Source organism: Aulonocara sp. 'chitande type north' Nkhata Bay, linkage group LG20 (assembly GCF_057382095.1).
Source record: "Aulonocara sp. 'chitande type north' Nkhata Bay isolate Kocher_YH1m ecotype deep benthic linkage group LG20, A_spYH_male_GT1.1, whole genome shotgun sequence".
In the NCBI taxonomy this organism is placed as follows: Eukaryota; Metazoa; Chordata; class Actinopteri; order Cichliformes; family Cichlidae; genus Aulonocara; species Aulonocara sp. 'chitande type north' Nkhata Bay.
Genome location: NC_141363.1, coordinates 30,102,810 through 30,246,988, shown reverse-complemented (window position 1 = coordinate 30,246,988; position 144,179 = coordinate 30,102,810). Strand labels below are relative to the sequence as shown.

General features: G+C 40.3%; 3 protein-coding genes and 1 pseudogene across 4 annotated transcripts; 2 read left to right on the top strand and 2 right to left on the bottom strand.

Moving 5' to 3' along the window:
- Window positions 1-30,702: 30,702 nt before the first annotated feature.
- emilin3b (elastin microfibril interfacer 3b) lies at window positions 30,703-49,246 on the top strand. The gene is made up of 6 exons (XM_086278334.1): window positions 30,703-31,366; window positions 41,699-41,821; window positions 44,786-45,066; window positions 45,258-45,604; window positions 45,745-46,095; window positions 46,765-49,246. The coding sequence occupies exons 1-6, from the start codon at window positions 31,182-31,184 to the stop codon at window positions 47,908-47,910; spliced, it is 2,433 nt and encodes an 810-aa protein (XP_086134460.1). The 5' UTR covers window positions 30,703-31,181; the 3' UTR covers window positions 47,911-49,246.
- A 7,616-nt stretch (window positions 49,247-56,862) lies between these two features.
- On the bottom strand, window positions 56,863-58,419 carry LOC147305905 (uncharacterized; annotated as a pseudogene).
- A 4,206-nt stretch (window positions 58,420-62,625) lies between these two features.
- Window positions 62,626-99,671, bottom strand: b4galt5 (UDP-Gal:betaGlcNAc beta 1,4- galactosyltransferase, polypeptide 5). Its single transcript, XM_086279021.1, has 9 exons — window positions 98,841-99,671; window positions 74,839-74,958; window positions 74,163-74,276; window positions 73,594-73,721; window positions 69,483-69,599; window positions 69,131-69,318; window positions 68,917-69,039; window positions 68,363-68,464; window positions 62,626-67,114 (listed from the first exon to the last, which is right to left on the bottom strand). The coding sequence occupies exons 1-9, from the start codon at window positions 98,944-98,946 to the stop codon at window positions 66,967-66,969; spliced, it is 1,146 nt and encodes a 381-aa protein (XP_086135147.1). The 5' UTR covers window positions 98,947-99,671; the 3' UTR covers window positions 62,626-66,966.
- Window positions 99,024-119,747, top strand: slc9a8 (solute carrier family 9 member 8). 2 transcript variants are annotated; one of them, XM_086279019.1, is made up of 16 exons: window positions 99,024-99,134; window positions 100,893-101,077; window positions 102,222-102,302; window positions 105,187-105,245; window positions 109,750-109,833; window positions 110,294-110,395; window positions 110,686-110,720; window positions 111,678-111,821; window positions 114,846-114,987; window positions 115,090-115,195; window positions 115,295-115,411; window positions 115,498-115,580; window positions 115,665-115,776; window positions 116,971-117,191; window positions 117,917-118,066; window positions 118,633-119,747. In XM_086279019.1, the coding sequence occupies exons 2-16, from the start codon at window positions 101,047-101,049 to the stop codon at window positions 118,744-118,746; spliced, it is 1,581 nt and encodes a 526-aa protein (XP_086135145.1). In that variant the 5' UTR covers window positions 99,024-99,134; window positions 100,893-101,046; the 3' UTR covers window positions 118,747-119,747. The 2 variants fall into 2 exon arrangements, with proteins under 2 accessions (XP_086135145.1, XP_086135144.1); XM_086279018.1 differs by lacking the exon at window positions 99,024-99,134 and adding an exon at window positions 99,935-100,516.
- The last annotated feature ends 24,432 nt before the right edge of the window (window positions 119,748-144,179 follow it).

Here is a 144,179-nt window from a genome sequence, read left to right as displayed (position 1 = left end):
CTTCTAAAGTAAGATTTCACCATCTCATTTACATAGGGCATTTTGTAGAGGGTATAGCATATAGCAGCCCCAAATCAGTTTTTACTCACTAATGAAACATGCAGTGCAAATTCAAGGAGGGAGCTAATTATCAGCTATTATATTTTGACAGATGATTATAATATATTTTAACATCCTTATCTGTTTTGCAGCTTTAACAATCAGATATCCCAGTGTCACCCGTAACAAGGTCCGGATCATTTGAAACCCTAAAACATGCTCTAACTGAAAAATTCCACATGTTAAAGTGAATAATATAATTTTTAGACTTATTTTATTTTGTGTGCATACAAATTATAGAGTTATGAGTTCATTTTTTCTTTTCCTTGTTTCTTAGATGTTGCCTAAAAAGTAGGCTTTCTATTATGTGATAGCATCCAGCTCAGACCTTTTGTGTTCCTTTCATATATGTTGTTCCTGCTAAATGCCTCTAATCAGCCTGTTTTTATAACACATAACCATCTCCTGTGCTATCCAAACACATGCAGCACTTTGTCACAGCAGCGATACCTCTGCACAGTCAGTGCCACTTCTGGAAAGGTCAGAGTTATTATTTTCCAGAGTGGCTGTGGGTGCAATAATGGGAGTCTGGCAAGTGCAGATGCAGGAGATTTTTCATGTTTAACTTCAGACTATGAGTAAAAAGTCATAGAAAAAGAAAAACTAATATCCAAAAGATGAGACGGAGCATTATAAAAAAAAATAAACATGCAAATCTTCTGTAAGAACTTCAAAGTGAGCCATCTGCAAATGAATACAAAGCACCTTTTGAGAATGTTTCATCAGTTATCTTTTCACGAATAACAAGTCAAAATCTTCAGGTGCTCAAAATAATAATACAGCACCACACACTGAGCCTGATGCTTTATTGTTCACATAAATTTAGTTTTCCAGTTTTCCCTGATTGGTACTCACCATCGCATGTGTGAAGAGTGCTCAAATAAAGAGACTTGTTTGGCCTGGTTGTGGCCTCCTTGTACAGAAGACTCTTGCCTTTGCTGTGCGTTGCCCCATGAGAAAGCCTAACAGCCAGACTCTGAATGTCGACCCTTCATGCTAGTAGTAAAAAAGAGCCAAATGCCTAAGAAACTAAAGTAAAAGAAGCAAAGACCTTCCGTGTCATCTCTGTCTTTCCTCTTTCATGCCATCTGTCATTCTCCTTCAATCTTGCCTCATGTCTCCCGGAAAGTCCTGGTGGTTGGAGTGCTAATTTAACATCGGAACATGAAGTGAGAGGCCAGCAGCAGCAGCTCAGAGTTCACTCAGATGTCTGATGGAAACTCAGCGCAGCTTTGTTTACACATTCATTCAGGATCATTTGGCTCCAAACTGTTTGATTTTTTGTTGACGCTGGATTCCGTTTACCCTTTCCCCTCCATTTGTTGTATTTATTGTAAGCTTTCGGAGTCATATGGATTTGAAACGATTTGTGCGCATTTTGCCCGATTACGCCCTCCCTGGACCCCCATGCATGCACTTACACTCAAATGTACAAGAGCATAATATAACTCAGTCAAAGAGTGATGAATGTGTGGTTTCACAAGCGCCAGCACAGCTGCTACGGTGGTTAATAGCCCATGCCTTTGACTTGCATCCTTGCTCCTTCTTTCACTCTCACTCTTACACACAATTAATCCAGTGCCAGTGTAACTAAGCCACATTCTGGTTGTGAGGTAGTCTGTGGCAGAACGCCATTAGTTTTGGCCCAAACGGGACGACTTTGTTCCAGCCTTTACCAGCAGCGCCGGTTCACAAACCTCTTGATCTGTCAGCAGACTAATGCCTTGTGGATTTGTACTGATTGACTAGAATAACCACACTCTCTACGCATTCCAGAGTTCGTCTGTAACCAAGACTAATCCTATAAGCCCTAATAGACATTATCACTTTACTCTGAAAACCACACACGATTTACTTCATCCCTTTTCCTCTGATCCTGCAGCCAAGTAGCGATGTATTTAAAAGCAGCGATGGGAAAGCACGAATATGCAGGTGTTAAATAAGCAATACTTCATTATTAATGATAGCTGAAAATGAATAAATAAACATGATGTGTTGTTCTGTTCCTCTCAGGTTCTCAGCTCCTCTGCCTGTTGTCTACCAGTCCATTCAGAACTTTTTACTGCCGCTCGTCTCTCTTCCTCCCAGTGTTTGACTTCGGATGACTATGCCTGCTGTTTTTGAGTTCTGCTTTTCATTTGCTTTATGAGACCAACTGTAAATTCCTGAGTGAGTTGTGTCTCACAGTGGACTGCATCCAGTTTTTCTCTTACTCCACCAAATTCTGCCTCCTCCAGCTTTACAGACTGGCAAGCGCTTCCCCTGGCACACCTTATGCTCTTTCTGTTTAGCCTGGGAAAAATTGGACCACCAATTACGAGGTGATAATTATATTCAGCACAGCTGATGAAGGGCCGACTGCGGGTAATGATGCAGGGTTCCCTTGCTGTTCTTTTCCCTTTGGAGGTGTGCAGCTTAATGAGCTTGGAAAAGCTTGGTGTGTTCAACAAACACATTGATGTAAAAGTACTAAATAAGATACTTTTTTCTTTTCTTCTTCTGAATGTTCCAGATCTGCCACAATCAAGTGATTGCTGCAGAAAAAGACAGAATACATGAGAAAGATTGAATGTTTTTCTTGAAGTTTGAATGAGCGAGTTAGCAAGTTTTTCTTCAACTTTATGTTTTTCTCCCAGTGTGTCTGCATGTGTTTGCGGTCTGAGTGTTTTTAAGCATGTGAGCAGGGGAAGATGGAGAGAAGTGGAGCCAGACATGGTAACTGAGAAAATGGAATAATATAGTGAGGTAGAGCGTGTGTTTGCGATAGGCTGGCCAAAGGAGGTTCTTTAGACATCTGTTAATGATTTTGCAGATGTGTGTTGGGGACATAGAGGGGCGAGTTTCACTGTAACAACAGAAGCTGCATTGTGCTTTGTCTAATTTGGGTGCATTACATTCTTTTTTTGTGATGCAGGAGTTCCAAGAGTTGGCTCCAAGTGTTTAGTGAATGGCTTTTATCACTTAGAGTGAAGTGTCAGAGCATTAAATGTCAGTGCAAGAATGCACAGTTGCACAGGCGCATGCATATATATATACACACACAAGAAATTTTAATTCTTCATAAACCAGTAAATGCACATAGGCATATTGAAAATGCGCAGCTCATGCGAGACACGTTTGATGTGCAAATAAAAAAAGGCTTTACCTTTGCTAAAGGACCGTGTTAAAACTGCACATCGCAGGATTGAGTTTTACTGTGAAAAAGAAATGTTATGACAAAAATGCTTTAAATGGGGTTTCAGTGTCAGTGAACTTAAAAGAGTCCCTCTTTTTTCCTATGACATCCAGAGAGGAGAGAGGGAAAGTGGCAATAAAAGATGTATAGAAATAGAAAGAGTGGGGTGGAAGGTGAAAGAATGCCACAGACAGCAGTGGTGGTGGGAGGGGAAGTGAGGCTTTGGATAGAAGCGGGATTGAGTAGTTGACGGCTTGAAGGGTTTACGTCTGACAGCTCAGTGTGCATCACTGATCCCACTCTGCTCTCAGCCCATACACACCCGTCCCCCTATTATAGCTCCTGCATTCAAAAGCCCTTTCCCACTGGGAAGGTCAAAGCCCCATTAAGAGAGCATTTTGTTGCTATTTTGTGTTTGCTGTTGAGAAAGTGAGTGGAAAGGGCAGCCTGGTAATAAAAAGAATTTGCTTCTGCTGCCCATCTCTTTCCCATTTCAGACGTCAGTAAATCTCAAATGGGACGTCCCTTCGCCCACACACTCAGGCACTAAGACGTGTCTAGACAGAGACATTTTGTGCGTCCATATGAAACAAATCAATTAACCAAGATCTGCTATGTCACAGATGTTTGGGTAATAATCAAGAAGAAGGAAGACTTTTGAACTTTTTTGTTTTTATCTGTGTGTGACCCTGTGTGCACATATGTTTGCATGTGCATACATATGTGCTGATTTTTATGCTTTTATGTTTATTGGCACAGGTGCAGTGCTTCAGCACAGTCCTTGACTTTGAACATGCCAGATCAGGAAGTCAGCAGAAACAGAAGGGGTTCTGATGAAAGAGAAGCTGAATACCAGTGAAGGTGGAGGTGAATGTTTTTTCTTACACTAGATGGGATCTGGAAGTGGCTTTAGTGTCCATGTGACTGAGCTTTAAGTCAGTAATTCTGAAGTACAAATGTAAACATTAGATCACGACAAGAGGCATTTAACTTATGGAGAATTCCCTGCAGGTTTGACTTGTCCTGTTCTGTCTATAATCATTAATGTGCCTAATCCTCTTTATGTAATTATTGTTGGTCGGCTGTTTAACCCCTTCACCGTGAAGCCCCTTATTTGCGGTTAATATGCGAAAGGTAGGGCAGCACGGTGGCACGGTGGTTAGCACTGTTGCCGCACAGCAAGAAGGTCCTGAGTTCAATTCCACCATCAGGCCGGGGTCTTTCTGTGTGGAGTTTGCATGTTCTCCCCGTGTTTGCGTGGGTTCTCTCCGGGTACTCCGGCTTCCTCCCACTGTCCAAAGACATGCAGCTTGTGGGGATAGGTTAATTGGATAATCCAAATTGCCACTAGGTGTGAATGTGCGAGTGAATGAGAGTGCGAATGGTTGTCTGTCCCTATGTGTTAGCCCTGCGACAGACTGGCGACCTGTCCAGGGTGTACCCTGCCTTTCGCCCCATGACAGCTGGGATAGGCTCCAGCACCCCCCGCGACCCTGAAAAGGATAAGCGGAAGCGAATGGATGGATATGAAAGGTATAGCAGCGGCTAGTTTCTGATTTTGCATTGGCTGCAAAAGGATGGGGAGCTTTTTGGTCCACTCCTTGTAAAAACCACACAAAATGTGTAGCAAGCATGTAATCAAAGTCACATAAAGTCTTGTGGACACAGTTTTCCCTACAATATGTCAGTATTTATAGTACAAGTTTGTGTTCTTTATACAGTAAATGTAAAAATGGATTTTGAAACTTCTTGGCTGGGTTGTCTGAAGTAGACAACCCAACAGGGGTGATCAGAGCAGAGTGATCGGCTCCAGGAAGTGACTGGGCGTGACACAGGAAGCAACTACTTTAGCGTTTGGTTTGCACTGAATGTTGCTTGCTGTTTGGATAAGAGGACAGAAATACATCAGTCTAAAAAGAACAGGCTCGGGAAATGCTGCACAGTGACACCATAAACTGGCCATCTTTTATGGAATAGTGTCTAATACTGAATTGCAGTAATAGACTATTGCTCTGTTTGTTTGAGGGTGCAGACTTGCATGAATTTGACTGGAGTCTATGCACAGCCTTAAATGTTTGGTAGCCTGTGGTAGACACAGTGCTGTAACTTCAGCCACATCATTCACTGAAAAAACAATGATGTCATTTCCGAAAGCCCGTACTTGGGTTTCTTAGTCTTTTGCTTTTGCTTTCCCCCCCTGTTTTTTTTTTTTTTTATCTTTTTTTGCTTTCCCTCGAACCCCACTGGAGTCTCTGGATTGAGGGCTCTTTGTGGTGAAGTTTAACATAGCACTGGCTGCTGGCACCAGCCAGTGTGGCCTCTGCTGGGTTTCCTGGTTTGCTTTTAAACCTCATTGCTCACCACATATGTGACAAATGACGCCAGATGCAAGAATGGGGAGAAATCCAGCTCCCTCAGATTTATGAGCTCCAGAGAAACAGTTGGCCTTATTTATAGAAGCCTTTTTACTGGACCTGGCCCCAGGGAGTGGAGAGTGACTTGACCAAGTGCCAATGTGCACCGTGGCACGTGTGATCCATTAGGTATACTGGAATAATTCACTCAGGTATGTGGAGCAGCAAGTTGTCCGGGGTGCGTGTGTATGTGTACGTGGAAATGTGTTAATAGTGCAAGAAGAGGTGGAAAAAATTTCAATATCAGAACAAAGCAGAGTAAAACAAATTTCCTGTCACGTGTTTTTAGTGGATAAGCTTGTATGTTACATTCATTGGAAAATTAAAAACCTGTGCTGACTACATTAAAATTGAAAATGCAGAAAGAACTAATTATTATTGAACTAATAACCGTTATTGCTTAGTTACATTTCAAGTGGACTAATATTACAGCCTTATCGAAAGAGAAAAGCCAAAGCAATTTAGATGGTCTTTCACCTGCATCCTTCTCATTGATGTTGTATACTGTCGTCACTCTTAAGTTGGCGATTTCTAGTAATAAAAGAAAAGGGAGGAGAAACTGGAAAAACCAAGCAATATGGTGCAATTCAGTGTAATGCAATGCCTTCATACATGCTCAATCATCCAGAAAGTTGATTCTGTTCCATCTGTACATTGTGTTTTCAGTGGGAGAAATGTTTTATCAGTTGACTTCTTCACTTTGAGCTGACTGCAGGTCTCCCTCCACACATGTATCTTCCATTTTGGCTTCTCTTCAGTGGCTCCCTGTTAAATCCAAAATCAAATTTAAAACCTTTCCTCACATGTGGGTCTTGGATAATCAGGTCCCATCTTACCTTAAAGACCTCGTAGTACCATTTCACCTTAATAGAGCCCTTCACTCTCAGACTGCTGGCTTACTTGTGGTTTCTAAGATGTTTAAAAGTAGAATGGGAGGCCTCCAGCTTTCAGCTCCTCTTCTGTCGAACCAGGTTCTACTTTGCATTTGGACCATGGAAACCCTTCCAAGTTTTAAGCTATGGCTTTAAAGGTTCCTTTCTCTAATAGTTAGGGCTTCACTCACGTTTTTCATTCGCTATGTATTTATACACCACTCTGCCTTTAATCATTAGTTATTATTAACCCCCAGCTGGTAATGGCAGATGGTCATCCCTCCGATTGAATTGAAATTAGCCTAATGACCAAAGCTAGCATCATTGACTAACAATAGACCAGGAGTTCAGTTTCATGATCATTAAAAAGCTAATTGCCATGACCACTGGTCAACAAATTCATGGCCAAAGCCTGGTCAGTGTGCTGCTTACAGCTTATTTATCCAGTCCAAAATACACAGCAATGACGGTACAATGGCGTTTATGTGCACTGCCTCCATCGTGGATTGTAAAGTCAGGATTGGTGGGGCTGCTCCAACTTTCCAAGCTGGAAATTAGACTTTAAGGGGTATTCCAGTTGAAGATTCTTACTGGGAACTTAGAAATTCCAACTTCTGACTTCAAATGGTACGCACCATTTGCTGCCAAACCCTTGAAGTAGAGCTCTTTACAGCTGGCTGATACTTATCACCCAAGTACAGTTGGCTTTTCCACTTTGACGCTATTGCTTGGTGCAACAAAAGAAAATCAAACATATAACACAATCCGCACCACAGTACCATTATTATACTGTTGTATAGCATTATTGATGCCATTATTAGATCCATGGCTCTGTACATGTGTATTTTATAACCACCATACACACACAGCTGCAGACCATCAAAAAAGTGTTATGTTCCTGAATTATCACTCTGAAATGGTTATAGTGCTTCTGCTTTATAGTGTCCTTCAGTTGCTCCTAGTTATTACTATTTTTTAGTTTACTAGTATGGATAAAGCCTTTTGTGACCCACACAAGGAAAAGTGCAATCAATGTTTGCACAGAAAAAAAAATGATTCTAGTTCAAAGACTGGTGAGAGACCCTTAACCTGGAGCAGCATTTAGACTGATTGGCGGCATGTTTGATGCTGCTTCTTTGACTCCTCTGTCCTGTCTCAGCTCCCTCAGGTATGCAGGGCAGGGGTTCTTGGCATCTGCAGCTTTAGACTGCAGCCCATATGAGCCCTCATTTACTACATGTCTGCTTTGCTGAGCTCACAGGAAATTAGGGAAGAAAAAAAGAAAAAGCAAAGCTTAAACTCACAGACAAAATTTGACCATTTTTGTGTTGCTGTGAAAACTTGGTTCTGCGATATTTAAATTGAATGAAAAACAGGCGCGAAAGTGTTATTGCACTGATTTTCCACCTATTTGCTGAGTGGTGTGCTGAAGTGATGACTTATAACAGTAAATAAACACTCTCAGCCCTCTTTTGAATGCTAAGAAACTCAGTACAAAACTTGTAAACATCACTGATGGCAGCCTGATGTATTTACTGCGGAACAATACTAACAAGTGTTGTGGGAGTGCAGTGGTGGGTGGTGAAGTTAAAAAAGGAGAAAGATTAGAAGCTGCACTAGTTTGGGTGATAAAAGCTTTCCTCATGGTCCTAGATCACAGCATAGTAAATGGCCCCTCTTTTTCTGCAGCTCATGCCAAGTGCTTTTCTTCTTTCTTTCTTTTTCTTTGTCAGTGCTGTTTATAAATTATAAACTCAACACACAGGCAGACCACAGAGCTCTAACAACAGGTATTCATTTTGCTCCCTGGGCAAATTCTCTATCCAGAAAGGAACACAGCAACTTAAATGGAAGCGTGATGTGTCTTTACTTTGTTCTCCAACAATCTGTTTTAATTATATACTGACACTATTGTGCATGCTTTTTTAACACCTTTATGTGATATTTTTGTTTTTCTGGTTATCTATTCTATTCTAATCTATTGTAAGCCTTTGTAATAGTAAGTTTGTTTGTTTTTTCTTTTAATTATAAAAATATATTTGGTGTTGTTGACTTGGACACCCAAGTTTGTGAGTCCAATACCTGAAGAACGATGCAATTAGGACTTTGTCATTGATACCACAAGTGCATTTGCTAGAAAATCTCAGACAAGTTCAAATCCTGGTGACCTTGAACTCAAGGTCAAGGGTGGAGGTCAGGTTTTCTGAAAACTTGGCCTAGGATTTTCTAATTGATACCACAGGTGCATCTGCCAAACAGTCTCGGACGAGGTGACCTTGACCCCTGATCCCCAACTCCCATTGAATTTTTGTGTCAAATTTGATGAGAAAAAACTTTTGAAAAAATGTTCTGATATGAAATAAAACTGTAGCTTTATCCAATCTGAAACCTTTATTGTCTGGTTAAAACATGGGACAGACTGGAAATGCTTCCGTGTCCCCTCAGAAGAGCTAGAGGTCCTGGCATCTCTGCATACTCTAATGAGTAGTGTAGCCTGGATGGGTAGATTTTACAGTAAATAATATGGTACATATGCCAAAGTCAACAGAATGGAATTCTTACTGTCGCTTTTTTATATTTTTTAACTAAAACTAATGACATAAGTAAAAGACAAAGTGGAATTAGAATGAAGTGATTAATACAAAGTGTTACTTGGTTACTTGATTACTTAAATACTCTATAGTTGAATGTGTGTGGAAAATTTCTCACAGGGAAAAATCCAACAAGTCATAAAGTCAAAAAACACTAATGTAGCTCAAGCTAAAAAAAATAACAGGGGGAACACCCAGTGGACGGTTGTCATGCAATCGTTTTGAACATATCTGCAATTAATGCACTGCACTTTTTTCTGTGTGTGTTTTGATGGCCGTGCTTTCCTTTGCAGCTCCGATTCAACTTTACTAACTTCCTTTTTCTCCCTCCACTGAGTGACTGATTACATTTACATGAATTTTGAGATTTAAAATAAGTGGCTTGGCGCTTAGGGTTTTGTTGCTCTTGAGTGACACTCCACTGGGCTTTTTCACTTAATCCCTTTTTATATGGACAAGCCAGGAGAAACCAGCTGGCACCAGTCAGTGACACTGTGGAAAAGTGAATGCTTTTGTAACTCCTGATGCATGCTCTCATTGTACAGGGAGGTTTTGGACCACATCCGAGAAGGTGGTGATACGGGCCCTGATCACAGTTAATGCACTGCATGATAAGCTTAGAAAGCACGCCAAACTGTGGCTGGAGAACTGCGGAGGTCAGTCTCAAGAATCAAATTCCTCCATTATGATGGAGTGATGAAAGAGTAGTGTTGGGGAGCAAGGAGGCATCTGAAGGAAGGAGTGGAGAGAAAGATTGGAGACGGGCGTAAACTGCATACTGTCAGGACAGGAGAACAGGTGAGAAATGAAGAATGAGGCCGATAAGATTTTACAGACAGATCAGTGATATTTAATGATATGGGAAAGGAAAGTCAATCATTTAAGCTTTAGTATTATATGTTTATGACCCTTTTAAGTGTTAGCCTCATGTGAGTCATGTGTCTGTGGGAACAACCCACTCAGAGGCTTAAAAAATGAGGGAGCATGCAAACACATACTGTATATCTTTACACATAAAACACAACTTTGTAAGAGTGATTGGATCATTTCTGGTGTTTTTACCACAAGCCACGGGAAAGTGAACAAATACAAGACCACAAAGCAGCTATTGTGAGATTCAACCTCTACATCAGACAAGGAGAGCATCACAGAGGGAGCTATCAGTAGAAAACAACTACAGCCTGTGGACCGAACTGATTTATTAGATTTTTAATGTGATAGTGCAACCCCAGGTGATAGTAAAGTTCACAGCTGGTATTTCTCATAAAAAAAAACATAGACAAGGCTACTTCCACCTTTTCGCCCCCTTAAGCCACTGCAAAAATCCCTAATCAGCTGACCCCAAGTGGCCCAGTCCTGTAGAAGCCTGTTTGAAGTCCATCTAATCCTTCTTTATGATGTGTGTCTTTTTTGCTTCTGGAGAGATTTCAGAGGGAGTGAGAAACGGTAAAGCCTACTGCTTAGTTATGTTATGCAAGTTATGTCCTTTCACATACCCTGCAGTGCTATCATAAGACACATCAGCACAGAGCGGGGCTCTCTCTGTGAAAACACACAACCTGTATGGTACCGGTGTGAGCTGTGGAGACTGGTCCGACTGAGGTCCAATAATATTAAACCACATCGTATACTCACGCTCAGTGATTTGCTTGTGTTGTAACGGTGAGAACTATTTAAATTTTTATTGACTAAGGCGAGTGAATAACAATGATCACTTGTGGCTGATTAATGGATATTTTACTGAAATGTAATCCAAATAAAACAAAAGTGCTGGGTATAGGAAATTAAGGTATGAGAAAGAAAGCAAAAGAACTTGCATATTTACATAACCTTTGTAGATTTGATAAAGCAATTAGGTATCACTCGATTAGAATCTGTGATGCATTTCTAGGTTTAAAGCCTAAAGAAAGGAGTTGAAATAACTGAATATAAACTTCTCCACCCTTACATTTAGTGCATATATATATATATATATATATATATATATATATATATATTAGGGGTGCAACGATACACAAAATTCACGGTTCGGTTCGGTTCGATACTTTGGTGTCACGGTTCGATATTTTTTCGATACAAAAAAAATGTTCATGCCTTTTTAATTTGTCATTTATTAAAATTATAAATATATATTTTAACTCAAAAGTACAGTTTTTAAATTTAACCCTAACCCTTGTGCGTGTTTTTTATTTTGACAGCGAATGCGCACCTGCGGAACACTTATGTGCAGCCCTGGTTATTTAGCTCGTCATATTGCAGCCACAGAAATTCTTTTGTCCATGAAACCATAAAGCTGCACTTTCTTTTTGCCTTATAGTCTGATTTGTCATAACTTCTCCGTTTTGTGGTAAGCTTTTCTTTGGCTGTCACTTCTTCACCCTGACCTGTCTTATTTGGCTCAGCAGAACTAAAATATATATCTGTCTGTGAAGGTTCTCAGTCATCCAGGTCATCGTAGTCAAATATATATCCTGCTGCTTTTACACACGCACTCACATAAGCTCAGCGATTCTCTGCGCGATCAACCTCTCACATGTTTAAACTGCGGGAGATTTCACTTGTCATGTTTGCGTAGTAAGCTAACGATTGATAAGACGATGTCAGAGGAATTGGTGCACAAATTATCATCACTCACAGATCAGTGCTGTCGCTCTCTATACACAGTTCACGCGATTGCAAAGTGAAAGCAAAAAAACAAGCGCAAATTCAAACGCGATTGCAATATGTCACATATTGACAGTGGCTCACCGATGCCAATGACATAATTACCCAGCTACATTTCTGAAAGAATGCAAAAGCATTGACATATATTTTTCCTTCCTACAATAGCCCGACGGGCAGGGCAGAGATAGATTTTGGTAGCCCGACTGAAAAAAATCGCTAGCCCCAGGACGTCGGGCTAGCGATATTGCGAGCCCTGTATCTTATTGAGGAATCACTCATCTTTGGAAAAGAGAGTTTATTACAGAGAAATGTCTCTTTCCAAAATAAAAGCTATACTATCCGCTTCTTCTGGGCTATATTCTCAGCAGCATATTAAACACATAAGGAGAATCATGTGCTAACAGCTGTCTAAATGACTCGGCTAAAGTTAGTAGCATGCTTGTTGTTTTTGTCTTTGCACTAGGATGATGTCGGCGTAAATGTGCAGTCATATTCGTTGTGTTCCCACTAGTGCTTTCAGGTTAACCTCGTTGAAATGACCTTAACGCCACAACACGGCAAATCTCCGTTAATGAGCTACCGCCGATCGCCCCGTGCATGGGGCTAGACGGCCAACACGTTAACGAGCTAACTGCGCTAACACACCAGTTCCCACCCATGTAATTGAGGATTGCATGGCACATCCAACATACTGTTTTACTTTAGTCCATGACTCGCTTACCTTCAGGGTCATACGTCACATGAAAACCAAAATAATTCCAAACGCCAGATCTGAATGAGGGTGGGGGAGGGCGGGGGAGGTGCCCTGCGCTCTTCCTTCTGACGATGCTGTCTGTGTTGAGCGCTCAGTGGATCTGCGCTCGACAGTGCAGCCTAGGCGGAGTAGTCGAACGCAGATTCACTGAGCGCTCAACACAGACAGCATCGTCAGAAGGAAAGTTGATAAAATAAATTACAAATGTTGTATTGTTCGATACATATGCGTACCGAACCGAAAGCACTGTATCGAACGGTTCAATATCGATACGAATATCGTTGCACCCCTAATATATATATATATATATATATATATATATATATATATATATATATATATATATATATATATATATATATATAAGGAAGGGGGCCGGGGACTGGTGAGTGTCAGCACCACAGTCCAGGATGAGACAACGAACATCCAAGAATACATTGGGAAAATGGCCCCAACTGACCGAGTGCTCAGTGAATACCTCAGGCAGCAGAAACCCAAGAAAGAGGAGGGAGACGAGGAACCATCATGGAAGGACAGGCCCCTGCACGGTATGTACCACCGGCAGATAGAGGAGGTGGCTGATATCCAGAAATCCTACCAGTGGCTGGACAAAGCTGGACTGAAAGACAGCACAGAGGCACTAATCATGGCAGCACAAGAACAAGCTCTGAGTACAAGATCCATAGAGGCTGGGGTCTATCACACCAGGCAAGACCCCAGGTGCAGGCTGTGTAAAGATGCCCCAGAGACAATCCAGCACATAACAGCAGGGTGCAAGATGCTAGCAGGCAAGGCATACATGGAACGCCATAACCAAGTGGCCGGCATAGTGTACAGGAACATCTGTGCCGAGTATAACCTGGAAGTCCCGAGGTCAAAATGGGAGATGCCCCCAAGGGTGGTGGAGAATGACCGAGCTAAGATCCTGTGGGACTTCCAGATACAGACGGACAAAATGGTGGTGGCTAACCAACCGGACATAGTGGTGGTAGACAAACAGAAGAAGACGGCCGTAGTGATCGATGTAGCGGTTCCGAATGACAGCAATATCAGGAAGAAGGAACACGAGAAGCTGGAGAAATACCAAGGGCTCAGAGAAGAGCTCGAGAGGATGTGGAGGGTGAAGGTAATGGTGGTCCCCGTGGTAATCGGAGCACTAGGTGCGGTGACTCCCAAGCTAGGCGAGTGGCTCCAGCAGATCCCGGGAATAACATCGGAGATCTCTGTCCAGAAGAGCGCAGTCCTGGGAACAGCTAAGATACTGCGCAGGACCCTCAAGCTCCCAGGCCTCTGGTAGAGGACCCGAGCTTGAAGGATAAACCGCCCGCAGGGGCGTGCTGGGTGTTTTTATATATTTATATATATATATATATATATATATATATATATATATACACTCAACAAAAATATAAACGCAACACCTTTGTTACTGCTCCCATTCCCCATGGGATGGACGTAGAGACCTAAAATTCATTCCAGATACACAATATAACCATCCCTCCCAAACAGTGGTCACAAATCAGTCCAAATGTGTGGTAGTGGGCACATCTGCTATATTGAGATAATCCATCCCACCTCACAGGTGTGCCACATCAGGATGCTGATCTGACATCATGAGTAGTGCACAGGTGTACCTCAGACTGCCCACAACAAAAAGGCCACCCTGGAATGTGCAGTTTTTTGCGCTATTGGGGGTCTGGGGACCCAGAACCGGTCAGTATCTGGTGTGACCACCATTTGCCTCATGCAGTGCAACACATCGTCGCATGGAGTCTATCAGATTGTCAATTGTGGCCTGTGGAATGTTGGTCCACTCCACTTCAATGGCTGTGCGAGGTTGTTGGATATTCGTGGGAACTGGTACACGCTGTCGTATACGCCGGTCAAGCACATCCCGAACATGCTCAATGGGTGACATGTCCGGTGAGTATGCTGGCCATGCAAGAACTGGGACATTCTCAGCTGCCATCTGCCCTGAACAATGTGAACCATGATTCATCCGTGAAGCGCACACCTCTCCAACGTGCCAGACGCCATCGAATGTGAGCATTTGCCCACACAAGTCTGTTACGGCGACGAGCTGGAGTCAGGTCAAGACTCCGATGAGGACGACGGGCATGCAGTTGAGCGTCCCTGAGATGGTTTCTGACAGTTTGTGCAGAAATTGTTTGGTTGTGCAAACCAATTGTTCCAGCAGCTGTCTGGGTGGCTGGTCTCAGACGATCTTGGAGGTGAACCTGCTGGATGTGGAGGTCCTGGGCTGGTGTGGTTACACGAGGTCTGCGGTTGTGAGGCCGGTTGGATGTGCTGCCATATTCTCTGAAATGCCTGTGGAGACGGCTTATGGTTGAGAAATGAACATTCAATGCACGGGCGACAGATCTGGTTGACATTCCTGCTGTCAGCATGCCAATTGCACGCTCCCTCATTGCTTGTGGCATCTGTGGCATTTTGCTGTGAGACAAAACTGCACATTCCAGGGTGGCCTTTTGTTGTGGGCAGTCTGAGGTACACCTGTGCACTACTCATGATGTCAGATCAGCATCCTGATGTGGCACACCTGTGAGGTGGGATGGATTATCTCAATATAGCAGATGTGCCCACTACCACACATTTGGACTGATTTGTGACCACTGTTTGTGAGGGATGGTTATATTGTGTATCTGGAATGAATTTTAGGTCTCTACGTCCATCCCATGGGGAATGGGAGCAGTAACAAAGGTGTTGCGTTTATATTTTTGTTGAGTGTATATATATATCCTATTCATGTAGCCCCTTCCGCCGGGGTTACTTGCGTAGTAGCATTCCAACAACGCCCTGTTTTCGTCTCTTGCCCACCGATGCCTTCTTGTTCCAGTAGCCCACTTTTCGTCAGGGTGCCCTGGTTCCTCAACACCTGACGCGGACCTTGTTGATCCGGGCGACGTCCGAGCCGGCATGCCTTCATATTTATCTGTCTCGCGAGTGGCTCCAGCAGATCCCGGGAACAACATCGGAGATCTCTGTCCAGAAGAGCGCAGTCCTGGAATCAGCTAAGATACTGCGTAGGACCCTCAAGCTCCCAGGCCTCTGGTAGAGGACCCGAGCTTGAAGGATAAACCGCCCACAGGGGCGTGATGGGTGTTTTTTTTATTTTATATCATATATATATATATATATATATATATATATATATATATATATATATATATATATCATATATATATATCATATATATATATCATATATATGTCATATATACAAGAGACAAAAACAGGGCGTTGTTGGAATGCTACTACGCAAGTAACCCCAAGCTTGAAACCTGGATCCCCCGTAGCCGGTTACCAAGATTACGTGAAGTACCCTCAGAAGGTCTGCTAGATGATGTTAATGCAGCACTACGGACAATACCTACAACCACGATTACCGACACTAATAAGCTGATCTACAATACGGCAGCAGTGATCAGTGAGATGCTTGGCTACAAGTTGAACAGCCACAAGGGGCAGTACCCTCCATGGAGAAGGAGGTTAGAGGGCAAGATCAAAGTAGCACGGAGGGAGGTTAGCCAACTAACGGAGTTGCAGAAAGGTGCGACAAAGAAGGTGCATAAGAAATACAGCAAGCTGTCCACACCTGAGGCCTTGGAAACTGCCAAGCAAAGACTCACAGCCTTGGCCAGCCGCTTGAGGAGGTACACCAGAGAGATAGAAGGCAGGAGAATAAACCAAATGTTCTCCACGGAACCAGCCAAGGTGTACTCTCAGTGGCAAGGGAACAATAATAATAATAAGAGAACAGCACCACCAAGGCTGGAGACGGAGCAATACTGGAAGAGCATATGGGAGAAGGACGCAACCCATAACGGCAATGCTCAGTGGCTAGTGGATCTGAGGGCAGACCACAGCGACCTCCCTGAACAGGGTCCAGTAACCATCACAGTGGCAGATATCCAAGAAAGGGTCTCCAGTATGAAGAGTTGGACAGCACCAGGGCCCGACATGGTTCACGCCTACTGGCTAAAGAAGCTGACTGCACTCTACGAGCGTCTGGCAGCACAAATGAACCAGCTGCTAGTTAACGAGAGACACCCGGAATGGCTAACCGAAGGTCGGACGGTCCTGATCCCCAAGGACCCCAAGAAGGGACCGGTCCCCTCCAACTACCGACCAATAACCTGCCTCAGTACTACATGGAAGCTCCTGTCAGGCATCATATCGGCTAAGATGAACAGGCACATGGGTCAATACATGAGCGGGACACAGAAAGGAATTGGCAAGAATACCAGAGGCGCAAAACACCAGCTACTGGTAGACAGAACAGTCAGCCGAGACTGCAAGACCAGACTGACCAACCTGTGCACTGCCTGGATTGATTACAAGAAGGCCTATGACTCAATGCCCCACAGCTGGATACTGGAATGCCTTGAATTGTACAAGATCAATGGGACCCTAAGAGCCTTCATCAGGAACTCAATGGGGATGTGGCGCACAACACTAGAGGCCAACTCCAAACCCATAGCACAAGTCACCATCAAGTGCGGGATCTACCAAGGAGATGCTCTGTCCCCACTGCTGTTCTGCATAGGCCTGAACCCCCTCAGTGAGATCATTAACAAGACTGGCTACGGATACCGACTACGGAACGGAGCCGTTGTCAGCCACCTCCTGTACATGGATGACATCAAGCTGTATGCCAAGAGTGAACGAGACATCGATTCACTGATCCACACTACCAGGCTATACAGCAATGACATTGGAATGTTGTTCGGACTGGAGAAGTGTAGTCGGATGGTAACAAAGAGAGGGAAGGTAGTCAGAACTGAGTGGATTGAACTACCAGAAGGAAACATTGCAGACATAGTGGACAGTTACAAGTACCTGGGGATCCCGCAGGCGAATGGGAACCATGAAGAGGCCGCTAGAAAAGCTGCAACCACCAAGTACCTGCAGAGGGTCAGGCAAGTCCTGAGGAGTCAGCTGAACGGTAAGAACAAGATCCAGGCCATCAACACCTACGCCCTGCCCGTGATCAGGTACCCTGCTGGGGTAATAGGCTGGCCAAAGGAGGAGATAGAAGCCACTGACATAAAGACAAGAAAGCTCCTTACCATGCATGGAGGGTTTCACCCCAAGTCCAGCACCCTGAGGCTGTACGCTAAGCGGAAGGAAGGGGGCCGGGGACTGGTGAGTGTCAGCACCACAGTCCAGGATGAGACAACGAACATCCAAGAATACATTGGGAAGATGGCCCCAACTGACCGAGTGCTAGATTAGATTAGATTAGATTAGATTAGATAGAACTTTATTAATCCCTCGGGTGGGTTCCTCTGGGAAATTCGATTTCCAAAAAAGCACAGCACCGACAGAAGTTACAGAGTTACAGAATATTATATATATATATATATATATATATATATATATATATATATATATATATACACACACACATATATATAAATACAGAGACAATATAAATAAAATATACGAAGGGGATAAATAGAATAAATAGGAATAAAAATAAAAATACAAGTGAATTGCACATTTCAAGTATTGAGTCTATTGCACCGTTGACTATTTACAAAAGTATTGCACAAAAGGTATTGCACAGTGAGGTGAAGAGGCACTACAGCTTAGTTGTTCCCCCCTCCTTTGTCCTCCTGTTTCCCCTCCCTCTCCCCTCCAGAGAGGAGTTAAACAGTCTGATGGCGTGTGGGACAAAGGAGTTTTTAAGTCTGTTAGTTCTTGTCTTTGGGAGAAGCAACCTGTCACTGAACAGACTCTTCTGGTTGTTAATGGCCGTGTGCAGAGGATGCCCAGCATTGTTCATAATGTCCAGCAGTTTCTTTAATGTCCTTTTCTCTGCCACTGTCACCAGAGTGTCCAGCTTCATGCCGACCACAGAGCTAGCCCTCCTGATCAGTTTCTCCAGCCTGGATGAGTCCTTCTTTGCTGTGCTGCTCCCCCAGCACACCACAGCATAGAAAAGTACTCCAGCAACCACCGACTGGTAAAACATCCTCAGGAGCTTCCTGCAGATGTTAAAAGACCTCAGCCTCCTGAGGAAGTACAGTCGGCTTTGGGCTTTTTTATACAGGTGCTCTGTGTTGCATGACCAGTCCAGTTTATTGTCCACCCACAGCCCGAGGTACTTGTACTTGTTGACCACCTCCACCTCCTCCCCCTCTATCTGAACCGGTAGTGGACCTTCTCTGGACCTCCCGAAGTCCACAACCAGTTCCTTAGTCTTTGAGGTGTTGAGTTGCAGGTGGTTTGTGTGACTCCATGCGACAAAGTTCTAGGTGAATACCTCAGGCAGCAGAAACCCAAGAAAGAGGAGGGAGACGAGGAACCATCATGGAAGGACAGGCCCCTGCACGGTATGTACCACCGGCAGATAGAGGAGGTGGCTGATATCCAGAAATCCTACCAGTGGCTGGACAAAGCTGGACTGAAAGACAGCACAGAGGCACTAATCATGGCAGCACAAGAACAAGCTCTGAGTACAAGATCCATAGAGGCTGGGGTCTATCACACCAGGCAAGACCCCAGGTGCAGGCTGTGTAAAGATGCCCCAGAGACAATCCAGCACATAACAGCAGGGTGCAAGATGCTAGCAGGCAAGGCATACATGGAACGCCATAACCAAGTGGCCGGCATAGTGTACAGGAACATCTGTGCCGAGTATAACCTGGAAGTCCCGAGGTCAAAATGGGAGATGCCCCCAAGGGTGGTGGAGAATGACCGAGCTAAGATCCTGTGGGACTTCCAGATACAGACGGACAAAATGGTGGTGGCTAACCAACCGGACATAGTGGTGGTAGACAAACAGAAGAAGACGGCCGTAGTGATCGATGTAGCGGTTCCGAATGACAGCAATATCAGGAAGAAGGAACACGAGAAGCTGGAGAAATACCAAGGGCTCAGAGAAGAGCTCGAGAGGATGTGGAGGGTGAAGGTAACGGTGGTCCCCGTGGTAATCGGAGCACTAGGTGCGGTGACTCCCAAGCTAGGCGAGTGGCTCCAGCAGATCCCGGGAATAACATCGGAGATCTCTGTCCAGAAGAGCGCAGTCCTGGGAACAGCTAAGATACTGCGCAGGACCCTCAAGCTCCCAGGCCTCTGGTAGAGGACCCGAGCTTGAAGGATAAACCGCCTGCAGAGGCATGCTGGGTGGTTTGCTTATATATATATATATATATATTAGGGGTGCAACGATATTCGTATCGATATTGAACCGTTCGATACAGTGCTTTCGGTTCGGTACGCATATGTATCGAACAATACAACATTTGTAATTTATTTGATCAACTTTCCTTCTGACGATGCTGTCTGTGTGGAGCGCTAAGTGAATCTGCGTTCGACTACTCCGCCTGGGCTGCACTGTCGAGAGCAGATCCACTGAGCGCTCCACACAGACAGCATCGTCAGAAGGAAGAGCGCAGGGCAAGCTAACGAGACAGAAGTTAAGCTCTCCTTACATGGCAAATTGAACCTCTCCCACCCTCATTCAGATCTGGCGTTTGGAATTATTTTGGTTTTCATGTGACGTATGACCCTGAAGGTAAACGCGTCATGGACTAAAGTAAAACAGTATGTTGGATGTGCCACGCAATGCTCAATTACATGGGTGGGAGCTAGTGTGTTAGCGCAGTTAGCTCGTTAACTTATTGGCCGTCTAGCCCCGTGCACGGGGCTATCAGGGGTAGCTCGTTAACGGAGATTTGCAGTGTTGTGGCGTTAAGGTCATTTTAACGAGGTTAACCGGAAAGCACTAGTGGGAACACAACGAATATGACTGCACATTGACGCCGACATCATCCTAGTGCAAAGACAAAAACAACAAGCATGCATGCTACAAACTTTACCCGAGTCATTTAGACAGCCGTTAGCACATGATTCTCCTTATGGGGACCTGATATGTTTAATATGCTGCTGAGAATATAGCCCAGAAGAAGCGGATAGTATAGCTTTTATTTTGGAAAGAGACATTTCTCTGTAATAAACTCTCTTTTCCAAAGATGAGTGATTCCTCAATCAGATACAGGGCTCGCAAAATCGCTAGCCCGACGTCCTGGGGCTAGCGATTTTTCCAGTCGGGCTACCAAAATCTATCTCTGCCCTGCCCGTCCGGCTATTGTAGGAAGGAAAAATATATGTCAATGCTTTTGCATTCTTTCGGAAATGTAGCTGGGTAATTATGTCATTGGCATTGGTGAGCCACTGTCAATATGTGACATATTGAAATCGCGTTTGAATTTGCGCTTGTTTTTTTGCTTTCACTTTGCAATCACGTGAACTGTGTATAGAGAGCGACAGCACTGATCTGTGAGTGATGATAATTTGTGCACCAATTCCTCTGACATTGTCTTATTAATCGTTAGCTTACAACGCAAACATGACAAGTGAAATCTCCCGCAGCAAGCTTAAACATGTGAGAGGTTGATCGCGCAGAGAATCGCTGAGCTTATGTGAGTGCGTGTGTATAAGCAGCAGGATATATATTTTAGTTCTGCTGAGCCAAATAAGACAGGTCAGGGTGAAGAAGTGACAGCCAAAGAAAAGCTTACCGCAAAACGGAAAAGTTATGACAAATCAGACTATAAGGCAAAAAGAAAGTGCAGCTTTATGGTTTCATGGACAAAAGAATTTCTGTGGCTGCGATATGATGAGCTAAATAACCAGGGCTGCACATAAGTGGTCCGCAGGTGCGCATTCGCTGTCAAAATAAAAAACACGCACAAGGGTTAGGGTTAAATTTAAAAACTGTACTTTTGAGTTAAAATATATATTTATAATTTTAATAAATGACAAATTAAAAAGGCATGAACATTTTACTTTGTATCGAAAAAATATCGAACCGTGACACCAAAGTATCAAACCGAACCGTGAATTTTGTGTATCGTTGCACCCCTAATTAATATATATATATATATATATATATATATATATATATATATATATATATATATATATATATCTTTGCCATTAATGTGAAAGTTTCTGTGACTCATTGAGATTTATCATCATTGTAAGGTTGGTAAAATAAGAGCCTCATACAGGGCATGCCTTGTGCTGAAGTAAAGTGGAGTGTTTTACTTCTGCCAGCTTTGGCTGAGCTTAAATGACATCTGTGTGTGTAGGTGTATATGCATGCTCGCAGGCATGCACAAGTCCATGTTTGTCCGTGTGTGTCTCCCCCTGTATGCACATACACGTGTCTGGTTTTTTGTGCTTGCTGCTGCGTGTGCATGCCCATCACTCAGCCTTCAGCTGGGCAAACCTGGAGGATTGCGTCACATGCAGAGAAAAGCAAGGTCCTCGCCAGTAAACTAGTCTTTAATTGCATTGCAACTGAGAACAGATTGCTGAGGAAACAAGGGGCTCTTTGTGAGTGCCTGTTCATCTCAACGCACCTCATATTTTGTGCAGACCACCGACCCCCACCAGCATTTACTATAAAAAACAAAGCCAGCAATTAAAAGACTAAGTGTTTGCAAACATGCTCACATGCAGACACCCTGTGTGTGTGGGTGTGTGGGTGAGTGGGTGTGTGGGCAAGCGTGTATGTGTGTGCCAGCAGTTGCAGTTCATAAATGATGGCCTTAACGACAAGAGATAATGGCACAGTTTACATAGTACTGTGGGCAGTAGTATAATATCATCTGTCCCCAATAACTTCACACAATGAGAAGCCAACGATTTTTTTTCTTTTTTGTTTTTTATTATTAATGTTACGTAGCAACAATAACCCCGAGATGAGTGTGAGAAAGAAAGATTTGACCAGTGATTTTTGTAAACGAAATTTCAAACAATGAGCACAAAAAGTTGAAGTAATTGCAGGTGATTGTAGGATTCTGAGTAGCAAGACTTGGTAAATTGTAATAAAGCTTCTTTAGATATCCTATAAAGAAAAGTTTTAAAATGTTACTTTTATGGAGAAAATAATTATGAAGAGTCAGCAGTCTATAAATAAGTAATAAATAGGTTTTTAACCAAAGTGTAATCAAATGAAACACTGAATGTTAGGTTTATATTGTTGGATTGTCATTTATGCTTAGAAATATATATATTTATATATGCTTAGAAGTATATAATCTAAGTGCATACATTCATCTGAGTATGACTATCTGAGTGTGTGTGTGTTCCTGTCTAGCTATCCTTGTGAGGACCGAAATCCGCATTCTACTATACTTGAGAACCAACAGTCACTTGTGAGGACACACAAACCGGTCCTCACAAATCTGAAGGCATTTTTGAGACTCAAAATGTGGTTTTAGTGTCAGGGTTACAATTAGGTTATGGTTAGGTTTTCGGTTAGGCATTCGTTTTTAATGGTTAGGGTTAGGGTAAGCGGCTAGGGAAAGCATTATGTCAATGAAGGTCCTCACTAAGATAGCTGAACGGGCTTGTGTGTGTGTGTGTGAGAGAGAGAGAGAGAGAGAGAGAGAGAGCGAGAGGGGGACTGATGATAGATCTAGGCTGGGTGGTGGTGGTGGTCTGGCTATGATGTAAACCAGATGTGGAGTGGATGCAAACTTTTGTACCCAGTGGGGAGAATGAACCCAGTGTATATGTGTGTGTGTGTGTGTGTTTGTGCATGGAGCGCACCCTCACTGATTACTAATCCAATGTAATTTTGCTTTGCACCAACCACATTTGGCAGTGCGGGGATGCTGTGCTTGCTGGAATGAGCTCATGCTTCATATAACTGATCCATAAATTCCATAGGCTTCATACAGTATAGCCACTGCTGGTCTAGATCTCAGGAGTTTGAGTAGTTTTATTTATATTTTTCTAGTGACTTAAAATGTCAATACGTGGCAGTTATAGGTCAGCGTGTTTAAGCTGATATAGAGATTCATGTGGAGGACTGATCATTAGCTTTATTTGGAAGTCAGTTTTCCCAGAAAGACTACCTGAGAAACAAGTCACGCATTACTAATATGGCGATTTCAAAGCAAGAACAGCTACTCAGAATGAACCAAATCCCTTTTTAACAAATTAGCCAAATCTAATCAACCTATTTGCAAGAGTGTGATGCTTTCATTTGTTGAACCATTTTCATAGCACAGGCAGCATAGTGTATTTGCAGCAATCTATTAGATCATCTTACCAAATCGGTGCGCCCTCTCTTATTTGTACTTTCTTAAAATGTTATTAGGCAAGAATGAACAGACTCACTGAAGTGGTCAGGTGTTTTCAATGGATGCCAAGAGGGCAAGGATTACATGAATAAACTGGTGTATAGAAAGGAGTAGAATTCACTGAGGCAATTCACGTGGAGCAGATTTATTTAATTGCCCTTATCTTAGTATCATGAATGCAGAGTCTGTTTTAGGATAACCAGCTTATATTTTGAGTCTCCACCCTGATGTTACGCTTTCTGTTACTATTTCTACAGGAGTCTAATCTATAGAGCCTGAATGTTTTTTAAGATAAGGCTGTTACTGTCATGGTCCTGGGTCATTTTGACCCAGTGTTCTTAGTTTTCCTGTGGTTTTGTATTTCGTTCCTTATGTTCATTGGATTGTTTGGTTTGGTATTTGGACCCCCCCCCCCTTTATCCATGCTGTTATTGTGGTGTTTGTTCTGGTACCGTGTTCCCGTCCTTTGTGTTCTGTGTTCTCCTCATCCCCTCGTGTATTCATCCTTGTTCTCTGCCTCTCTCTCTGTGCTCTTCTCTGTGTACTGTGTTGTATTTAAGGTCCACATCTTGGTGTCAGTATTTTCAGTTTCGTGTCCTCCCTGCCCGGTCATGAGTAATTGTCTTCAGCTGTGTTCCCCGTGTGTTCCCACTTCCCTCATTACCTTCTGTGTATTTATGTCAGAGTGTCCCTTTGTTCTGTGTTGCGTCGTCCCTCTAGGTTGTGTGCATTTACCGTGTCTTCCCAGCGCCTCAGCTTTAGTTGCTCCCAGTATAGTTTTTGTATGACTTCTTATGTTCCTGTTAATAAATACCTGCCTTTGAGTTCATCCCCGTGTGTCTAGAGCCGTGCATTTGGGTCCTCTTTCGCCTTCACACAGCCGCCGCATGACAGTTACATGAACACAATGTGTTTAAGCTTCTCTAATGTTTGGCTGCTGCATGTGGAGTGTGTAGACAAAAAAAGAAAGAAATCTATATGTATATTTGTGGTAAATGTTTCTTAAAATGATTACAGGAAATGTATGTGTATGACTGCACTGTGAATAACTGAAATTACAGTTTCTCACATACATCATTAGCTTCTTCTGGAGTGAAAAGCTGCAGGGAGCCAAATACAACCCCCCCAAGCATCATTTTCTGTACACTTACCCACAATAAATTTAGTCTGTAAGCACAAATATTAGCATTCATGTGTCAGAACTTCAGAAATAAGCAGCAGTGTTACAATGGCTCACAAGGCATCTGTCAAACAACATCTGAAAGAAAAATGACCTCAGCTACTACCAGTGGCAGTCCGGGCATGAAAAACGGTCCGGTATGCGGGCACCGAGCAGCACCTCGATCAGCTTTTTTTTTTTTGACTTCTTGAATTTTCCAGTATTCCAAATAACTACTAATCTAAATATCAGTGAAAATGCAGATTAAAAATTACATTTAGCTGTTTGCACGCAACTCTGCTGAAACATAATTAAAATGTCTGAAAAAGACTTATCTACAAAGTCCCAGAAAAAAAGAATTGGTGAGTATGTGAGTGTGACATGCAAGAAGCCCAGCCATAGAAAATTAAACTGGGGATCCACTGCTGATGGCACTTGCTGTGGGGATGTCCTCCATTTTTACCAACTTGGTGAAAATGATGCATATGGGGAATGTGCAAAAGATCTGAACTGTTAATAAGGTTTCTGTGATATTCTCTGGGCAGATAATCGGGACTGCTGTGGAGATGGCACTAAATAAGTAGCAGCGGTGTTTACAAGCTAAGAGAAGCATTTGGAAACAAACCGTGGTTGAAGCACTGATAGCAAAACTGGCTTTACATCACAATGGCTTCTATAATTACACTTTTCAAGATTTTCATTTATGCTATCTTGTCTTGTCTTATCTTGTAAAGAACTGTGTGATTTTTATGCCATTGCAAATCTTAAATGTAACACAGACAATAAAATCAGCGTGGCTGCTGGCCTGGTAGTGTCTATAGTACGAACAGTGTTTATAAGAGATACTGGAATTATTATTCTGTTTTTCTACAATTAAAGTTGACCTTTATATTACTAAAGCATTTTCCCTAAGTGGAAGTATTTGTGGATTTCTTTTTATGTGGTTAGTGTAAAAAGTTATGCAAGACCTGGAAATTAACAGTCTCTATTTGTAGTGTATTAAAAAAATATTCCTCCTTCAGTGTTACAAACTGAAACCAAGCCTTTGATAAAAAAGCCTACAGATATTAACAGACAGTAATGGACTTTCCCCATCTCCTGATAAAAGCCTGGGACGTTTCTCAGTCATTTGGTCTTACTGGAACTGCTGTCCCTACAGCATAAGTTGTAACATCATGAAGCAAAGATGCTTCCTCTGCCAAAAGGTCCCACTCTGTTGCAAACTCCCAAGGGGTCTCTGTGTGCCCCAACTCACCGCCTTTCTGTCTTGTCTGGAAAACTGGAATGAAAGTAAACTCTGGTGCATAGCTCACATGGAATGACAACAGCATAAAGAACTGTTCTGGTACTTTGCAGATGAGAGGAAGAGGAAAAAATGACCTGTGGTCATCTATGTATACTTTCTGGAATGCCTTTTCTTTCCCATACAAACATCTTTAGGAGTTTCTCCTGGTTCTGTTATGGGAAAAGGGCCTTTTTCCATCACAGAAAGGCACGTTCACTCCCGTGAAAACACTGCTTTTATTTGAGGGATCAATAGAAAATAGATTTTGTGCGTAAATATTCTCATCAGTGGTCAATAGAACTTGGACTACAAGCAGAATCCAGAAAGCTTCCAGTACCAAAGTCTTTGTTCCTTGCATGAATATCTATTTAGATTACATTTTGCTAAATTAAGACTGGTACAATCTTTGTGGCATCACTTTGTTCTTGCGGAGCCTTCTTCAAACCCATGAGAAGAGCATGAACAAAGGTTATTTCTGTGTTAGCAAAATACTCTCACCAAAAGAGTCCTTCACAATATGTCCAATCACCCTGATAATAAGAGGCTTATTAGCAAAATGGAAAATGTACTTTAAGGCCCTTTTTGTGGTAGTGAAATCAGATCATTTTATGTACGCACCATCTTACCATACCATAGACAACACAGAATACTTCCTTTTTCTTTAGCTAGAAAGCACCAGTAGAGTGTCTGTAGAGTGTTTACAGCAGGTCATTTATCACCATCCATCATGAACTCTTGTAGATGGAGGCCTGATTTTATTGCCGGTGTCACATGTTAAAAAGCACGTTTTACATTGCAAGCAATGGAGAGTCATATCACCACAGGGAATCAACACACCAAGTGTCCAAACAATGAATACATTTCATGAGGAAGAAGTTTTGGGTAACTTTACACAAAATACACTTAGAGACCTTACTGCTGAATTTGCTGGCATTTGTTGGACACTTGGGTGCGGTTTTGAGTATACATGTGCAGTCTTGCAACTCTCAAAGCTCGGGACATAATATAGGGACATAAATAACAGCTATTTTCCTGATTCCTCTGGTTACTTTTTGAAGACTGGGTTGCATCCCAGGTCACTACTGTAAGAAGCGATCGAGTGTCCTCATTGCTAAGTAGCTGATGTCACTGACCTGGAATCCATCCCATTTCTGTACTTATATCTAATATATGTATATCTAATAAAAGTGTCTGTAAAAACCCTAGAGAAGACTGATAGCAAATGATGGGGTTGGTTCACGGAGGGGTTAGGGAAATCAAACTAACGGAGTGGTGTCCTGTTTCACTGCAGTGGATTCATTTTGTATCTCACCTCTGCAGGAGGGTGCACAGAGACACTACAAACTGAAGGCTCCTTTCACAGCTTGTTCCCTAAGGGAAAAAACTGAAAACGGGCTGTATGTATGGAAAAAGATCCAGAGTTGAAACCAAATAAAAATGAGGAAACTGCCCCTACAGTATAGCGCAGTGTAAATGTCACTGACTTATATTGCATTAGCCAAATGCTCAGGAGGCCGTGGACTTTTGAAAAGCTGTATGAACTTCCTCTCAGATTTCCACTCAGGGTATGGAGTCAGTCATTCAGCGCAAGATAAGAATACTTATCTAAAACCACTCACAGATGCAACACAGAAATACTGTATCTGCTATTAGCTAGAAAAAAATGCGTAAAAAAATTAATAAATTGAAGGAAACAAATTGAGTAAATCCTGACTCATAAGACTTACAGTGAACAGAAACTGTTTTGGCTGAGTAATGCATCATTCAAGCATAGAATTTTATGTTTGGCTCTTACACAGTACACTGCAATTATGTCATTATTAGTACTCTTTATTTTTTCTTTGGCTTTTTTTCTTTGGCATCTATTGCCCGAGTGTTTGTTCACCACAGTAAGAATTATTATTTTTTGTTCTAAATGATCATAAACTATCAAACTAGCATAAGTCAGTATCCCAGATATTTCTCATTTTACCCTGACATCTGGACAGTATGCTGGGACACATCTGTTTAAAATTGTGCCAGTCATTTCAGTGAAAAATGGTATTTCACTGCCAGAATGGACAAAGATTTAAAATAGTTTCCTTCTCACTGTCTCCCTGCCAGTGTGAGGTGACCGTTTCTGGAGCAATGGGGTTCATCTTCAGCAGGAAGCAAAATGCTTCATCTTCACAAACTATAGACATGTGAGTCTGTGCAGCATAGGCCAAAAAAAGTGCAACAGGATAAGCTAAATGTAGGGCAAATTATGGAATAAGATCAAAAGCCATAAAGAACCATAACTCCAAAATGCATTTCAAAGGTTTTGTTTACCCACTTGGATCTGTTTAGCCTACATTGCTCAATAGATCCACCACCTGCTTGAGTGTTTGAGGGGCTGTCCCTCTTGTCAATATTTCTATACATATCACCAAGCTGTGTGTTTTTCTTTCTTATTGACTTGTAAATGAAGACTAAATACAGTAGCCTAAGTGGTGCAAAGTCCACACACAGGTGAGAAGGGCACTGCAAACCAACCATCCAAACAAAGAGGTCAATTCAAACAGCAGCTTCTTCCTCCAAGTCTGTCTTCTAAACTTTAAAAATGAGCCGCACATGCATATAAGTTGGCTGCCAATCCCTTCGTCATCCTCTTATAAATAACATGACAATTAAGAAAACCTGAAAACTGGGATGGAGCCAAGATATACTGGCAGCATATCCATGCCAGAGTTTATACCCCCGCCAAAAATAGCTGTGACCAATAAAGCAAGGTATGAAAGTCACCAAGTCCCTCTACCAGCTACTGAGAATGCTCTGTGCATCTCTCTAGTGTATTTTGCTAATCCTCTGTGACCCTTCTGGAACATAAAGACACCGTTATATTCCAGGATTACTGCCTATTTCTGGCAAACTTCTCCTTAAGTTAGATCCATCTTGGATTCCGTCACTGTAACAGCTGAGTGCTGTGTAATGTTTGGTCCTTCAGGATTTATATAAACTGGATACTAACTCTAAAAATGACAACATTCTGGTTTTAGTGTCTTCTTACAATGTGTCTGAGACTACTCGGTAGTTCTGAAAAACTTGGGATGCTGTGTAAAATGGAAATAAAAACAGAATGTAATGATTTGCAAATTTCATAAATCCATATTTTATCCACAACGGAACATAGCGAATGTGTCAAACGTTTAAACTGAGCAACTGTACCATTTTGGAAAAAATACTGGCACTTTTTCAATTTGATGGCAGCAACACATCTCAAAGAAGTTGGAACAGACCATGTTTGCTACTATATAGTATCATTATGTTCTTTAAGAGTCTGTAAAAGTCTGGGAATTGAGGAGGCCAGTTGTTTGACTTTTCGGAATATTGTCCCATTCTTGTCGGATCCAGGATTCTAGCTGCTCAACAGTGCTGGATCTTCCTTCTCATATTTTAATTTGATGATGTAGCAAATGTTTTCAATTGGTGAAAGATCTGGACAGCAGGAAGATCATTCAACGCCCGGACTCTGCTTCTAGGAAGCCATGCTGTAGTAATAGATGCAGTATGTGATTTTGCATTGTTTTGTGCCTCTTTCAAGCATTCCATGAAAAAGATGTCTGCATGGGAGCATGTGTTGGTCCTGAACCTTTCAGCATTGATGGTGCCTGTCAATATGTGTAAGCCGCCAATTCTATAGGGAGCCATGTTGCTTACCTGCTTTTAGTTTACCTAAATAGTTGTAAAAATGTTGCAAAATGTTTTTTTCTTTTTAGTACCAATTTTCGAGCTTTGTTTCTACATTCTGCTGCCATCAAAAAGCTCAAAAGTGCTTATTTTTTATTGAATTAAGTTTAGCACAAGTTAGTCTCCTGTTACTAAAGGTTTATGTAATGTAAATCTTTACAACTCACGAAAAAATTATAGAGGACAATCACTCTCACTTATCATAGAAACTGAACTGATTCGATTAAATCCCAGGAAATACTCTTTAGAGACGCAGGCATTTATGCATGAATTCAAGAACCACATGGATGTGCAGTAAGACATAAGTGGGGGGCTGGGACGTGACTCTCAACTGAAGCTGTGGCTGGGATATTTAATGACTGACCGCAGTGAAGCAAGGAGGAGGTCCATTGTGTCCAGATCTACAGCGTCTTAGCTGGCTGCAGCCATAGCCACGCACATGGCACTGCATACTGGGGCTATGCTTTGATGTACAGCCGCTCCCAGAGCAGATGGAGAAAGAAAAGAACTGGGTAAAGAAATAAAATCAGGGGACTGAATACACAACAACTAAAAATGCTTGATGGGGGGTGGGTGAAAAAATTTCAAACAGAATAGGACAGCGGCTTTTTTTTGTTGCTTATTGGAGTCTGCTTTGAAGTGAAGTATCTCCATGTACAACTTTGTATTTTTGTGATGCTGCAATAGAGAGAGAAAGAAGAGCAGGACATCAATTGATATCAGTCAGTCCCCCTCTTTGTGCGAGCCACCGGGCTGGAGTTGGGGTGGGATATGCAAATACAGGCTGTCTGCCTGCCCCTTCAGAGGCAGCAAGAGCAGCACATTGCTGCTTGCACACACACCCTCACTCGTGCAGAGAGCAGATTACTTAGAGGGTCGAGCCTCGGCAGCAGGTTTCCTACACAGTATTTGTGTATATGGAGCTGAAACTTTCCAACAGACAGACTGACACTATCTTCCCTCTTTTCTTTGCTCTCTCTTGCGCTCATCTTTCTTCTTTCGCCTCCTCCAGCACACCTTTGTGTTGTTTTCCTTCCCCTCTCCCTTCCCCCTCCCTCTTCAGTATCATCAGTTTTCCCCCTGCTCCGTCTTGCGTGCTCAGAATTTTGTTAGTGAGCAACCTGAAGATGTACAGGACAAGATGCTGCTGATGCTAGAGCTGTTTGGACTGCACGCCTCCTCCAGGGCCCACTGAAGAAAACAAGACTTTCCATGTGCCAAGGAGCAACACAACACCCAGAGGAGCTAGAGACTACCACTTCTGAACCCCTCTCCTCTTGACAGTTGAATTTTTGAGACTCTGGATTAGCCTTGGAAAAGACTTAGAAAAACAAAATGCGGACCAAGTTGTGCCAGCTAATAGCACAGGTCTTTCTCCTGGGAGTGTTCCTCTCTGTTGTTCACAGTAAAGGGACTTTCTATGGAGGCCATGTCAACCCTTTCTATGGAAACAGATACAACCTCTACAAGGCTGGACTCAACCCTCACCACTCACCAAACAAGCCCATGACCCGTCACAAGTAAGTTCTCCACCTTGGACACATAACAGGAACAGATGCATGTTTTATTTGTGTTTCCAAGGTGCAGGGTATTGAATTCTAAAATCATTCCAAGTAGCTGGAGTTCAAGCAGGACCCACCTAATACTGTATTTCCCTCGAGAAACCCATGTCACCAGTGAGTTGCAGAAATATGTTTTTAGTTATGGAATCAGCTTGGTAACAGATCCCTGAATTGACGCTCTGTTTCTGTCTTACTCAAAATCAGCCTCTTTTCTGTGGTTCACACCTAAAACCATCTGTGGCTGGGGATAAACACTATAGTGCAACAACGAAGCAACAGTGAAAACAAAGCCATCATGACGGTCATTATGGTGCAGCGAGGGGGTGCAGAGTTGATGACAAGGGTATTGATTCCTCACAGTCACTGTATGTGTGTGTGGTAAAGGGGTGGGGGGGCAAGGGGGCTCAATTAGGGGCAAGATTTATGGTACAGCTGGCAGGAGGGAGTGGCACAACTGGCTTCCAGTCGCAGACACTGATTTCAAATGAACTTACCCTGAGTTAAGTAGAAAATTATTTAACTTTTCCAGATTTAACACAAAGGTGAGGGGTGTTCATCTGCTTTTAATTACTGCATGACAGATACATATTGTAAAGATGATACACACATACACACACACAGAAGAGTAACAGTAAGTTATGAACGCTATTGAATGAAGTTCTGAGATGAAACAGACTTGTGGATATATTTTGCCTGATGCCTGATGTTTGGCCCGCAGGGCTCTTTTGGTTTTTCCTCCCTCTTCCTCCCCCCCTTCTCTTTTGCTTGGCTTCCCACAAGAGCATTTATGCTTTTGGACAGCTCCCCAGCTACCTGCTGCTTCACTCAAACTGCCACAGAAGACTGCTGATTGCCCAGCCCCACTTAGTCTGCCATGTATGCTCACCTCCACCCAACATACTGTTCAGCATCCCTCAACCTGAATGCAGTGTCTATATTGAGTCTACACCTTTAACTTTCTCACTTAACTCTAAAACTGAATATATTACTTTCATCCCCTTACATTTTGCTCACTATTCGGTTAATCTGAATATTGGATTTTCCCCAGCTATTATTAGATTGCCACTTTTTAAAAAAAAAAAACTGACCTAATTGACTAACTAAAATAACTTCTTACTTAACACAACTCTTGCAGAAATACATTTATACAATCAGACTCTTGCCCCCCATATATTTTGTACAATTTTATATGGTAAGAACTGGACTTTATCTGTATAAATTGTTTCTAATGGACATTCATCTTGTGTTTCCGGAGGTATTTATTCACCAACATTCATATGCCCTAAAATTCTGAACATAAGTATGCGATTTCAGAGAATTGGCAACACAAATCTATAAATATGACCATTTTGGAGTCACAGGGAGCTGAAGCTTAAATTGCCAAACTCGAATTGGCTCACTAAACAGTAAGCCAATGCAGTTTTTATAATGATTTAAGTGTTCTTATGTACAGCATGGTAGCTATATACCTGTATACCTTCCTTTACTTTTTGACAGCATTGCCAAAGAGGTTTATTTCTTTTTATACAGGCCGTCGTGCCAGATTTCCATCTTACACAACAAGATTAGTTGATTAGCCAGATGTAATAGACTTTCCAGTCAAAACAAATTGATCAATAATGAAATACAGTCAGGAACTGCTTGTCGCTGATAACTGGTAGTATTGCTCCATTTGTTTCTGAGAGTCCAACTATAGTTTTATATAGGAGCTGCAGGCACATCTTAGACACAGTAGCCTCTGGGGACGTGTTGCTGTCAGACCACCACTACAGACATATGAGCTCAGTTGTTGTCAGCCTGACTGGTCAATGGAAATAGACACTTTAAAATAACACGTTATGATGTGTGTGTGTGTGTGTGTGTGCGCGCGAGTGAGTGTGTTTATGAATGCCTATTTAAGTGTAACTAAAGGACTTCACCGGAGCGCATTTACAGCATGTAAATGGCCTGTATTTATATAGCGCTTTACTAGTCCCTAAGGACCCCAAAGCGCTTTACATATCCAGTCATCCACCCATTCACACACTGGTGATGGCAAGCTACATTGTAGCCACAGCCACCCTGGGGCGCACTGACAGAGGCGAGGCTGCCGGACACTGGCGCCACCAGTAGGCAACGGGTGAAGTGTCTTGCCCAAGGACACAACGACCGAGACTGTCCAAGCCGGGGCTCGAACCGGCAACTTTCCGATTACAAGGCGACCTCCCAACTCTTGAGCCATGATCGCCCGTAAAGTCTAACTCCTCTTTCTAACTTGACTACACTCACACATTGGCAAAACCTCACTGGATTTTTAGTACGAGACTTAAAAAATTCTCAGCTGTTGGAACACCCCAGACTTTTTGTCTTCATGTTGAATTATTGTCTGTATTTTGGCAGCAAAGCGAGTGATTTGATTTCACAGTCATTCCTTCATTCAGTGCAACCACTTGCTTCTGTAAGAAAAATATATGGCCCTCCAGTGGGTGACTGTGACATCTTAGACAGTTACAGTACTGTACCTGTCACAGCTCTATTGCAAAGAAGCTAATTTTCTTCCAAAGGTTAAACTGTGGCTCAGGAAGGTCAGATTTTGTGATTTATGTTTTTAACAAAAGGTCTGGGAAAGAGGAAAAAATGAGTGAAAGAAATCGCTTTTTGAGTATTTTGGAAGTTCTTTTAGGATTAGCAAAACAATGACTATTTTTCACACATCACCACTGAACAGGTGCCAAGAGTCATACATAGTCATCACTGGGAAATGGGTATTGGATAAATCAAACAGCATCCTGGGAGATGCCACATGTCTTTACCAATCAGATTACAGACATATCTGAGGGCTTTTTCTTTGATGTATGGGACAGAGATCAAGGGGGAAAGGTCAGTAGGTTAGCAGAGGTTAAAGGTTAGAGGTTGCTGTTGTACGTTTATCTTGAATGTCCAGTGGAGAGCAAGAATGGAGCCGGTCTCCTGCTAAGGGTCAAAAAGACCATGCAGCAAACTCCCAAGCTACCTGACACTTTTCTTTTAAAATCCATCTGCCAAAGTACTCAGGTTTATGTAAGAACAGTGAAAAAGATTAGTTGCTTTTTATAAAATATTGAAGGTATTTAATGAGGTTGGATTATGATTCAGTTTGTAGTTAATTGGATAGGGTGTTGATTCTGGTGCGAATTTCCAAATAATTATCCCAAGCAAAGTGTAACTGACAACTTACATCATTAAAGTAAAGCATCTACATTTCAGTGCTTTGTTATTTTTATGCAAAAGTCTTCCAATGAGCCACAGCTGGCATGTACAGGTGTGCTTTAACTTTTTAAGACTAAAAGACATTTACAACAAAAAGTAAAGTTATTGTTCACTTTTGTTTTTAGTCAGCAGATTTAGGCATAAAAACGTCCTGGTTTATAAAAAGATTAGCATTTTGGTAAGAATGCAGTCTGGGTTTTTCTGTTTTTTTTTTGCATTTTATAATTTACAGAAATTTGCAGGGAAAAAAGGGCAGAAGGGGAATCAATAAATGGATAGAGTTATACTTGCCGTGTCTCTTGTTTTCAGTCTTTATGCTAAGTCTGGCTGATAGCCTGTGACTCTTACCTTCATACTTGGCTAATACACAGATCAAAAGATCTTCTCATAAAAGCCTCTGAATAAAAAGAGAATAGTTCTATTTTTATTTGCCTGTGAAGAGATTTGTGTTGCAGGTTACATATGAGTGATATTCTGGTCTCTTCAGTGTATCAGGCCTATGTGTAGAGCTAAATAAAGTATCACAGTTACACTGTTTCACTCTTATTGCATACACAATAACCCCTTTTCTTTGTAAATCTAATAATTCTGTTTGAAACCGTTCTTTTCAGAAGCACAGAGAGCTTATTCAAAGTAGATTATGTACTTTGGAAAATGCCTGAGGATAAGTAAAGTTATTTTTTCAGTACATCTACATGTACACAAGCTTATGTTGTTGCTTTTAACAGCTTAATTTCCAAAATGTAAGCATGTGTAGTCACTTGAGTTTAAGCTATGATGACTAGAGCTGGCTTGGAGCTGACCCTGTCTCCAAATGACAAAGTGATCTCTTTGGTCTTAAAGCTGGGAGTAGCATGCCTTTACCTCTAATCATTAGGCATAAGCACAGTTTTAATAATCCCTGGACCATGGGAGTTTCAAGACCTGCCAGTTGGCTGGAAATAGGCTTCATTAAAAGCATATATCAAACGAGATGGGCCTTGGAGTTAGACCAATGGTCCTATTAAAGATCATATTTTTTTCTTTATCCATTCCACTCTTCATAAATCTGTCGGACCCAAAAGCAATGGACTCGGGTCAAGCAGTCAGGAGTTCCTACAGGTGAGAGTGTGGTTTGTAATGAGTGAGGTAAGCCCTTTAGTGCCACATGTCAAAACAACTGAGGCAGTATAGGGAAAAGTAAAGAGCCTGACATGATGAGGCAAGGCGGAGGAGCTTTGTGATATATAGAATGAGAGAGAGGGGAAACGTACAACACAGCAAGAGAAACACTGATATGACTAATTAAACATAACCTGTAGTTATAGGAAAATTTATAGGAAAGGGTGAATGAGAGGTGATTTGTTCAGGCCCATCAAACTGTGGAGGTGTAGCCACAACAATACTTTCCAAACACATTCCACATGTGAATTTGAGATGGGAATTCTGCTTTTCTCTTGGGAGGCTATGAAAGGATTTTTAAGCTGAAACGCTATACTTCAAACATTTACAGTGGGACCAGACCAGCAGTCACAAATGCCATACTCCAGTGACACAAAAACAGACAATACTCAGAGTAAGGAGGAGGGAGAGAGACCAGAGAGACAAAGGAAAGTGCAGTTTTCCTGTCGTGGTGAATGGAGATGAAGACTTTTCATACTGATTGAAAAGGAAGAGTGCAAGGTCAGATTAGGTCTGGAGACACATGACATAGTTTACACAAATTCAGTTTGTGTATTCACTGGGGATTGGGTGGTTCAGTGAATGTGTGGATCAACTGGAGACTTTCAGTTTTGGGTGTTTCCCTGCCTTCTTTTTGCTTTCTTTTGAAAAACATCAATTGTTAGTTTCATATAACACACACAAAAAAAATATTTAGCGTTAAGTAAGTGAAGTTAAATGACTATTACCAAAATAAAGAGATTATTTGGAAGATTAACATTTTCATTCATCCAAAAAGTGATTACTGTGTCATTGATATCCATTTATTGCACCTTACCAACAAAGTAAAAACATACCCTGAGAATTTTCAAAAACTGAAAGTGAAACTTAGTATATTTCCTTTGGGAGCTCTGAGCTCAGGTCTTCTTGCATAAGTCTCGACAGGCTTTGCACATCTGGAATTGGGCAGGTTCTTCCCCTTTTCCTATGAAATTGTTTCAAACACATGTAAACAAGCTAGCTACATGTTTCTCCAGGAACGTTGTTGAGGGTTTGATTTTTTTTTTTTTTGTTCTGAGGAATTTAAGGACAATCATAGACATCCATAAACCACCCTTTCATTGTCATGTTGAACGCATGTCTCAGTCTCATGTTGTGTGCACTATCTTCAAAGACATTGCCTCAACTTGAACCGGTCACCCTGTCACTGCTGCTGCGAAACACCCCCAGAGTATGATGATACCACTACCATGCTTCACTGTGGCATGCTTGATAATGGGCAGGGTCTGGAGCTCACCGGGCTCTAAGTTCTGGCTAAATATTTCAGTTTTTGTCATCTCATGTCTGGGAATCTTCCTTTTTCCAGAGTCTTTATGAGTAATTCAGTCTAAATTGATGGGAGAAGGTGCAGAATTATCACATTTACAAAATAAAATAGGAAAATGCACTAGTGTGTAGTCAGTCGTTTCTTACATACATCTTGTCTTTTCAGAGATTGTGCATTTAGAGGCATGACTTCCCTGTGCCAATGCGTCAACCTCACCAACTCATCACTGCAATAAATAGTACTGGTCAATAGGTTATTTACTAGAATACATTTATTAACCCTGTAACCTGAGTTTTTGAGACCTCTGCTTCATCTGTGTGATTTTTTTCACAACAAGTGTTTGAGCATTAAATTGCACAAAAATACTGGATGTAGCAAAATTATACAAATTAAAAACAAATTAATTATTAATGACTTTTTTCAATTTGTCATAACTTTCAATAAACTCACCAGTTTAAAAAATATATATTAACTTTCTGGCAATTATTTAATGTTTCGGGCTTTACAGTGTTGGAGCCACCGTGGTGTCTAACTGCAGCTTCACCTCTACTCTATATTATGATCAGGTGTGTTGCATGTTTGGAAGTGCTATTTGCTTTTAACTATAAGCTTTAAATAAACGCGACTTGACCTAGGTGACTTGTACTGTGTGGTACTTTATGGGCAGCCAACCCTTCTCATCTGTCCCCCACAAGCTCTAAAACAAACACGCCAGAAAGTATTTATACTTTTTAACAGTAGTGACCTTGTACCACACTGGCTGACAGATGAGGCATGGAAAAAGCTCAGAATAGGCTATCACTCCTCTCTCACCTTTTCACTGTTCTGTCTATAGCTCTCTGATCTCATATCATACACATCAGGACTTGGACATTCTTTTTCCCCAAAGTGTCCAGATTAACAGCCTTCTCACAGCTGGGCATCCTCCCACACACAAAAGCAGCCCAAACAAAGTTCTCACCTACTCTGCAGCTGCTGGAAGTGGCTATAATAATAAGAAATGCTAAAGGCAGCGCTCCTGCTCATATACGACCACTTCCACATCGAGGGTTCATATTTTTGGAATAAAGTTTGTGTAGTCTTCTTTTTGCAGAGTTGAGTGGTCTCTGTGGATGTGAGATATAAACCCAAGGTCTTTATTGCTTGATTATGTGTCTATAAAATCTGCACACGTGAGTATGTGTCATTTTCTCAACAGCTGACTGTATTATTGCTTTCAGGCTTTCAAGCTGAAACTTAACATTCGTCTTGTAAAAACAGGTTTTCACACAGCAAAGGCGACCTGCTGCTGACCTGACCGACAGCGCAGCGCAAAGGGACGGGATTTATATCAGCACTCAACTCTGAGTTTCACAAAGCCAGAAACCCCCCTTGTATGGAAGACAGTGAGGATTAAATATCACTCATAGACCCAAATGACACTGACAGAAAAATGACAAAAAAATGTGAAGCAGAAACAGAAAACTGTGGACAGGGAACCATTTCCCCCCCCTCATGTACATCTGGATTGCTGCACTTTTCGCCATGGTGTGAAGTCTGTGGGTTACATCTCACAGCTGTGAAAACGGTCACACACTTACTATTCTCTATATCAGGGGTTTTAAACAGAAGGCCTGGGGACCAAACCAGGCCCAGCGAAGAGTGAAATTCAGCCCACTGGACAGCTTGAGATAATGTGAAAGAATGCATAGATTTCAAACTTTTAACTGTATTTTCACAGGTTTTACAGTTTTTCCAACCAACCCCATTGCCATTCATTCTACTCCAAAATAACTAACAGATAAACAATTTTAATGACAGGAAAGTTCCTTTGTCCCCACTATTAGTGAGTCCACAGTAAATTAACAAAAATATATTATAATTACAGGATAGTAAAATAACCTTTTCTGCAATTTTACATATTTATCATGTAGTTTCACTGGTCGGGATGACTGAAGATCAAAATATGCTGTATGTGGCCCACAATGTAAAATGAGTTTGACATCTATCTATCAGCAACTATCAGCTATCAGCTTTTAAGAGCTACACAGAGACAAGTCTTTAAGCTCCTTGAAGATGTAAGATGAGAAAACTAAAGGCATTAAATTTGATTTATATCACATAATAATACTGAAGCCATTCACTATAGTGCTGAAATATTCAGGTTGACAGTATCTATAGCTTTTCTATACTGCAGAAATCGCTATCAAAATCTTCATGTGACTTTGACAAACACATTTGTACAAGATCTAACTGCTTACGTCTCTCTCTCTCTCTCTCTCTCTCTTTTTTTTTAAAAAGTCATTTACTTTGGTGCCAAAAACTGTGTATTGTCTGCAATAGATCTCACTGCGAACAGCAGATGACAGCACAGGGAGTGATCAGTTTTAAAGTCCCTCTGGCCTGGTAAAGAAAAGAGCCTGCAGGTGGAGAGGGAGAAGAAAAACAGCATGAAAGCAAATTATTAAGAACAACAGAAATGTTACAGGAGTCCAGCTTTTGAAAAAAAAAAAAAAAAAACTAGCCAGAAAAGATGATGCAGCATCATTTGTGTTGTCAAATTAAGCTTGCATTTCTTATTTCAATGACCTAATACATTATTCCAGCCAGTTCCCCTTTTTGCTATGCTAAGAAAATCATTTGCACCAAGTAGTAAACTGCATGCGGGAGTTAAAAGTACTTAAAGAACTCCCATCATACCACATCAGTTAAGGTCGTAACTGCCACTTCCTTAACAACCCATGACCTGGCAGCAGGTTGTCAGGCTGGTATGAAAGGAGCTCTGTCATTCTAACTTTTGCCCTCTACCTTCTACTGCTATTAACATATGTCAACACAGGGAGAGTGGTGACACACACACACACACACACACACACACACACACGCAGAAAACACTGTCAACACATTTGCAGAAGGACACAGCGGCGCAGTGGTTTCTCACACATTCTAACAGCCTCCCCTCTCTGTTAGCCCTCTGAACCTGTTAACTTGGCATGTAGACCCGCCTCGGCCCCCGTGTCCCTCCCTGCTGCTCCGAACACTTCTATTAGTCCTGAAACAGCTGTGGAGCAATGCTAAGTGCCGCATGTGTTGCTAAATGCTCCCCTCTGAATGTAAGAAATGCTTCACATGTGAGCCTAAAGAGAGCAGATCATCATTTCCTGTGTTGCACAGAGGCCAGGGGAACATTTAGCAGTTGCTATAGCTGCACTGGCTATGAAGAGTGAGAGCGAGTGAGACAGGGAAAGTTCAGTGTGATGCAACAACTGCTCAAAGTTGTTACAGTGAAGTTAGTGCACATCTGAGCACTTCCTCGTCCACTACATTCCCAAATTACATACACCACATGTATTTAAAATAGTTTTTGAATAAAGGAGCTTGTGTTGAAATGTTTGAGCACTTGCTTCCACCAGTGGGAAATTCCTGTAGTTTCAATAAGACTTCCACTTGTGTGGAAGTCCATTGGAAAGTGACTCTTCAACTTCCTTATCCACATCAGTAAATATTTTCTGGATGACTTTAAGGCCTCACTTGCTATTTTCGTCTTAATGAATATAAAAGATGCCGTTTTTGTAAACTGAAGTTCATTTAGCAATTGCACTTCACTGACTGATGAGTGTGCAGCATCCCTCAGCTTTTCAGTCAGAGCTGCTCTTCACCCTTATCATCCTGTTCCAATAAAACAACTTGGCAACAACAACAAAGCTCACTTTAAGCCTTTGCAGCGGGACTTCACTAACCAAGGGGTGTTGCCGAAGTGGCTACCTCATATATACATTTATACACAATCTATGATTCCACACACAACTGAAACACAACTCACTGCCTGGGTATTTGTAGTATACTGCATGCAGCTATACCTGAAAGTAACTGGGAATACAAGTAACTAAAAAATCCATTTAAAATGTCAAAATTAAAAATAAAAAAAATTGAAAAAGAGCAAAGGAATCCCTACTCAGTCCATCTGCAGCTGTAGCTCCTCAATGAAAAGCTCTCTTTGATCTTTTGTTAATATCTATCAGCTAGATCAAAAGCAAACTTTTCTTGTTTTTTTTATTAAAGTGCCAATAAAAAGAGAAAAACACAACAACACGGGCTTATTCATAATCCAAAAGAAGAATGAGCTGTAAAAGATTAAACACAACAAAGCAAAGATTAAAACACTGAGTCAATAGTATCTTACAGAAGGTTTTATGATGCATCTTCATCACTTTCAACACTTTTGATGGAAGAAATAGCTTTCTGTTAAATTTTGCCTGTTACACTCCAACAGTTTTAATTATACACAATAAAACAGATTCCTCTTGACCTCAATACACTGAGAGTTTGCAGTTACAGCTTTACTTTTTCTGGCATGTTTTGTATCTTAAAGTGGCTATAGTTTTAGCCGTTTAAGTCTACTGTATACTGCCCTGTTGAATTAACAGTGCTGCTGCTGAACCACATTTGTAAATTCACAGTTAGTTATAGTACTTGTCTCTGCAGTGGTTGCTGTTCTACGAAATCTAAATAGGTTTTACTTTAACACACGTCAGTGTGATGGACACAGAGCAAAACAGGGGCTGTTGGCATCTTATTGGTGCTAGCATTGTAACATCCCTCTGCTCTCCCCACAGAAACCATTGCGCCCATGTGGTTCAGAGAAACATCACATGCATCATGCAGGATGGAGTGGCAACCTACGTGAAGGCTGAGTATACCACCAAGTGTATCTGGGGTCAGAAATGTCCTGTTGTGATGTGAGTCAATCAAACGAAGTAATACAATGCTGCAGATGTTTTACAGTTCAGTCTGCGCCTTAGGAGTTTGGTAATGATGTTTAAATATGTCGTTCTTTCTTTATATTTGGCAAACTGCAGCACAATGTAGAACATACTCTACATCAATACTGCCCTCTAGTGTTATATATTACCCTTATTAATGCACATCTGCGATACTGCTGATAACTTTTTATTTATTTTGCTAAATAAAATAAAATGCAGGGACGTCTGTGTTACCAATTCTGTCTCTGTGCATGGAAATGATTAAGATCTGTTTTTTATTTATTAAGAATTCTGAAAAGCTGTTGTTCTGCGTTCTTATTATTTGTTGAAAACATGAGAAAGTAAGGCATAAGAAAAAAACATTTTAACTTGGCTTTAACTTGTTCTTAGGCAGATGTACCTTTCTGCTATCTGCTCTCAAAGTGTTGTCTAGTAAGTTTCTCTTCATACAGGGAGTGCAGAATTATTAGGCAAGTTGTATTTTTGAGGAATAATTTTATTATTGAACAACAACCATGTTTTCAATGAACCCAAAAAACTCATTAATATCAAAGCTGCATATTTTTGGAATTAGTTTTTTAGTTTATTTTTAGTTTTAGCTATTTTAGGGGGATATCTGTGTGTGCAGGTGACTATTACTTAACAAAAAACAAATATATACCCATTTCAATTATTTATTTTTACCAGTGACACCAATATAACATCTCCACATTCACAAATATACATTTCTGACATTCAAAAACAAAACAAAAACAAATCAGCGACCAATATAGCCACCTTTCTTTCCAAGGACACTCAAAAGCAAGGCAAGGCAAGGCAAGTTTATTTGTATAGCACAATTCAACAACAAGGTGATTCAAAGTGCTTTACAGAGACATTAGAAACAAAAACAAATAAAAAGCATGATTTAAAATTGATTAAAACAAGCAAACAAACAAACAAACTAATTAACAAACAAACAAACAAACAAAACAGTATATAAAATCAAAACAGATAAAATCAGTAGTTAAAATGTTAGTTTTGAAATTTAAGCTTAAAAGTGTGGAATTGGTGCTTTATTCAAATGCAGCTGAGAACAGGTGAGTCTTCAACCTGGATTTAAATAAACTGAGTGTTTCAGCTGATCTGAGGCTTTCTGGGAGTTTGTTCCAAATATAAGGAGAATAAAAGCTGAATGCAGCTTCTCCGTGTCTGGTTCTGACTCTGGGAACTGATAAAAGACCGGATCCAGATGACCTGAGGGATCTGGAAGGTTCATACTGGGTCAGGAGGTCACTGATGTATTTTGGTCCTAAACCATTCAGAGCTTTATAGACCAGCATCAGAACTTTAAAAGCCTGCCATCCATGGATTCTGTCAGTGTTTTGATCTGTTCACCATCAACATTGCGTGCAGCAGCAACCACAGCCTCCCAGACACTGTTCAGAGAGGTGTACTGTTTTCCCTCCTTGTAAATCTCACATTTGATGATGGACCACAGGTTCTCAATGGGGTTCAGATCAGGTGAACAAGGTGGCCATGTCATTAGTTTTTCTTCTTTTATACCCTTTCTTGCCAGCCACGCTGTGGAGTACTTGGACGCGTGTGATGGAGCATTGTCCTGCATGAAAATCATGTTTTTCTTGAAGGATGCAGACTTCTTCCTGTACCACTGCTTGAAGAAGGTGTCTTCCAGAAACTGGCAGTAGGACTGGGAGTTGAGCTTGACTCCATCCTCAACCCGAAAAGGCCCCACAAGCTCATCTTTGATGATACTAGCCCAAACCAGTACTCCACCTCCACCTTGCTGGCGTCTGCGTCGGACTGGAGCTCTCTGCCCTTTACCAATCCAGCCACAGGCCCATCCATCTGGCCCATCAAGACTCACTCTCATTTCATCAGTCCATAAAACCTTAGAAAAACCAGTCTTGAGATATTTCTTGGCCCAGTCTTGACGTTTCAGCTTGTGTGTCTTGTTCAGTGGTGGTCTTCTTTCAGCCTTTCTTACCTTGGCCATGTCTCTGAGTATTGCACACCTTGTGCTTTTGGGCACTCCAGTGATGTTGCAGCTCTGAAATATGGCCAAACTGGTGGCAAGTGGCATCTTGGCGGCTGCACGCTTGACTTTTCTCAGTTCATGGGCAGTTATTTTGCGCCTTGGTTTTTCCACATGTTTCTTGCGACCCTGTTGACTATTTTGAATGAAACGCTTGATTGTTCGATGATCACACTTCAGAAGCTTTGCAATTTTGAGACTGCTGCATCCCTCTGCAAGATAGCTCACTATTTTTGACTTTTCTGTGCCTGTCAAGTCCTTCTTTTGACCCATTTTGCCAAAGGAAAGGAAGTTGCCTAATAATTATGCACACCTGATATAGGGTGTTGATGTCATTAGACCACACCCCTTCTCATTACAGAGATGCACATCACCTAATATGCTTAATTGGTAGTAGGCTTTCAAGCCTATACAGCTTGGAGTAAGACAACATGCATGAAGAGGATGATGTGGACAAAATACTCATTTGCCTAATAATTCTGCACTCTCTGTATACCATTCGAAAGACACAATGGGAACAAGAGTGGATTTTCTGTGTGTGTGTGTGTGTGTGTGTGTGTGTGTGTGTGTGTGTGTGTGTAAAGAGAGACTTTGATTCACAATGGATAGAAAATTCAGCTTAAACTAAATAACAATGAAGTTGGGTGCTAACCCAGGTCCAATCCCCTGATGCCATCATTTACACCACGATTATCTTAATCTCTTAATCTTCCTCTAATCCCTGTCTAATCTCATAGTGAACAACTAAATCCTGTTATTTCTGCTCAGCGCCATCTTTCCATCCTGTATTTGTGCTCATGATTGATGAAAACAAAAGTACTTCTAACAGTAAAACCTGATATATTTCACTCATAACATTTGCTTAATCACTTATTGTAAGCACATTTATATCACATTTCCTTTAGGTATAGGACATTCTACAAGCCAAAATACAAGGTTGGTTTTAAAACAGTGACCGAGCTCGAGTGGAAATGTTGTCCCGGCTATTCTGGAGAAAACTGTTACGATGGACCCACGTCGCATCCAGATATTGCAATGCCACCTTTCAAGGGTGCAGCTCTTCCCCATCGCCCAAGTGTGAAGGGCTTCCCCCATGGCCCTAGACCTCCTATTGAGCATAAGCCTGGAGGAGGCCAGCTGGAGCCAGGAAAACCCTTCCCTGGTATACCCACAGGAAAGACAAATGGTGAGAAGAGGTTCCAATTTGTTTATTGTAAAGTCTTGGAGTATTAAATTAACGACTGTCATTAACTCTGCAATGTTTTTGAATGTTTGCGCATTATTCTGTAATTGAAACCACTTATTTCCCTCATATTTGACATATTTATGAATATCTCTAAAACGTTCCCTTTTCTGTGATTTGCCTTCAAAATACAGGCAACAAATATGGCATTTCAGGTGTAACTGGTGAGCGCTTGGACCGCATCGAAGAGGACCTGCGTCGCCTTACCCAGGGTCTAGACACTCTTAATGGGGTGGTGACTGGCCTTGAGGACCGACTACGCACATCACTCCGCGAAGACACCAATAAAATTCTGGTGTCCTTGCTACCGAACACACCTCGTGCGCCCGACTCTGCTGTGGGATTTGGGCTGATCCCAGATGGGACTCATGATGGGTTGGATGGAGCAGGAGGCTTTACTGGATTTGGGGATTTAGCAGGGAGAGTGACAGAAGTTAGGGATGAGCTGCGGGCCAAGACTCATATTCTAGAGGAGATTCAGGTACTGTGCCATAATGCCTGCTGATCGATCATTTGATACATTGTTTTTCATAGTTGAAACAAATAATGCCTCATTTCTTTTTTTTATTCCTTCAATAAATATTCAATTTTGTCTCTGATCTGACTTCTGTTCATCTTTAGGGGATGGTCTTGGGTCATGATGGCCAGCTGAAGAAACTGTTGGAAGGAGCTATAGGCAGGCCCATCCCTGGCCCTGACACCAGATCTCTTCTGGACGAACTCTTAGATATCAAGCTGGCAGATATAAGGGGTGATATCCTGGATGGCTTTGAGCGCCGTCTGACGAGCCTCGAGAAGCACTGTGATCAGAAGATCGGGGAGGTGCAGAGGGAGTGCCACAGGGAGCACATGGATGGCCAACAACAGATGCAGCAATCTCTGGATGGCAGAGAAACTGGACTCAGGGAGGAGTTGGGTTCTTTGCAAGCTCAGATTCAGGGTCTAACACTCACTGAGAGCTGCTGCGGACAGGTATGACATAAGTGGGGTTGTAATATAACAATATAACAGCAATAAACTAATCAGTAATCTGCTTATTAATTGAAATCCCGAATAATTCTGGTGCTTTATCCATACATATGAAATTGAAAAGTTTTTGTTTTCCAAATGTTTAGGCTAAGCTTTATCTCCTGACAGTTGCTGAAACCTTATTGCATTATTGCAAATTTTGACGCTCAAAGAAAAATTTCCCAAAACACCAGTCTGAGGATTAGGGCCACCGAACAAAAGTTGGGGACATCTTTTTTTCTTCTTTTCCAGAATTCTGAAATTAAAGTCAGAATTCTGACTTTAATCTCAGATTCCTGAGAAAAGATTAAAAAAAGGAGAAAAATAATAACTAATTATTAAATGCAGAGTGGTGAAAAGAGTGCTTCTCCACTCTATGTTCGAAGCCCCACCTTAGAGATGGCTCCATATGTGCTAAAAAGCCAGTGTTTCCCTCTCAGACCTTTGAAACACACTATACTGAAATGTTATTATGGAGATTTGTTGAAAGGTACTAAAAATATCTTGGCTGCTCCAAATCCAGCTCTGAAATCCAGAAAGGGTCACATCACTAAATTGTAATAATTTATGAGTGCAGTTTGTTAGGCCATGACATGGTTTACACAACAACTAATGAGTTATTGATTGTTGCAGGTGAGCAGTCTGTCTCATCGTGTGTTGCTGCTGGAGGAGTCGGTTAAAGGTTTTACGGAGTCACAAAGGCAGCTCCAGACCGCATTTAATGACCAAACCATCCACATAGACACCCTGATTGAGACTCGACTGGTGGACATAGAGGGGCGAATAAATGCCACAAGTGGTAGTTTTGACGGGGTTGAAGGGTTTCCTGGTGGTCTGGATGGTTTCAAGACTCTGTTTGAGGACAAGCTGAAGACCCTGGAGGAGAAAGTGTCTGTGGCCGTGGAGGAGCTGAGTAACGCCACAGCCCCGGCTCTTCTGGAAGGGCAGGTGGTCCCTGCACTGGAGACCGAGATTGAGTCGGTGAGGAGGAGAGTTGAAGGAGATCTGGATGGAATTCAAAAACAGTTAAAACACCTGGAGCTCCTCTGTACCACCTCTTGCCCACCCTCGACGCCACCAGCGGGAGGTGTCAGCGGCACTCAAGTAGAGGACGAGTGCAAAGAGATGGAAAAGAAGATGACAAACCGTCTGGACTCTCACTCTAACCAGCTGGATCGCTTAAACAACACCCTTCAGAACATGCTCTTCCGGATTGCCCAGGAGGAAACAGAAGGGTCTATCCAAGGAGAGATCACACTGCTAAAGGTCAACATCAACTCTGTGAACCGCACTCTGAAGGGCCTAAAGGACTCTCTTAGCTTTATTGCAAGTGAAGTGGGACATGCTAATTCCACATGGGAACAAAGAGAGCACCAACTCGTCAACCAAGTGCAAGGAATCACCAAACTCATGGGCCACCAAGCCTCCCTCCTTGGAGCTGGGGAGAGGCGACTGGTCCAGCTGAAAGGGGAGCTAATGGCATTGAAGAGACAGCTGGCCGGGGAACTACGGGGCTGCCACAGCACAGCAATAGAAGTGCAGAAAGAGGTAAAGGATGTCGATAGCAGGGTGACCCAGGTAGAGGGCCAGTGCAGCAACCTGAGCGAGCTGGCGGATCACCTGGAACGGATCCGGGCGGAGCTTGAGAGACACTCTGACTCCTACCTGTCCCAAGTAAACGGTACCTTGGCAATCCATGCAGAACAGCTAGCTGAGCTGAAAGATGACATCAAAGACTGCAAGGCCAAGGATGCTGCCAACCACAAAGGAGACCAGTAGCATTTCAGCTACAAAATCTATAAAAAAAATTAAGACTTAAGTGTGGTTTTTATTAGCCTTCATTTGCTTCTGTCTCCTGTCTTTTAAACCCACTCTGCACAGATGCAAATTAACCAAACTAGTGAAAGTCATTTCCCTGTGAGCTTCTCATCCCAGTTCCTCCAGATGTCCTGGGCGTTTAGTTGAGTCATCTGGAAAGAGAAGAGGACAACGCAGAATACAAAGACACGCCTACGGTTGTATAGCTGGGCGATATTTTCTCTCAAGGTTTTATTCTAGAGGGCATTTCTCTGATCATGATTGTTTTGTTTAGACATTTTACCTGTTTAACTTATATGAAGTGACTGGATTGTTGTGATATTAAACTGTTTGCATTAAAAAAAAATACAGCAAAACACAGTGCTGCTATGGGTTTTTGCTGAGAAGCACACTCAACAACCTCTGTGTGGACACTTGCCTTGTTTTTTCTGTTGTTGTTTAAAAAAAATACTGTATGTCAACTTGGTGCTATTTGCATTTTTGTAAACCTTTGTTTGTTTTACACGTTTAAAAATGCCTTATACAAATATATCTCTGCTTTGTCTGTTGTGTTCATTTGCTGCCACTTGGCTCAAAGTTGCAGAGAAGTTCCATAATTCACCATTAGGGGGCAGTGAGAACACACAACACGGCGTGGTCGACAGTAGAGAAAGTCTAAAACAACAAGTACAACTTTATCTGTTATAGCGTAAGGAACTGTGTACATCATCTAGTTTATCAAGTTAATTTTTCTGTTTAATTATTATAATTAGAAGTTGGGTGGTAAGTACTTCTCGTTAAACCAAATTCTCTAAGCCGTCAAATTCTCCACTTTAATTCAGCTTCAGTGAGCTACCTTGACCCCACTGAGTCACACTGTGCTGTGGTTTAGCAGAAACAACATCATCTAGGTCTCTCCCATCAATACCTTGGAAACCTTTTGGCCTTCTTGTTTTTGTTGTTTCTTAACGTGTAGCCATTCCTGTAAAAATAAAGTATGTTATGACAACTTTCACAGTAGAAAGCATTCCTAATGAATTTTTTTAATCTACACCTTCATAAAAATCTGATGTAACACTGGAATAATGATTTTTTTTTCACAGCCAGTTCTAGCCCATTACTCTGAAGAGGGCAATAAAAATGTACCTGACAAGATTTTGTCCGTTTCACCCCAATATTCTTTAAAAAGATCTGAAAAACATTGTACTCTTCTACAGTCTGTTTGTGTCCTTCATTAAAAGGGTGTGTAACCAGCAAACAAAAGCTGAAACTGCATTAAACTGTCCACTTCACAGATCAGTAAACTTCCTCCTTCTAAGAGTTTGTTTGTTTGTTTTTTTAAAATGTTACCACATAATTAAAACAGCAAAAATAATTTGAATTACAACTAAGTCAATATGCTCGCTGCACTGCAGGTTTTACAGAGTCAGCACATAGTTAAAGACAGTAACATCCCTCCGTGATTAAGTAGCTGCCAGCATGTAATGGGGACCAGAAATATATCATTATTTGCAGTGAAGCATATAGGATTGAAGAATCTGATGCTTGACTAAGCAGAGTAAGCTGTTCAACCCCGCTGACTTAACCAAGCCGATGCATGAAAGTCTGAGCTCATTTGATACGGACGTGACTGAAATAGTTTGAGAACGATGTGCTAAAGCTGCAAAACAAATCAGTTCACAAGACTGTGGTGCTGCACGGCAGTCAGATAACAAATAAAGTCACTTGGTGAAGAGTCTGGCAGACTTTAAGATCAGGTGACACTTAATCACAATGAATGAATAAAGCTGGGAAAGATCAACTGTAAAAAGGTCTGCTGACCTTGCTCCACTGAAGCGTCGTCAGCAGACCTTCTGTACGCTGTCAGCACATAGTTTTTAAAGATAACATCTTACAGTAACCAGAACAGGATGGAGCAATCACAGCATAAGAAAATCCAGAAGCTAGATTTTTTAAAAGTTTTTAAAAAATGCTTCAGGAGCAATACAGTGCAGACAGAGTGGCCGTACGTCAAAGCCAAAGCCAAATATGTACATGATGTGAGTCAGAAGCCAGACTCCCTTGAAAATATTGTAAGTGGTCTTGAGCAAGTTCTCCAGGCTTTCTGACAGTCTTTAAAAAAAAAATAAAAAATGCAATTAAAATCATTTGTTTCCTTTTCTTTAGTTGAATCTACATAAAATATCAAAGCTATCACAGCGTGAAATTGGAAAAATTCTTGTAAGGACCCCAGAGACGCATCTGTTCACTGAAGCCTTGTGAGTAATGGCCTCTGTGGAAGGTTGTTTCTGTCAGGAAGCCATTCAAAGGAAGTGAAACAGCCACATTACATAGGAACTCAACTGAAAACCAGTGACAGCAGGTCTCATGGAGAACTGAATCCAAATTCGACATTTTTGGTTCAAAACATCGCCACTATGTATGGAAGAGATCATAAAAGAGGTACAACAGTGAGTGGCTACTTAGCAGGGTCTATTAAGCTGAGAATGGATAAAAAGGCTCTCATTATCTAAAGAAGAGCCTTGAATGTGCTTCAGGAAGTCTTGAAGAATTATTCCTGAAGAAAGCTTGCCAAGGAGGGTTCAGGCTGTGTTGGAGACTGAAGGTGGTCTTACAGAATATTGACTTATTTCCATTTATGTTTTTGCACACGTTTCTGTTAAAACTGTTTCACAGTTCCCCAGGAAAATATAAAGAAATGAAGGGTGGCTCAAGACTTTTGCAAAGTACTATACAGTGGGATGCGAAAGTTTGGGCAACCTTGTTAATAGTCATTATTTTTCCTCTATAAATCCTTGGTTGTTACAATAAAAATGTCAGTTAAATATATCATATAGGAGACACACAGTGATATTTGAGAAGTGAAATGAAGTTTATTGGATTTACAGAAAGTGTGCAATAATTGTTTAAACAAAATCAGGCAGATGCATAAATTTGGGCACTGTTGTCATTTTATTGATTCCAAAACCTTTAGAACTAATTATTGGAACTCGAATTGGCTTGGTAAGCTCAGTGACCCCTGACCTACATACACAGGTGAATCCAATAATGAGAAAGAGTATTTATGTTGTAATTGTAAGCTTCCCTCCTCTTTTAATTTTCTCTGAAGAGTAGCAACATGGGGGTCTCAAAACAACTCTCAAATGACCTGAAGACAAAGATTGTTCACCATCATGGTTTAGGGGAAGGATACAGAAAGCTGCTCTGAGATTTAAGCTGTCTGTTTCCACAGTTAGGAACATATTGAGAAAATGGAAGATCACAGGCTCAGTTCAAGTTAAGGCTCAAAGTGGCAGACTAAGAAAAATCTCGGATAGACAGAAGCGACTTCAGTTCTAAGGTCAAATGGTGGGGAGTCCCAGATTTAAACCTAGTGGGAGTTTCCCCCCCAAAGAGGGACAAAAGGACCCCCTGATGATCCTCTAATCGCCTGAGCCAAGGTGTGAAACTGGGTGTGGGTCCCAATCAGCCAGGGTTTCGGATGAGCTCATTGTGAAACCTGGCCCCACCTTATCATGCGAATTCCTGAGGTCAGCTGGCCCAGGATGTGAGTGGGCGTTAAGGCGTCTGGGGAGGGATCTCAAAACTGGATTATAGATGGCAGACAGTTGGTGTCGTAAACCCCCGCCTCTGTTCAAAGATGGTCGCTCACAGTGGACATAGATGGCTTCTTTCACTCCTCTTTCAAACCATCTGTCCTCTCTGTCCAAAATGTGAACATTGGCATCCTCGAAAGAGTGTCCTTTATCCTTAAGATGCAGATGGACCGCTGAGTCTTGTCCTGTGGAGGTGGCTCTTCTGTGTTGTGCCATGCTCTTGTGAAGTGGCTGTTTGGTCTCTCCAATGTAGAGGTCTGGGCATTCCTCGCTGCACTGTACAGCATACACCACATTGTTAAGTTTGTGTTTTGGAGTTTTGTCTTTTGGGTGAACCAGTTTTTGTCTGAGCTTGTTGCTAGATCTGAAATGCACCGGGATGTTTAGACCCAGCAACACGCTGGTGGCCAACTCTCTGCCATCTATAATCCAGTTTTGAGTTCCCTCCCCAGACGCCTTAACGCCCACTCACATCCTGGGCCATCTGACCTCAGGAATTCGCATGATAAGGTGGGGCCAGGTTTCACAATGAGCTCATCTGAAACCCTGGCTGATTGGGACCCACACCCAGTTTCACACCTTGGCTCAGGTGATTAGAGGATCATTAGGGGGTCCTTTTGTCCCTCTGTGGGGAGACACTCCCACTAGGTTTAAATCTGGGACTCCCCACCATTTGACCTTAGAACTGAAGAAGCTTCTCGGATGAGAGGTGAAACATCTTCAAGCAACTTAAAGAAGTCCAGACGCTTTTCTTTGCAAGCTCCTTTGATTCAGAAGAAGCCTTTTCTCCACCCACAGAACAAACAGAGCCGCTTAAGGTATGCTAAAGCACATTTGGACAAGCTAGCTTTATTCTGGAATAAGGTGCTGTGGACTGATGAAACTAAAATTGAGTTATTTGGCCATAACAAGGGGCGTTATGCATGGAGGAAAAAGAACACAGCATTCCAAGAAAACACCTGCTACCTACAGTAAAATATGGTGGTGGTTCCATCATGCTGTGGGGCTGTGTGGCCAGTGCAGGGACTGGGAATCTTGTCCAAGTTGAGGGACACATGGATTCCACTCAGTATCAGCAGATTCTGGAGACCAATGTCCAGGAATCAGTGACAAAACTGAAGCTGCGCCGGGGCTGGATCTTTCAACAAGACAACGACCCGAAACACTGCTCAAAATCCACTAAGGCATTCATGCAGAGGAATAAGTACAACGTTCTGGAATCTCAGTCCCCAGACCTGAATATTATTGAAAATCTGTTGTGTGAGTTAAAGAGAGGTCCATGCTCGGAAGCCATCAAACCTGAATGAACCAGAGATGTTTTGTAAAGAGGAATGGTCCAAAATACCTTCAACCACATCCAGACTCTCATTGGAACCTACAGGAAGTGTTTAGAGGCTGTAATTTCTGCAAAAGGCAGATCTACCAAATATTGATTTCGTTTCTTTTTTGTGGTGCCCAAATTTATGCACCTGCCTGATTTTGTTTAAACAATTATTGCACACTTTCTGTAAATCCAATAAACTTAATTTCACTTCTCAAATATCACTGTGTGTCTCCTGTATGATATATTTAACTGACATTTTTTTATCGTAACAACCAACGATTTACAGAGGAAAATAATAACTATTAACAAGGTTGCCCAAACCTTTGCACCCCACTGTATATGTAATATGGACAGGCAGATATGAGAAATGAAAAAATCATGGAAAAAGCGGGAAATGTGAACAAAGCAGAAAAGAGTGGAGTCAAGACCACACTGGGAGGAGGTGAGGTGAGAGAAAGGGCCCGGCTCGCTGAGGTGGAATACTCACGCTGATAGACAGGGATGTGACAAGGGCAGGGCAGACAGGAGTGCAAGGGATGGACACTGAGACAGAAAGCACAACAGTGTCAAGGGGGATGAATAATGTGAGAAGTGGAAACAGATGTGTTTACAGCCATCTTGTCTCTCAGCTGCGTGTCTTGTTTCCTGACAGGAAAGACATAACAGGAGTTGCAGAGGCGACATCGTGGCTCACATGCTGCTCGCAGGCTTGAACGTGGAACAAACAGTGAGCTTGAAAAGAGCAAAAAATAAATACATAAATAATAATTTAAAAAAGTTAAAAACTGCAGCAGTGTAAATTTGAACTCTGGTGTCCAGTAGCAGCTGGATCCTCTGTCGTCCCTTGGGAAGCAGGATTACACAAAGGTTTGTCCTCTTGGTGACCCGGAGAAGAGACAGAAGAAGTGGGAGCGTGACGAGAGAAAAGCACGTCAAACAGGGCGAAGGGGAGCGGGTTCCTCATATGCCGGAGTAAGGCTCATACCTGAATCTGTAACAGACTGTTATGTAATACCAAAGAATGTTACAAATCCATGCGACAGCCACACATGGGTGCTGTTGCTTTCTCTATTCTGCTGCTTCTTGCTGTCGTGCAGGCAGCGGCTCAAACACACACACACGCACGCACAGGCTGTGCACCCTGTAAGGCACTGTTCTCCATTTTTCAAACATGTGATTTAACCAGATATGAGACGATGGGCCCCTGAATGCATGGTGTCAGCACATAGATCGCACACATAAAGCTGTGTGTGTGTTTGTGTGTGTGTATGTATAGATAGTTAGGTGAAGACACTAACAGATGAGAGCAAAACCTTTGAATGGCACAACACTCAAAAGAATCATAACGAATGCCCGTGTGTGTGAATGCCAAAACAGTTCTTGAGATCTTAAGAGCTGCCCCCTGTGCGTGGGTCTGACAGCTAAGTGACACTGGCGTTAGCATACCAAAGCCTTGTGTTTCCCAGATTCCATTAAGATGTGGCTGCTCCAGCCAGGCTCTTGTGCGTCTGCCAAATCCCCTTGTCTCGCACTTGCGCGCGCACACACACACACACACACACACACACACACACACACACACACACACACACACACACACACACACACACACATCTCTCTGTGTGTGTGTGTGTGTGTGTTTGTTTTAGAATGTTTAAGTATGTTATGAAAATAATATTATAAAATATATGTTCCTTACTTGATTGATATGTATGTTTTAGACATCAAATAAAGATTTTTTTCAGTTGTTACATGTGAATGTGTTTACTTAGATTGAAATATATGAAGGGTAATATATATATATATATATATATATATATATATCCGTAGCCAGACTGGCTACGGATACCGACTACGGAACAGATCAGTTGTCAGCCACCTCCTGTACATGGATGACATCAAGCTGTATGCCAAGAGTGAACGAGACATTGATTCACTGATCCACACTACCAGGCTATACAGCAATGACATTGTAATGTCGTTCGGACTGGAGAAGTGTAGTCGGATGGTAACAAAGAGAGGGAAGGTAGTCAGAACTGAGGGGATTGCACTACCAGAAGGCAACATTGCAGACATAGAGGACAGTTACAAGTACCTGGGGATCCTGCAGGCGAATGGGAACCATGAAGAGGCCGCTAGAAAAGCTGCAACCACCAAGTACCTGCAGAGGGTCAGGCAAGTCCTGAGGAGTCAGCTGAATGGTAAGAACAAGATCCGGGCCATCAACACGTACGCCCTGCCCGTGATCAGGTACCCTGCTGGGGTAATAGGCTGGCCAAAGGAGGAGATAGAAGCCACTGACATAAAGACAAGAAAGCTCCTTACCATGCATGGAGGGTTTCACCCCAAGTCCAGCACCCTGAGGCTGTACGCTAAGTGGAAGGAAGGGGGCCGGGGACTGGTGAGTGTCAGCACCACAGTCCAGGATGAGACAACGAACATCCAAGAATACATTGGGAGGATGGCCCCAACTGACCGAGTGCTCAGTGAATACCTCAGGCAGCAGAAACCCAAGAAAGAGGAGGGAGACGAGGAACCATCATGGAAGGACAGGCCTCTTCACGGTATGTACCACCGGCAGATAGAGGGGGTGGCTGATATCCAGAAATCCTACCAGTGGCTGGACAAAGCTGGACTGAAAGACAACACAGAGGCACTAATCATGGCAGCACAAGAACAAGCTCTGAGTACAAGATCCATAGAGGCTGGGGTCTATCACACCAGGCAAGACCCCAGGTGCAGGCTGTGTAAAGATGCCCCAGAGACAATCCAGCACATAACAGCAGGGTACAAGATGCTAGCAGGCAAGGCATACATGGAACGCCATAACCAAGTGGCCGGTATAGTGTACAGGAACATCTGTGCCGAGTATAACCTGGAAGTCCCGAGGTCAAAATGGGAGATGCCCCCAAGGGTGGTGGAGAATGACCGAGCTAAGATCCTGTGGGACTTCCAGATACAGACGGACAAATTGGTGGTGGCTAACCAACCGGACATAGTAGTGGTAGACAAACAGAAGAAGACGGCCGTAGTGATCAATGTAGCGGTTCCGAATGACAGCAATATCAGGAAGAAGGAACACGAGAAGCTGGAGAAATACCAAGGGCTCAGAGAAGAGCTCGAGAGGATGTGGAGGGTGAAGGTAACGGTGGTCCCCGTGGTAATCGGAGCACTAGGTGCGGTGACTCCCAAGCTAGGTGAGTGGCTCCAGCAGATCCCGGGAATAACATCGGAGATCTCTGTCCAGAAGAGCGCAGTCCTGGGAACAGCTAAGAAACTGCGCAGGACCCTCAAGCTCCCAGGCCTCTGGTAGAGGACCCGAGCTTGAAGGATAAACCGCCCGCAGGGGCGTGCTGGGTGTTTTTTATATATATATATATATATATATATATATATATATATATATAGTTGAATGATTTTAAATAATTTTCATTTGTATTTTGAAATACATGTCAAAATATACAAAAAATGGCCAAAAAATATATGTGCTAAAATACATTTTAGAATATATTTATAACATATTTTGAAATGTATTTTAGCACATATATGTTTTGGCCATTTTTTGTATTGAGTACAAATTAACTTTTAGTAATGACTGTCTCAGCACCAATTATTGTGAAAGCCCGACTTCTGATGCAGTCCTCCCTACCCAACCAGATTGGTGAGCCTTAGGTGCCTATATGAGCAGATTTATTTCCTTTAAATTCACTAAGAATACGGTCAATCTAGGACAGTACTGGTTGATAACATCACAACACAACAAAGAAAGACCTAATCAGGTTCTCTGAAATCTTTGATTTAAGTAGTTCAAAGTCTTTGTGAACTTTCTCTGATGAAGAAATCAAACAAACAAACCCATTTAAAGAAATAAACAGAGCAGTAAGAGATGTTTTTTGTTTGTTTTTTTTTATTTATTTTCATTAGCCGAAGGCCGTATTGTTTGTTTTCTGACCTGGGAGTTGGATAGTCCTGGATCAGGGACTTTTTACTGACGCTCTGTGTCACTACTGCTTCTTATGGCCTCTTATTGTCTTTTGGTGTGTTTGGTGTGTTTTCAGAGGTTTCACTCAAGGTCATATTGTTCATTTTCTTAACTAGGAGGCGGATAGACCTTGGCAAACAACTTTTTTGGCTGCTCTGTGTCACTGCTGCATGTACTGGCCTATTGTTGTATTTTGGAGTGTTTTCAGAACTTTTGGTATCGCTTGAGGTCGTAACGTCCATTTTCTCAACTTGGTGTTGGATAGACCTTGGCGTCCAACTTTTTTGGCTGCTCTGTGTCACTGCTGCATGTACTGGCCTCTTGTTGTATTTTGGAGTGTTTTCAGAACTTTTGGTATCGCTTGAGGTCGTAACGTCCATTTTCTCAACATGGTGTTGGATAGACCTTGGTGTCCAACTTTTTTGGCTGCTCTGTGTCACTGCTGCTTGTACTGGCCTATTGTTGTATTTTGGAGTGTTTTCAGAGCTTTTGGTATCGCTTGAGGTCGTAACGTCCATTTTCTCAACATGGTGTTGAATACACCTTGGCGTCCAACTTTTTTGGCTGTTCTATGTCACTACTGATTGTTCTGGCCTCTTGTTGTATTTGAGTGTGATTTCAGAGCTTTTGGTATCGCTCAAGGTCGTAACGTCCAGTTTCTCAACTTAGTGTTGGATAGACCTTGGCATCCAACTTTTTTGGATGCTCTCTGTCACTGCTGCTTGTTCTGGCCTTTTGTTGTATTTCAGTGTGATTTCAGAGCTTTTGGTATTGCTCAAGGTCGTAACGTCCATTTTCTCAACTTGGTGTTGGAGAGACCTTGGTGAAGAACTTTTTTGCATTCTCTGTGTCACTGCTGCTTGTACTGGCCTATTGTTGTATTTTGGAGTGTTTTCAGAGCTTTTGGCATCGCTTGAGGTCGTAACGTCCATTTTCTCAACTTGGTGTTGGATAGACCTTGGCATCCAACTTTTTTGGATGCTCTCTGTCACTGCTGCTTGTTCTGGCCTTTTGTTGTATTTGAGTGTGATTTCAGAGCTTTTGGTATCGCTCAAGGTCGTAACGTCCATTTTCTCAACTTGGTGTTGGAGAGACCTTGGCGAAGAACTTTATTGGATGCTCTGTGTCACTGCTGCTTGTTCTGGCCTCTTGTTGTCTTTTGGTATGTTTTGAGAGTTTTTGGTATCACTCAAGTTCATATCGTTCTTTTTCTGAACTTGGAGTTGGATAGTCCTTGAAGAAGAACTTTTTTGGATGCTCCGAGTCACTGCTGTTTCTTTTTTCTCAGTGTCTATTCTCATCCTCTTTCTCTCTGGAGAGTAGCTCTCAGAGTTGTTTTTGCTGCCTTTGGAAATCTGACTGTATCGTCTTTTCAACACAGTTTTTTCTTCACAGATTCGTCTTTTTTTCCTTGGTGGAGAGCAGCTGTCGGCAATTCTGCAATTCTGTGCAACATAATCCGGGCCTCGCTTCCTCTTGAGTGGAAGCTGGAAATGTGTTTCATCAGAATTTGTCTCTGGATTTTGGTGGTCCATTGTAGTAAAGCCAGCGTAAGCTTTTTGGCTTTTGCCGTGTTTACTCTGAGACATGTCAGAGTGTTGATGAAGTGACTGTCTTAAAGATTCAACTGTTTTAAAATTTTTCTCAATGCTGCAATATCGAGTGTTACAAGTAAACCGCATGAAAGCTTGGGCTTCTTACCCGGATTTAAGGATTCACAGATCAAAGCCATATGAAATGCCTTTGATCATCATGATGATGTCATAACATAACGTAACAGCAACATTCTTTTTTTAAAAAATTTGGTTCTATTGTCTATGGGGCTTTGGAGCGTGATGTCACGGCAGGGGGCGTGACCGCCGGGGCGCCATTTTAGCAGGCCAAACAAAGGGCTTTTTTTTTTTTTTTTTTTTATTGAAAGAAATTTTCATATACAAAACAAGTCAAGGAAACAGACCAGAATTGTAACAATTTACATTACAAAAGGGGTTGAAGCAAGTCATCATAACTTTACAGTGAGAAAATAAAAGTTTCTAGGGTAAAGTAATAAGGAACATAGACCTTTTGACACAGGCAGGAAAATTAGAATAGCAAGTATTTTGTGATTTTACAGTATACAGTGGGGCAAAAAAGTATTTAGTCAGCCACCGATTGTGCAAGTTCCCCCACTTAAAATGATGACAGAGGTCAGTAATTTGCACCAGAGGTACACTTCAACTGTGAGAGACAGAATGTGAAAAAAAAATCCATGAATCCACATGGTAGGATTTGTAAAGAATTTATTCGTAAATCAGGGTGGAAAATAAGTATTTGGTCAATAAGAAAAATACAAGTCAATACTTTGTAACATAACCTTTGTTGGCAATAACAGAGGTCAAACATTTACTATAGGTCTTTACCAGGTTTGCACACACAGTAGCTGGTATTTTGGCTCATTCCTCCATGCAGATCTTCTCGAGAGCAGTGATGTTTTGGGGCTGTCGCTGAGCAACACGGACTTTCAACTCTAGCCACAGATTTTCTATGGGGTTGAGGTCTGGAGACTGGCTAGGCCACTCCAGGACTTTCAAATGCTTCTTACGGAGCCACTCCTTTGTTGCCCGGGCGGTGTGTTTTGGATCATTGTCATGTTGGAAGACCCAGCCTCGTTTCATCTTCAAAGTTCTCACTGATGGAAGGAGGTTTTGGCTCAAAATCTCACGATACATGGCCCCATTCATTCTGTCCTTAACACGGATCAGTCGTCCTGTCCCCTTGGCAGAAAAACAGCCCCATAGCATGATGTTGCCACCCCCATGCTTCACAGTAGGTATGGTGTTCTTGGGATGCAACTCAGTATTCTTCTTCCTCCAAACACGACGAGTTGAGTTTATACCAAAAAGTTCTACTTTGGTTTCATCTGACCACATGACATTCTCCCAATCCTCTGCTGTATCATCCATGTGCTCTCTGGCAAACTTCAGACAGGCCTGGAGGGAGGGATGGAGGTTATCAGTGGTATGTCTTCCATTTTCTGATGATTGCTCCCACAGTTGATTTTTTTCACACCAAGCTGCTTGCCTATTGTAGATTCACTCTTCCCAGTCTGGTGCAGGTCTACAATACTTTTCCTGGTGTCCTTCGAAAGCTCTTTGGTCTTGGCCATTTTCACTTTCTGTCTCTCACAGTTGAAGTGTACCTCTGGTGCAAATTACTGACCTCTGTCATCATTTTAAGTGGGGGAACTTGCACAATCGGTGGCTGACTAAATACTTTTTTGCCCCACTGTAAAGGAGGTTCTTTTCAGGAAAAGCCTCGGAGCCCACTCAAGTTGAACCGCTCACTCCGCCATCTTCCCAGAATTCCCTGCCAAACAAAGGGCTTAAGGAGCGAAAGCATCAACAATGGTTCACCTTGCTGTTTTGGGGGTTGTAATGTTAGATGCACGATCGGGAAGGGAAAATTGGCTCACGTTTTATTCTTTCCCCACCTGGAAGCAACGTGAGGGAGCTTATGTATTGGATACTACCAAAAGAAGGCAACTAGCCTGGATAGCAGCTGTGAGACGAGCTATATCCAGTTCTCTACCATCCACAGATATCTGTTGTTGTGCTACAGACATTTTCATTCTGGTAAGTTCTAAATAAGTTCATATTAGGGCTGTTCGATATAACGATATATATATATCGGATGACAATATAAAAACGTCTATCGATTCATTTTACACTAGGTGTCGCAAAATAAACTGTTTATGGCAATATTTTTTTCATTGTTTTGATGGTCACTGTAGTGGTTATATTAATTTCTTAAAGTTCTCTCTTTCTCTTATATTTAATATAACCACACTAGGGATGGACAAGCGACTATCTTTATGCCTTGTCGTTAGCTACAACCACGGTAAAACCATCCCGTGTCCACTTGTTTATTTTCCAAATAAACCTTTCACAATAAAGCTCAAGATCCTGTTGAGACTTTTCAAAATAAACTGAATTACGTGAAAGAGTAGGCAGATTTTTGTATGGATGAGAAGCAAAAAAGAGCCGCCAGGTGCTAAAAAATAAACCTTAGATTCAAACGTTAGAACAGGTCACCAGTTTATTTACCAAAAAGTATCCATAAAAGTATCTCTCAAAAGCATATTATTGTAGTTCAAATGTGTAGATGAACAAAGATCAGATTTTTGGAAATCTAAAACTAGTCAGACACTCAAATATTCATGCTTTTTATAGGAGGACAGAGCAAAATGGACAATGGCGCAGAGCGAAGAACTGCTCTTGATAAGGAAACTATGACAGATATATTTAGTAAGTGAAGACTTTCTGTGTATCTAAAATTGTATACAGCACAAACAACTTACTTTGCAACCATTAAAAAAATTGTAGAAATAGGTGATGATGCATTGTAGTGGTTGGTCAACAGATTTATGAATGCTGGAGGGTAAGGAGATGACATAAAGGGGTGTTAGTGTTACTGTAATGTGAACTGGATAGACTTTCCATTGAGGGAAAAAAAAGAGGTAGAATTCTGTGTGAAATATATCTGTAGCTATATAAACAGAAATATCTGTTTGCTATTTTTATTTGAACTCTGATAAAAGTAATAGAACTGTGACTTTTGTTTGTTACAGTGGCGGTAAGGAAGAGGTTTCCCAATGTGTCAAGAGGGGCTTTGGGGATTGCAGTGAATTTGAAGCTGGAGGAACTGAGACTGATGGAAAAGAAAACAAATTACATTTTAAGTATGTTGATTTATGTTCATGCACGCACACACACACACACACACACACACACACACACACACACACACACACACACACGGACTGCTTTTACACAGCAGGAGAGAAGTAAGTATGTTTTTTGCATACTTCCAAGCACATCATATAATAAAGCACACCCCTCTCCTTGTGCATGTGTAGTTTATGGGATCCATTGTGAGAAGTGGTGCACAAAGTCCGTGGAATTCACTCTGAGTTCCTTCCCTGCCTTTTTGCATTTCCTTTTCTGATAAGAAAATTCAATATCAGATGTCGCTTGTGTTAACCGCTGGAGATACTCAGCTAAATGTGCTAAACGCCATAGGGCTGGAGCGGCTTTGATTAAATGAGTCTTAAATGACCTCACTGGGGTTTTACTCATTTTGTTTTTGTTTTTTCCCCCCACTGGGTGATAGGTCAGAGGGTCTGAATAAGGATCATTTTTGTCTGAGGATCCAGTCTGTACAGTATTAACTGACAGCAGAGCATTCAGAGTGACATCAGTGGGGAAAAACAGGACTGCACTTAAAGAAAAAGAGGAATCTGGCCCCAGCATACTGGAACTTTGTTGTTAACTGTGAATAACAAGATCCACAGGCCAAAAATACAGACAAAAAACCTCTGTTAAGGAAGGAGTTTTAGAAGGAACAGGATGCCGTTTATATCCCCTGCTGTCAACGTAGAGCCCTTCTGCACTTGTGCATGCATTTATGTTTTTAGTAAAATTAATTAAGGAGCCTAGCAGAGGTCATTTCAAGCTACTGCATGCAACTTCCAGCTGAGCTCCAGTATTGGCTGCTCTTGACCGACTTGGCCAGTTTGTGTTCTGCATCTTGTTCAAGTGATGAAATATAAACTGAAGGTCTCTTAAGAGCAAGCGTGTCTGCGTGTACGTGTTTACACTGTGAAGTAGTCGTCGTGTGCGAAGTGTATCCTTGTTGTGATTTATAATATTTAAGAGTCACTGACCACACTGGGAAGAGGCAGCCGTTCCAGTCAGCACACAGAATGGAGATTGATCTCAACACAGACAGAGAAACAAACACACAGGCAGGCAGAAAGCTATCTTTACAAGTTTTACTTTTATTGGTGTATTCTGACAATAACAATGATGGTATAAAAGAAAAATCTCCATCATACAAATTTCAATAATCAAAAGATAATATGCCGATACACAAACGGATCCACATAAGGCTGACATCAAGTTTTGACAAGTGGCTTCAAATGGCTTCAGTTCAAGGAGATCGTCTCTCCTTACAATCAGAGGAGATAAATTTTAAATTTAGCTGTATTGTTTCTCTTTCTTTTTTTTTTTTTTAATAGTTAGCTTTCATACAAAAAAATAATTTGTGTGGATTTTGGAGTGGATTGTGGTCGCTGGTTTGGGTGCCTGTGTTTCATTGCATTGTAAGCATAAGGTGTTGTTTTTTTTGGCTGAAACACTGCTATCCCGCAGCGCTCTCCTGTGACCTGCGCCTTATCTCAGCTGCTGTCACTATTATAAAGAAACATCACGTGCAGACACAAGGACAGTTAAATTCATCAAAGGATTTTACGTCTCCGTCTGCCACGACATGTGCCTTGCATTGCGACAGCGCGTTAAAATACAGGGAGGTCTGCGGGATGCAGAACACCTCTGAGATCGTGAGAGGAATTGAAAATTTATGAAATGAGGTTATTCTTTCCATCAGAAACAAAAAGTCTGTGCTGGGAAGCAGTGATGTAAAAACATTGATGTCACTCTGTAAGCTTTACTAGCACTTAAATGGCACCGGATAAACCCACAAACCAAACCCTCCCGAAGCCTTGTTCTTTAGCATCTGTAGTGAATTAAGACCTTATAGAATTTCTAAAACACTACACACAACAATATTTACAATGATAATTATCTTGATATGCACTTTTTTCAATTTAAATATTTTTGCTTATAAAAAAATAAAATAAAAACTTGAATGGAAAAAAAACAAAACAACAAAAACAAGAACAAACCCAAAAAACACTGCAATAAATTAAGAAGCTTTAAGGCTGCCAGTTTTGTCAGATGCCCAAAGAATGGTCCCTTCATTTAAACTGGCACAGAATGGATGAGGTGAGATAATGGAACAATGAAGACTCGTTAGTGAGCAGCAGTCTTGGTCTGGGTCTGGACTGACACCAGGTTTATTTTATTTATGTAGATAGAACTGGAACAAGACTAGCCAACATGCTCTTATCACCAAGTGAAATCAATCTACTTCCTGTTTTAGATAAAATCAGAAGTACTGACTCACTTGTCCTTGTTGCAAGGTCACAAAATAGCCAAAGCTGTGTACTAGTCTCCTCAAAGATGGTGTTGGCTTATGAAGCTGCTCATTCTTCATTGTGGAGTATAGAGCCTAATACTGACCCTAACCAGGCCTCAATCAGAGGGCCTCTTTGTATTAAGAGGGCCCGTGTGGTCCATCTCTTTACCTGAACACTCAATTTAAAACCATTTGGCTTTTGCTATAAGTCCACCTAGCTTTTAATTTAAAGCAATGAAACATAAAAAAGATATAATATACAGTGCATTATGTAGGTATCAAGACCTAGAATAATAACCTACCAGTTGTTCACAACAAGGTCACTATAAATAATTTTGTCATCAGTGCTGCAAAACCAAAAGGAAAAAACCCAAAACAAAACAGAAACTTTGAAACCTAGGAGGATAGGTAGACCTCGGAAAGGTTTAGCCATTTCACTCAAACGCACGTGGAAAAGAAAACTCAACTAAAATGCTGCTACTGTCTGTGACTTCCACTGGACACCTCCTGGGTGATAGGCTAGGAAGTAAACGTGCTTCTGCTTGCGGCAATTTGGATCAACTTTAAGGTGGAAAGGCAACAGGCTTACAAATGTATGGATGTAAACATGCTCAACATCTGCTCCTGTAATTGGAATTAAAATATAAAGTTTGAAGGATGTTTTGCCTGTCAATACCAGCCTCTGTGATGTTGGGATTGGTTCCAGTAAGCACGCAGAGAGAGTCCCTGGAAGGGACCTCTGGAAGGTCAGCACCATTGATCATCAATTAGTATAATGGAGGTGATCAGTGAAAGACAGTGACCAGTAGCATTGTCTGATTCTGTGTCTTGCTCTTCCTGTGGTTGTCACACAAAATGGCCTCCTCCAATATGTCTGCTCATGAGATTACAATTTAATACCAGGCTACAGGTCCCATTCCATTTCATTAGAAGCAGTTATCTATCTATCTATCTATGCTTTATCTTAAGAGGGAATCTGAATCTGAATGAAATGGAATATACCTCATTTACACAGACCTGAACCTCACCGTCCCGCACAATTACGCATGACTACATTTCAGTGCATCTATATCAGTTTGTGTCACCTATTAAACTGTCACATTAACTGCAAAATAAAATAAAAACTGAACAATTAAGGAAAATAATCCAAAAAAATAAATAAAATGAGGTCCAGCCTCTTTGCTCCATATTTCATTGTGGGAACAACATTAAGTCAACCACCAATATTTTCCTCAAAAAGGTACATGTTAAGTAATGCGTACAAGGCGATTTGTGTGAAATGAAGTAGCTGCATGACTAGAGGACAGACAGTGAGGACAGTAAAGTCTGTACGATATATTAAAAAGGAACTTCATTTACAGTATTGGGATTTTACTGAAATCAACACTGTCAAATACACAAATCAGAGAGGAGCATTACACTTCTATGTACTGCCAGAGTCTGTGTCTAATGCACAGTGAAAGGCTGCATGCCACTGAACATAAACCTCTGTTTAGAGCAACTCCCTCCACCAAAAGAAAAATGAATTTCACAAGAAACCTCACGAGCCAAAGCCTGGCCACAAGCTAACAAAGCTAATCAGTGGTTATAACCTGACACTTCAGATAAGGATTGAGACAAGCTGTATTTTTTTCTCCCCCAATCGAAATGTTGATAAAGAAAGAGGTGTCATTTAAAAAGTAAAGGCAGCCATCGAATGGTAGTTGTATTTTCACAGGGCCCAAAGTGAAGCAGGGCTGGCTAACAGTATTACAAAGACTACACAATCTGCAAAATAACAAAGCAAATGCTTCTGTAAACACCAGTGACAGTTACAGCAATCAAGTATTTTCTAATTCCAATTCTCTTTTGTCACAATGAAGGTGAGTAAACATTGAAGACACGAAACCTAAAAATAAAAAACGGCAAGCGTTTATCTCTCCCTGGCCCGAATTCACACCCGCATGCCAAGTGAGGTCTGCAACCTGCCAGTCAAAGCTTCAGAAGCAAAGGGACCTGGGAGGTCACCCCGATTACTTTGAACCGACAACGAGATACATACAGGCCATTTGCATAGCTCTCCCTCACTTACACACAGACACGCAAACAGGCACACACAACTTCTGAACAGGGTGGCATGTTTGCTTAGGCAAAGTTGGGTTGAGTGTGAAGTTTGCATACGCAGTCACTTCTTCTCTCTAGTCCAATGAGGGCATGCTAGCACCCGCGCTATTGCATCTGTATAGTGAGGAAGTCAGGGCTAAAGTTCTGCTGTCTGATATTACAGCTTATTGCTAACAGGATGAACATTGCACTCCAACATACAGCCACTTGCAGGCAGGCAGGACATTCCATGCAATTACGCAAACATCAGTCTTTAAATCGTGTGCTTGAAAGACAAAACACAAGAGATGGTTAAGGAAACAATATTCTCTAAACTCAGAAAGAAAAACTATTTCACATACAACATATAACCACAGCCTCTAACTCCCTATGTCGTCTTCTCTTGCTCTCTTTTCTTGTAGATTTGGCATACTGTATGCAGAACCAGCTGCAAGAGTCCACTCGCTTAAAGTTGATGTGTCGTGTTATGTGTGCATGCAAATGTTTTCACAGGCGTACTGCATTTATGAAAGAAGTGCAAGAGAAAAAGTAATTAAAAAAAAAGAAAAGTCATAGCCTTAGGACAATGTCAGCACATTTAAGCCAAACTCTGCGTGCATGTGTGGTGTGTGTGTGTTTATACGTGCGTGCACTTAAACGTATGTGTACCATAACCTATCGAAATCATCGAGCACAGAGGTGCCACGTGGAGCTAGTGATGGACAGAAGAAGAAAATGAATTGAGGAATGAATGCTGAAGGCCAAAATGGTGCAAAAGGCATGTGGAGACTGAAGTCTAGATAAGCCCAGATGAGAGAAGTGATGGACTGTGGCACAAACAAGTGCAGCATTTATCCCTATTTTCTTATATGATTTATCAAACATATGCTTTTGATTCTCCTTTTTTTTTTTTTTTTTTTGCATACAACCAAAATAAAGCAATAAATCTGTCAACTAAAAAGTCCTAAGCAGTGTTGCAACTGGTGAGATATGGCTGATGTCCCAAAGGACTTTGATTTTGCAGTCCAGCTCTGCCTACGTCAGTAGTCAGTTATTGGTGCAAGCTTTCTGCTCAAGCTGACTGTGATGTTGGTGTAGAGAGGCCTTCTGGACACTAGGGGGGAGTAGTTTAGGTTGTTAAGACCATCCACCTTCTGTCTCTCCTTTGAGTGACGGAGAAGACTATACCTGCAGGTGCAAAATGAGAGGAGAAAACAGAACACTGTAAGAAGCACTTTTCTCTCATTACATGTGAAAAGGATGGCAAAATGTAAAAAGTCCAGTGTTTGTGCCAAATGGAGTGATTCTTGTCTAAACAGCCAAAAATACCTTATTTGTGGCCCAGGATTGTAATCTACTACTTATGTACATCACTAAATGTGCGAAGCTACAAGTTTGACAAAGAATGAGCAGTTGCTTCAACAAAACTAAGCAAGAGCCCACTGCCTCTCAATCAGCCACTGATTCTAACCACAGCGGTTTTTTTAAACAACTCTAAAATATCTCAGAGTTGGCATGGGGGGAGTCTGCTTCAGGCCTAACACAGACTATATATACACCCTTGGACTCTTTTAGTCTCCTGCTATGTTGTACCATCGATTTCATACATTTTTCAACAGAAGAAAACTTTTGCATACTAGATGACTAAAAAGCTGGAAAGTGCTTTGGATCAATTCATATCAGGGTGTGATATGAATAAAAGTTACTCGACTTCATTAATGGAAACCACCGTTCACATTCAGGCGAGCTGCCAAAGTACAGCTCTGGACTGCAGAAATTCCTTAACAAACAGCTGCACTATGTGACAAATATCCTCATTCATGTAAATTAAAGGAGCATTGTGCTGTTTCAGTGACATTTTCACGCAAAATGATCACAGACAGTTCAAGTTAGAAGTGTCAGAGTAAAAGTGAAAGCTGACTAAACTGAGGCAGAGGGCTACACCCCTGCTGCCTCAGTTTAGTCAGGCAAAGTGACCACCAGGCTGGGCTTAGAAGAAAAAAGCGCTAAAAAATAATATTTCAAACAGGGGGGGATAAAATAATTTGACATAAAATGTGCAAACGTATTCTAGTAGATCCCTAAATGATATGAGTATATGAGTAGCTTAAATCTAAGGCTTATTTTAAAGTTAAATAAGTGAAAAATAAATTCCACTTAGTACTGTGGTACTATGTAAAACTATATGAAAGAAACATTTACTCTTTGGGCCATTTTTAAGTTACTCAGGAATTTTGCCCTGAAGCATAGAAGCATATCACATGCAAAGTCTTTAAAAGAGTGGAAATTCTATCAATGGTACTGCTTTGGCTTTTCATGTGACTGGCTTACATCACATGAGTCTAAGCCTCATTGCAATTATCAGCTTCCTCCTTTGGTTGGGAGTGTGTATTATGTACTGTTTGTAAGTGAGCTGTGAAAACCTAGGACACCAACCTGCCCAGGAACTGCACTTCTCCACGATGGTGATGTGGAATGGACATGTAGCGTCCCAGGTCTCCTTGTGGTCTGCTTACTGTGTAATTGGCAAACTGCACCCTACGGAAACATTTTTAAAATTTTAATCCATATTGTACACAGTTGGGAGGAAAAGGCATTGTGTTTATGATCCTGCTATAATAATTATCACAATAATGCCTCTGATAGCTGAGCTATAATATTTCAAATAGTCAATAACATGCTCCAAATACATCAGAAAGATTTCATAGTAAAGGCAAAAAGGAAGGATTTCATGGAAACAAATATACAAGAGAATCAGTATTTACAGTACACACAGATTTACTCTGTGTGTACAGCTGCCTGTGAGTTGTGTAGGTGGGGGAAACGCTCTGGGCCGAAGTGGGAAAAAACAATATAATACAAAAGCCTTCTATGTGCCAAATGGCTTACCTCATCACTTGAGGATGCCTAATGTCAACACTACTGTTAACAACATGCTGCAGCTCTATCAGAAAGGCCAGTGTGTGTTTGTCTGTACAAGTTGCCCTCACCTGTTCCACAGGTCATCGTCCTCTCCTCCCCAGCCCCAGAACGCATTGGGAAATCCATTAATCTTTTTGAACTGCTTAACCATCAGGCCACTGACACCGCCGAAGAACTCATTATACGGCAGCCTTTGAGGGACAGTTATACATATTGAGATTCATTTTTTGCGTCCGAACACATGTACTCTGTAATTCCCCAAAGACAATAATCAGGACTCACATGTAAGAATACTTGTCCAGTTTGACCGCAAAGTGTCGGGGCATGTCCGTACAGCCGTAGTAGTTTCTGTCATTCTCCATTAGATGGTCTACATCATGGAAGATCAGACAGTCCCAGTTCAGGTCCTTCATAGCCTCCTTGTAGCCCACATTGAACAACATGGCTCGGTTAAATGGCTCTGTACCCGCCTAAAGAAAAAAAGATGATACTTTGGTATAGCTGCCTTTTCATAAAAAAAGGGGGAAGATAATGGGTTATAACTTCCATAAAACAGTGGCTTGAGATGAAATTCATTTAGTTGTTTACCTCTGAATTCAATTGATTGATTGATTGTGAAAATAAGTGAACCTACTTGTTCTATTATATAAAAGGCAAAGTGGAGTCTCTGTTTCTGCAGCACTGGCACCAGGTGTCTTAGGAGAATGGGCAAGTGTTCATGTCGGTTCCTGAAGGGAACTAGGATTGCCACCTAGGTACACAAAGGAGAATAACATGGGACTTGAATAAATTGCAAAGATATAGGGATAAATTTAGAGTAGAGTTAGAGTTAGAGCAGATAGCACCTTTACATGTCCAAATCAACACTAATACTGAAACATGTTTCATTATACTACTTTCCCCAATGTCCGATGTGGACATCCTGATCAGTATCTTAGTGTGTGCTGTGTGAAACCACTAAAATATTCCAATTAGCACCTGACTCATCACAAGATTGGCGGATTTGCAGAGTGTCATTTCCACAACGAGAAGTGACATGGATCAGTCCAACCCCCCCCCCCCCCCCCAAAAAAAAAAAAACCCCACTGAGCAGCTGAATGACTGTGTAGCGTTTATTTGTAATAATGGTTGTTCTTGTTTTGCACTTTCTTTTGAAGATCAATAAAAAAGTGAAATATTCACAGAATATAACTGGCTAGGATACGCTAAGAAAAGAGACAGGTGTAAAAAAAAAAAAGAGAGAGAGAAAGAGACAGAGAGAGAGAGAGAGGGAGAGAGAGAGAGACAGAGACTGCTGGCTAATGAGATAAACAGGGGAAAAAATGCTGTCAGACCATACACGGTCCTTTGGGGCAAAGGAATGTGAGAGAGATACAGACAGATGGAAAGCAAGATCACTCTACTGGGCACAAAAAAAAGTACTGTTAGGCTAAAGATTAAAGACTGAAACAATACTGCAAAGCACAAACACGAGCTGTAATTTAGGTTACTTCCTGTACTTTGTGTTTATGTGTACTTTTTCTGGAATTTGAATGTCAAATAGAAGAGCTCCATCAATCTTATTTGCACAGGGAGCAACAGAATAAAAGAAAGGGCATAAAAGGAAAGGTACACAGAGGAGAAATTCTGATAATTCCTCTCATCATTTCCTTCCCATGGTGAGATTGAAGCCCTGTTGAGGTAGAGAATAGGGCTGAACGATATATCGCATTTGCGATAATATCGCGACATGATCAAGTGCAATTTTCTAACCGCAAAGGCTGCGATTATACTCTGGACATGTCCAAATTCATGGGCTGCATCCTCCTGAGGCCGCATTTGTAGACCGATTACGTCACAGCGACGCGCCGAAGGCTGTCCAAATTACTACCATATCCCAGAATTCATAGCGCGGCCCAGCCAAACTCCAGTTTCCAGCAATGGCGGCCGCTACTAAGTTTTAAAATTACTCATACTAATCTTTCTGGGTCACAAAATAAACTTTTAACATATTTTCAGGCGAGAAAGTAGTTGTGTAAACATCAAATATCTGCTCGGTTTATCAAGATATCCCATATTTGCAAAAGTGCTTCGACGTTTTCAGAGGCGTCTGCTACCCACCAGCTCGACAGCTAGCCGGGAGCTCGAGGGTTACTGATGCGGCCGAGAACGGCACAACTCCCGGCACATCATTTTCAGATCACCGCGGAGTTTCGCTGCTCGGGTTAAACGTAATATATAAGTCACTTAGACAACCTAAAAATGTTATTGTTGGGCTTTTTTCAGTGTTTTGTTTGTTCGTGAGTAAATCGGTTTGGCTGAGATTAAAGTTATTAGATTAGATAAAATAAAACTTTATTAATCCCCCGGGTGGGTTCCTCCTTGGTTTTCACACAGCTGACTAAACGTCAAACAGAAAACTTATTAAACAGAAGTATGAGACAGTCGAGAATTTACGCCAGTGTCTGGTTATATTTTAGATAGCAAGAAGCAGACGGCCGAGTTTATTAAACTCCACCGAGACAGCGGTGACGCTAATCAGAACTAGACCGTCCAATTTCACGCCTTTAAAATTTAAAGGCGTGTTTGTGTGTGTGTTTATACAATTGCTATTATGTTTGCACTTTATGTGTAATGTTACTGACTGCAGAGATCAGTAAGATGTGTGTATTTTTTATTTATTAGTTTTATTTATTTAATATTATTTTTTAATTGAATGACTGTCTAGTAGTTCACAGATGTCGAAAAACTGAGTGTGGTAAAGCCACTGATTTTGTTTATGTATATTTCTGCAATCTGCACATTGCACTGACTTTCATTTTAATGTTTACACCAGGGTTCCTTGCCAGCACTTTATGCTCAGATGTTTGTAAGCTAAAAATAAACTATTGTGTATGTTCAAATATACTGTTGTGATTGAAGAAGTTAAATAAAAATGTCAGTCATCAATTCATGCATCACCTCATGTCATCATAACAGAGGTCTGTCTTCCAGGAAAGAACAGTTTAAAATTTATGTAATATAGTATTGGCCATACTATATGATGTATTGCTTGTCTTTGTTTAATAATACAGAAGACAAAGACCTTAAAAAAATAATCGCATATCGCATCGCAATCGCAATATTGGGGCAAAAAATCGCAATTAGATTATTTTCCATAATCGTTCAGCCCTAGTAGAGAATATGTTATTGTGCTGTCTTTACTACTGTTACAGTGATAGTATTTATTAGGGGTGGGGGAAAAAATCGATACTGTGTAGTATCGTGATATTTTGTTTGCTAATAATGTATCGATACAGGGACAGCAGAAATCGATATTTTGTTACAAAAAAAGTTTTTGTGGACTGGAACATGCTCTGACTTCAGAGCATGTTGATCCTTTTTCTGAGCAAGAATCCTGACATTCCTTCACTGTCCAAATGTGTTTAACTTTTTTTATTGCAGCAATAAACATGACAGTTTGCTTATTTTAATTTAAGACATGTTTTATTTTAATTAAGTTTAAAACTTTTTTATTTAATGTAAAATTATATTTTGTTTTAATTTACTTTCAAATTCTTCAGTTGCTGAAGGGGCTGCATAGTTTTCACAAATTGCATAGTTCAGAATAGCTATAATTGTACCAGATGGTTGCATTCAGTTAAGTTGGACTAGACTGTAATACAAACCGTTCAGTTTGTCAACAATAAAACTGACTGAAATGAGAGAAAGACTGAGTGTGAAACTTTGATATTAGATAAAATGAATATTGATAAAGTTTACCTTTATGTACAGAATCTGAATATCGCAAAATATTTTTAAAAATTGCGATAATATCGTATCGTGCGTTAAATATTGTGATAATATCGTATCGTGGGATGTATGGTGATTCCCACCTCTAGTATTTATGGCTAAGCTTCACATGTTCTTCACAGCTTCAAATCAGACATGCCGGAATCAGTCACAGTACTTGACCGATATTATGTGTGCTAAACACACGCATAGACGTCAACAGATCAGACCATTATTAAACTGCTATTGCTTATTTATTATACATAATACTCATTTGCTGTGAGATCGATCCTGTCTCAGTGTCTGATAATTTATCATAAGTAATTTATGAAGTAACTCCTGCTATGCTATGCTCTGTGTATAAATAAACACACCTTTCTCGTGTTCTCATGGAGAGTTTCTGCTGCTGTCTAATGCCCCAGAAACGCAGAAAAACACTTTTGTGGAAACAATATTTTTGTCTTCATTGCAGTTTTAAGGTTTTGCTGTTCATTTGACATTGCTATGCAAACTCTGCACTGAAACACTGAACACTGAGAATAGAAACTCTTGCATTACTATTGCCAACATTACTTTTAGCAACGTGTTAAAAAAAACATAGCAACTAAGCATCCACATATATCGGTGTTATTGTGGGGCAAAGGCGGGTTTTAGCAGGTCCAGCGCTACAAACCTAATGCTGCTGCACTGTGTGAGAGGCATGTTTTATATACAAAATGGAAAAAGTCATGCACAACCATTCGACTATCTATAAAAAGGTGACAATTCAATAGAAACCCAAGTGTGCAGAGCACATGCATGTTATAACATGCAGGGCTTGAATGTCTCTTTGCAATGTCACAGGAGGGTTAAGCAACATTCCTCAAAAAGTTCTGTTTGATGTGCTTTTGCTGAGCCATACTTTAACAATATACAAACCACTCTATGAAGCCACTCTATTTCTTGCTTCACCGGCCACATTACGCACAAGATTGTTTTTTTCAGTGGGCACTTACCTTCCAGCGAGGTAAACAGTCTGTGGGCTTCCAGTAGCCTCCAGGGGCAATGTTGGGCTTTCCCTCCAGCAAAGATCTTTCCACTTCTTCAAGAGATATCTCACTCATATTCACTTCCAACCTGCCCTCTGTGCGTGGGGGAAAGAGAGAGTGAGAGGGAGTCAAGCAACAGTCATGAAGCAAGAAAGGTCAAGAGCGTGGGGGAGAAAATAAGAGACACGGTGTGCGAGTAAAGAAGAACAGTAGCGAGAGGAAAAAGATCATAGGAATGTGACTAAGAAAATGTCAAAGCCTGCAACATTTGAGAAATCTGGGACATAAATTGCCTGCTTGTGCTATAACACAGTACTGTATTTGATGCGTCATCAATCAAAACTAATATAAAACATATTCTTGGAACAGTTTCACAGCTCAATACTACAACAAATAAATACAGAGGCATAAGGAACATTTCCACTGAGAGCCTTTTTTTTCATTTGTTACCTACTTGTTGTTACAGAATAAGGAGTTTGGTTCTAAGGAAAGAATTCAAATTAAATTTAAAATCACAACTTTAACAGTGCACTTACTCATGGAGGGCAGCCTCTCAGGGCAAACTTGTGAGGGGAGGTAGGTGAAACCCTCGGGGAGGTATGTAGTGGGAAGAGCATCGCTTTCGCTGAAGTTGAAGTCATAAGAATAATCTGAAAGTGAAAAAAAAAACATGACCGGCTTCATGCTTTAATGTACAGCGTGTATAAAAAAAGAAAATGATTTCAGGAGGTGGACATTTTCTAAAGTAATGTACACAGAAGCTAACAGTAATTTATACAATATGAATACATGTCTTTATTATAGTCAAACTTGTCCCATACTTTGGTGAGCATGTCTGGAGTCACTAATGCCACCAAAAGGCAATCACGTGAAACTTACAATTCCCCTTTTTCCAACAGCACGTGTTTCAGTCATTACCAGCAAACAGCTGCAGAACTAAAGGACTTTGAAATTGATTGATTCTTTTTGATACACCCTGTATTTTACCGACAGCTTTTCATTGTCATTCAAAATATCTTTTCTAGTAAAGGCAAGCATGAGTCACTCACTGGAAAGCAAACAGACTTAAATGTGAAAACGCCATAGCGCTTTTTCTTTTACTTCCTTATTTAAACATTGTTTGACACTGCACTCATTCTCTTGTAAGGATATGAAAGATAGCATTTGTGCTAAACATTTCTAATAAACTAGTGTGCATGGGCATGTTTTTACCTGTGCCATTTATGCTGTAAGCCCCCCTCACTACTTGCTCCAGAACCTGAGCTCCAATGTTCTTCACGTTCTCTCTGATCTGGATCCCTCTGGCCTGGACCATAAACACATACTCATTCACTATGGAAAGAAGAAAAAACAGGCGAAAAAAAGAATTAATACACTTTATTATTAAACACAGACTCGAGGCATGTATTCGAGAAACCCAAGCACAGACATGAATCATATTATGTTAACGCAAAACGACTTTTAAAAATGTTTGAAATGTCTGAGAATGCATATATTCATTCTCAGACCCGTTATCCTTTCGCTTCTTCTTTCTGATAATTATTTCAAACAATATTCATGTTTAAGAAATGCGGTTGCACTAGGTATTTTACTAAGCTATTTCCAGTCATAAAGGTCTGGAAACCACTGTATCGTTTTGAAGCGCTCTTTTTCGTGAGAAAATGTGACGGGGACATATAGGATGTGGGTGAAACTACACAGCATAGAGTAGTCACATACAGGAAACAGGAAGTAGCAAGAGATTCTAGGTGAATGAGAATGTGCCAATCTGGGATTGTAGTGAGATTTCTATTGTACCAGCGACATCTCATCAAGCTGACACAATATTATGTAGTAGATCTGTTTGCTATAACAGTTCAGTCGATTTATTCCTAACTATAATTGGGAACTACACCAGAGAGGCTTAGTGAGAGTTCCAGTCAGCATGGAACTGACCTAAATAAACACCACAACAGTGGTTAACCTGCCAAGCAATGTAGTGGAACAAAAGGGGGTTATGTGGTCTAACTGCGAATAGCTGAATACACCTAGTGATGCATGCACTCTTTGGTGTACAGTAAAGAAGTATGACATACTATGTGCATAGTAAGAAGCTTTAAAAACATTCAAAAAACATTTAAAACACTGAATCAAGTTTCAGAAGTCAAACAAAATAGGCAAAAACACAGCTCGTAGAATAACTTCTCTGCCTTTGTAGCTCTGTGTCCAACACCGGCAATGTCAAGATGATCTGCATTATTGCGGACATTGTATCTGTGTGGATGGCATGTATACTGCTGAGCTAGAAATCCCCTGGATGTGATTTGTCATGGTAATTGCGTTACAGTTTCCATCACATTTATCTTATCTTATACAAAATGCCAGGCTTGCAGGATCAGAGACTAGTGGCTGAGCGTTAGCTGAAATCAATGTTCTCATTTTACTTCTGCAGCACTCAAATAGTACAGTGCAGCTGGAACCGCAGAAGACGACAATGGAACAGACAACAGATTCTCTTCACTTGCACTGTAGCACATGTAGAGGAAGAGCGACACGCACGGATGTTCAAATGTGCGCACAAACACGCACGCACGTGCATTAACTGATGCCCTTCTGAGGCACCATATGGATGGAAAAAGGCTAAGAGGCGTCTGGAGTGTGACCCAGTGCAAGCCACCAACATATTTTGACAAGTCTTTTTCTCACGCCTGCCAAGCATATGAATATACAGTAAAAAAACCAAAAAAGCCAAAAAATACCACAACATAATATGCAGGTGTATATCATAGCAGATTTTAAATGAGCTAAACAATGTCAAATGAGAAGACTCTCAGATTGTGGTGAAAGCACTTTGGTGCACTCTTCTTTACACCATTACTTCTGTTCACTGAGGTTTATGGACAGTCCGTTCTTGGGATCATTGTCCTGCTTTGGCCAAGCTTTAGCTATCGTACAGATGCTTCACATTTGCCTCATACTTCAATATATAAAAAAAGTTTGCGGTTGACTCAGTGATGGTAGAATTTAGGCCTGTGGCTGCAAAACAAGCCCAAACCATTACCCCTCCTCCACCATGCTTGACATTTAATATGAGGTGTTAGTGTTGACATGCTGTGTTTAGCTTTCACTAAATGTGTTGCTGTGCATTAAAGCCAAACATCCTCACTTTGGTCTCATGTGTCCAAAGGATGTTTTTCCACAAGTCATAAGACTTCTTTCTGGAAAAACGTCCTTTGTAAACCTAAGCCATACTGCCATATTATTCTTTGAACTTAGAAAGAATATCTTTCCCATGCAACCTGTCCAAGTCAGAACAAGACTAAAGAAATATCAATGTACTCTTCGTGAACTTTAACTAGCATTTACAAGCCAACTGATGCCTTTAGAATCTGAGATATTGTTCCTGGGTTTTTTTTTTTTGCATTTTCTCGGAACATTGCATGGCCAGCTCTTTGGATGAATTTCCTGGGTATCTGTTCACTCATGGGAAGACTGGCAATGGGATAGTACTTACCCTCCTAATTTCTATGGAAGCAGTAAATATGTGCCATTTAGAGACCTGTTGAGTACCAGATTATCATTATACCCTGATATTTAAGAACCTGAAAGAGGTGAATTGAAAAAGGGTGTACTTTCATTTTACCGTGAGTGTATTATATATTAACTACCCTATCATACTGTACCAAACAGCAGCATATGAAGATTAAAGCAAAGCTAAGAAGTCTTTTCTTTGGTGTAAAATATATATATACATATATGAATAAATAAAAAAGAGGGTCAGGTTGACTGAAATTACAAACTAAAACACAGCCATGTAGCATCTAACATGCACTCTAGAGGCTGGATTAATGGTTTACGGTGAGGTAAGCAAGGTTATAAACTGTGACAAATGCAATAGCCATGAGAGACCTTGGCTTTAGAGGAAACTAACATAGCAGGTTACAACACAAAGCCATTAACACTGGACATATCAGGACAGAGGAGGCATGTATCACCACAGAGCTTTGTCAGTGTGTCAGTGTCGGCATATACAACTATATAAATGAGACATGGGGACACGTAGGACCCCCTCCCCAGCCAAACCCTTCCAGCTCTTCATCCCATCAGCACCACTCACTGTAACCCATCAAGCACGACAGGCAACCTTGAATGACCTTGTCTTCTATAGCTCTCAGAGAACATCCAGCCGTCACGCCAAGCACAGCCCACCTATCCTTGTCTCTTTCTCCATATCACTCCCACTTATCTGTCATTTCCTCTATCTCCCTCTTCATCTAGTTGTGCTGCCGTCTCTGTGTAATGTGGTTTGTATCACTTTCTGTCAATTCCGTTTGTTGCTTTCATTTTAAGCAAATGAGCTGAATGATGGATTGCAGGGTTATGGGGACAATTCCAGGCACCGACCCTGCACCATATTGTAGTGCAAGAGAGGTTAATCGAAAAAGAAAATGGAAAGAACTAAAAAAAAAAGTAAACACACGCACATACCCCTTTGTTTTTTCTCTAAAAAGGCAATTAACTGCACACTGATACAGCTCAGCAGTGGGAGGTGATTTCTCCTGTTCTGCTAGCTAGGCGATAAGAGCTGAAAGGCATTTTTTTTTCTTACCTCAGACCAGAAAAGCTTTCTGCATGTATGCACCATAGTCACTTTCAAAATGTTCATTTTAATGCCGCTGTATATCACTGACACCTACAGAGCCACGCCAAGAAAACACTATGTTCACAAATTCATCATATTATTCACACATATTAATTGACTTTAAAAGTGGATTAGGAGAGCGTTTGTATTGTTAGAGTGTTTTCTACACAGTTTCATTTGAATACCTCACGGTAAGGAAAATGGGCGAATACTCTAAGCAAAAACACAAAATCCCTCACAATGAACTGGAACAACTATTGTAACTTGAGTGCATTGATCAACTGATAAAGGTTTGGGATTTGCACATGGTGATGTGTAACTTGACCTTTTTAAACACAAACTGGATATTATCTGAAGGGACACACTTGTTATCACCTTGTTGGACTGTTTGCAAATGATGGTGAGAAATACATAAACTACAGTGGATTGACACTCACCACCCACAGCCATGCCTCAGTCAGTGAACCCATGCAAATGCACGCACATGTGAAATGAACAATGCCGTGTTACCACAGAGAACATTCTACATCCTCCCCCTCCCTTTACCCATTGATAGGTGTGACCCCCCCCCCCCCCCAAAAAAAAAAACCCAAAACAAAAACCAAAACCAAAAACCATGAAACAAAAAAAACCCAAAACAGAAATTCAAACACCAAACGGTGGACATAATTGTCTCACGAAACAGACTCCTTATTAGCCCCATCTGTAATTCCAATTACAGTTTTTCAAATACGCCTGTGCGAACATCAAACATCAAGACAGGTGCTTCCTGCACACAGTATTGCTTTTATTGTTTTATCATTAATAATACAGACAAACTGACTAAAACCACATTTTGAGTCTCAAAAATGTCTTCAAACCCGTGTGGACTGGCATTTTGTCCCCATAAGTCACTGCTCGTCCCCACAACTATAGTGGCATACCAAATTTCTGTCATTACAAAGATGCCTAAACATGTACACACAAACACACACACTGAATGTGCTTTTGTAACTAATGAGTTGTTGATGGGGCATTTCAGAGTTGCACAAAGGTTGCAAAGCAACGGCAAACTTTGTTTTTTTACCAGCTGAGCCACGCCTCAGTGAAGTGCTCCAAAACATGCCTGCACAGCTCTGGTACTTATAAATGTTTGACTTACTGATTAAGTACTGTCTCTATAACAGTTGTGCTTACAATGACATTTATGTTGTTGTTATCATGGTTAACTTCAGGTTACGCAAGCAGCAGTGTGCAATTATTCTCCAAGGGTCTTTGCTGTGCTTTACTTTGGTTACTTTGGCTAAATGTTTTTATTAGTAGTAATAGAGGCAGGAAGGATATGATAGATTTTTCTGTTTGTTCAGTGTCTGTCTGTTTCTTGGGTTTGTCATATTCACAGTTAGCAAACCAGGCTCTCGCATTCACTCATTTATGACTTGTTATTGCACTCAAGAGTCTATCCGGCTGTCAGGGTCTGGACAATCTCCTTAATGCATGACACCAGGGCAGGAAAAAGGGATTAGAAGCAAGTTAGAGAGAGTAATAATGGTCAATCTTTTTCGTTTTTTATCTGACCAACTGTGCAAATGAAAATGTGATTTTGCTCAGAGAATCTGAAACATACCAGCAAGAACAAAGGGAATGCCAGCTGTGCTAGTTACGGCTACGTTACACTTCGTCATAACTAGATCAGGAAGCTTCCACTAAACTTACAGCTCCCCTGCACACACACACACGCGCATGACACACTGGTGAGCATGCGCTCGCGCACGCACACACACACACACACACACACACACACACACACACACACACACACACACACACAGTCTGTTTCACATTACATCTAGACTAACTCCAAATAGCGCTGTGTATAAAAATAAAATTACAGGAAAACCATCATGCGTGCACTGACCAGAATGCTCGTCACATGCACAGGAATGCAGACCTGCTCCCAAAAAAAGAAAAATGCCTTAAAGTCTACATTCTTAGTGCACCCCACGCCTTTTTTTTCCTTCTTTTTCACAAGATCAGTACTCTTTTACCGTAAATTAAATGACGTCAGTACTTATGTTCATGGCTGTGTGCCCACTTTCTAGGGACGTGGGAACCACCCCCTTGCCTTCTAAAAGCTTCTAACCTCCTCTTGAGACAACTGAATTCAATCAATCATTGTTATTCGCAGTATCTCTGAAATGTTGCCTCCCCATCCACAATGTCTCTGCTGGTGGTAAATGCCTGCTATGGAGGGACGTCTGGAAAAGTAAACTACTCTTTTGTTATGCCACTGTTACTGTCAGTGAAAATATCAGTTTCATACTGTGTGTGACTTGCATCAGAAGTGAAAGCAGTGCATCCTGCATCGTGACCTATGAACTGAATCGCGCGACTGAAAAAATCGCACAGTGTAAGCCCAGCATTATGAGCAGATATGAGCATACGAGAAACATAAATCCTACATTCAGTTTTTTCAGATAAAAACAAATGGGAATACCTACAGAGACTAGACGTAAGAGTGGATTTATACCCTCTAGCAAAATCTTTACCATTATATTTTGTTTTTTATTGATCTAAAATTGGAGGTGAATACTGATCAATGATTCATGTGCTCAATGACTGTGACCACAGGAAGCAGAGTAAAAATGGGGAAAACACCAGTTTTAAAAAGGAACTCGAATTTAAAGAGCTTTAAATGTGAATGTTTGATGTGAGAGGACTATTGCTTGAAACTCAAACCTTCTTACAGAAACTGCCTCATTCTTGACCGCTAGGTTCTAAGGTTGCTTTGAACTTCCCTCTTTAGTCACCAACTATATTTATACGATCACTATAATTCTGAAAATGGATATAAGGTGGGTCATGCAAACAGTGTTTTTTTTAACTTGGACATTTTGGATGTAGCATTTTTGGATTAAGACATGATATGTGAACATTACTGGGGCTTTAGAACCACTCTTTGGAAATGCCTGTTGTATCCCAAAGTTTGCAAAACATCTCATATCTGTTTAGTGTCAGCTCTGTTTGTGCTAAAGAAACTAACCAGCAATTTGCAAAGATGGAGGGGACATAAATGCCTGAAACTTTGTGGCTGGAAGAAGAAACACACTTCTTGAAAGACTGCAGGAAACAGGCATGCTATATTATATGTATGAAATGTAGAATAGAATATTTTATAGATGCAGGAATTGACTGTACATAAAGTGTAACTGTAATGGAAAAATCATGTCTATCTATTTAAAAAAAAAAAAAAAAAGCCACATAATGTAATCATGCTCAGACACAGTATACACTAACACATGCCAGCAGGGACAACATGAGGTGCAGTTTGAGTTCATTATTGGTTTTGCACTAGCCATTCTGTCCCTCCATCTGTTCTGCTCTCCCAAATGTTTGGATCAGAATCAGAATCAGAATACTTTATTGATGTGTGTGTGTGTGTGTGTGTGTGTGTGTGTGTGTGTGTGTGTGTGTGTGTGTCTGTGAACATGCTCATATCAGCCTTTTTGTCTGCATATCTGACCCCCCCCCGACTCGTTATGTCTGCTGAGCCACTACATGGCAGAGAAGCATGGGGGACCAGAAGTGGCAGTGAGAATTACATAAACGACACAGTGGTGCCAGGATCCCTTGTTTTCACCCTGCTGCTGGCAAATACTGGAAAACAGATCTAAAGGAAGGACTATGAGAGAGGAAAAGAGTGAGATGGACAGATTGTTGATATATATGGATGTTAGCTCAAGATGGAGAGAGATTCTCCCTTACTAGCGCGCTCCCGTTCTCACCCTAATGGGACATTTTTTGTAAGTGATGAGAGCAGGCAGGATGAAACGGAAGGTTGTTTCTCAGTTTGTTCACTCAATCATGACTATGGGAAATGTTTGTTTATAAATGGTCCAAGATTTTGTCCGAAAAGAGTTCAGATCAGAATGAAAGAAATGACTGGGTGTGTGATCACAGGGTGGCAACATGACATGAGGAACAATGAAAGTACTGAGAAGTGAGAAGTGAAGGAAAACCTATGGTTCCTCTTCAGATCAGTTACAAAAAGGAAATAAAGAGCTCATGTGTATTTTAACTAATGTTATACCAGAGAGTCATCTGCTGCCGTTGATGACAGTACTTAACAGCCTCCATTAAAAAACAACAAATAAACAAACCATTGCTTGTTGCACGGTTTAATAAACATACTTTTTTTAAGTATTAAAGTGTTAAGTGTACCCACATGAACTGCACTGCTTGTAGTGATAAACATCTTGAGAATAATCACCTCGAATCTGCAGCCCTCCTCTGGTTTATAAAGCTTTACAACAAATTCAGCTCCTTGTTTATCTAACAGGCGCACAACTGCAACAAAAGTGAGAAAGTCTGCCTGATGCCGGGATTCTGAAAGCTGTTTTATTATTGCTGGACAAGCTGACTGTTCGTGCAGAAAACCCTAGAGCCACCAGGAAATGTTCTGGTTCTCCTGATAGGCAGTTTTATTTTTAGCTCTAAAGTAAATTGGTGACTTCATTGCTAGCTACAGGGAAGCCTGTGCCCAACTATAGGTGGATTTCTATGACGTTTAAGAGTCACAGTTTACAGTTTTATAGTGTTTCAGAACTGCTCGATGCCTAAATAAAAAAAAAAAAAAATAAGGATGCACAACTATTAAAAGCACGACTTCATTAAAAATAACAAATATATACTGTAGGCCAGGCCAGTTTACAGAATTTCTTTATGTAATTCCCAGCATAACAAAATGGAATATTCAGCATTCAGACTGAAGTTTAAGTGCCAGGACTCAGAGCAATAAAAATCTAAGTTTTATCATTTTAGAGCATGTTTTATTTCCAGTTGCTGTTAGCCCTCTGAAGCAAGTCTGCTGCCAGTTGGAGAGCGCCCTTCTCCTCCTTTCTCCTACACTTTTTTTCTACTGTAGTATGCCAATAATATCTCAAGTGCCTGTTTTGTGAACAACAAAGCAGTTCCTGCCAAATACAACTATGCAGATCATTAAACCAGCTCAACATGACTGGGTCCTTCTCACGTAGCTTTTGGTCTTTTGCCAGATGTTTCTGTTTTTCTCTTGTATTTCACCAGCTAACCCGACCTGCAACTTCCTTTCTTGCCTCTTCATTTCACAAAATCTGAAATTGTAGAGTTTACTTATTTTGCACATCTAACCTTGGTAGAACCAACTGCCCTTCCGATCTGTATGACGAAAAAACTGCTCTTCAACTCTTGCCAAGTCACAATATGCAAGACAGTTGCAGTGTTGCTAAGACAGGGCATTGCTTCATTCCTCAAGTACACCCACAGCTTCATCTCACCCCTTTCCTCCTGCTTTTATATTTGGCAGTTGTCCAATGCATTCCTGTGTTATTGCAGTGGCTCTGAATAATGGGCAAACAAAGGACATGCACAGACAGGTACACATGGACCCCAACCCCCAAACATACACTGTACTGCACATTTCCTGCTGCTTGATATTTTCCTACCAATCTCCCCCTCCACAAAGCTGAAGTCTCTTCACAGCTGGAGGTTACTCCTGTTGACTGAGCAATGGGCCAGAGCGGCAAGCAAATGCTGCACGCTGCACAATAGTAGTAGTGACATATAGTGGAACAAGATGCAGAATAACGCAACCTTTCCTCGTGATACACATTCAACTATCTACAAGGCACGCTAGAGCTACCATTTGAAATCCTTCAAAATACATAAACTGTGCACAGCACCGAGGTTTCAATGCCCACATTTGAGACACTCTTCGATATTATGGTTAATCACATCAATGCTAAATTAAAAACTCTATTTGCTTAACTGCAACATAAACTGTGTAATGATTTTGGAAAACATATGAGATGATATTCCAAGATAATAATATGGAATAAATAATGTATGTGCTATTTTATACTGCATGCATGTGTATGTATGCATTAATTAGCTAACATTAAAAAAAACTGCTAAGGCTTTGGAGCTGCATTTGATACAATTAATATTTCATGAGAATAATAGTGCTTCTGTTTTAATGCAAATGATGCACATGGAAAAAAACAATTCTCTTTACTCAGCCATGCATTTCTACTTAACTTCATGAGAACATTTCATTGTTCAGATGGAACCCTGCAAAGATAAAAAAAAAAACTAAATTTTTTGTATTTCCCCTACTGTTCCCGTGTCTGAGCCAAATGAATGGGGAAGAAGGAAGTGGTGCTGGATAAACAGACAAACAGGTGCAGCTGTACTGACTCACTTTGCACTGACAGCAGATTAAACAGATGATTAATGCTGAGGCATTTTTTCATTTTAATAATAATACCGGTAATGATAATAATAATAATAAATATAATAATAATATTAAAAATTAAAAGAGAATTTTATCACCTTTGATAAAATGGGTTATTTAACCAAGAAATACCAATTCATTACATTTATATTTATGTATGAATTATGTTTATCTTCTAAAGATAGAAAAGCAGTGTTTAAGCTGAGCCTTGTGTTGCCTTACATGTGAAAGATGACTCCAAGATCTCACAACGAGGAAAACAGCTTAATAATTTAATACTGTTACTGGACTGTTATTTGATATAAACAGATACCCGAACAGGAAAAAGATGAAATGGTTTATCTCTAAAATCATTACAACTTTTTATTGTTAAAATGCAAATCACTCCAAAATCCAAGTAGCAAACAATATTACTGAACACTGCAGCTATAATTTTAAATCATGCTTTTTATTTGTTTTTGTTTCTAATGTCTCTGTAAAGCACTTTGAACCACCTTGTTGTTGAATTATGCTATACAAAAAAAACTTGCCTTGCCTTGCCTTGCCTTTACACCTTTGCCTACTTTTCAGTCCCTGCTTTAAGGTATTGAGTAATGGCCAGAAATGTGGTTTTGTATGACATGATGTGAAGCTGTCCTTTGACAATATACAATTTCATTATTTTATCATAAATTTTCAGATTGCGCATGAAGTGAATGAATTGGAATCTTGACGGTTAAATCCCCCTAATAAATATAGTTCTGGTTCACTTCATACTGGCAGACATTTTCATGTACACTTATATGACACAAGCATTTGTCAGTGTCATGTGTCAGTCAGGTGATTAATTTAGCAAAAGTAAGCAGATTTTTCCAATAATTACACGCAGCCACTGAATCCAGTAATCTGTTGTGGCCAAGAGCACCCACAGCATGAAGCAGAACTACTTTTTAAGGATAGAACTGGACAGCTTGCTGTGACTCTATCATTACTTTTACCTCACCTTTATTTTTGTGTCAAGGTATAGAAACTAGTCCAAATGGAATATGCTTAAAGCAAATAATGGTAGATGAGCAAAACTTTACAGTTTAATGTCTCCGTGAAACAAAACTGGAATTTCCACTATGTTTTCATGTAAAGCTTAGACAGCGAATATTTGCTTTCAGTAAATGGCTTTTGTGAGCAAAGTTTAAAACCAATGCTGTCCCTGCAATAATGATCCCCTAGAATCAGCAGTGCGTCACTCATCACCACACTGTGTGCATTTGGATTATGCCTCACCAGCATGTTTGACTGCCCTCAAACATTTGACCAAAAGTAACCACGGTAACCGTCTCAAAAACAAAGGGAGGCTCAGACCAGGTCAACAAAGACTGGGATTCTCCCCCAGATGATTAGGTTACATAAATGATTAGTGCCCCAACACAAGACCCTCAGTAAGCCTCTAAAATAACTCACTGCCCTCCAGCTAAGGCCTTAATTATACTTTCTTGTTTCTGCGAGTCCGTTAGGGTCTGAGCAACTGAAACTTCGTCATCATACACTGAGTGCGAAGGTCCGTACGGACATGCGCCTGCTAATTTTTTGAGAATGCTTGAACTCCACCCCAGGGATTTTACATTACAATACATCAACTGTGCATGTGTCCCAGATGCAGTCCCAGACGTTAAAGAAGAATATCAGGAACGACTACTTTCTGTGTCTGTCTCCAACTGTCCGCAACAGAGTATAATCAAGGTTTAAGAGGAATGACTACTCTGCTGTACTGTCTCTAGCTGTCCGTGTCCATAACAGACTATAATCAAGGTGTAAGCAGTGGTATACCAACACTGACCTCCACTAGCTATCTGTTGATCAAATATCCAGGCAGCTAAGGAGTCATTTTACAGAAAAATGATTGAGCATATGACTGTGCATGCTATGCCCTACTTGTATCTCAAAGAAGCTACAAGTAAAAAAAAAACCAAGAACAAACCAATAAAATAAAATGAGAAGGACATTTTAAATTTGAGTAAATCAGAGTTTAAGAGTTTAGATTCTTTATCATAATTTATTAAACCAACACTGCTGAGATTAAGTGAACTGTTCAGCACTTTTCACTTCAGTATTAGATTCTCTCTACTACTACCAAATAGACCCTCACCTTTATTCTTTGTGGCCTCTATCAAAATCAAAGTGCTTTTAACCATTCCTCTGAGATTCTGATCCACATTGACATGATAGCACTACACAGATGTTGCAGATCTGTGGGCAGCGCCTTCAAGTTACTAATCTTTTGTTCCCCCACATCCCAAACACGCTCTTTTGGATCGAGATCTGGTGATAAACAAATAAAATAAATGTATACTTTATTGATCCCTGTGGGAAAATTCCTCTCTGCATAAATGGGCGCCCGGGGAGCAGTGTGTAGGGACGGTACCTACCTCAAGGATACCTCAGGGTAGCCATTCAGTGGATTCGAACTCCGGACCTTCCGGTCACGGGGCCACCACTCTACCTATTGAGCTATCCCTTCCAGTTGGTTATTTGATCACAGGGAACTCATTCTCACATTTAGGCAACCTGTCTAAAATTAAATGAGTACATTACATTACATTGTACATTATTATTTATAGCGCATTTAATTACAACAGGAGCGTTGACCAAAGTGCTGTACAAGAATACAACATACCTAATAAATTAACTTAGAGTACTGATAGCAAACACCAAATATGAATTAACAAATAACTCTCATGCTGTATTAAAAGCCAGTAAATAAAAATGCGTTTTAAGCATACATAACTGTTCTCGTGCTGATAGCAGTCATTAGATGATGCTAGCTCTGTGTTCATAAAAGAGCAACAACAACAACAACAACAACAATACTCAGGTAGGTTGTGCCAGTTAATAATCATCAATTTCTACCAAACCATTACTCTACTTCACTAGTTACTCTACTTTGCCTACTCTCTGTAAGTCCTAGAGAGGTGTACATGAATATCTTAGTAGAATATCTGGTGACATATCTGGAACTGATGACTGGTATTTTCACACTACTGTCAGCAACCCGTATGTAAAAGTTGTATTTATCGATAAAGGAAATTAGAAAGATCAGGAATGACCAGTAGTAGGCTGGTTTATTATATTTTGAAAACTTCACTCAAACATGCCATGTAAAGAATATCACACAATAAACATGTATCAGGATACACTGCGCTTACAGTTTAATCAATTTAATCTTGTTTACTGCTTCCTGCAGTGGCAGAGTTTTAAGTCACATGTCCTTTATCTCTGCACATGCATTTACACATATGAAAATAAACAAAATTTATATGTGTTTATTGAAATATTGAGGCAAGCGCTCTTCTGACCCATCAGGGTTACTTTGTTTTATTTATACTAGTTCTATTGAAGTTTACTGAGAGGTCCTATCTATACAATCTCAATCCAAAAGAGATGTCTCTATCAAAAATCCCAAATTACTATAATGGCTGTATCAATGAGGATTTGTCATCATACAGACCATCATGGGAAGCAGGATGGCATGTCTCTTTGGTTCCTGTGACATTAAAAACTAGTCAGTCCTGGATGGGAACAAGTCCTGAGGGAACCATGGCAACTGCAGTGAAAATGTCAAACACCAAAGTAGAGGAATTTTAGTGTCTGGACTCTCAGGCATTCAACTTTGTGTGTGTTTAGATTTCATACAGTTTTCTACTTACTATTAAATCAGAGACATCCATTTGCAACTGTCTAAAGAGAGTCACAAAAGTTAAAGCTACATAATTAATCCCTATTCAGCACGCTTGTCTATTCACAATGAAACCCACCTGAGGCAGCTTGGCACACAGTTAATATTTCACCCTGGCTCTCTCTAGCTTCTGGAAATTAGCCTGAGGTTGCTGACTAATTCCAGCAACTTCATGTAGCAGGAGGGTGTTAGAGGGAGTAAGAATAGTACTACATTGGGCCTCTAGGACCAGGATAAATTGCTTTAAGAGTGCCAGAGAAGCACAGGCATTAACATTGAGACACCAGCATCAGCACAGAAGTAACCGACCCATCAAGCACAAATGGGCTCCAAGTATTATGACACACAACAGGCCGCATTTTCCACAGACAACTCTACTCACTTGCACTTAAATACACACGCACATACACACTCACTTAACACTGCAGTGCACAGACACTGTTATTATTACAAGTGGATCTCTACTGGAGTACAGCCAATTTTTAGTTCTGTGGTTACCATCAGCCATGCTTTTAAACTCTGAGTATAAACACCAACAATACAAGACTTAACAGAGGCAGTTTTACTACAACTAGTACTTATTTGGATTTTAATTCTTCTAGTGGTACTTAAAATGCTCATCAATTGCCTGTTTGTTCTTAGTCAAAGTACCGATTTAACAAATCCATTAAGCATAATGAACTAAAGTGTAATGCACCTTGACAAAATTAATGATTTACCCCATTCAGACTAGAGTAACAGGGCTGCATTTGAACATGTTGTTGTTGTTACAAACATGTACTATGCAGACCTAATGTGGGTTTCCCTAGAAATTCCAAACTGCAAATTTAAAAATATTATCTGTCTTATCATTATAAGAATCTTCCTCCCGTAAACCTTCCCACCTCAGAAGTAATTTTTTACTCAAATTAGGATTCAAATGATCCCGAAGTAAGGTAGAAACTTAAGTTGGAAACTTTTCCAGGCTATAAGTGGCTGCACAAACAAATAGATGCATATAAGTGAATCATACAAGTTTGCACTTGCAACACATAGTGGGCGTGGCCAGAGGAAATGGAAACTGCTCTGGGAAAACAGCTTTCTCAGAAACACACTGCAAGCAGCATGACAACATAGAACTACCCTGATGGCTCTGCCCGTAAAGTGATGAAAGGGCACAATGCCAAGCAAAAATTCAGAAGGTGGTCCTTCTGCAAGTAATTTCTTGAGACAGGGTGGGGAGAATGCCATCAGCATTTATTTATCATACTATAGTCGCCAGTGTGTGAATGTGTGTGTGAATGGGTGAATGACTGAATGTAGTGTAAAGCGCTTTGGGGTCCTTAGGGACTAGAAAAGCGCTATACAAATGCAGGCCATTTGCAGGCCATTTATAGTACTACTGCAAAGCGATCAAGGATGACATTGCGATTGAAGTTAGATTATCAACTGCAAATGCATTCTGCAAGTGGTGATCTATTGTAAGAAAATAAGCTACAAGAAATAGATTTTTTTTTATTACATTTCCACTGACATTCACTGGGAATAATTCTATAGCAATAAATATATACGTTTTTAAACACACAAAACGCCACATGTTACATAATTTAAATGTGTAGCCATAAACTACCAATATGCTGAAATTCAAATATGCTAAAATGTGTTTTGCAAATGAAAGTTATGGTTTTCATTAGCACAAGATAAGAAATTGCTTGACTGATGTCATTACATTGCAAAAGATATGATTCAAGATTCACACCTAATTCATGACTTCTTTTATGAGTTTCTACGAGTTTTTAAAAAGAAACCTTTTATGATTTGCGAAGCATGTTTCTGTGGAAGAAAAGATTAATCCTGCAGATATTGCTAAAAAACAACAAAAAACAAAAGAAAACAAAAAACCATATTTTTTATAGATTATTTTAGCAAATTCAAATTAGATTTGACAGTCTACATTTAGAAATTCTAAATACTTAGTTAGGGCAAGACAAATATTTCTTGTGCAGCCGAGAGGATGTGTGGTAACCACATAGCTTGAGTGTGTGTTTGCTTTGTAGTAGTCAATTTAAAAATTGCAGGGGCAGGAATAGCTCAGTAGGTAGAGTGGTTGTCCTATGATCGGGGGTTCAACTCCACTGAACGGCTACCCTGAGGTACCCCTGAGCAAGGTACCGTCCCTACACACTGCTCCCCGGGCGCTGTATTGGTGGCTGCCCACTGCTTCACTGGATGAATGGGTTAAATGCAGAGGAGTAATTTCCCTACGGGGATCAAAGTATACCTTATTATTACATTATAAAAAAAACATGAATGACACACACTGTCAAGGTGTGTACTATCATAAGGGCACACCTAGATTTGAATCAGGTACAAGGTAAAATGGAAATGTCATTACATAAGGAGTTTCGCCTGCACTTTTCCATATTGATGGAAGGGTAAACAGGGTCTCCAGTGTCAAAGAGAGGCACCTGGTTTCTTGTCTTCCTTGCTCTCCCTGGATATGGAGGTGTGTGTGCGCGTCGGTGTTCAAACCTATAAATAGAGGCTGTGTCTTCCCTAGCGCTCGCTCCAGTGGGATCCTCACATGTTTTAATTAAATAAACTGCTTCTATCGGGCCCAGCTGTGCCCTGCATCCCCAGTTTGCGTCAGTCAGCATCCGTGGTCAGGGACAACATAGAGGATGTGGTATCAGTGCATATGAGTACATGCAGACAGAGAAACTGAGGGAGGGAGAAAGTGCACAAAGAGAGAGAGAGTAAGCTGTGAAATTGGGGCATGGTGCACTAAAGCCACCTGAGTATCATAGGAAGCCCTGTTCAGGTGCTCTGGATGGGTTCCCCAATGTGCAAACCAGCAGAAGGAAAGGAGCTCAGTTCAGCTCTTTCATCCTCCCCTCTCCATTTCCCCTCCTAACCCTCTTGCCCTTTTTAATTGTGAAATTTCCTCTCTATACTCTGAACTATTCTGATTTACTTTTCAGTTCACATTAAAATGTGTGGCAGCCCAAAATGATGTATTTCATACATTTATCAAGGGGTGGAAAGATGGTCATACGTGTTGCTTAATGGTACAGGATTTTGTTGTTTAACTTATTAAACGCACATTGCATGCTGGGAGAAAACAACTGCAAAAGTAAAGGTACTCCTAAGTATTTTCTTGGATTATTTGATTGATTGATTGATTGATTGGTAATTTATTTCAACATGTGAACAATATACAAGTACATTTAGAAAAGAAATGAGAGAAAAAAAATATACTATACAAATTACATACAAAAAAACATTCTGATTAATTTACATGTTGAAAGGGAGTGGGAAGAAGTATACACTTATTTAATCCCACCCCTGTCCCATAAATTATCAGTGAATATTTAGTCAGCTTCCTTACTGATATAATTTGTAATAAAAATAGTGAACAGATTTCTGATATACTATATACTATAATATCACATCATGAATTTTTTGTTTGTTTGTTTTTAAATAGAGACATTCACTTAATTTAAATATTTTCCTTTTCTTTATAGATCGAGAAGATCATATTTTTATAACTCTTTTTGAACAGTTTTATGTTTGGACATTGCTTTAATTCCATATTCAGTTTGTTCCATAGTTTCACTCCTTGAACAGAAACACAAAAGCCTTTTCTTGTAGTACGTATCTTCATTGTTTTGAAGTTACAAAAACCTCTTAAATTATAACTTCCTTCTTTCAAAAAAAACATACTCTGAATATTACCTGGCAGTTCTTTATTTTTTGCTTTGAATAGAATTTGTGCTGTTTGGAATTTCACTATATCGTCAATTTTCAATATTTCAGACTGCAAAAATAGTGAGTTTGTATGTTCCCTATAACCTGCATTGTGGATGATTCGAATTGCTTTCTTTTGAAGAGTAAAAAGTGAATGTAATGTGGTTTTATAGTTATTGCCCCAGACCTCTGCACAATAGCTTAAGTATGGTGAAACCAGTGAACAGTAGAGAATATGAAGTGATGTTCTGTCGAATACCTGTTTTGCCTTGTTTAGTACTGCAATGCTTCGTGATACTTTGGAATGAATATATCTTACGTGAGCTCTCCAGTTAAGTTTTTCATCTATTATTACCCCCAGAAATTTATTTTCACTGACTCTTTCAATATCAACACCATTTATTTGAATCTTTGCATTAGTATTTAAACTACTATTTCCAAATAACATCAGTTTAGATTTATTCAAATTTAATGATAATTTGTTTTTATCAAGCCAGAACTTCACTTTACTTATTTCATTAGTCATATCCTCCAATAAATTCTGCAGATCATCACCAGAGCAAAAAATGTTTGTATCGTCAGCAAAGAGAACCACTTTTAATACTTTGGACACTTTACAGATGTCGTTAATGTACAAGTTGAAGAATTTTGGACCCAAAACTGACCCTTGGGGTACACCACAAGCAATGTCCATACATAAGGAGCAACCACCATTTATTTTCACAAACTGCTTTCTGTCACTTAAATAACTCCGGACCCAATCTAAAACTACCCCTCTGACACCATAACGTTCTAGTTTTCTTATTAATATATCATGATCTATAGTGTCAAATGCCTTTGTCAAGTCTATGAATAACCCAGCCACATATTGCTTTTTGTCTATGGAATTTGTGATGTATTCTATTGAATCTAATAGTGCCGATGATGTTGATCTGCTTGATCGGAATCCGTACTGACTCTCAGTGAGTAGTTTATGTTTATCTATAAATTTTTCCAGTCTGTTTTTAAACAGTTTTTCAAGAACTTTTGAGAATTGAGGTAGTAAAGAGACAGGCCTGTAGTTTGTGAAATGGTGTTTGTTTCCAGATTTGTATAGAGGTATAACTTTTGCTATTTTCATTCTGTCTGGAAATCGACCAGTTTGAAATGATAAATTACAGATGTATGTAAATGGTTTTATAATAGCCTCAATGACTCTTTTAACCACTATCATATCAATATCATTACAATCCAAAGATTTGTGATTTTTACATTTTTTGACAATTTCAAGAACTTCATTTTCATCAACGGCTGTGAGAAACATAGAATATGGATTTCTGTCAATCAGTGTATCGGGTTTTTCCTGTGCTTTCCCAGGATGAGTGATTGTTCTTGCTAAATTTGGTCCAGCAGTTACAAAGAATTCATTGAGACTATTTGCCACAACATCCATATTGTATTCTTCATGGTCATTACAAATGAAATACTTGGGATAGTTCTTTTGTCCAGTCCCACATTTTATAACACTGTTCAGGATTTCCCATAATCTTTTATTATTATTTCTATTTATATCTAATTGCTTCTTATAGTATTCCTTTTTACTAAATCTAAGTATATTAGTTAACCTATTTTTATATCTTTTGTATCTGATTTCAGCATCTTTAGTTCTCGTTCTTAAGAACTCTCTGTATAGAGCATTTTTCTTTATACATGCATTTTGCAGACCTTTTGTTATCCATGGACAGTCCATATATTTCTGTTTCCTACTATATTGCTTTATTGGACAGTTGGTATTGTACAGTAATGTAAATATTCTAAGGAATTTATTATAAGCACTATTAACGTCCTGTTCCTGATATACTTCACCCCAGTTTTCCTTCAATAAATCTTTTTTAAATGCATTCATTCTTTCTTCTGTTCTTACTCGTCTGTACTCTTTTTTACTGTCCATTTTATTGATCTTGTAATTCCTATCATAGATTGTAAAAATTGGAAGATGGTCACTTATGTCGTTAATCAGGAGTCCACTTACAGTCTTATTTTCAATGTCATTTGCAAAAATGTTGTCTATGAGAGTTGCACAATGTGATGTAATCCTGGTAGGTCTAGTAATTTTAGGGAATAGATTCATACAGTGCATTGTGTTTATAAATTCCTCAGTGGTTTTATGTGTATTTGGGTTTAGCAAATCAATATTGAAGTCTCCACAAATGAAAACTTTTTTGCGAGCTATTTCAATAAATGTTTCTTCTATCCAGTCTTTAAATGTCTCAATACTACTACCTGGAGCTCTGTATATACAGCTAATGATTACATTTTTACTTTTTTCTTTACAAATTTCAACTGTAATACATTCTAGTACATTATCAATCACCATCGTCATCTTTTCCACCACATTAAATTTCAAGGATTTGTCCACATACAAGGCCACTCCTCCTCCTCCTTTGTTTCGCCTAGTTATAAATGTGAATTCATAACCCTCCAGTTCAAAGTCTGTTCCTTTTTCCATATTGATCCAAGTTTCTGATAAGGCAATGACACTAAATGGGTGTGAAAACTGGTTAAGATATTCTTTGATATGACTAAAATTAGCATAGAGACTTCTACAGTTAAAGTGGATAATTGATAATTTATTCTCAGTTTTAATCCTCTGATTGTAGTCTTTATTTGTATAGTAGCAGCAATTGTTATTGTTAGATGAGAAAAAGTTGTTGTCTGGATCTATTTCATATTCCAAGTCGTGTGTATTGTGATCCATATAGTTAAATGTTTTCAGTTCCAATTGATCATATTCTGCAACTGTCTGACTGATGCAGCTGATTCTTCCAGATGTATCTGAGTTCTTCCTTCCAGTGTGTGTCATAAGTGAGTGTGTGGTTGTCTGTTACCTTGTTTGCCGTCCAGATCGTGTTGCTCACTGATATTTTTCGAGATCCGCCATATTTTTAATGGTCAGAACTTTGGCTTCCTCTGGTGATCCGTTTAGTTTAATGAATATTTTGCAGTTCGTCGTCCAAGTGCCTTGGATTTTTCCCAGCTTCTTAAGGTGTCGCGCTTTTTTGGCTATTTCAGCGTTGTGTTTGGTTAGATGTTCATTGATAAAGACATTAGATCCTTTTAATTTTCTTCCTTGTTTCAGCAGCGTAATCTTGTGCTTTCGATTTACAAACCTTAATATAATAGCCGGTATGTTGCCGTTCCTCCTGGGAAGAGGGTGGCATGCTTCGACAGAGTTACAGTCCAGGGCAATCCCTTTCCCTTGTGTAGAATGTAGCAGCCGTCTCACAGAAAAACATTCTGAGAACTGCATTTTCATTGTTCAAATCTTTAAAATGTGGTCAAAGCTAAGGGAAGTTCAGACTACAATGTGGAGAGTGTGGTCACAGTTTATCAGATCAACACTAACATTAAAATGTCAACCCGACAGTTTTTAATACTCAGAGTATACACACCAGGTAACAGCATTTTGTATGTCTGATTGCTGATTTATCATTCAAACTTGTCTGTATCATATTATTATCAACTTATTTTAGGTAGGCACGTAGGTCCAAGAGATTAAAGCCATTCAAAATGATGCATTCTGTTGGGGAAACTTCATTCGAACTGTATCATTGTGTCATTGTTTCAGATGTTCAATTTATACTTATGTGTAAGCTCACTGATGCATCACTGACCACAGAATGTGAAACTTCTGCGTATGTCTCTGAATCAATAACACTGCCAGTGAGTAAAAGGTAAAAGATCACAACATATGATTAAAAATAAAGAACAAAACCACTCCCTTTTTAAGCACTATCGACAAACCTTCAGTTAAGGTCTGCTGCCAGAGCTCACCCAGGCTCCCCAAGTGTAAAAGACTAAAGTGAGGCTTTTAGTAACAGCAGCAAAGCTGCCTTGTTTTCCTGGTTACCATCTATAATTAATAGACTGGCGCTTCTGGTTCTTGTTCTGCTTCTAAACCAAACCCCATTAATCCATGTGACCATTACAGCCACACAATAGCTGACACCTAGGAAGATGAATACAGGCATGTGCAGCTCTCTGTCAGTTACCAGACACCATCAATGCTCGAGCTGGAAAATAGTCAACTAAATGAAGGATTTTCACATTTAGAGAAATCATTGGTCTCTGTTACTCAGACCCAACACAGGCTATTCCTGTCAGCAATGTTTTCTCCATATGAGAATTGATTTGATTATTGATTAAGTTGTCCAAAGCTTGTAAAAAGCGTGAATAGATCAATATCCATTTAGATGAGGAAGAAGTAAAAGCTTTTTCTTTGATGTTTTAGAAAGGCTACAGTTGGATCACATGAATTCTATGTCATCTTTTTTTTGTGCTGGTTGTAATGTTGGCGGTAGTGTTGGTAGTGGAATTAAGATAAGATAAGATAAGATAAGATAAGATAAGATAAGATAAGATAAGATAGAACTTTATTAATCCCTCGGGTGGGTTCCTCTGGGAAATTCGATTTCCAAAAAGCACAGCACCGACAGAAGTTACAGTTACAGAATATTATATGTATATATATATATATATATATATATATATATATATATATATATATATATATATATATATATATATATATATATATATATATATATATATATATATATATATATACACATACACACACACACACACACACACACACACACACACACACACATATAAATACAGAGACAAATATAAATAAAATATACGAAGGGGATAAATAGAATAAATAGGAATAAATATAAAAATACAAGTGAATTGCACATTTCAAGTATTGAGGTCTATTGCACCATTGACTATTTACAAAAAGTATTGCACAAGGTATTGTACAGTGAGGTGAAGAGGCACTACAGCTTAGCTTGTCTTTCTATTTTAGTCAAACGAGAAGAAAAAAAAACAAATAATTCTGTATCATATGGAAATTATCTATGTATGCATAGCCATGCTGTTGCTCCTTATTTACACATTAAACATGCAAACGCCTCATGTCATCCTGTCTTGACTGTATCCATACATACGCAACAATGTGTTTTGTAATGTTGCTGCAACCCTGTGAGCAGTGACATAAATGCTTCTTATCATATCCGTCAGCGTTTTAAAATCCAGCTAAAGGAACAAATTGGAGACAAAGTCCATATTTTATTAGGCGAATATCGATGTCGTCAATTTCACTGCACCCTGTAAACAGTGACAATAAATGCTTCTTATCATATCCGTCAGCGTTTTAAAATCCAGCTAAAGGAACAATTGTTGGCAAGGTCCATATTTTATTGGGTGATATTAAGGTTTGTCAATGTTCTTAAAGCTAATTAGTGGAAACTTATAATAAGCAAAGACAAAAGTCCACTGCATTCTATGCCATCCTCTTCTTTGTGGTGGTGGTGGTGGTGGTGGGAGGGTAGAAAAACTAATTGTCTTGCGATTTTATTCAAACACGGAGAAAAGAAAGGAAAGAAGCTGTTCTTCAGACAAACAATCTCTTGGTTTATTTTGGCTCAGATTGATGATTTGTGACATCTAAGAATAGAACTAAACCAAGCAGTTACTACTTCACTATGCTTTAAGAGAGCCTGGCTTTAACTACCAGCACAGTTAGTCCAAACAGGACATCCAGTCAGTAAATAGCCAAGCATCAAAGTATTTCTAACTTTTAAGCACTTTTAACTGCAGTCTTGACTTCCTCAAAAATGTCTGTTTACTTTCCTCTTCTCCTTGTCTAAATATAGAATAATATTCAAAGCCACGATTTTGCTCCTCATTTACAAAAAAACGTTGTATTTTAGCCTGCCTTTTCTGTTTTGTTTTTTTTATCCCCTTATGCTATATGGTTTTGTGACAGGCTGAAAATGATCGTGTGTATGATTGGGCATAGCCTATGTATGGATGGATGCATGCATGTGTTTTGTAATGTCACTGTCAGAGCACCTGCAATTTCATTGCACCCTGTAAACAGTGACAATAAATGCTTCTTACCATATCTGTCAGTCCAGCTAAAGGAACAATTGTTGGCAAGGTCCATATTTTATTGGGTGATATTAAGGTTTGTCAATGTTCTTAAAGCTAATTAGTGGAAACTTACTGTAAGCGGAGGTAAAAGTCCAAATTTAATTAAGTGTACATCAAGGTAAGCGCGAAAGAATTAACTAAAATTAGGTAGCTGGTGTTAGTCCAAAATAGCATGCCTAGTTATCCAGGCTGATAGGATGAATGGGCCACGGCTGAAGCTACAAGGCCCTAAAATAAGGATGTGCCAGATGCTGAGGTGACGGGGATGTCCACACACACACTCAGTAAGGCACACAGAGAGTAAAAGAAGAAGAGAAGGGTGGAGATGATGGGAAACGTTAATGAATTAATTATAGGAGGTATTCAGGACATGTGATATTACACAATTGCATGTGACTAACAGGCGGCATATGATCTAGGAATGACTCGCTTGTAAGTGATCCCTATGCTCAGGTTGACACCGCAGATGTCATTAAGGCTCATGTATCCAAGATTCATAAAGTATATCAAAAAAAGAGAGAAAGAACTGTAAAATTAATATGACTCGGCGTTGATAAGTCTATCAGTGACATCAGGGTATCTGAGATGAGGGCCAAAATATCACATTTTTTTCTGTGGTCCCTGACGATACGATGAGCAATATAATCATAGCCGTTAGGCCTGCTAACATCGGGATGAATATAATAGACACGCTCATCAGTAATACTATTATTATAGTGTCCAGGTACATGGATATTATAGTCTGAGCTCCAGCAACCCAGATGGCCATCATCATCATCATAGATTGGAAGATGAGTACAGGCGCATGGCAACGTCTTTTCTCAGCCAAGCTGTCACACATGACCTAACAGCCCATACAAACAACCTCACTACATCTTCATCACCTACAATTTTTGGAATAAATTCATCAATTTGACTTGACTTACCGATTCCGGGGGCGGAGTAGATGAAATACAGTGCCGAGGTGGACAGCGTAAAAAGGAATAAAAGCCCAAGGAATGACCTTCTCCGGAACCGCAAATGTGTCGGCATTATACAGGCAACAGAAGCACACACAGGCACGTTCGCGTTTCTAAAACAATGGCAGATCCTTTTCGATGTATCCAGATGCCAGAGCCAGTAGTCCGGTGGCTGTGTGGGTTAAATGAGCCGAGTGGAGTGGTAGGGCTGCGGCAGCGATGAGCCAGGCGTCTAGGAAGTCCGTCTATTTCCGCGGCAGGGCGAGTATAGGACCACCAATTTTCAGGAAATGCACTTAAATTCCATTACTGTTTTTGGTTTAGGTTCGCTGCGGGTCCAATGAAGAAAGGTCTGATAACGGCAGCACGCTTTGAACTGGCCTGATACACTTAGTGTGAGACCATCATCTGGGTTTCACACTAGTCGCCGATGGTGTTGCCGCTCCTGCGTTTTGCCTTGCCTCGCCTGCCCAGCCCTATGAATGGAGCTGTCCCTCCGCAAAAAAAAAAAAAAAAAAAAAAAAAAAGCAGCAGTAGCTGAAGTGGGCGTTCACAACAGCTCAGCTCGGGCCTAGCAAACATGTACGCGTCCGACGTTTACCGACGTAACACCGGCGAGAAAAAATTCGAATAAGATGCCCGCTTCGATAGACGTTGCACCCGTTATGGCGTAATGGTTAAAGAGCTTTTCACAGCACTACTTGAGCTAGACAGTTGGCTAATTTATTAGCAATATTGGGATTTAAAAAAAAATCATAGGGGATGTAAATACTGGATGTCCACTCCCTCCTTCCATGAGTATACTGTGACCACTGTTTGGATGTAAATACAAGACTATTTTTAACCTAGAAGCCCTAAAGTCTGTCCATTTAAAGCACAGACCTCTATTACGTATTTGAGCAAACCATTTATTTTTTTTCTTTTTATAGATAGCTCAATCTTCGCAGGTATCTTATATGACTGACTACAAGGTGGAAGGTGTCTTAGTGTTATGTAATACACATCTGGTACTTCGCAAACAGCGCATGCCACAATAAAACTACAATACCCACGAAGCACCAAGAAGACGGTTGACGTTAGATTACAATGGCTCATGGGAAAGTGGAAATACAAGAATTGTAAACGCCAAGATTTCGTATGTACACATGAAAGTTGAATTATTCACGGGACCAAATATCTATAGCTATCTTTTTAAAACGAACACATCAACAACTTTTGAATGTTCCCTTAACCTTAGTTAATACCGCCTTGCCCGGTAGCTAAAAAAAACTACAACTCCCAGCAAAAGATTTAACCGGAAGTAGAGTCGAAATGTCAACAGATACATGGAGCTGTCGACATGAAACAGACGATCTTTTTTTAATTACAAAACGTAGCTTTAATGTTTAAAAAAGTCGGTTGAGGATGAGAGGCGTTATTGTTAAAGTCTTGTCCTTTTTTCTGTTGTTCGTAAGTTTTTGTGCGTCAGAGCGAGCAGAGAGGGAAAACTCACTTGCCTTGCATGAGAGAGATGACGATGGAGGAAATGTGAACCAACAGGACAATATTATAGCCGAGGAAGGGCAGTCAGTAGAAAACCATGAAACAGAACATGGTTCGAACCTCGATTCAAACGAATTACAGAAGGATGGGTCATCGGTCAGGTCAGAGACGGCAAAAACTAATTTCAGTACTCTCCCTGGATTAACTTGGCATATTGTACCTAGCTAGAAGTAGTTTCAGTAGTTTGGCTTGTACACGGTACAAGCCTAATCATTTTTTGTATGGATGCCAAATAAATATTATACTTTCTAATATTACAAGTACAAAAATACATAGACAAACATAATTTCACCAAAACAAAATCTGTATCCCATCTGTTTAAACTGGGTAAATGTTTTTATGTGCTCCATTCAGCTCTACCTAACTTAAACTTAGACTAGATCAAAATGGCAGCTGTTTAAATGCAAGACGTAACTGAGCCATATTGAGATAACTGACATAGTCACCTCTGAATCTAATCTGTCTGTCGCCTTGCAGTAAGTCCAATGACACCACCGACAACTACTACAATGACACCCTTCACTCAACAACAACTACTGTCAAGCCAACTACCCCGGCACCCCCAACAGTCAAGCCCATTCTGCCAGTGCAGACAGGGGTTAAGGCCCAAGAAGAAGAACAGTCCAGTGGGATGACCATATTCTTCAGCCTGCTTGTTATTGGTTAGTGTGTTTTCACCCATCACCGAATAAGTCTGACTCCATATTGTCTGTCAAGATCACTGTTTGTCTGAGCAAACAGGATAGACCAAAAGAAGTAAATTGTTTTACAGCAGGAAATCTGCATCTTGTGGTTAACAAAGCATGCATAATTCATCCCGTACCCATAATAATGGAGAACCAATTTAGTGTTTTATTAAATCAAGTTTGTAGATGGGGATCTAGGATGATACCAGTGCATATAGAGGATGTGGTTACACACTGAATGGACATGAAGTACCATCCAAAGTAGCCATTATGCACATTAGTCCACTATCTCGCTGTCAGATTATAAACCAAGATACTATCATGAATGACACATGTACTTACTATTTAGACTGATTTACACTGCGAAAGCATGCAGTTTTAGTTGTAAACTAAGAAAACATCTCATTGGTTTAAAGAAACATATGGAAAAAAATGTTTACTAAACTAGGAAAATGGAAAAATTATCTCAGAGAGCAGTTTAGAAGCCACATAGTTGTATATGTTGTAACGTTGCCTCTCATTACCTTGCTGCATGAATGAATTTGGCCTCGGGGTGATCGTGGCTCAAGAGTTGGCAGTTTGACTTGTAATCGGAAGATTGTCGGTTCGAGCCCCGGCTTGTACAGTCTCGGTCGTTGTGTCCTTGGGCAAGACACTTCGCCCGTTGCCTACTGGTGGTGGTCAGAGGGCCCAGTGGCGCCAGTGTCCGGCAGCCTCGCCTCTGTCAGTGCGCCCCAGGGCGACTATGGCTACAATGTAGCTTGCCGTCACCAGTGTGTGTGAATGAGTGGATGACTGAACGTGTAAAGCGCTTTGGGGTCCTTAGGGACTAAGTAGAGCGCTATACAAATACAGGCCATTTAATTCAGCATTTCCCATATGACTAATAATTCAGGTTTAATCAGTAAATCTCTCCTGGATTCAGTGTCCAAGAAATTAAATTTAATTATTAAGAAATTTAATTGGAGCTCAATGGTACTCTTCGTCTCTCATTGACATCCCTGTGCATTTGGTTACTGGAAGGAAGGCAGCTTGAGAAAAGATGACAATACTGTAATATTTGGGAGACGGTGTGATTTTATTAACATGGATGTATGTTTCTCTTAACACTCACCCCCAGGTATTTGCATCATATTGGTGCACCTGCTCATCAAGTTCAAGCTGCATTTTCTTCCAGAGAGTGTGGCTGTTGTGTCCTTAGGTAAGTACTGCTTATGTATTATATTTGTAATTGCATTTGGCATCATACTAAAATTTTAACATCATAAGTGTATTTGTCCAAGTAATTAAAGTAGAATTTTATTTCTTGTTATCTGTCATATTTATGTTTACATTAATGGAGGTTCACCAAAAAAATTATATTATGTCAACATATTTCCATTTAATTTAAAAACCACCAACCAGGCCAGAAATTTGGGTGTAGTGATGGACTCAGACCTAAACTTAGAAAAACACATTAAGACAATATGATGTCTCAACAGGACCTGGAAAAACTAGTCCATGCATTCATCTTTAGCAGGCTTGATTACTGTAACAGCATCTTTACAGGTCTACCTAAAAAATCAGTCAGACAACTACAGCTCATTCAGAACTCTGCTGCTCGAGTCCTCACTAAGACCAAAAAAGTGGACCACATCAGTCCAGCTCTGAGGTCTTTACACTGGCTGCCTGTCCGTCAGAGGATAGACTTTAAAGTTCTGATGCTGGTCTATAAAGCTCTGAATGGTTTAGGACCAAAGTACATCAGTGACCTCCTGACCCAGTATGAACCTTCCAGATCCCTCAGGTCATCTGGATCCGGTTTTTTATCAGTTCCCAGAGTCAGAACCAGACACGGAGAAGCTGCATTCAGCTTTTATTCTCCATATATCTAGAACAAACTCCCAGAAAGCCTCAGATCATCTGAAACATTCAGTTTATTTAAATCCAGTTTGAAGACTCACCTGACTCAGCTGCATTTGAATAAAGCACCAAATTCGCATTGTTTTATTTTTAAGCTTAAATTTCAAAACTTATATTTTAACTACTGATTTTATCTACTGCTCCTTTTTTTCATCTTAAATCATCCTTTTTATTTGTTTTTGTTTTGTTATGTCTCTGTAAGACACTTTGAATCACCTTGCTGTTGAATTTTGCTATATAAATAAACTTGCCCTGCCTAATTTAGATAAAACACTTAGCCTTCAGACTTATCTGATTTTTAGCATTTTACAATGAACGTTCTGTAAGGAACTTTATTATGTCAAAGAGGGTAATCCTCAATTGGATATTAAGAGCTCATGGCAGTGCAGCCTCAGCCATCTAATGTTTGAACCTTCTGTTTGTGAGGAGCAGCCAAACAGAAGTAATTTTCCTTCAAATCGGTGTGGCCTTAAAGGCAGAAGAGCAGAAATGGCTTATTTCAGACAGTAGATGAATTGCACCAAAGCATATGGATTGTTTTAAACGTTGAGATGTCTTTGCATTCTTGTTAAAAACATGAGTCAGTAGCTTGTAGAAGAACCTTTCCAGCAAAAACTTGGAAGTAATTGATTTTTGTATAAATGAACAGTCTCTCGTAGCATTGTGGAGGAATTTCTTTACAACGTTGCTTCAGCTCATTGAATTTCGCTGGAATTTCTTCACGCACAGCTCTGTTAAGGATTGCAATCAGGTTGACATCTGAACTTTGATTGGGCCATTGCAGCGCCTTGATTCTTTTTTTTTTTTTTTTCAGCCATTCAGTCCTTTTCCATGAACCAATTTTGGCCAACCTTTAACTTTCATGTAGATAGCCACATATTTAAAGCAAAAATACTTTGGTAAACAGAGGAGTTCACAGTTGACTCCACAACAGCATGGTACCCAGATCCTGTGGCTGCAAAACAAGATCAAATCATTTTTAAAGAGAAGTGGCTTCTCCTGGCAGCTGTTAAAAGCAAGCGGTATTTGTTCAGTCTTTTTCTAACACGCTTCACTCAGGGCTGTAGTGTCTGAGATGTAGCACTTGGGTTAACATCCCAGGCTTCAGCTTTTATAGAGGTAACACACACTTGCTGATAAACAGTTAATCAGACATATTACCTCTTTTGTTGTACATGTACAATTACAGTAAAAGTCTATTCTATTCATTTTTATGTTCATTCTTATGGCAGCATTAGGGGGGGGGGGGGGGGGGTAATTCGTTTTTCACAAGACTTCATATATTACTCATATGTTCTATACACACAGAGAGACTCAATTTTCTTCTGTGTTATGCAACAAGATGAAACAAAGGGTAGACGACCTAAGGGAAATCGTTTTTCTTTAGGTTGTCTGTGTGATTTAAGATGAGCAAACACTAACTCATTGGTGCCATTTGCAGCCTTATTCAATATTTAAGAAGTACTTAATTTAAAAAAAAAAAAAAAAAACAAAAAACAAGATGTATTTCATTTTTCTCCTGAGGTGCAGCTTTGCTTCCTCTGTGCAGTCGATTTAGGTTAATTCTCGTTCTAATTCTCTCCACCAGCTTCCTCTTTACATGTCTGTGCAGTTACACTCGCTATAATTCAGTGACACCCATCTGTCTTCACCCTGAAGGCCTTTTGCTTTTGCACGACCTGCTTGCTGCATATAAGACAGGCCTCGTCACAGGGGACTCTGCTGAAGAGAGATAACACACTGCTTACAAATCAGAAAAGGCTGCTTTTCCTTCCTCATCACTTCCTTTTTCCCCATCTATTCTTTGTATGTCTTCCTCTGCACTATCACTCTCCATCTGCCAATATATCTAGAACTTACACACAGCTTCGAGGCTCGTGTTTAATTTCTGTCTTCATCTTATCTATCTCCTTTTCTCGACTCTTTACAAAGCTTTGTGTTTCATCACCCTTTTAATTAATGTTCTGCTGGGTTGTGTAGAAAGAGAACTGAAGCCCCAGCAGGATGTTCTCAAAGACAAAAGTATAACCATAGCTCTTTTAAACAAGTTATAATTGAACTATGATGACATTTATGAGGTATTTACTGTAAACCACTAAAATAGCATGTGTTGCGTGATTTTCATGAAATTAAGTAGTAAACTTTTTTTTTTCCAAACACTGGTATTTCCTTACTCTTTCCAGGGATTCTAATGGGAGGCTTCATTAAGATCATTGAGTTCCAGGAACTGGCCAACTGGAAGGTATAGTTTTACTGGGTTTCAACATGTTTTTTTTCTTCTGTCAGCACTGCACTTGGTCCAAATTTAAAATGTAGCTTTTTTTGGTTTTGATTACTTTAGCATTAGGTAAAATAATCACATTTGTCTACACTGCAAGCACACAAACAAATACACATATGCAGTGCATGTCCACAGCTTAACCCATAGCAACCTTTCTTATCTCCACGCTGCACTCACTGCTCTCAGATTCAAAATGTGTGGTTCTTAGTTTTGCTTGATTTTCTTAGAGTGGAGTAAAATAATTACATTCCCACAAACGCACAAAAAATATACAAAAGTATTCTCTAAAACCTTTGTCCATTTTATACTTTGGATAGATACAGTGATTGATCATATTTAGTGCAGTTGCATTCCTACGTAATGCACAGTCTTGTAACTTGTAATGCAACAAATTCCATAGAAAATCCCTTCCCACACCTGCCCAAAACATCTGCTTTCATTTTTCATCTTTGCGTCGTATTTCTTTCTTCTCTCATTCATTAATTTCCTGGTTCCTGTTGTCACAAATGTCATCATTCATATCATGCAAACTTTGTTATCGACCTGTGACATGCACCATTTTTGTGCTTGGTATGCCCCCCCCCCCCCCCCCCCCCCACAAGCCTTTTCCCCCCCGCAGTTCTCGGACCCTTTAATTAACATTCCCTGTTCTCTGCCAGTGAGTTAGAAAACAAGTGAACAGGAGAGGCACAGGGAAGGATATGCAGAGTGAAAGGGAGGCAGGAAAAGAGGACAGGTTATGCCAATGTTTCTTGCACACAGGGTCCCATTGTCTTTTAAGCTTGGAGCCCCCAGGGTATTGCTGAGTCATCTACATTAGTAACCAGAGCCCCTGGAGCCCCTTTCCACACATTGCCCCAGTCCTGTAAATCTCTAGACTGCTATGTCTGTATTTGTGTTTAAGTTGTAGCAAACAAGCCTGCTCTCCTGTCTATGTCTAGGCAGCAGTGACTTCAATAGTAGTAAAGTAATGTGAATTACACTATGGCTTGCAGCTGCTTCTTTGCTGGAGCATGGATATGCTAAGTGGTTTATAGCCCATTTGAGACCTGAAAAGACCTAGGACACAATTCAAATGAATTATGTCTGACCTATTTGTTTTTTAAAAAGCTTCCGTGAAGCACGATGAAACCAGTTTGAAGTAAGATTGCCAGTGGCAGAACTGGGCTTCTGTAAGCATTTTTTTTTATTGTTTACTTTTAATTGCAGCTGTTTTGAAACTGTACATTTGTTTGTAGGTTTGTGCTTTATTTTTTATAATTAATTAAAGGGATCTGTTCTCCCTGATCAATGTCTTTTGGTAGCTGCCTGTAAGGCTGGCGCCACCTCATCCAACTAGAGCATTTCTACAGCTGGCCCACTTGGTTAATCTCGCCAGCCTGGAGGACTGCCCTATACCCTGCCTGAAGGGTGTACAACTCCCTCAGGCAGCAGCATCCTGTTATTGCTGGATTTGCTCTTTCCTTTTTACCACCGATCTGCTGTCTTTGCTTTTGACAACTGAGCTTTCTATCTTCAGTGCACTCACTACAACCCACCATACAAAGAGAGCCTTTTCCTGTGTGCTTTTTTCTAGCACATGCAGGGAAGGCCTCTCTGTTTTTTCCTTATACTTACCTTCATCCCCCCCCATCTCTCCCATGTTTTCTGACACAGATTGTGGAAGTAGCATGCTGGTATTAAGTATTACAATCGTAGAAATTTGTCTCATCGCCAAAACAGAGAGAGATAAACAAGAATATTTGTACTCCAAACAAGACCTCTCTCTCTGTTTAAGCTTTTCTGTATTGTCCTATCTGGGCTTGTCACTTTGCTTCAGTGGCAGCAGTGGTGTGTTTTAGCCCCAAAGGGCTGCACATATTTTATTAGATGTCTCCCACGCCACGGAGAGAGAGAGCGACAGAATGAGAGAAGTTTTAATTGTGGTTTTAGGGGCTTTTTTGTGCTTTTTTTTATGTGGTGATTTCACCGGTTGTCAAAATCAAGCCTCCAGGGACCCTGTACTATAAATGAAGGTCTCTTCAACATCTGCACTCATATTTTTTGTTATCTCTCAACTCTCTTTTAACTGTGTTCTCTTCATCTTTGGCATTCATCTTTTCTCATTTAGTTCAAGCTCTGTATCAGCTCTTCTCCCGAGTATACCCATCGTCAGCTTTCTGGTTTTATCCATTTCATCTTTCCTTTCAGCTTCTGAAATCTCATTACTCCTCATCAGTCCATAACTTTCTCCAGTTTCAGGAGGAGATTGCAGTGCTATCTTGCCTAAAGTCTAGTGCTTTGTCAGTCAGTGTAAATGTAACGCCCAACAACATTTGTTTGTCCCAAAATTCTAAAGAACAATTCTTTCTCCTTTAGACTGTTTTATTTAACAATTTATTTAATTGTTTTATTCATTGATAAATATTATTTATTGCACTCCACTTTTAACCAGTCTCTTACCTGCAAAGTAATGAGAATCCTTTGAGGTATGTGTAGAGAAAACCAATGTGTACTTGTTCAGTCCTCCCAGTTGGCATTTTTATTAGCATTAAAGGAACACGTGCATTGGTGCCTTGGGAGTACAGTGGTAGACGTCAGGTCGCAGTGCACGCATGGCATACTTTCATGTGTCTCTGGTGTTAATATTCATTCCTGAGCACCTGGCCTGAAGACTTCTGCTTGACCTAAATGTCGAGAGAAACTGGTAACCTGGAAGCAAGAGTTGGTCTACTTTTCCTGAAATTTGAATGTTTTGGAAAAACAAAGTAAGCAAGGGCATAGCCTTTTAGCATAAGCATACAGTACATCCTCCGCAGGCTGTCCTCAGTGCTTGACCCTCTGTGCTTGTAGCCATGGTTTTGTTGATATTGAGAAATTTACCGTCTGAACTAAAATGACTGCTCCTGCACCCACACGTTTGGTTTCTTTTTTTGTGGTTCTGTCTCATCTTATATCACTCCAGTTATACTCTTTTAATTCTAAATAATTACTTAGAAAGGGAAAAAACAAATACCTAAAAGCAGAAGATTATGCAAGAAGTTATGCCAGCATATTTTCAATTAAAATATGCTGGCATATTTTAATTGAAAAGTTCTTAAACCTTTTTATTAACTACTTAATAAAAATAAGTAGTTAATAAACTACTTATCGTGTTTGATAGCAAATTCTATAAAAATAGTGTCTCAAATGGTAAATTGGAGGATTGCGGAATGGGATTGTGTATGTGAGAAAAAGGTTACGCACTCAGGTGTTGCCGGCCTGTTGCAATACTTTCCAGGAAAGCCACATCAAGTGTGGAAATAACTGTCTAAACGTTCATCTGCTAATGGGGTTGTTGGGATTGAAATTCAGGTTCAACCAGCCGTCATGACAGGCTTTCATAATACAAAGAGGGAGATTGTTGACTGAGTGCTGTAAATATGGCTCTGCCTTTTTCAAACTTTCTAACAGAAGCAACCGCCGTGTCAACCGCTCAGAAATGTAACTTGTGCATGAACATTTATTAATGCATACTGTGTGTTGACACACCCGTCCAAACACACTTTGGCTAACACAAGAACACACGGTGCATGATGCACAGACACATTGGCAGCTAGAGCGTAAGGCATGGGCACATGATGCCTGTGCCTGATCTTGGAGGCTGGCCCAGTTAGCTGAGAAGCAACAAAGATTGCATTATTTTGCTGAAATAATCAGAGAGCCAAGGTCCCTGTGTGTGTGTGTGTGTGTGTGTGTGTGTGTGTGTGTGTGTGTGTGTGTGTGTTCTTGTTTATATGAACGATGAGCTCACAGCCTGTTTACAGCATGTTGAAGTGAGCATGTTTAAAAGCTTCTATAGAATGGTGAGTTGCCTAATAGGAAGGCAGGGCAGGCGGTCCTTAGACAAATACCTGTTGGGTGTGTGTGTGTGTGTGTGCGTGTGCTCATTGTTGAGGAGTCGACATCCAAATTTGTTTTGTCAGATAAAGAGCTGTAACTATAACAGCTCAGGCAGTCCCCCTCGCCCTCACCGTTTCTCCTCCCCCATGACTCATTAGGTCAGCTGATGGTCACTGTACCGGCTTTCATGTGTCCGATGAATAATGTGGAGTGTTTGTTGAATGTGTAACCACAAGTTAGTGTTTTATCATTTACTGGCATGTACATACTTTTTACGTTAACAGTATTGCTAAGAATTCCTGTTTAGATTAACAATGTCAAATGTGTAACAGTCCAAATTATTTAAGTGCTGTTTTTCTTTGACTAGCACAGTTACATTTCCCTTTAACGTTTTCAAATGTTTTCTTTAAATTTGAAACTATGACTCAATGCTTGCACATGTCTCACTTTACAGTAATGACACTTGCAATTGTACTTGTACCTCATCAGTTTGTTACTATTGACCAGTTTGCAGCTCTAATCCAAGGTTAAAGGCAGCATTTTGTCGCCTCTCTGCTGCAGTTTATTTACCAATAAAATGTTTTGTTTTTTATTTTCCTAAAAGGAGGAGGAAATGTTCAGACCCAACATGTTCTTCCTTTTGCTTTTGCCACCCATCATCTTTGAATCTGGATACTCTTTACATAAGGTACGTGTGTGTATGGGGCTGGATTTACACAACCAGCACCCTCGTGTTCTTAGAACAGTACAAACCACCACATATATTTATAAAGGACAAAACTGACCTTTAGGCGTGACGGAATAAGATTCATGAGACCAAAAGTCTGAGCAACCCAGCAATAAGCTGGAGCCTTTTAGTATGTGTGTTACATTTACAAATGCAGTACCTACAAATCATTCAAAAGCAGCAAGAGGCTTAAGCAGGTCACCTGTTTGTGTTTTCTGTTTTGATAATTGAGTTTTTGCTCCCTTTGTTTTTATTTTATCAATATTTTATTTATTTTTTACATTATTAACTGGCTTCATTTTTTCCAAACAACTAAAAGGTCACAGTCTTTTTAGTTTTTTACAACTCTCTGTGAAATTATGCTATAATTTTCTTTGCTGGCAGTATCTAATACTTAACCTGCATGTTCTTGTGTCTTCAGGGTAACTTCTTCCAGAACATTGGTTCCATTACCCTCTTTGCTGTGATCGGCACAGCTATCTCTGCCTTCATAGTTGGAGGAGGCATCTATTTCCTTGGCCAGGTGATGTTTCTATTAATCTAGTAATCAACACAGGCCCGTGGCACACAGCCCTCATTCAGTTAAAGAGTATGTGACCTCATGATATAATATTTTCAATGTTCTGTCAAGGTTTTGTTAGTACAGGAAATGTTTAATGGGATATGCTCAAAAATAAATTATTGCTGCATCACCATTATCACTTTCTTATTGTACAAATCTGTAGCACTGATATCGACGTAATCAGATGTTTTCTTGCAGCTTAACAATCTGGGGTTTTGTTTTTTTGTTTTTTTTGATAACCCTCCTCACAGGCTGATGTTATCTATAAGATGACCATGACTGATAGGTGAGATTTTTTTCTAAGCATTTACTGTGAGCTTTCTTACTTCATTGTGATGGAATTTTTCTGTGTCAGATAAAACTTGGCTCAGTTTTGCTGACAGGTGTTAAGCCTAGTCTTGGACTAAACATGTATTTCACTGATGAAATCACATACTGAGCTGAGATCATTTTCTGCTAGTGTGAATTCTTTGAATTTACCATTTTTACATGAGCCACAAAAGGTCAAAACTTACTCACTAGTGTAACTTACTCACGTGGGAAAATTAACAAATTTCCCACGTGAGGGACTAATAAAGATTATCTTATCTTATTCTTTTTTTCCCCCTCTATTCTTAATAACACCCTCTTCCTACTTAGTTTGAACTGTGCCCTCTACATCTGAAGGGTTTGTCTTTTAGGAGTTCAAAGTAACAGGATAATCCACCTACCAGAGACATATCCAGTACAAACACAGCATGTTACTCCACACCCATGTGTTTTTTCTAGCAACTAGCACATTCCGGCAGTACTTTAGCCTACGTATTTTATTTGTTTTTGAATGAAACAAAGAAAATAACTCAGAAATAACTTAAAGGAGTTTACATTTGGGGGATTTTTTAGAATGTAGGGTACATAGCTCAATAGATTTTCTGATGGAACGTCTTGACTTCTTGAGTAATTGCTCCATTTTTACACCTGTTTCTGCAGTTTTTTGTTTAGTTGTTTTTTTTTGTCAGTTTTTTTTCCCAGGAAACTTTTGATAATCTTTTAATGTTTTATTTTCCTAGTACTAAAGTGTGCTACTTTGTATGCATTCGGACTCCTTTAAAGTCAGAGAAAGTAAAAATCATATTTCTTGTCTCCTGCTTCCTCTTATTTATTTTGGAAACGTTTTTCCTCTTTTACTGCCCACATGTGTTTGTGTCTTAATTTCTTTTATGAATGAAGTAAATCGTTCTCATTCCCTTCTACTTTGCTGTAGCTTTGCCTTTGGCTCACTGATCTCAGCCGTGGACCCTGTAGCTACCATTGCCATATTCAATGCACTCAACGTGGACCCAGTCCTTAATATGCTGGTGTTTGGTGAAAGCATTCTCAACGATGCTGTCTCCATTGTCCTCACCAAGTAAGGACACTCCTTCATGACTTGAATATTCTCCATTGCACACACTGGCACATTTACATTTTCCCAGTCTTTATCAAAAAGTAGGCCTAAGGACAGCATGCATAGAGTCTGCACTCTGCAGATGTTATACAAGGGTTAGATGTACAACACAACATAGCGTCTTAAAATCTAACAGCAACTGAGGCCAAATCCAAACTTCTGTTTTCATATTAAAACAGCTTTTTACATTGATCACTGTACAGATGAGGTTTATTTAATAACCTTGGCATGTAGGCACTACTAGCATGATAAAGCAATAGCTGCTGCTGGCATTGATAAGTTCAGCAGTGCCTGTAATTCTTTATCCATGCTGAATTAACCACTGTTAGTAGAGGGCTGATTTAATGTGTTTCTACTGGAAAAGTTCTATGTGACAGGGGCTTCACAAATCAAGGTATGACGAATAGTGAACATGGATGCTTCTAAAACTCTCTTTTTCTCTCAATTTCTAGCTAATATGGGTCAGCAGGATTTCCAAAAGTCTCAATGTTTCAATTCTTAAAACACTTGACTGGGTCCCATGTTTAATTATAGTAAAAATTGTTTCAAATGAAAACATATTAGTATGCCCAACTTGCTTGACTGTGATCACCTCATTAAGGTCCATTAAACTAGACACATGGGGGATAAGATATTTCTTGTGGCATTTTGTGGTCTGTAATAGACATTTACTGTGGCAGTCATATAACAACAAATAAAGATCCCCAAATGCTCATAGAAATCATCAAAAAATTACATGTTTCAAAACATCACAAGTACTACACTTCTAAGATTACTTTCTTTCAAAGTAATTCAACATTTGTTACAAGCACGGACTGCTATTAGTTCATTCAAATTGCTTTTACAGGTACCAGTTAGACAAAATGCAAACAAATACTAGCTATAAAGTGGGATCAGAATAGCAGTACCTGCTTTTAGCTGAAATCATATTAGCCCATTACAGCACTTACTGAACTGCAGCTCTCCTGATCAGTTTAATTTTATTCAATCATATTGTTGGTGCATAAAATAAGCTTAACATTTTTTCCCATTTTGAAACAAAGGCCATTGAGTTCACGAAAGAAGAGAAGGAAATGCGATCATTTTAAAGTAAACGGTGGCATTTCATTTACAAGAAGACCATGAAGTTAACAGAATAAACATAAACATTAGCCATTGTTTATGTTCGGACACACTGGCAACCTGGCCAAGGTGTACCCTGCCTCTCATCCTATGGCCACTGTGATAGAGGCTTTAGCTCCTCCGCAACAACCCTGCATTGGGTCTTGAGAGAGAATGGGTGGTGGATTAGGTAATAATGCAGTTATTACTGCGAAAATCTTCACAAGCATATTTCAAACAACTTGCTCTTACATCCTGTAAGAGGATGTATGAGCAAGTTGTCATTTTTCTAAATTGGGTGGTGTATTGCACTTTGAACAAAACAGGAAACAATAGCATGATCTGCCAACCACAAGAGTTACAATACAATCTATACAACTCTGTGAAAAATACATCATTAAGTAACACAATAAAGATCTACTGATGTATATGTATAAAATGCCTACATTTTCAGTATTTTTTTTAATTAAATTTCAGTTCAGTTTTCTTTATATAGCGCTTCATTCATAACAGCACTCAACTCAGGATCTCGGGGCATATGTATTTGTATAGCCTGCTGTCTCACGTTATACTAAATACTGATGTTTGCAATAGTGAGGAGAAAAAAAACTATTCTAACAAGAAGAACATTCTTGAACCAAGCTCAGATAGGACAGCCACCTGCCTCGACCAGGTTACATGAGGAGAAAGCAAGGAGAGAGAGAGAGAGGGATATTTTTCATATTAAAACATATACTCATGTGCTCTTGTGCTGACTTATATTGTCCTCAAGGCTTAATTATTTGGTTGAGTGCAGTAGACCTCTTAAACACACCAACAGTAACACACCGGTGGCTTAAAATTTTGATGTCAGGCATTTTCCAACCTTTGAACTTGACCTAGTTTTTGCAGATGACTCATTTTGCTTTCATGGGTAAGACTGAAGAGGATAGAAATAGCAAGACATTTTGATTTTATAGACATTAAATTACTGGATGTGAGCAGGCTGCCATCAAAATCGGGAAAAGGATGAAACCCAGTGGCTGGAAGGCTGAAAGTGGTCAATGTCTGAACTTATCACTGAAGTTTGTCTTGGCACACCTTTAGATTTTCTTCAGAATATCTGCTACTCAGAATGTTTATCTAGTTTCTATTGTTATTATCTGCTTACTGACTACCTCAGACAGGCGACAGAAACTTGACAGACAAGTTTGACAGAAACAGTGTTCGGGTTTCCTGTTCACACACTAGCTTCAGTATCTGCACTCCCTTTATTGCTCCTTATCTCTCCTACTCACTACAGGATAAATGTGCAAAGTGATCTTAAGTATCCGGGTGTCTCTGAGGTCTAAATGAGTGCATAAATAATAAATAGGCTGACTGAGCAGCCCTGGCAGTGTGCTTATTGTTAGCACCCAACAAAGTGGTTTTCTTAGAAAGCAATCATGTAGTTTGGCCCAGCCATTTCCAAACGCCACGCAGAAGCTAATGCTTTACCTTGGAAGGCTGTTAATAAACATTGTGATTATAAATAGGATGTAAACTGTGAATCCAGCTAAACTAATATTTATGAAATACACAACATGCAACATTTTTGGTGCCAGCACCAAGATAATCATTTGTCACGCTATAAGAGATTTTGGTGTTTCTGGTAATCACAGATGGGAACTTTTGTCTTACAGTTTGTTTCTTATTGTGATGAAAATAAAGAAACAAGTTGAAATGTATGGTACAAATATCTCAGTTGAACCAACAGGATAGTTGCAGTATGCCTGCTCTCTCCAGCTCCTAATTTTGGTGGAGTGTTTCTGCCCTCTAGTGTCAACTGAAGATATTACGAGACTAAATGCATCACAGTGCCACTGAGATTTAATTTGTTACTTTCCTCCCTTTTTTGTTTTTCAGCACAGCGGAGGGTTTCTTTTCCCGCTCAGACAACTCCACGGTAACAGGCTGGGAGACTTTTCTACAAGCTCTGGGTTATTTCCTTAACATGTTTTTCGGTTCTGCTGCACTGGGAACCCTCACTGGACTCATCTCAGCTCTTGTATCCAGCCGCCATTCTCCTTGCATGTGTTTGTACTTTATATGTGTGAGAATTGTATTTTCTGGTCTGGCCTTATTTCAATTCCCTAACTTACTGAATCAGTTTCTGAAACACTTTGACCTGAGGAACACGCCATCGCTGGAGTTTGGGATGATGATCATCTTTGCCTATCTTCCCTATGGACTGGCAGAGGGAATCAAATTGTCTGGTGGGTCAATACAATCACATGCACATAATGAATACATGAATAGTTTTGTATGTTTGACTTTTCCTCTGACCTCCATCTCCCATCTGTTTCCACCTACAGGAATAATGTCTATCCTGTTTGCGGGAATTGTGATGTCTCACTACACCCATCACAACCTATCTCCTGTCACTCAGATCCTTATGCAGCAGACACTGCGCACTGTGGCCTTTATGTGTGGTCAGTAGATTCTCGCTTAGCATCCCAGTTCACCGCTGGCTGTCATTATCAGAAGTTTTCACTGCTTTCTTAACTTCTTTCTCCAGAGACGTGTGTGTTTGCGTTCCTCGGCCTCTCCATCTTCAGCTTCCCTCATAAATTTGAAATGTCATTTGTAATCTGGTGCATAGTAAGTTGTCTTTTATTGATGTCATTTTAATCTGTCTGCTTATTCCCACGGTAATCAGGAATGACAGCTGTTCTCTCTCTGTAGGTCCTGGTTCTTCTTGGCCGTGCTGTGAACATCTTCCCTCTGTCATTTTTGCTGAACTTCTGCAGGGACCACAAGATCACACCTAAGATGATGTTCATCATGTGGTTTAGTGGTGAGATGACATGACTAATGTGTTTCGTTAATTACAGGGCGTCATCTTTTTATTGGTGTCTAAACCACACTCATTACACTAACACAGTGCGCACATCTCCGGCTGCAAATGAAAGTAGAGTTTGTGTTATTCTGCAGCTGTTGTGGAAAATCGGTTGCGTTTATCACATTTTTGATAGAACATGGACTGATTTTAGCTTATCCTTATCAAAAGAATGTCTGATTTCTTTTTCTCTGCTTTATAATATAAAAATGAATTCATAATCGATGTTTTTTGGCTGGGTAAAACTTAGTGTCCCAGAACGCTGCTACATGCTGCATGTGAGATGCATCGTCAAGGTCAGAGGTCAAATTTTCAGAAATTCTTGTGAATGCGACAGCTAGTGAAAAAAGAAAAGCATCACTGAAGCAGCATTTTCTGTATTCAAAGATTAATATAGTCACTGACTTCTGTGTAGTTATTTAGAGATCAAATGAATATTTTGCTTCGACTTTATTTTTTAACTCGCAACAGAAGTGAATAAACCTGTGATTTCTGTGAGGTCGGACAATAAAATTTGTCGACTGCATCAAAAGTGCCTGTAGGAGTAACAAAGTACTGCTTAACAAGATGACTTCCAGTCTCAAGACTCTTTAGCAGCAAAATATTTTATCGTGATAATTTTGCAAAGAGTTTCTGAAGAATTGAAAACTGACCAGAACAAGCAGGCTGAGTGTTGTGGAATGCAGTCGGGGTAGTTGAAAGAGAGAGTTAGAGGAACACACCACTACAGCAAAGAGCATCTGAAAAAACGTCTCTAAAGATAGTCAGAAAATCTCTCCAGAAATTTCTGCTATGATGCTATCTATCGTGCTGAGGAGGTCTGAGTCTGTCATTGAAAATAAAGGTGGTATGAAGCACTGAAGCAGTAAACTTTTTTAGCAAAGACTTCACACTGTGGTGCCTGTTTAGTAAGTCTAAACTTCTAGTTTTTGATATAGCAGACAACCATTGTCCTACTGTTTTTGAACACAATAAACATCATTTAACTAAACAGAGACGTGCTCCTGTTGTATATCTTGTGCATTAAAACTAAAATGTGTTAAAAGTCAAAAGACATCGAGCTTTATATGATAACCATTTCTTGTGAAAGCCATTATGCTAAATGTTTTCTTTTTCCATTCATTCTGCTTTTTTTCCCCCCTTCTTTGCTAGGTTTGCGAGGTGCTATTCCCTATGCCTTGAGCCTTCATTTGGGTTTGGAACCCATTGAGAAGCGTCAGCTAATCGGCACCACCACCATCATCATCGTGCTCTTTACCATTCTTTTCCTCGGGGGTGGCACCATGCCACTCATCCGCATCATGGACATTGAGGATAGCCAGTCACGGCGTAAAAACAAGAAGGACGTCAATCTCAGCAAGACACAAAAGATGGTAATGATTGAAGCACCCAGGGTTCTAGCACACGGGGGGCACACAGAGAGTTTGTTGTCTGTATTGGTACTAGCTGCGCCATCCTCTCATCTGCCATCAGGCTCTTTCTGCGCACTTCAGAGGGAAAAAACATCAAAGGGTTGATTGTGAAGGACACTGAATCAGTGAGGGGGAATGGACTGCTATCATAGAGATTCACACTTGAAAACACCAAACCTCTGACAGGCACAAATAGACCTTAGCCAGTGGCACTAATAAATTTTTTTTCCCAAATCAAGCTCTTGTGTTTAATATTTCAGTTAACTGTATTAGCTCTAGCTCAATATAATGGGTCATTCTTTTGAAGTAGATCCTATTATTGAGGTCATTTGAAGCTAATGGTGGTGTGTTTTCATGACTTGCATGTATAGTATTTGCATGTTTGATGTCTTCCAAAGCTAAGTGTTACCCCCTGAGGTGCTAGCTGCGAGATCTATCAAATCCCCATTTTTCCTTACGGGTCTCCAGCCCTCTTTGATGTAATTCACTCTTTGGTCCCTTTGCTCTTTCCCTCTCGTCTTTGTTCCTTCTGTGTGTGATCTTGACTCACCAGTCTCACCGCTTTTCTGCCATTTGAACTTTTTCCTGCGTTCATCTTTTTCTCCTCCTTGCGTTGTTGCCCCCTCTAATTTAATTGCTTTATATGTTTATATGACTTCAGCCTCTGTGCTCATCTTTCTCTACAGGGTAATACCATTGAGTCAGAGCAGCATCTATCAGAACTGACAGAGGAGGAGTATGAGGCTCAAATCTATCAGAGGCAAGACCTAAAGGGCTTCATGTGGCTGGATGCTAAGTACCTTAACCCCTTCTTCACTCGCAGGCTTACACAGGAGGTAAGCGAATCGGGGGGAAGTCTTTTGTGTGGCACATAAAGCTTAAAAAAACGATCACAATCCTTTGTTAATACTTTGTTATTTTCCAGTTGTCATGCTTTGTCCTCAGTCATTGGGATTTATCCACAATTAATATATATCTCACATTATCATGATGTATTTATTCATTGCGAGGGGCGTTTTGATTTGGATGAGAATCTGTGTCGTCAGGAAATGTGTAAAGATGCCTGCATGAACATTTCTGCCCAAGGGTTTATTCCTATATTTATATTTATAGTTTTCTGGGGGGGGGGGGGTGTCATGTTATGTAGGGCTTTGTTTCTTGTATCAAAATGAAACTGTCATGTTTAGACACAGAAACAATAATCTAATAGAAATATTTGAGAAATATGTCTGAGCAATTCTGACAACTACTTGTGGTGAACAAGTGTCTAAATGTTTTTGCTTTAAGACTTCCAGATCTTTTGTTTTGTCCAGTTCTCTGCATCTTTGTGTGATTATTTCTGTACGTGCATGTTCGTTCTAACATATTGCCAAATTTTTGTGTGTCTGATGTGTTTTAACAGGACCTGTTACATGGCCGGATCCAAATGAAGACTCTGACCAACAAGTGGTACGAAGAAGTTCGACAAGGACCGTCGGGCTCTGAGGACGACGAAGAAGAAGCCGAACTTCTCTGATCACTTTCACTGTTTGTTTTTTTTTGTAAGCCAATTTATGGACATTGTGTGGGCTGTGGTTTGTGTGTCCCTCTGTGAAAATGAGCATACTTTTCATTTCCTCCACAGGAATGTGTGGAATGTGTCAAGTCACAGTCCGAGTAAAACTCACATTTAACACTGTAAAACTGAATGAGAAAAAACATGTTGTTACTTTGTAAAGAAATTGGCAGGATATCTGATTGTATGCACCATTGACATGTTGAACAGCAGGAAGAGAGTTTTGCTGATTCTCAGAAACTTTTCCCGTGTTTTTCTTTCTTTTTTTGAATGAATCTTTCAATCCAAGGGAAAACTCAAGTGATACTGTGATGAAAATGTTCAGTTCTAAAGCACCTTATCATTTCTATTTGTCCCTTGCTTAGTTAAAAGTACAATGGAAGTTTTAAAGATTGTGAGGGGGAAGATACAAAACAATGGCGCCAATGTTTATATACTGCCAGAGGTTTGAATAGCTATTCAACTGGATTTAATTCTCTCCAAGTCTCCACATTTTTGTTAATTAATTATTCTGAGTAAATTTTAAGCATATATATTGATACATATGTAATAAAGATTTTTAAAAAGGACCAAGTACCGGGCAACAAAAGAAATGCAGGAGAGAGTTAAAACTAGTTTAGCAGGTGGGATAAAACTAATAGTTAAATGCTAAATTCTAGACTATTGCTCTGAAAAATGGGAAATTGCTTTCATTTCTATGTATACTTTAGCTCTAAAAACAATTAACTTCCATGTGTTTATGCTGATTTGTGGGTAAGATTTCTGTCTCTACACTGTCTAAAAGTGGACCTTGTTCACAAAGTATTTCCTTTGATCCCGGGCACCAATGAATGTCAGATGGCAATGTCTTTTTTTTTTGTATTTATTTGAAGAATATTTATGTGCCGTTTATGGATAATGGCTTCTATACAAGCTCTGTGAGTACCACAAGAATATAAAAATAAATAAATATCTCTCTCATATATATACACATATATATGTACACATATGTACACACATACATATAATATAACATAATATAAAAAATACATTCCGTTAATAATTGAATGCATTAGTACTGGAGTTAGGCGACCTACAGGGAGTGCAGAATTATTAGGCAAATGAGTATTTTGTCCACATCATCCTCTTCATGCATGTTGTCTTACTCCAAGCTGTATAGGCTCGAAAGCCTACTACCAATTAAGCATATTAGGTGATGTGCATCTCTGTAATCAGAAGGGGTGTGGTCTAATGACATCAACACCCTATATCAGGTGTGCATAATTATTAGGCAACGTCCTTTCCTTTGGCAAAATGGGTCAAAAGAAGGACTTGACAGGCTCAGAAAAGTCAAAAATAGTGAGATATCTTGCAGAGGGATGCAGCAGTCTCAAAATTGCAACGCTTCTGAAGCGTGATCATCGAACAATCAAGCGTTTCATTCAAAATATTAACAGGGTCGCAAGAAGCGTGTGGAAAAACCAAGGCGCAAAATAACTGCCCATGAACTGAGAAAAGTCAAGCGTGCAGCCGCCAAGATGCCACTTGCCACCAGTTTGGCCATATTTCAGAGCTGCAACATCACTGGAGTGCCCAAAAGCACAAGGTGTGCAATACTCAGAGACATGGCCAAGGTAAGAAAGGCTGAAAGACGACCACCACTGAACAAGACACACAAGCTGAAACGTCGAGACTGGGCCAAGAAATATCTCAAGACTGATTTTTCTAAGGTTTTATGGACTGATGAAATGAGAGTGAGTCTTGATGGGCCAGACACCTTCTTCAAGCTGTGGTACAGGAAGAAGTCTGCATCCTTCAAGAAAAACATGATCTTCATGCAGGACAATGCTCCATCACACGCGTCCAAGTACTCCACAGCGTGGCTGGCAAGAAAGGGTATAAAAGAAGAAAAACTAATGACATGGCCTCCTTGTTCACCTGATCTGAACCCCATTGAGAACCTGTGGTCCATCATCAAATGTGAGATTTACAAGGAGGGAAAACAGTACACCTCTCTGAACAGTGTCTGGGAGGCTGTGGTTGCTGCTGCACGCAATGTTGATGGTGAACAGATCAAAACACTGACAGAATCCATGGATGGCAGGCTTTTGAGTGTCCTTGCAAAGAAAGGTGGCTATATTGGTCGCTGATTTGTTTTTGTTTTGTTTTTGAATGTCAGAAATGTATATTTGTGAATGTGGAGATGTTATATTGGTTTCACTGGTAAAAATAAATAATTGAAATGGGTATATATTAGTTTTTTGTTAAGTTGCCTAATAATTATGCACAGTAATAGTCACCTGCACACACAGATATCCCCCTAAAATAGCTAAAACTAAAAACTACTTCCAAAAACATTCAGCTTTGATATTAATGAGTTTTTTGGGTTCATTGAGAACATGGTTGTTGTTCAATAATAAAATTATTCCTCAAAAATACAACTTGCCTAATAATTCTGTACTCCCTGTAGGTGCGTAAAGTAAGCAGTTTCACACATTTTCACTTGAAATATTAGTCGCGTCTTTTTATAGTACACTATTATTCTGGATAAAATAATATATGAATAAAATTCAACTTGTGCACTCATGTCTCCTAAATATATATTAGATAACACAGTGTTTCAGACATTAACAGGTTTTAATGTGAATTTCAGTGATAATCACTCGTTGAGCATTATTCTTGCAGGGTTCACTTTCCATTTCTTAAGCTGCAGGAACTAATTAGTTCATAGTAATGTCGCAAACATAGACTGTAGTAAGTGGAAGTGGAAGGTTAAATGTGTCTGACATAGACAGGGAGCCAGACTGGTCCACAGAGTAATTAGAATACATAAAAAGGTTAATGCATTATCCTGCTGGGAAATTATCCTATACCCATACAGTCAAAGCTCTCATGTCCAGTCCTGATAACACCAGACTATTATACCCTTGAACCATCTTGTGGGAACTCATTAGGCATATTGATGAAGAAGTGACAGTGTTTAACTGGAGGTAGAACATAAATGAATGCGGCCAGTTGGTCCATATACAGCATATCTCTGCGCATGGTTTTGATTTTGTGCATTTGTTATTTGTAAACAGTGGTCTCTATTTGAGGACAAAATTTCACATAGCCAGAAATAACCACCTGCAATAAGTGGATATCATTTCCTGAAAGCACAGTGTTAACGTGTCTATACAGAGGACATTTAATTCTGTGGAAATCCCTTTTTGCAATAATGATTTGCATCCAGTAGGGGGGGTCTTAATCCACTACATTGGTCCATGAAAAATTGATGATGCCAGATAACAGTGGTTTTAATACTATTTTTCAGTAGTCAGTAACTTAAGAAAATTAAGACTAAAAGTCTAAGGGAAAAGAGTTTTTGAACTGTATACATTTTTTTGTATTTGTTTTTTACATGCAAGTGGACAGCTTTTTTTTTTTTTTAGAGATTAGATGGAAAAATTAAAAACTGCAGAGTGACTGAATTGAGTCTGGTCCTCTGCCGAACAGTAAAAAAGAAATAAATAATATGTTGATGGAATTTGCCTTACATTGGTACAGGTGTGAATTAATATCCCACTCTGGCACACTTACAGTTTCTGATTATGCACACATGCATATGCACGCAAATATTCGATTTCAGCTGTAGAAGAACTACAGCAGGGGATTTCACTGGTTATTTTGCTCATATTTGGAATCAGAAGCTACAGTTTTTATAGTTTCCCTATATGTCACAGCAGTCTCCATATGCTGAGAATTGCTTCAGCTTTTAACTATGGAAACTTGCTAAAGTAATTCACTATTATGACATTAATGTTCAAAGGCAGCATGCAAATTGAGGAAAGACCATCCGGGAGAAGTACAGCACATAAATATCCAATACTTAAACAGAGACTTATGGTTTAATGGAGAAAAATAATCTTAAGCGATATATCTGGGCATCATGGTTTTACTCTTTTGCACCACAAAGAGTAATATATGTCAATTTATTTACTAGTATATATCAGTACAGTTTACCAGCAGTCTTTGCATCAGCGCTCGTTTAGAGCAAAACCAAAGTAAAAGAACAACAGCTTTTTGTCTTTTGTCACGTATAAAGTCACCTCAGAAGGCAAAGCAAATACTTCCAGCTGCCCCCAGTGATCATTGTTTGTCTGGGAGGGGGGTGCATGTGTTTTCTTTCCCAGAATAATGATAAAGAAAACACAGCCACAACAGGCAGCAGATGGCTGGATGTTTGAGTTCAGATTTTTCATCAAAGAAAAGTACATGTCACATCAGGTGTTTTGAGTGTGGTTTGATCTTAGTTTGTCATAGTTTTCACTGGACATGGAGGTGTTGGAATACAGAAAGCATGTCATGAAGAAGCAAAATGAAAATTGGCCCTGTACCAGAATGTATTGCACTTGGATTCTGCTGCATGAAATCCAGTTGCTGGGGTTGCAAATGTTGTGAGCAGTCTTTTGAAGGAAATATCTATACATTTAGATATTAAACCAATATGCTGTACAGTAAAGAGAAAAAGTCATGTATAAAAAGAACATCAGCGTTACTTCTGCTCAACCTGTTCACTGTTTACCCAGAGAAATGCCATTCACTGGATATTTTTGTTGTTTCTGACCATTTTCTATAAGCCATGGAGATGGATGGCTGTATGGGGGTGGGAGGGAATCCCAGTAGACCAGCAGTTTCAGAAATACCAGTTCACTCTGGCATCAGCATCAATGGCAACTAATAATTATGTTTCTTCTCTATTCTGATGCTTGGTTTAAACTTCAGCAGGTTGTTTCGACCTTGTGCTAACATGCATTGAGTTGCTGCCATGTGATTGGCTGATTAAAGAGGAGTTGAACAGGTGTGCCTAATAACTGTGCCGGTGAGTACTTCTATTTCATATATGAACTTTTTTTAAATGAATTAACAACTGCACTGTTAGTCTGTGCAAAGTAATGATCTGTTTCTCAAATGTGTGCTCGCTTGATAACAGAAGAGAGAAAGCTTGAAGTGTTTATTCACTGGCTGGATTGACCACTCAGCACAAAGAGACGTAAAGTCAATGGCGGCAATGAGAGTAATCAATAATACACATACGGACTTCGTGGTAATTAGATCACAAGATTTAGAGGCTTATTGTGGCTAACCTTATTGACATTTCATTAGACATCCTGTAACATCAATAGTTACGTGTGTTCTGCACAGCACTGAAACACCTACCTGTCACTCACCTGAACGTCACTTTTTGAGGATAAGCCATTATTTGTCTTAAACACTATTTATTCCAGTGATGGAGTTAGGAGTTTGTCGGATTTTCATATATATATATATTTTTTTAATTTATTTATTTTTCCCCCATAGGTCAATGCCATGTGCGGGGAATTAATAGGAACATTAATAAATAAATAAATAAATAAATATATATATATATATATATATATGTATATATATATATATATATATATATATATATATATATATATGTGTGTGTGTGTGTGTGTGCATGTCTACATCATTCCATTGTTAAGTGCTTATAAACAGACAAGTTTTTGTCATCTGACTATATACAGTAGCATTTCAAAGATATTCTGAATAACAAGATAAATTAACCATACATATCTGTGCCACATGAGCAAAGCAAAAAAGTGCTGCAGGCTAGTAAAAGAATAATAACAAACGAGCACTAAAGTGACACAGAGCTGAGTGAATGAAAAAAAAAGAAACATACAGTTGAATTAAATGAATTAAATATATATATATATATATATATATATATATATATATATATACTCTCATTGCAATGAGAGTACATACACACACACACACACACATACACACATATATACATACATACATATATATACACATACATACATATATATACATACATACATGGAACGCCATAACCAAGTGGCCGGCATAGTGTACAGGAACATCTGTGCCGAGTATAACCTGGAAGTCCCGAGGTCAAAATGGGAGATGCCCCCAAGGGTGGTGGAGAATGACCGAGCTAAGATCCTGTGGGACTTCCAGATACAGACGGACAAAATGGTGGTGGCTAACCAACCGGACATAGTGGTGGTAGACAAACAGAAGAAGACGGCCGTAGTGATCGATGTAGCGGTTCCGAATGACAGCAATATCAGGAAGAAGGAACACGAGAAGCTGGAGAAATACCAAGGGCTCAGAGAAGAGCTCGAGAGGATGTGGAGGGTGAAGGTAACGGTGGTCCCCGTGGTAATCGGAGCACTAGGTGCGGTGACTCCCAAGCTAGGCGAGTGGCTCCAGCAGATCCCGGGAATAACATCGGAGATCTCTGTCCAGAAGAGCGCAGTCCTGGGAACAGCTAAGATACTGCGCAGGACCCTCAAGCTCCCAGGCCTCTGGTAGAGGACCCGAGCTTGAAGGATAAACCGCCCGCAGGGGCGTGCTGGGTGTTTTTTTTCTCACACACACACACACACACACACACACACACACACACACACACACACACACACACACACACACACACACACACACACATATTTACATGAATATTTATTCATCTTCTTTGCACGCTACATAATCAAGCTATATAGAAACTTGTAGATCTTGCATTTAACATTTACAAGGTAGGACCAGATTGTTTTTTACTATGTCCTGATATGTAAAACCTTAGAGGGTGTTCTTTTTTCTTACTGAGACTGCATATCCATTATTTATATACAGATAGTAAAGTAAGTAAAGTAACATTTTATTTGTATAGCACCTTTCAAGAGAAAAATCACAAAGTGCTTCACAGAAAAGCTAAAACATAAAAAGAGAAATCAACCAAAAGCAAGTTTAAAAAGATGGGTTTTTAGCTGTTTTTTAAATGACACCACTGAGTCCACAGATCACAGGCTTAAAGGAAGGGAGTTCCAGAGTCTGTGGGCCACAGTTACAAACGCTCTACCGCCTTTTGTTTTCAGCCTCGTATGTTGGACAACCAGCAAGCCCTGATCACATGACCTCAGGGACCTGCTGAACAACTTGCAACTTGCAAATGATCCACAGAGGCTTTACTTAAACAAGTGAACAAAGAATTGCAATAATCCAAACGAGATGAGACAAATGCATGGATGACCATTTCTAGTTCTGAGCGTGAAACAATGGGACTCAGCTTAGCAATATTTTTAAATGATAAAAACAGGAGTGAACCAATAAATTAGCATGAGTGTCCAAAGTCAGAGCTGAGTCAAAAGTTACACCAAGGTTCCTGATAGAAGGTTTGGCAAAAGTAGCGAGAGGGCCTAAGTTTTCCATAACCAAAGGTACCAATTTTTTGAGAGAACAAAAAAGGACTTCAGTTTTCTCCTCATTTAGCTGAATAAAGTTATCAGCCATCCATCCAGCCGTATGCAAAATCAGTAGTTTGGAAACATCTAGCAGCATTAAACGGGCTCAGTTATGAACTATTATGAACTGACATTAACCAGAAGCCTTCTTCTTGACAAGGCTCCCCAGTGTTACTAATGTGTGTATTAGGGAAACCAGTAGTTTGCTCAGTTGCCAAAGTGACCACCAATTCCTGTGTGTCAGCTACCAGCACCTCAGCTACTAGTTTGTGACATTAGATTGGTGTGTGAGCAACATCACAATGCTTCACTTCTGGGTGAAGCCAAGCTGCACATACCAGCAGCCGACATTTTAGGGTAAAAAGCTGTTAACAAGGGTTAGCCACAACTGACAGGCTTAGAGTTCTTCAAAACCGCAGATGCACATAAATAATGAGACATATTATCAAGCTAAAGGTATTCTGAATTAGGAAGCAAATTCACTCAGAATTCAGAGTGGATTTGGAAGGCTTCAGCACTGAGCACTTTTCTTAATCCATTACCCAGTGCAAAATCTACCTAAAACTGTCTTCAAGAAACTAAAGGAGAAGAAAAAGAACTGATTTGTCAAAAGCAACAGCTCGGAGCTGAACATATAATGTGAAAGCAAATTTATGTTGTTTCAGTAACTCATAATGCAAGTAACAAAAACATATCAATCAGATTTATCAGAACAACCCTGGAAGGTATGAAGGTCCCAACTCATGTTCACCACAGAGAGTGTGATGCATCACCGAAGACTGACAGCCCTCAACAGCTCCTTTGTGGGGCTGACCCCAGCATTTACTGCAGGTTTTCACCTTTTTATAATGTAGTCATGCAAAAAGCATAGTGGAGTGGGAGTAAAACCTGAATATTGTGGAATTAATGATAGTCTCTGTGCATATTTTTGCAGGAATTTAAATATATTACCTCTGACTTTTTACACTTAATTAACATCCTACACATTACTTATTCAACGCAGGAAGAAAAAAAATACCCACAACATTAAGCCTTAGTCAGATCAGCTCCTGAAAGCCTGCCAGTGGCCAAGATTTAAGGGAAGTGTGTTCAGTAGCTCTTAATAAATAATTCGTTGCATTTTTCTAAAGACAAATAGGTATAGATCAAGTAGTGAATATTATAACATTAAGCTATTTAGCTTACAGATGTGCCCACTGCTCACACAGCTATACACAGTTACACAGCTACTATGTTTGGATGCTGACATTGCAGTAGGTTTGCAATGTCAGCATCCAATGAATTTACAAAGAAGTATGAGAAGTAGTCACCAAGACCTAGAAACTACATTTGTAGATTTGAGGCTACATTAACCATTATTATCATAAAGCCAATGATAAGTTCTACTGCTTCAATTTTGATATGTTAAAGTACCAAAACTTTTGTTTGGGATAGCCGATTTGATGTTTGGCAGGAGTGAAGACTGACCAGTTTTGGAAAAAGGTCACGTTTTTATGGTCGGTTAACTTAATTTGTGCATCTCTGAAACATTAAGGCTAGATGGTGATGAGTATCAATCAACAATGGTCCAAAGAAGGGACACAACACGAGCCAGCATCAAGTTGTTGAAAGATGGGCATCCTTCAGCTCCACCCTTTTGGAGCCCATTCTTCGGAATGTTGGAGCTGTTTTTGTGACATGCGAAGGATGGACACTGCAAACCAAGGTGGTCGTGACTGAATATCATAGACATTCGTTCTGCTACATTATAAATGACATCTTCATAGAACACCCTAACCCATAAACTTAGAATTTCTGGCTTGCAAAAAAGATCAGACTTTAGACTTTGGACCAGTATGAAATGGGTAACGTTGTGTCTGTTTTTTTCTTTTTTTGAGGAGTTCTAACTGGAATCGTCAGCTGGAAAAGTACAGCCCGCTGATGAGCATGAGTAATTCTCATCATGGATAGATTAGTTTTATCAAATACTGGCAGGCAAGGGCATTCATAAGGTCAGTGACCGCCATCTAAGCCAGGTGCACATAAATAAAGCAGCTCAATGTCTGCAACTGACAACTGAGCAAAAACCTGTATTTACGCATTTATTATCTATGTGAAATTTTCATTACCCTTTAGATAGGGTTTCAATTTTCTGGGGATTCACCTCCAAAGCATAAAGCAGGATTTATGTGTAAATACGTACACTAGATAATAAATTAGCAGCCATGTTTTTCAACACAAAGCCCTGGCTGTATATTTTAAATGTTCTTTGACAAGCACCACGAGTGGTAAAACAACCTTGGAATGTGCATCATCAACAAATTGCCCCTTTATCTAACACGATGGCAAAGTGCTATAGTGTGCATCACGACAGGGCTACTGTGTGTGAGTCAGTAGGAAGCAGAGGTGGAAATGAAGAGTGACAGAATGAGGAATAAAGGAAAAGCACAATAATAATGAGAGCAAAGCAGAGAATGTGAGAGAAATGTGTTTTTCCCTCTGAAGGCGACAGTGTCACATAAGCTCATGGTCATGCTCACAGCTGACATCCTTTAGATGAAGCTGTTCTTTTTCAGAACAATAAATCAAGGGTGTAACTTTGCATAAAGTTCGTACTTTTATTGTCAGTATTAAATTGCAGCCTTACTGTTCTGCTCCTAAATAAAAGGAACTTGATACTGAATCGAGGTCATGGGTCCATGCAATTCATCTAAATGTTAAACAGTATCTTGCCTGTTAAGGACACATGTAACACTTCCCTGTTGGGAAAAAGAAGAGTGAAAACATATGTAAAAACAACTGCACACCTTTACCCCTGGAGGGTCTTGGGTCGATTTGTGGCTATTTTCAAATTTCGATTACATGCCATTTGCACAGTGTTGAATGGAATATAGCGAAAGTCTGCAAAAAAAAGTTCGGTCACATTTACTGTTAAAATTTCAGTATGACTTCCGGAAATTAGCTTCAGTGGCTAAGCTATCGATAAACTTACGCTATCGGACCTAGTGGTCGATTTGTGCCCCATTGAAACCCATTATAAACGCTATTTTTCACGGCAAAAAAATTACGGTCAAATCGATCGTGATCGGTTATGTTTCCGCTTCCGCTTGCAGTACTGGCCTTAGAGTTGTAATTTTTTTATTTGTCCACCGGGTGGCGCCCTTGCTCCACATGTGACGCCTGCTGGAACATACACATGTTCTCCAGCGGCCTGCTCGAGACAGATACCCGGAAAAGGCAGACTAATTTCCCGCGTACAGCAGCAGCTTGGCCCGCTGCTCGTTCCGGACCATTTTCTGACCTTAGGATCATTTGAGGGTGCATTAATTTTTTTTAATCAACAGGAAATGACGTATTTGTTTTCACGTGGTAGCGGAAGTGTGTGCTGCAGACACGGGAACCGAACCATATGCTCCGGCGCTGCGCGAAACACACCCGCGGCAGAGGCACTCCTCCCCGGGGGAGCAGGAGCAGCAGCGCCGCCTGGGGACATTTTTGGCTTCTGGAAAAAAAATTTAAACCGGATCGAAATTAATGTTGGTGCCAATCTTTTGTCCATCTAAAGGCCTAATTATAATGACAATAAAATATTACTTCAAATGTTTTTTTTGGAAAATATTTTATGTTTTATGTTTTATGTTTTTGGGGCAAAAAAAGCAGTGCGCTCATGTGACGAAACCGGGATATAAAGGGTTAAAATCCGCGAAATGTAATTAAAACTTGACATGAATATTTCAAGGAGAAGTAGGTCTAAAAGATTGGCTAATTTAAAGTGGAAAAAAATATTAATATATAAATTTTTTATAGCACTTTTTTGAGCGTGGTCGATTTGTGGCTCTAAGACCGATAGTGTATGCATTTTTCTAAGACCCTCCAGGGTTAAAGGGATAACACCTGCGGCTGTTTTGTAAGAAGGTGTCGAGAAGGAATTTATGAAACCAGCCAGTCTGCTCAAATCAACAGCACAAACCCCCAACTTAAAATTCTTTCAATTTTCCAGTTTAATACCTTTATTATTCAGAATTAAGGGGATCGAGTTGTCTCTACTGGTTAAACAACTCCTTTAGCATTTTGTAATAGATGTTTAATAACAGACACAGCTCCACAGCTGCACCTCTTATCGCTACAGCAGTTTAAATAGGCCAAAGCTGCCACTTGTGTTTCTATATGCAGCAGAACAAAGTGAAGCAGAGATGATGGAAAGGAGGACGCATTAACATACATTAGAGTGTTTGACAGTTTTTCAGCGAGCATTTGATAGCAGAAAAAGAAGCACTATTGACCAGGTCAGGACAGCAAAACTACCCAGATGCCAGCGAGACACTCCTAATTGCATCTCTGTGCAGATGTTGCATGTCGATGTTGCTTCACTAATCCAAGAGGTTTGCTTGGCTGCTGTCCAGGGTGCTGATCTAACCAAGGGCATATTTGCTGAAACTTTTCAATACATGGACATCCCCCATGAGGTCTTTCAAAATATGCAATCTTGCTTAGCAAATTATAGACCCACCACCCCTTTTTATTTTTATTTATTTTTTATTGCAGACACTGTGTTTGAGAGCCTGTGGGGTTCTGTGTATTGACAAGAGAGAAAATGCCACCTACCCTGAACCCCTCAGCATGGTTTAGCATTGAAAATGTATAGATATTGGATTCTTCTTTCCTCTTTTTTTCTTTTTTTTTTTCAACACACTCTTGTGTAAACACATCAAAATTAAGTCTGTATCAGCCATATGAACATTAAGCACCCCCAGCAAGTTAATGTTAATATAAAGGTGCTCAGGAATTTTTTTTAAGCCATTGATGGTAATTCCTGAGTGTGTCATGATCCCATGCTACTGCAAAAATTAATAGGTTCTTGTTGAAAAGGCAAAAAGGAAATGGAACTGCATATGCCTTTTCAAGCTTTTCTTAACGACCACACTGTATACAAATTGCCCTGTTAATGCAAATATTCTATGAAGAATGCCTGAATGCGCTCAGGCATATCAGGAAGTGCTTAAAGTACTGTCATATGTTTTGTTATTTAGGCAGATTTTATAAACAAACCAGCAATATTCATGCAATTTACGCATTTGTCACCTCTTTTCTAGAATTGCCTTTCATTTTAAATATTTAATTTTTATAATAATTGAATTAATTAACATGTTTTTGGTCTGCTGATATGTTTGACATGACAGGAGTGTTTACAACAAGTTAAACAGGATTATCTTTGTGTTTCTTTCGAGGACAGGTTGGTTTTTTCTGTTTTGTTTTTTGTTTGTTTGAAAGTTGTTACTTTGCTCAGTGAAATCAGTAAGGAACTTTATTGAGTCATCTGTGGATAAATGATAAAGGAAAACAGGTTTGGAGGGGATGGGTGGAGATTGGTGTCATTTACTCTACACGAACTTGCCCTTGAACATAAACACCCGTTGCATTCCTACCAAACAACACCCCATAAAGCAGCAGAGGGATTGTAATTGACCGTGAGTGCAGGGTGCTGCCTGACTAAAATACTATGAGGAGCGATGTGACTTACAATGAGTCAGGTGCTAAGAAAGTCAGGTGGTGGCATTATAACTCCATACTGTGAACTCTTATCACAGACCTTCGGAGGCATTTTCCATGCTTTGTGAAATATACACCCCCTGGGGTAAATTAGTATGAAATGAATAGTTGGTCACACGTTACGAGGTGATAGTGTGCTAGTTACCTGCTATAATAAAAATGGATGGAATGGGAATATAACATGCACCAATACAATGCTCTTGTCATTCAATACATAACAGAAAAAGTATATTTGCACAAGGTTTTATAGGAATTTGGACACGGGACCACGCCACAAGGCCTTTATAAAACCACATCCTCTATCCTCTAACTTAATTTATTGCTCCTCATTTATTTGTCACTATTTCCATCTTCAGGTTCTCAGTGATCCAGCTCAGGATAGTCATGCACACCTGAGTTGACTCTACTTTAATAAGGCACGAAACTCGCAAAACAGGGAGAGACAAAACATCGACTCCACAGATGCACAGCACAACATGGAGAGACACTTCTCCTTTGTACTTAAAGGAGGGCAGGCAGTCCTTTGAGGGTACTAATGTTCACATTTTAAACAGAGAGACCATCAATGAATACAGGTGGGAGCTTTGACACCAACCATCAGTGCAGTCTATAATGCAGTCTTGAGATATTAAATCTCCACTCACACTTTGACTCATTTGACCATAATTACTCGGTGGTGGCAGGATGTGTCAACAACCTTCAAACTCCAAGGTGGCCACATTGCTGGAGGTTAAATACCCTCGAATAATAAGTGAAATGTCTTCACGAGCCTAAAAAAAGTCAGTTACCTTCAGCTTAAGATCATAAACACAATTTAAACATGTTAAAAAGCTTTTCTCGCATTGTGTTTGGATCTACCTAAATTGAAATAGTTTAAAGTTCAACTGCAAAGGTCTGGCCTGTACCTGATGGATTTCAGAGAATTGCTTTTGTTTTGTTCATGTGGTTGATTAAAAATACAGTCAGGTAGGCCGTCTCGTTGTTATCAGAGATCAGGCCCACCACGACGGTGTCGTCAGCAAACTTGATGATGGTGGTGGAGCTGGTAGTGGCCACACAGTCATATGTGTACAAAGAGTACAGCAGGGGGCTCAGAACACACCCCTGGGGGGCTCCAGTGCTGAGAGTGGTGGAGGCTGAGACATGTCCGCCCATCCTTACTGCCTGTGGTCTGCCAGTTAGGAAGTTGGAGATCCACTGACACTGGCATCGCCTCAATTTGTGTCTTCTAATAGATTCAAAAATACAAGAGAAAAAAACAGGCATAAAAATTGTATTTACATTTTTTTTAATAAATTGGGTGAGGGTGCATGTGCATGTTCCTCAAGCTCAGATTCTCTACCAGAGGCTTGGCAGTTTTAGTGTATCTTAGCTAATGTGCCTGGAATCTGCAGGAGACAGGTTATACCTCCTAATGCTCCTACTACCACTGGGACAACTTTGGACTGTACCTTCTACATCTGCTCCAGTTGTTGCTTCATCCCATTGTACACTGATGTTTTCTAGTGCTCCTTCTTCCTGATGGTGTTCTCTGCTGGCCACATCTATCAAAACTCTACTCTAAATCTATTCTGACTATTGCCCAGCGTATTCAACAACATGCCCTGAACATATGCATTCATTACACATATTCAGGGTTTGATTTAATATAGTCCAGATTTTATTGTAAACATTTAACCTTCAGTTACATGTATTGTGACAAAACATTTTTAAGAGATAAATGTATTAAAATCCCATTCATGTGGTGCTATAAGCTTAGAGCGTATAAAAGATAACTTCTGTGACGCACAGGTGACCGATCCTCTAGCTAAAAAATGATAAATGTTTGTGTGAATAACCCTGCGGCTCACTCCATTTACAAACACAGCCTTACTTCAAGAGTTTATGGTCTCAGTTGTTAGTTTCAAGCTTTATTAAAGCAGGATATGTTGTCGCACTGGATATACTGTTGTAGCACGGGTGTACAGCGTCACTTTGTTTTTCAGTCACATCCACCCTGCTTGTCATATTCTGTATCAAAACACCACGAAAAGACTGAGCTTAAGGCTTCAAGACAGGATTTCACTAACCAGTGGTTGATGTCATAATAAATACATCCATTTCTGATAAACAGTCTATGGCTGAAAGGCATCATGGTCTGCTGTTGGGATATCTGCCCTGATGTATATACACTTAACCCTCTCCTATATGAAGTAGCATACTTTTAAGATAGCTGCACTTTATTAGACAATTTTCAGAGGTTTAAAAAATGTAGTCTTTTATTCAGTTGCTCCATGATTAAACTACTCTAACAAAAGTAGACTAGAATAAGCTTGAATATTGTTCCAGGACTTTTAATTAAAAATATAATGAAGATCTGTAAAATAGATTATTAAATTAAGTACAATATACATGAGATGAAAACACAAAATTATGTGTTTAATTAAAGTATATTAAATTTGAAAGTAAATGTTTTCGATTACAAAGACAATAAATTAATATCTCACACATTAGTAAAGCATTAATTAGGTATTAAAACTAGTGTATCTGGGTAATTTTGATTTTTCTTGATACAGTTGCTTTCTTTCTCCTGAGACTACCATAATGTGGATGACTGGGAATCACACAGACATGCTTGCCTTTTTCTTCTTCTTTCTCCCTTTAGGTGTCGTCAAAGTGGATCATCTGCCTCCATCTCATCCTATCCTTACATCCTTCTCTATCACATCAACCCTCTGCATGCCCTCCTTCACTATCTCCATGAATCTTCTCTGGGGTCTTCCTCTTTTCCCCCACCCTGGCATCTCCATCTTTTACAAGCTTTTTCATATATATCCACTCTCCCTCCTCTGTACATGTTCAAACTAAGGAAGAGGATTAGAGCCACAAAAAAATAAATAAATAAAATTCTCAGAATTCTTTTCCAGAAATCTGAGAATTCTGGAAAAACTAGTGTAACTGGGTAATATTGCGAAAAAAGTCAGATTTCTGAATAATTTCTCAGAATTCTGGAAAAGAAGAAAAAAAGACGTGCCCATATTTTTTTTGTGTGTGTGGCCCTAATCCTTATCTGTACCAAACCATCCCAGCCTTGCTTCTCTAATTTTTTGTTTTGAAATCGCTCAACCTGAGCTGTCCCTCTGGGTTGAGAATGGAAAACACGTCTACTGTAGTGTGAAACAAAAACCTAAAAGAATACATTTTTTTAGGTCAGGTCTTCTAACCAAACAGACTCTAACATTACAACAATAACAACCCGATCTCGTCTACTTACCATGTCACCTTCATCTGTCATATACCCACATGGCAGGCTGCCTAAACCTGCAGTGACATTTATCTGCACTTCAGCTACAGCCACATATAGTCCCAACAGTGCCATGTAATCTAAGTGCCATGAAGGCCAAAAGCATGCCATGCCTTCATGCATGTTACGTTACGCATGATGTGCAGCACAGAAATAGCCCGCCTTTAAATGAACCATGAATGGTCCCAAGCTTACTGGGGATCTGAAGACAGAGAGGCATCCTAATGATGCAGTCCACATATGTATGTTTGAAGAGATTCTGTAGAGGTCACACTTACGCCATTAGCCTGAGCATGAAGCCTCTGCAACAAATAAATAGACAAATAACAGTAACAGATCTGTACTGAAAGAGGAAGGCATCAAATAGAACAGTTTTGTTATCATGCACCCACACAGTGGACACTTTTCTTAAGCTGGGGCCTGAGTGGGGATCATACTGTTTGTGTGTGTGTGTGTATGTGTGTGTGTGTGTTGTAAAGCCTGATAAGAGTTGCTTAGACATGTCCTCTGGACGTCACAATACCCTGAGGAAGAAGGTGTCACTGAGGAGGATATCAGGCAAAACAAGAACTGCTGTGCTCTGATTCCTCTGTGCTCTCTGTGGCTTCGCCTTCCCTCTCCTGTGCCTGACATACATTCGTTCCACTGACCTGTACAATATTTTTCATCCACTTCATATTTGCATCCCATCTACACTTTAGATCTCATTACTTTCTTGAAATTAAGTACTTTATGCAATCCAAATACCAAAGTAAAAATTTCCTTGGATTATTTTTAGAATAAAATAAAAATAAATATAAGTAACACCAAAAGGTATCAAGATTTAATATGATACTTATTAATGCTTCCCACTAATGTAACCACACATATTGCATTTGTACAGCCTGGTGACTTGCCTACACTCTGCATTTGCCACATCAGGCTGCTGATTTATCACTCTCTCTCTCTGACTTTGGTCCACAGTGGGATGCTGCTGACTCTGGTTATTTTAAGCAACTCAGAATCTCATCAGAGGCCTGAGCCAAGAGGAGAATTAGCCTCATCTCGTAATGACTTCTGTTATGTTTTCTTCTCTTTTTCTTTCTCTCTGTTGGGGTTTTGATTATGCAACTTTGTTCACTGGGACGTAGATACAAACATGACTGAAACTGACATATGGAAAGCACACAGAAAAATATGTTTGTGTGTGTGTGTGTGTGTGTGTGTGTGTGTGTGTGTGTGTGTGTGAAATATCTTTTCGTTTTCATATTAATGAAGATGGACCCAAATACTGCAGTATTAGGAAACAAAAGCCCCATCCCAAAACACAATTAAAATACACGTACTTGTATATTCAATTCAATTCAATTCAATTCAATTTTATTTATATAGCGCCAAATCACAACATAAGTCGCCTCAAGGCGCTATATAAATTCATATGCATTTTCCCCAATAGAAATCCAGTTATTTTAGCCAGTAAATACAGCTAATAGCATCTAATGACACAAGTTACAAAGTGTCAAAACGTGGCTGTTAACTCATTCACTGCAATTGACGTCTATAGCCATCAATTGCAGTGAATGAGTCAATGGGTTTAACTCATTCACTGCCAATGGCTGGCAGTGAATGAGTTAACTTCAGAAAATGCATTCACGGCTGTTTCTTATGCAGAGCTGTGAATCTTCAGATAACTGGAAGCAAGAAAATAGAAAAAACAACAACAACCCCGAAATGCACTCAGAGTACAACCCTCATCGAGACAGCTCTGATGTCACAGGGCAAGATGGTATTGCACTCTGGACAGTGCTAACACACAAAGACAGACAGTAATTCACACTCTCATTCACACTTGTGGCCAATTTAGAATCACCATTTATCCACCATTTAATGCACTTGTTTAGATTGTAAAAGAAGATATAGGGCTTTGGAGTGTGATGTCACGAGAGGGGGTGTGGCCAGGATTTTTGGTTGAGGCGCCATCTTCCTGGGCCAAACAAAGCTCAAGCGAAAGAGGAGCGAAAGCACATACATCAGCCATGGTTCATATTTGCTGTGCGGTCGGTTGTAGTGGTAGATCGCACGACCGGCAAGGGAATAAGCTTGAGAATGGTATATCTTTTTATTCTTTCCCAACCTGGCGGACCTTACCAAAAGAAGGCGTCTAGTCTGGCTAGCCGCTGTGAGACGAGCAGATATCCAGTTCTCTTCCATCTCCAAATATCTGTTGGTGCTCCACACATTTTCATTCCGGTAAGTTCTAAATATGTTCATATCACTCTTTATAGCCTATTAGTTTTATTTTTGACGCACTCTGAGCTCATAGCAAATTAGAACAAACATCCTACTGAGTGATTTTGCTGAACTACCTTCTATTTATAGAGTTGCTAATTATTTGGCATTATTGCAGCAAACCAGTCGATGAAACACATCGTGACTGGGTTCCAGCGCTACACAAGGGACCTGCTTCAAACATACCACCATGCCAATCAGATTACTTCTTCCATGTCAGGGTGACGAGGTGACCCTCCTGGATAAGATGGTGAAGGTTTGCTGCGTTTTGGTGAACAGTGTGGTAGTAAAACCAGGGAAAAATGAAACCTGCTCCTGTTAAATATTCTTAAGTCTTGTGCTGTATAAATAGTGGTAATTTTTCAGAAGTAGTGTTAGTAGTGGGTGATATCATGTAAACGCTGTCATGATTTTGCGTAAACATTTTGTCATTTGTAAACTATAAACAACATGGATTCTACATTGTAACTGATGTAATGTTCTACAAAGGGGTTTTAAAAGCACAGTCGCGACGACTGTGCTTTTATTTTGTTTTATCTATGTTTTTCATTGGTTTTTTTGCTCGTGCTGCACAGGGTCTGACTCAATATGACCGTGGCACACTACTGGACATAGGACAATACTTCTCACTTACCTCTGCTACGGTGCTTGATACAATGTCGTGGCCGAAAGAGATCCTCCGTAATGAGAACAATGACCCCAGAGGTCGCCGGAGTCAAAGGAGACGGCAACACAGGGGTCGAAGAGCAGGGGTCCGGAACAGACTGCGTACCAGAGCACACCGTCCTCCATTGCCTAGCATATTGCTAGCCAACGTCCAGTCACTTGAGAACAAGCTGGACGATATTAGGGCGAGAACCAGGTACCAGCGAGACATCAGGGATTGCAACATCTTCTGCCTGACCGAAACCTGGCTGACCAGCTCTGTGCCGGACCACGCGATAACCCCGGCGGAATCATTCTCTGTTTTCCGCACGGATAGAACCGCGGAGTCCGGCAAATTGCGGGGTGGAGGGGTTTGCTTTATGGTCAATAACAGATGGTGTAACCCTTGGAATATCACGGTCCTGTCCCGGTCATGCTCACCCCATCTGGAGCTTCTCACCATCCTCTGTCGGCCATTCTATCTCCCTAGGGAGTTCACTGCTGTGATCATCTCTGTGATTTACATCCCGCCACAAGCGGACAACAACAAGGCGCTATCGGACCTCCATGATGTGTTGAGCGGCCATCAGGCTAAACATCCAGATGCCGCCCTCATCGTGGCGGGGGATTTTAATAGGGCTAAATTAAAACAGGTCATGCCTAACTTTCACCAGCATGTCACCTGTCCCACCAGAGACAACAACACGCTGGACCACTGTTACAGCCCTTTTAAAGGTGGCTACAAAGCCATCTCGTTACCGGCTTTTGGGAAATCGGACCACGCCGCCATCTTACTCGCACCGGAATATAAACAAAGGCTTCATCAGGAAGCCCCGGTGACGCGAAAGGTCAGACGCTGGACTGTCCAATCAGAGGCGACGCTGCAGGACGCACTCGGTGACGTAGACTGGGACGTATTCCAGGATACTTCCGCAAACATTGACGAGTTCGCGGACACAGCGATTAGCTTCATTGGAATGCTAGTGGATACCATCATCCCCTCGGCTACAATCCGGATTTTTCCCAATCAAAAACCTTGGGTTGATTCTACTGTCAGGAGAGCTCTCAAAGCACGGACCACTGCCTATAAAAATGGGCTCACATTGGGCGATATGACCAGCTACAAAGCAGCTTCTTATGGTCTAAGGAAGACTGTGAAAGCGGCTAAGAGGCGCTACAAGGACAATGTGGAGTCGCACTTCCAACATGGTGACTCCCGACGTATATGGGATGGGCTACGAAAAATCACAGATTATAAACCCAGCACTGTGAGATGTATGAAACCGGAATTAGCTGACGACCTCAATGCCTTTTTTGCGCGTTTCGAGGTGCCTGCTGTGGCGGCAATTCAGAGCTCTGCACCTGCCCCCGCTGCTGAACCAGCACCATTGATACTCTCTGAGCATGATGTGAGGAGAGCTCTGAGGGCAACAAACTGCAGGAAGGCAGCGGGACCAGATAGCATACCGGGACGTGCACTAAGAGTATGTGCAGATCAGCTGACCACAGTTTTCACTAGTATCTTCAATGCCTCTCTGGCTCAGCAGGTAGTCCCCACCTGCTTTAAAACATCAGTGATTGTTCCGATCCCGAAGAACACCCGCCCAGCTAGCCTAAATGATTATCGCCCAGTAGCCCTAACATCTGTAGTGATGAAGTGTTTTGAGAGGCTCATGAAACCCTTTATCAGTTCCTTTCTTCCTCCCGACTTCGATTCACTGCAGTTTGCATACCGGACAAACAGATCTACCGGAGATGCTGTAGCACAGGTCCTGCATACCACACTGAGCCATCTAGATGAGGGATGTGGGAACTATGTGAGAATGCTGTTTATAGATTACAGCTCAGCATTCAACACCATAGTGCCCCACACCCTCTCGGGTAAGCTCCAAGATTTGGGATTCAGTACATCTTTGTGCAGGTAGATTTATAGCTTCCTGACCGCGAGACCACAGTCAGTGAGAATAGGGGATGTGTACTCCCATACACTCTCATTGAACATAGGGGCCCCCCAGGGATGTGTACTGAGCCCCCTTCTCTACTCCCTCTACACCACGGACTGCACGGCCAGACACCCCACTAATTCCATTGTGAAGTTTGCTGACGACACAGTGGTGGTGGGACTCATCTCTGGGAACGACGAGAGGGCCTACCAGAGTGAGGTGGATGGACTAGCAAAGTGGTGTGAGGCAAATCACCTCTCCATGAACATCAGTAAAACAAAGGAGATGGTGATTGACTTCAGAAAACAGAGAGGTGAGAAAACTCACACCCCAATTCAGATCAATGGAACCCCTGTGGAGAGAGTCTCCAACTTCAAATACCTCGGTGTCCACATCAACGAGGACCTTACACATACGGACTTCCTCATTAGTAAAGGCAGACAGCGCCTCTATCACCTGAGGCGTCTAAGGAGGTTTAAGATCTCCAAGAATATACAGAGGAGATTCTACACTGGTGTCATTGAGAGCATCCTGTGCAACAACATCATGGTGTGGTACGGGAACTGCACAGTACAGCAACAGAAAGCCCTGCAGAGGGTTGTGCGCACAGCTGAACGCACTATGGGAACATCTTTACCAGCACTGCAGGACATCTATGCTGAAAGGTGCAGATCCAGGGCCATCAGGATCATTAGGGACTCCAGCCATCCCGCCCACAAACTGTTCAGGCTACTGAGGTCAGGAAAGCGCCTCTGTAGCCTGAAAACAAGAACAGAAAGGTTCAGGAGGAGTTTTTACCCACAAACAGTGAGACTCCTCAACCAAAACACAAACCGGACGACATGATGGACAATCTCACACACAGTACATAATTTGCATTTTACTTTTCTCTCTGAACCTTATCCGTACCTTATTATATATATCTGTACTATGTAAATAATGTATATTTTTATAGTTTTTTCATTTAAATTATTACAGTACAATATCCTGCACGTCATGGATATATACTTATAAGCACAAACATATGGACTTTTACATTGTTTTTTATATTATTTTTTACTTTTTAACTTTTGTTTCTCCCCCCTTTTTTTTTAGTTTATGTAAAATCCTTTTTAGCATGTCTGCACAGTCGGGGGGAGTACTTTTTTAGCCAGGAAAAACATTTCACTGTATGTTGTACCAGCTATAACTACATGTGACAAATAAATAAAGAATTGAATTGAATTGAATTTTTTTAAAAAAGGCAAAAATTAGTTTGTTTCTTTATTCAACTTTTGAACAGTGGTACTCAGTCAGTACATATTCAGCAAATGTAAATTATTTACATGGCAGTGCACTTCAGGCATAAATCTAGACCCCTAGATAAAACATTATGGGTCATCCCACAACCCACAGCTTTACTGTGTTCCAGCAGAGTATCCAATAGCAGTGACAACTCCACAGTAACAGGTGGGATTTTTCTTTTTTGAGGATGGCTCCTTTTACCTTTCAATACGGATGGTCTGTTTATGTTTTGATCAAGAGCAAATTATAAGGAAAGAATGCTAAAGAAAAATTGCAAATGTTTAATGTTTTAAGATGGGGAGGAAGACAATCAAATTATCCGAGCTGTTTTCCACTTAGCAAGGACAAACCAATGGGTGTCAGTCTCAAAGTTATTGAACTCGAAAATGACAGATAACTTCTCCCCATTATGACTCTTAAATATTAATAAGGAAAGTAAACTAGTAGCAAAACTACACTCATTTTTTGCCGTCTTTAAGAACTTCAACCATTATTTGCACAGTTGCCATTTGGCATTTATATTTTTACTTCAATTATAATAATCATAGTATTATCTTAATGCACATGCATAATGTTTTAGTTCAGTACTGCAATTTTGCAACTACTATGACAGCTCTGACAGCCCTGCTGTTAGTATAAAAGCATAGCAACAGGGTGAGGCAGGTGTAGCAAAGCAGAGTACGCTTAAGAACAGACTGACATTTGATTTAGTCATTACCAATCCTAATGGAACCACAGATTTTAATGTCACGATCAAAGAATAAAAGCATTGTATGGTGGCTCTTTGGACCCGTGCAACAAAACTTTATTTTTCCCATCTTCCATAATAAATGAATTACCTCATCATTATCCATTTTAATCATTATCTTTATTCTTTATTTTGTTCTTTCCTGCTCTTAAAATGTAAAATCTATTACATGTGAAGAGTTCAAAGAAGACTGGGTCAGGATGACAGTGGGTAGAGTGGGAAATACTTTCAAAAAGACCCAAAAATGATTGCCATTTTGGGGTGTGAAGCAGGGAATAGAAAAGGATGCAAATGCAGGACTCACAAGGCAGGCTTAAAAACAAACCAAAAGCACATCGGGACACAAGAAGAGACACACAAGACTGGGGTGAACAGACACTGAGGCTTTATATACACTGAGGATAAGGAGACCTCTTGGGAACTAGATATCACTGAAACTAGGTGAGATAATGACACAAAAGGAAAATGAAATAGATGTCATAAGAGAAAAATTAATACCAAAAGAAAACACAGAATACAGGGAAAACATGGAGCACATAGACTTCACAGCAATACATAAAAGAACACAGGGGAAACAGCATAAACTGAAACTCAAACAGTAACTACTATATGTCAAAAAGTACCAACAACTAAAAGTGAGAATATAAGCATAAAGAAAGCAACCAGGAAATGTCTGCCACATAAAACAATACAAAATTAAAAGGAACTTGACCAACAGCATAAACCCAAATACAACTAGAAATGAAGCAAAACAATGAAACCATTCGCAGAATCCAAATGTTGATACTAAAACTCTGTATAAGCAAATGGTCACAACATATATTAATCCAATCAGAGCTGTTTTGTATTTGTGTTATTTCAGTTATTACATTATGTGTGATATGGTATGACAGTGTCTACAGCAGGTAGGGAAAAAAAGGGAAGGGGGGAGAAAATAGGGGGAAATATAATAAAAGGATAGAGTACACATAGAAATGCACAGCGTATCAGCAACAACTCCTATAAGAAAAGCAAACATACAGCACCTGTATGTGTGTGGAAAAAGATAGATCCAGGAGAACCAGGCCCCCAAGAGTACCGAAGACCCGAGGCCACACATCTCAGTGACATCCACACATCCATCCCAGCAGAAGAAGGAGGGAGGGCCCAGATGGGGTACTCACGGCCAAAGGGTGAGAGTCCCAGAGGACCAGAGGCAAAGGGCACCCAAGAGGCCGGCCACCCTGGTACGAACCAGGGTCTTGGTGGGAACCCTCCCTCTATGTGTGTGGTGATATGGTGTGTACCGTAATGACTGGTGTAATTAAAAAGTTGAAATAAAACTTTAAACTGCATTTTAAAATGTTTTTTCATTGTAGCAACAAACAAAACTGTGAAGTACAGATTACATAGATTTGATTAGCATGTACAGTACTTTGCAAACATTTTAGGCAGGTGTGAAAAAATGCTGTAAATGAATGCTTTCAGAAATATAAATGATTGTTTACTGGCCCCAAATGTATTCTGCATCAGGACAACAACCCCAAACATACAGCCAAAGTCATTAAGAACTATTTCAGCATAAAGAAGAACAAGAAGTACTGGAAGTGATGGTATGGCCCCCACAGCGCCCTGATCTCAACATCATTGAATGTGTCTGGGATTACATGAAGAGTCGGAAGGATGTGAGGAAACCTACATCCACAGAAGATCTGCAGTGTTGGGTGTAACGCGTTAGTATTTAAATTACTTTTCCACTGAAAAAGTAGAGTAACTGATTACTGTTCATTTTTAGGTATTTTAATTACAGTTACTTACAATGTACTTGCATTACATTGTAAAATAATTAAACTCGCTGAATATCATTATTTAATTTCAATAATTTATCTTCTAAACGTAGAAGTAAACTCTGCCGCTTTAACATCGCTGTAGTGCAGGTGCGCGTCATTTCGCGACAGTTTGCTGCATAGTCGTATTCTAAAGCGGAAGATGTCGGACTCGGCTGAAGCGAGTGGCTGTTTGCTGAAATGGACATATTCCCGTCTCTTCACTTTTCTGAAACAAGCAGACAAGAACATTACAGTAAAATGTAAGCTATGTCCTGGGGAGAAAAAACTATCGGCCGCTGTTAATAGCATCAGTAATCTACTGAAGCGCCTGACATGAGAGCATAGACGAACACTTCTGAGTGATCCTTGTTCATCATCCATGGATAACACCGCGGCAACTCCTGCTAAGCAGGCAAAACTTGATTTTACTTCAGCAGCACAGAAAGCATCTGAAGGTGAGCTTAAAAAATGATTGCAGGCTACATTGTGGAAGAGATGCTACCGCTGCGTACTGTAGAGTCGCAACAACCACCAGCCAAATTCCTTCAAAAACTCTGCAAGTCTACCAAGAAGAATTGATGCTGTTTGAAGGCAAATATCACACCAAAT

Excerpts from the sequence above, each read along its gene's own strand:
- emilin3b (XM_086278334.1), top strand. The coding sequence starts at position 31,182 with ATGCGGACCAAGTTGTGCCAGCTAATAGCACAGGTCTTTCTCCTGGGA. Across the intron at positions 41,822-44,785 it reads CAGAAATGTCCTGTTGTGAT|GTATAGGACATTCTACAAGC; the intron begins GTGAGTCAATCA and ends CATTTCCTTTAG. Across the intron at positions 45,067-45,257 it reads ACCCACAGGAAAGACAAATG|GCAACAAATATGGCATTTCA; the intron begins GTGAGAAGAGGT and ends TTCAAAATACAG.
- b4galt5 (XM_086279021.1), bottom strand. The coding sequence starts at position 98,946 with ATGCCGACACATTTGCGGTTCCGGAGAAGGTCATTCCTTGGGCTTTTA. Across the intron at positions 69,600-73,593 it reads ACTGTTTACCTCGCTGGAAG|GTGGCAATCCTAGTTCCCTT; the intron begins GTAAGTGCCCAC and ends TTGTGTACCTAG. Across the intron at positions 69,040-69,130 it reads CTGGACAAGTATTCTTACAT|GCTGCCGTATAATGAGTTCT; the intron begins GTGAGTCCTGAT and ends TGTCCCTCAAAG.
- slc9a8 (XM_086279018.1), top strand. The coding sequence starts at position 100,278 with ATGAGAGGCGTTATTGTTAAAGTCTTGTCCTTTTTTCTGTTGTTCGTA. Across the intron at positions 105,246-109,749 it reads AGGAACTGGCCAACTGGAAG|GAGGAGGAAATGTTCAGACC; the intron begins GTATAGTTTTAC and ends TTTTCCTAAAAG. Across the intron at positions 109,834-110,293 it reads CTGGATACTCTTTACATAAG|GGTAACTTCTTCCAGAACAT; the intron begins GTACGTGTGTGT and ends TTGTGTCTTCAG.